General features: G+C 37.8%; 1 protein-coding gene and 1 pseudogene across 3 annotated transcripts; both read right to left on the bottom strand.

Annotated features, from left to right (window-relative positions):
- Nucleotides 1–52,653: 52,653 nt before the first annotated feature.
- On the bottom strand, nucleotides 52,654–126,779 carry PROS1 (protein S). 2 transcript variants are annotated; one of them, XM_084874309.1, is made up of 15 exons: nucleotides 126,540–126,779; nucleotides 104,835–104,992; nucleotides 101,954–101,978; nucleotides 96,863–96,949; nucleotides 95,156–95,278; nucleotides 94,925–95,056; nucleotides 91,197–91,322; nucleotides 88,746–88,867; nucleotides 86,740–86,855; nucleotides 77,650–77,839; nucleotides 72,623–72,790; nucleotides 70,575–70,743; nucleotides 59,717–59,865; nucleotides 56,973–57,198; nucleotides 52,654–53,882 (listed from the first exon to the last, which is right to left on the bottom strand). In XM_084874309.1, exons 1-15 carry the CDS (start codon nucleotides 126,604–126,606, stop codon nucleotides 53,722–53,724), a joined length of 2,019 nt encoding a protein of 672 aa, XP_084730435.1. In that variant the 5' UTR covers nucleotides 126,607–126,779; the 3' UTR covers nucleotides 52,654–53,721. The 2 variants fall into 2 exon arrangements, with proteins under 2 accessions (XP_084730435.1, XP_084730434.1); XM_084874308.1 differs by having other exon boundaries at nucleotides 52,654–53,885; nucleotides 126,540–126,727.
- On the bottom strand, nucleotides 100,620–101,901 carry LOC311617393 (phosphoglycerate mutase 1-like; annotated as a pseudogene). Its single transcript has 2 exons — nucleotides 101,894–101,901; nucleotides 100,620–101,419 (listed from the first exon to the last, which is right to left on the bottom strand). The product of its transcript is annotated as a phosphoglycerate mutase 1-like (transcript).
- Nucleotides 126,780–144,179: the final 17,400 nt, after the last annotated feature.

The following is a 144,179-nucleotide window of genomic DNA, read 5'->3' as shown; positions in this document are numbered from 1 at the left end:
ATTCCACGAGGAAGCTTCCCATTGCTCCCAGAACTATAATAAATAACATTTTCCAAGTCCCTGAAGGCACCTTAGTCCTTTAAATTAGTCAGCTTTGGGTCTCAATTCCAGATGGGCTTCTTACTACCTGTGGGGCCTTAAATAAATCAGTTAACCTCTCTGGGCTCATTTTCTCATCAATGTAAATTAGGATGACAATGCCCAAGACAAAAAGTGTTAATGATTGATTATAAGGGATATAGGAAAAGCATTTTCATGCAGTATGACTCATATAATAACCTGGCATAAATAATAGCTTCATTCCCACATCCTGTAAACAATGGGAGTGCATTTTTTTCTGCAGTCATCAAAATAATGCAACCTACTGTTTCTCTCAACCTTTGAACATGTGTGCAGATGGCCAGAGAGGGTCAATAATTAACCTCTTGTCACTACATAGTGTAGAGTTGCAAAGCTACCTCTCCCCAGGTCTCTGTTTTTAATTTGGGATGACTGGCTAAGTGGGAATGTTAAGCTCCACACTTTCTGTGCCTTGTGTGTCAAAACCTTCTTTTAAACCCACCAGAAACTTCCTCCCAGAGCACAGGGGCTCTTTCAGGATGTGACAGCTGAACCTGACAACTCCTTGTGGAACTCGGTTTTATGAGGCTGCTGAATTACCTCGGGAGCTTCTCCCCTGCCACTGCTCTTTTACTGGCCCCCTCACCCAAATGCAGTGTGTCAGCTGTTTCCGGCTAACTGCCTCATAAGCCAGCCCATTACAAAAGCAAAAACTAGTGGAAGAAAGTCAGTAGTTTTTATTTGTTCTGTTCTTTGTGAATGTCTTGTTTTAGAGAAAGAAGAGACACTGTGTTTTGTATGTAGTACAGCTAAACTCTACATTTAGGGAAGGTCTCTCTAGACTCACGTCCCAATGAGCTATCACTGGAAATTCACAAGTCTGATAAATTCTGTTTCCTTTCACCATGCATTTCACAGCTAAGCCTATAAATCACAGGTATAATAAGCCTTGAAATGTTAACTTTATGAAACAATACCTACCAACTCCTTCATAAATGCAATACACTCATATTTAATGTGTTTTATTTCAAGGAACAAAATTACAAAATTGAAAGCTAATCTCTTGATAAGAAAATATTTACATTGTAGTACTTTAACATAGAACAATTTTTCCTGAATCCTTTTATTCCCACCACATTTTCTAACTAATTTAAAGAAGAAAATAACTAATCTAATTCCATTGACTAATTTAAAGAAGAAAGATGATCCTAATGGCATTTTTACTGGACATGGTGGAGAAAGAGAGCCCGGTAACCTCAGATGACTTCCAAGCCCACAGAATCCTCCTGAGGAAAGTAACCAGACTGTATACGATGCTTTCCAATGTATATTGAGTAAAACCAAGCTCAGTTTTGGCCACTACCGATTGTAGCAATAAGCAGTGTGCTAGTGAAAACACACACACACACACACACACACACACACACACACACATTGAAAGTGAGGCCAGCCAGGTCAGAAGGGCTTCGCTCTGAAAATTTACCTCATACAGTTGTCCCATATTGAAAGACAATAAATCAAATCAATCAAATACTTTTGTTTTTATAAATATAAGAGTTAAGTGAGAAGATGTCTCATATTCCTCTTAGATCCCAGATAATACTGAGTTACGTTTTCAGTTCTCCTAAAGGGGCAGTACATGCCAATCTTAGAAGAACTTTCAACCCAATATTTCCATGTAAACTTAATAAGCTTTCCTTGCCAAGGTAATTCCTATGTGCCTCTTTTCTGCAGTATTAAAGAATCTTACTAATATAATAATACCCATGCTGGGAATAATGTATTTATTTTTATGTGTATAGCAGTGTAATAGAATAAAATAAACCATTGTCATTGACATCATAGATCACATTTCTTACTTGCAGCTTTCCTTACCACTGGGAACTTGTTTAAAAGAGCACAATTTGAAGGAAGGAAAGGAATTCATTTAGCAAAGCAGTTGACTGTGAGAATTGTATAATTGAGAGAATATTAATTACAAAGAAATAAATGGCCTAGTTCATTACACTAAACCTCCATTTTGCTCAGGTTGTGCCTAGATTAAAAGTAGAGCTTTCGTTTTAAAACAAAGGTTTGCAAATACCAAGTTTAAAATGAAAAATTTCTCCAAGTCAGACCACAGACCAATTCCAACAGTTACTGACTTAGGACTAACAAAAGCAGAAAACTAGAAATAAGGTAAACAAAAATTCTATCCAACCAAAAATAAACAAAAATACCAAATTATAGCCAAACTTTTAAAATAAACTCTTGGAAAGCAGTGTGGGCCATAGTGTGCATTATATCATATCTAAAGTGACAGCAATTAGACATGAAGGGTTTTTTTTTTTTCTATTAGCATGATCATTCATTATTTCTTCCAAAATTTTGCTTTCTCAATAACATAAGCCCTTATGCAATTTGCCCAAATGTTTTAACTTTTCCATAACATATGCTACCTTATTTATCATGCAAATCTAATTAGATTGAGTCATAAAAAGATTAACAATATTTAATTGGTTTTAGCAACAATAAGCCTTGTTATCAGTCAATTTCTGTTTATGGCTTGTGGCTTCATATGTTCCAGTTATCAGTGAAACAAAGTATTTTCAACGTTTTAGTCTTTTTATTTTAGTCTTCATTTTCTTGCAATAATTTGAAAACATGGTTGTGCTTCACTACTCCATCCATTATATTGCACCTTCTACATATGTGGCCTTGAAATGTTTTATGACAACTCTTCCTCCCCCCTTTTTTGCATAGTGACTTGAACCAGACTGTTTAGTTAACTCACCCTCCCCTCTTTTTTTGGCAAATTTCTTCCTATCTCTAATGTTGAGCCTTGTCCTCCTTTTTTTTTTAAATTTATTTATTAATTTATTTATTTTTACATATTTTATTGATTTTTTTTGCCCCCCTCCTTCCCTCACATCCCCTCCCTCCCCAGAGTTTTATGTCCATTGGTTGTACTTATATGCATGTATACAAGTCCTTCTGTTGATCTATTATCTCCCCCAGATCCTCCTCCACTCCCCGCTGTAATTTGACAAACTGCTTGTTGCTTTACTGTCTCTGTATCTATCTAGAGCCTTGTCCTCCTTTTTTATTTTATCTTATTCTATTCCTAAACCAGAAACATGTGTACATTTATTTTTATTAAGTTTTCAGTTGGAAGGGTTAAATTGGTTTTGTGGAGATGGTGTATTTAAATAGATAAGTGAACTAACTAGTTAGCAGGGTCAGAAAGAAGCCAAATTTAACTGAAGAGAGCTGGGTAGCAGAAGGCAAGGGTCAAAATCTTGGTTTCCAAAAGAACATTATATTTAAATGGCTATCAGTTTTACAAAAGTTTAACAACATGAATTAAACTAGTCAAGGCACCAACCCTGAATGAACCTGGCCTAGTATTAGATTGCAAATTCAAAGGCAAGTTTATAGAGGGGGAAAAAATGACCCATGTCTTCCCAAAATGACCAAAAAAGAAAAGAAATGTAGCTTAGCTGCTGAGCAAAATTATCCTTCATCTACCTATTTATTATCAGAGGACACTTTAATTCAGATTGATCAAACATTTGTTGGTGTTCTAACAGTGCTGGTCATCCATGCTAGGTATAGTGAAAAATAGAATAATTTCGGTATAAAGTGTTCCACCTTGCACAAATTGAGACAAAGGAAAGCCTGTAATGTGACTCTAGATACTAAGCATTCTAGTGACTTTGAAAATTAAATTAAGTTATCCTTTTGTGCAGAAGCAGACACAAGATTTTTTTTTTATCCAGGTAATAGAAGTTGCTCTTAATATGCATTGTGATAGCTCCTTATACTTCTTAGTGGTGAGAGATACAAATAGAAGTCTAACTTCAAAGTACGTAGAGCACAATGGAGGTACCTATTAGTCCTTGTCCTCCACACAAATCACCTAAGAGCCTATCATTTGAACCTCTAAGGCCATGAAACAAGATAAAGGTAAATTTAGAGATTTTGCTCCTGAAATTCAGAGTTCAAGATACATTGACATTATATGATTCAAATGCAACCTTTCAGTAACTTCACATGAGTTGTTTTGTTTTGTTTTGTTTTGTTTTGTTTTGTTTTGTTTTTGCTCAGGCTATGGTGATGGAAAATCTGGAGGATCATGCCTGGGTCTGATGTCTGTAATTGGATTAGTCGGTTTGTACTGATGACTTATGCAACACTTTATAAGTCAATATTTCAGAATTCATATATCTTGAGAGTGGAAAGGGATCACAGAAATCGCCATGATCAGGTAGGGGAGAGAGTACTAAAACCAGTTTTCTGCCTATTGGAGTCTTGTCCACACCCCACTAAAGCAAATGCAGAGAAAAAAGCTTCTAACCACCTGGTAGTTTCATTTTCCTTCCACTGTTCAGTTCCTAGACCCTGTTACACACTAACACTGCTTTCCATAAAACTCGATGTTCTGCTGAGGTAGGATTTTTCAACATCTTCAAGTGTAATTGCTATTTATCTAAGCAAGAGAATAATTTGAATTGATTCTTTTTTGGCCTACATCTCATCAAAAAATGTGAAATTTCAGCCCTAAGCTACTCTTTCATAAGTACTTTTTTATATGAGTCAAAATTATAATTCTTAAATATGTTCCAAATCATTGTTCCAAAACACTGAGAAACTCAAATGCTATGAGTAGCCAAAAGGAAATACTTTCTTTCTGTAAGAGCCCTTATCTAAAGAGCAAAGGATTTGATTAGTATCAATTCAATAGTTCACACAATCCTATTCTAAATGGTATGAAAATATGCTGTTATAATTTTAAGTGAAATGCATAACTCTTTTTAATATATTTATTATTTTATGAACTTGTGAGAAAGCAAAATATATGAACCAAGACAATATATTAGTTACCAAGAATAATTCATTGAAATAGAACTGAATGGGGGAAAAATTTGAGAACTTACACACACAAAAAACCACAAAGAGAACAATGTGAAGTCTAAGATTTGTATGAGAGTTTTATATCCCTATGGAAGAAAAAGAAAATGAATACAGATTTCAGAGGCCAAAAACCAGCAAAGTAAATTTGAATAAAGAATGAGGGATAAACTAGAAAGGAGGAGACCAGAAAACAAAAACAATTTTTCTAAGATTCTTATTTTCTCTTTGATACTAACCATGATTCTTCATTCTATGTCTGTTTAATTTTGTAATTTCTATGTAGGAGCAATAACTCAGTGGAGGAGGGGGGGATCTACTAAAAAAGAATAAAAAACAAAAGAGCTTTGGCAAATTGGAGGGAGGAAATTTACAGGATCTAGGAACTGAGGGAGGAATGCAGCATTGGTGTGGTAGCTGGATTAAAAGAGGCTCCATCAGCCTTTGTGATCATCTCCAGTAATGACCTATCTCAGTCATGGCTGGACCTGCAAAGCTTCCAGCCTTCTGGGTAACCATCTGAGTATTGAACTAAATGACCCTCCATGATTCTCAAGTGCTGTAGTAGATCAATTGCATTTTAACGTTTGCACAGCTGGTTATTTGGTTAAATGTGGGCAATTCCCCAAGCCCTCATTTGATTTTGGAATATATCTGTTCACTCAAAGTGCACCATAATGTGCTGCCTCTGATAGTATATCTGTACCTAGGGAATCAGTTCAACAAACCTGTGTTCCCACAAACCAAACCTCCCTCCTGGACACACAGTGGAAGGCATCTGCCTTCACTGGTCATAGCCCGAACTATCTGCTAATGGTTATTTTAAAACAGAAACTGTTGAAATTAGGGGGGGGAAATGTCAAAAACTAAAAATCAGACCAAGTGGCAAAGATAATCCCCAAATGATCCATTATGTGAGCTATCGATGTTGCCTGAATTTTAGTACAGTTAAAAGGTAACTTCTTCAAGGAACTGGGTCAGAAAATACCAGAAAAACTGCCCACCAGTTCTAAAATAACTTAGTAGGCCAGATTATGAGATTTGTTACTAATATGTATTAATCTTTGGCATTTTAATTTTACTAGAGAGTTTCTAAGTCTTTCCATTTTAAATACATATATCCTTTATTTTTATTATGGGGGGATTTCTTTCTACCATCCAGTGAGGAAAACAAAAGCAATATGACCCTCCTTCCTCAGAAAGAAAAAGAGCTTAGGTTATTGAATTAATTTAATCTAAATGATACCATTGTAATTAACTAGTTATTAATAACAGGAAATGAGCAAAGGGAAGGCCAGACATTATAGGAATGTTCCCTTCAAAATAGTGAGGGAGGGAACTACATAGGGAAGATAAATGCATGCCCAGTAAAGTTAGGGTGGCATAGGGAAGGTGCTTGCTGTCAGTCACACCTAGGAAGAGAGGTCAATTGGCCAGAATGGGTCATTGGCCACTGCCAGCGCCTGAAGATTTGGGATACTTAATCCACTGAACAAAGAAGTCTCTCTCTTGGTTCCTCTTGACAGGCTTGGCTCATGGCTCATGCTTGGCTTCCTGGCATTCTCCCATATGGCCCAGGGCCATGTGGACCCCCTCACACAATGAATGGACTGCAACTAGCCTGATGCTGTACTGGACCTGGCTCCAACATGGAAAGGAAATTCTGGACACTGGCTGTGATTTTAACTCTGCTCAAATCCCACTACACTTCTTCTATGACTGGACTACGGGTAATGAGACTTTGGAAACCCGGGGATATAACTCCACAGGAATAAAGCTTTCTATCATGTTTCATGCTCCTGTGGGGAACTCCTGGGTTCTTATTTCAGTGGTACCCCAAGAACCTCACTCCCACTAACAACCAGGAGAGACAAGACATGTTTTTCTCCGGTAATACTGGCAGGTCTTCTTACCTGCTCCCAGCTAGAAACTTCCAGGCTTTTCTACTGCTGCTACTTATCAGCTGGTCCCTGTCTCCAGTTCTCAGATTCTTTTCCCTAAAGCAGTGATTTTCTAATGGTGTGCTGCAAGAATTTTTAAAACATGCAATAGCTGACTATTTAGTCAGGAGAGCTGACCTCTTTTCCCTGAGGTTGTCAAATAAAAAATTACAACAGCCAACACAATAGTCACCCTGTGTGAATGAATCAAAATTATAACAATTTTTTGTCAAATCGGTAAAAAAAAAAAAAAATGTATTTTTGGTGTGCTGTAGAATTTTAGTAACCAGTTTATGTGTGCCATGAGATGAAAAAGTTGAAAGTCACTGCCCTAAAGTAATGGTTACAGATTCCTCCTCAGTCATTCTAGCTTCAGGGCTTTTGCTTGGACCCAAAACTTAGACATTGAATTTGTTCAATTACTGCTTAAGGATGCTGTTTTAGCCAATCTCTCTGCATCTCAATATCTCCTTCTGGGAGATGATTTAAAAATCTATCTCAAAAGGTTTTGTGATAAATAAAAGAGCAAATGTACATATATGGTACAATATGTGACAACTCAAACATGTTCTACGACTATTAGCTCTTATTATTAAGTGCCTACTAAAGGACACAGAGGCAAGCTAAAAATTCTTTTTTATATACATTTTTTTTCTTTATTGATGAAGGTATTGCATATGTGACTTTATCCCCCCATGGTCCCTCCACCCCGACCCCCACTCATGCCCTCATCCCCCTGGTGTCAGTGTCCATTGGTTAGGCTTATATGCATGCATACAAGTCCTTTGGTTGATCTCTCCCCCTTATCCCCACCCTCCCCTACCTTTCCAATGTGGTTTGATGGTTTGATTGATGCTTCTCTGTCTCTGGGTCTATTTTTGTCTATCAATGTATATTGTTCATTATATTCCACATATGAGTGAGTTCATGTGACTGGCTTATTTTGCTTAACATAATGCTCTCCAGTTCCATCCATACTGTTGCAAATGATAAGAATTCCTTTTTTTACCTCAGCATAGTATTTCATTGTGTAGATGTACCAGTTTTCTAATCCACTCAGTTGTTGTTAGGTACAAATCTTAGATATTGTAAATTCTGCTGCTATGATCATAGGGGTGCATATGATTGGTATTTCTAGTTTCTTGGGATATGTTCCTAGAAGTGGAATTACTGGATCAAATAGGAATTCCATTTTTAGTTTTTTGAGGGAACTCCATACTGTTCGCACAGTGGCTGCACCAGTCTGCATTCCCACCAGCAGTGCAAGAGGGTTTCTTTTTCTCCACATCCTCACCAGCACTTGTCAGTTTGTTGATTTGTTGATGATATCCGTTCTGACAGATGTGAGATGGTACCGCATTGTCGTTTTGATTTGCATCTCTCGGATGATTAATGACTTTGAGCATGTTTTCATATGTCTCTTGGCCTTCCTTCTGTCTTCTTTTAAAAACTATCTATTTAGGTCCATTGCCCATTTTTTTTTATTGGATTGTTTATCTTCATTTTGTTAAGTTGTATGAGTTCCCAGTAAATGTTGGAGATTAAACCCTTTTCAGTGATAACATTGGTAAATATGTTCTCTCATGCAGTGGGCTTTCTTGTTGTTTTGTTGATGGTTTCTTTTGCTGTGCAAAAGCTTTTTATTTTGATGTAGTCCCATTTGTTTATTTTCTCTTTAGTTTCCATTCTCTAGGAGCAGTATCGGTGAAGAAATTGCTTTGGCATACATCTGAGATTTTGCTGTCTGGGGATACCTCTAGTATTTTTATGGTTTCCCGTCTTATGTTTAAGTCCTTTACCATTTTGAGTTTATTTTTGTGAATGGTGTAAGTTGATGGTTTTTTGTTTTTTGGGGTTTTTTTTACATTTTGCATGTATCTGTCCAACTTTCCCAGCGCCATTTGTTGAAGAGACTGTCTTGACTCCATTGTATGCTCTTGCTTCCTTTGTCAAATGTTAATTGAGTGTAGTGGTTTGGGTTGATTTCTGGGTTCACTATTCTATTCCATTGATCTGTATGTCTGTTCTTGTGCCAGTACCAGGCAGTTTTGAGAACAGTGGCTTTGTAATACAGCTTGATATCTGGTATTATGATCCCTCCTACTTTTCTCTTTCTCAGGATTGCTGCAGCTATTTGGGGTCTTTTTTTCATTCCAGATAAATTTTTGGAGAGTTATTTCTAGTTCTATGAAATATGCCATTGGTATTTTAATGGGGAGTACATTTAATCTATAGATTGCTTTGGATAGTATGGACATTTTAATGTAGAAATTCTTAAAAGGAATCTGCAGCTTAATATTTAAGGCAGAAAGAGAGAAAATAACAGTGAAAGAGAAACTAGAAAAATAACAAAAGTATAAACACTTAACTTGACTTCACATCAGTTCATGGAGGATATTTGCTTTGTGCTTCACCTAGATGCTAAAAGGATAAAAGATGGGTTGAGTCTCCATTTCATTACTTTTTTTTTTCTTTATAGTACATTCTACTTCATATACAGGCTACAGAAATATTCCACTTCTGAGCATAATGGGAACTAGGCAACACTGATATTTTTTTAAATATATTTTATTGATTTTTTACAGAGAGGAAGGGAGAGAGATAGTTAGAAACATCGATGAGAAAGAATCATGGATCAGCTGCCTCTTGCACACCCCCTACTGGGGATATGCCCGCAACCAATGTACATGCCCTTGATCGGAATCGAACCTGGGACCTTTCAGTCCTCAGACTGACACTCTACCATTGAGCCAAACCGGTTTTGGCAACACTCATATTTTTATCTAAAATAAATAGCATGGACAAGGAAGAAGCAGGATGTGGCAGTCAAAAGTGGGCTTTGAGTAATGAGAAACGTTGCAGATTTGACAAAACTTTTCTAAAATACTTCTTTAAAAAAACATCTGAAATGTGTGTATATACATATATATATGTGTATGCATGAGTCTTTTGTGTTTTTAGATACTGCAGAATTTTTTATTTTTTTAAAAAGTGAATGAAAATAAGCATGTATGTGGTGCATGAGTACGAAGTTAAAAAAAAAAAATAGAAAGAATCATTTAGTTTTAGCATTGCCATTTCCCCCTTTATGGGCAGAATTGGTTACTTTTGTTTTCCAGGTTCCTAAAAAGTTTTGAAATTAAAGTTTTATTTTTTGCAAAGAAGTGAAGAAGAATGAGACAGCAAAGAAACAGGAACCAACCCCAAGGTGTTAATGAGGGTGGAAGAGACAGAAGGGAGACAGAGCTAGGGATCTGGTACAGCTGGGGATCATTAATAGCAATCAAGGGCCACTATAAACAAATCAGTAGGAAATAGAGAGGCTCTACATTTTCCTGGCTTGGTGGAAGGAGCCATCTGGACAGAGGGAATTTGGCTTAAAACTCTCATAAGGGAACTTGGCTTTTTTTTAAACCCTCCAGCATAGTCAGTCACTGAAGTAAACAAATGAACCTGCTTATGCTGTAACAGATTAAATTACTATCACAAAACATAAAATCCACCATGGATTATGACTAATTTAACACAACAATACAGGAAGAATTTTACAGCTAGGGAAAAGTGTGTATAGTTTTAAGAATAGCCATGGAAACTGAAACAAAGAGAAAAAAGGAGAAGAAATAGTTATTGCTTTATAATACATATATTATATTCTCCAGAGTTTGAAAAAGAAGTCATGCGTTGCTTATAGCATTCGAGTCAGCAGGACTAGTGACCGTGATCAAATCTGTTTGAAAACATCTCATAGGCAGTGCTTAGTCAGGAAGCTGCTAAGAAGGATGGAAGAACAATATGGAAAAAAAAAAAAAAAAAAAAAAAAAAAAACATGCCTGAAAGCCTTTCCTTCCAACAAAAGGAATGGCCAGAATAATAGAAAGAACAGCAAACAATTAAAAGGTGGCTTTTTCTAAGACCTTTCCTTCTAGTCTATATATTTACAAATCTCAATCATCTCTGCCTTACTTCCAACTGTTTACTGCCTTCAAACTAGACTACATACGTGTATATAAAGCTTGGCATTTTCTTTACTGCTTTATTGACCCCTTTGTTTCCCTCTAAGGATGCAACATCTCACTGTCAAGGGGATAGAGATGCTAATCTCCAGGGAGCAAGGGGATTATCCATCTTTGAATCATGGGGCTTAATTAGCTCTCCTGACTACCTTTATCTTTTTTCTTTGTCAACTCTGTAAGGCTGACTCTTTCAGATATTGAATCTGGTCAAAACTTTGACTTCCGAACTCAGATACATCAGTTAAAGAATTGATGTAAGCCTAGAACCCTAGATTTCCCATGAATTATTTTCTGCTTTTGGTGACTATGAAAAGCTGGATGTAAAGGAGTTGCTATAAAATACATTCATTATTCCTATTCAGTTGGGTAATTTAATCCTAAGGGATGCCCTAAAGATGTCTGGCTGCATAGAGTTGAGCTTAAACAGCCAAAGTGGCTGTTAGGTTTGCATCTGAGTTATGGGCTCAATGCACAGCAATATATTGTGTAGTTAAGGGGCCACTCAGGAAAGAACCTCTGTTCTATCGTTTAACAGCTGTGTAGTAACTAGGCAAGGTGCACAACCTCTCTGTGATTCAATTTTCTCATCTGCAAAATGGAGAGGATAGTAATCATTGCACGGTGTTGTTGGAGGATTTAATGGTTAATGTGAACAAAGTCTCTAACACAGTATAAGAGCTGACTTATTTTTTAAAAGCCTGTTCTTTGTGCCTGGAATGTGCTGGAGACTCACCATCACTAATCATAATGTAAATTAAAACCACAGTGAGATATCACCTCATACAGAATGGCTATCATTGATAAATCAACAAATAACAAATGTTGGCAAGGATGTGAAGAAAGGGAAACCTTCTTGCACTGTTGATAGGATTGCAAATGGGTGCAGTCAGCATGAAAAACAGTATGGAGGTTCCTCAAAAAATTAATAGGACTACCTTATGACCCAGCAATTTCACTTCTAAGTATTTACCTGAATAAATCGAAAACACTAATTAGAAAAGATATATGTATCTGTATGTTCGTTGCAGCCTTATTTACAATAGCCAACATCTGGAAGCAGCTCAAGTGTCCATCAAGTAGTTGACTGAGTAAAGAAGATGTGGCAACTATAATCAATGGAATACTATTCAGACATAAAAAAAGAATGAAATCTTGCCATTTGTGACAACATGGATGAACCCAGAGGGTATTATGCTAAGTGAAATTAGTAAGACAGAGAAAGACAAATACCATATGATTTCACTTATCACATGGAATCTAAAATAATAATAATAATAATAATAATAATAATAAATGAACAAACAAAATAGAAACAGACTTATAGATACAGAGAACAAACTGATGGTTACCAGATGGAAGAGGGTTTGAGGGGCTGGGTAAAAAGGTGAAGGATAAAAAAGTACAAATTGACAGTTACAAAATAGTCGTGGGAATGTAAAGCACAACATAGGGAATATAGCCTATAATGCTGTAATAACTATGTGTGATGCCAGGTGGGTACTAGACTTATTGGGGGATTACTTCATAAATTATATAAATGTCTAACCACTATGCTGTACACCTGAAACTAATATAATATAGAATGTCAACTATACTGAAAAAAAATAAAATGTATCAGCTCTTATTATCTTTTCTAGAAATGCTTTTGAAAACTTTTATGAATTCCCTCCATTTTGGGCAGATTCATTTGATATGTATCCAATTATGAAATTAAAAATATTTGGCTGTAGATAGTTCTACATCTTCTTTGTCATTAGTTTTTGTCAAGTACCTTATGTGCACACAACTCTCACCAAATAAAGACAGAAACAATTCTTGGTTTTTGCTTTTCTCTCCTGGGCAGCAATTATAATTTTTTGGAACATAAGTTATTGAAAGTCATCAAATACTGTTCCCTATGGTGTCATTGCATACCACCTATCTAAATATTTTTCTGCTGATTTATTTATTCTTTAGAATAAAAATAAAGCAATGTGACACAAATATAATGTACTTATCCAAGGGTTTTACAAAAGGCATGTACAACTTTAATACTTTGACCCTTATTTGCAATAACAAATCAGATACCATAGAGGTTTTAAACTAATTCTATGCCTTCCAAAAATTCTTAGTTTGGACTTACACACAGAAGAAGAGATTTACATTAAGCATAGACTACACTTGAAGAAGAAAAACCTTAGTTATTTTCCCAGACATCATGAAATCATCCTATTTTCAATAATTAAATTAACAAACGTTTATAGAATACTTAGATGTGCCAACATTCTACTAAGCAATGAGGATATGACAGTAAAAAAAAAGTCATGCTTTCATGGTATATAAATTATTACGTGGAAGGTAAAAAATAAATAATCTATATCATATCTTAGACTGTAATCAATGTTAAGGAGAAAAAGGTCAAATAGGGATGGATGATATGTAGTGTGGATACAGAAGGTTGCAATTTTGAATATTGACTCCAGTGGCCCACTGTGAAGGTGAATTTTGATGAAAAATCTGAAAGCACACAGGAACTAATTCTACAAATATTTAAATGAATTGTATTTCAGGGAGAAGTCGAAGCAAGGACCAAGTCCCTGAGTCAGGAGTCAGCTTGGCTATTTGAGGAACAGCAAGGAAGAGCATGGCTGACATGGAGAGAATGAAAGGAGGAGAAATAGAAAAAAATGTCAGAGAAATAATGGGAACATGAGTATGTAAGGATTTACCTTTGTATATTCTTTGAATCAGTAATAAATATTATCTAGAAAATAATTAGAAATTTTAACACCCTATAAAATATGCCTCCAGATTAAGGCAATCTAAATAGAATATTTTAAAGAAGGAAATGATCTTGCTCTGGCCAGTTTTTCTCAGTGGGTAGAGTGTTGACCTGCAGAATGACCAGGTTCAATTCTGGCTGGGGCACATGCCCATGTTGCAGGCTTGATCCCCAGTAGGGGTCATATGCAAAAGTCAGCCTATCAATGATTCTCTCATTATTGATATTTCTATCTCTCTCTCCCTTTCCCTTCCTTTCTGAAATCAATAAAAAAATATTTTTTAAATAAGGAAATAATCTTTTGACTAATTATACCAAAACTGTGCATGTATATTATCTATGGTGTGATTATATATATATATATATATATATATATTGCTTAGTTTAATCCTAAGAGTAAAGGAATATAGAAATATATTGGAGAAAATAGCATTGAATTTTTTTTATTACCTTCTAAGATAAATAACACAGCTTATCATTTGATAATTTGCCTTTAGTAAACATGGTAGAGGTCAAGATAATCTATAAAAAAAAAAAAAAATACTGGGTAAGAAGCTCTACCCAGTAAAAAGAACAGTTTATTCCTCAGGGTTAAGGAGTCTGAATGCATTATATTTAGGAAGAGAATTTCTTTAAAACTTCTTGAACTCACTGTAGGTGAAAATCATTAACAGCCGAGCACTGACCAGTCTACAAAATGATCTAATTCATTTACAACTTTTGAGCATTTTGGGGAAAAAAAATGCTCAAACTGAGGCATGAGAGTTTTTAATGAAGGAAAGATTTAAGTACTTGACCTCTATTAAAAAGTGGACACTGAGAAGGATCAAATTTAGCTGACACCAATTAGGCAAAGTGAAGAGACCTATGCTAGACACAGTTATATGACCTTGCCATGCTTAACATCGACTAGCACTTGACACAAAATAAATTATGATTCAGTTAGTACATTGCTCCAGTAAAATGAGAAACTTTTTAAATTTATCAAATTATACCATGCATATTAGGCATTACAAGTTATTACACCACCAGAACTGGAAATATGGAAAGAGGCCCATCTGTTCCATGGAGTATGAGTGTCCCTATAGTCACTTCATGCCTAAACTTAATCCATTTTGGTTTTTTCTCCTCTGAAGTCTATGAAATAAAAGTTCTCAAAAACTAACTGCAAAGTAAATCAACCTTAAAATCTGTTGTTCTTATCTATCCATGTCTGTGTGTATATGTATATAAATTCTATTATTTCCATTATTCTACATAAGATCCTAATATATAAAGAGCCAGGTGCCTTAATGACCAAACGGATGACTGTTCATCATGAAGTGCATGATGAACAGTTCCCTTCCTCCCTCTGGTCCCCAGGCTGCTCGCCAAGGGGGGGGGGGGGGTGAGCGGGGGGGCGCGGGTGGCAGCAGGTGGGACTGGGGACTGTTGAGCTGCGAGGGCAGCAGGCTGCTTCGCAGGGCTGCAGTGAGCTTAGCAGAGCAGTGGTGGGGCAGGGGAGAGTTTCCTGGAGCAGTGGCTGGGTGGGGGGAATTTCACAGAGCATGGTGGTGCAGGAGGAGCCTCGTGCAGGGAGCAGTGGCAGGGTGGGGGGAGCCTTGCAGAGCAGTTGAGGGGCCGCAAGCATCACGGAGTGTCCTGGAACGGGGAGCTTCACATAGTGTCGCAGGGTGGCAGAGGCCAGTGAAGGAGGCCAGGCTAGGCCTGGGGACCCTAACCATGAATGATTTTATGTATGCTGGGACTCTAGTTATAATATAATCTCTCTCTCTCTTTCTTTTTAATCCTCACCTGAGGATATTTTTCCATTGATTTTTAGAGAGAGTGGAAGGGAAGGGAAGAGACACACAGATAGAAGCGTAGATGTGAGATGGACACATCGATTGGTTGCCTTTCTCGGGTGCCCTGACAAGGGCCAGTGATCGAGCCTGCAATCCAGGTATGTGCCCTTGACCTGCAATTGAGCCTGGGATCCTTCAGTCTGCAAGCCAATGCTCTGTCCACTAAGCCAAACCAGCTAGAACCATAATATAGTATCATATATATATGGGCTATTATTTCTACATATGCACTCTACCTCAGTAACCTATATACAAACTTCCTCTCACTACCAAACCTACAGTTAATCCTCTCTCTTTTTTGAAGTACAACTTATTTCACACTCTTAACATGGTTTTTTATAACGTCTGATTAAAAGTAAAACCATTTTCTTTTGGCTCATTTGAATTCAAACTGCTATCTTTCTAGCTTTTTCCACTATATATAAACCTTCCTAGTTCTCAGCAATCTATACATAAACCTTCCTAGTCTTTCAGCTTCTTCCTCAAAGCTTTCCATGGTTAATAGAAGGAAGTTGACATATTCCTCTTCCCCCAAACTGCAACATAAAATCTCCAGGATTTCTCTTCTACTTTCAAAGCAAACCAATCAATTTCCCCAGATTAATAGCCTTTTACACATTTCACCAATTTCAAGTGCTTCTCTAATTTATGTTTGTAATAGAGCTAAGGTTTGCACATTTTATATGTCAGTTTATTTAATCTTCACAACCATTATGTAAGGTAAGTACATTATTAATCCCATTACACAGGACAATAAACTGAGGCACATAGAGGCATTATGGCTCCTGAGTTCATGCTCTTACCCACTATCTGAATCTGCTCCTTTGTGCTCACTATCTATCCTTTTATTTATATCGTTAAAGTTTATACACCCGTGTCATCTGTAGTAATATACTAAAAACTCTATTATTACAAGAACAAAGCAATTTAATTCAAACTATATTTGAATTTTGAATTTTTATTAATTAGGAGCTGATATATTTAGGAAATTAACTTAGCCAGTGCCATACAAGAAGCTAATATAAGGAAAAACGACAAGAAAGAGATGAGAGAAATATGATGAAACTGTATAAATTATATATTTGATGTGATATAGTTAGGCAATTCATCATCTCCTTTCAAAGTTGTCTACTTCCTAAAATCATTATATTAATATTCTAGTCCCTTAAAATGGATTACTTTCTTTGTCAATGGTATCTGTGGGCTTTTTTTAAAGAAGGGAAACTAAAATACCCCTCAAATTAATACCTGTAGACTATTTACAGTGCAATTTACAAACATTATTTTATTTACTGTATCAGCAATGACCTTTTCCTTTTTCCTGACATGGGGTAACTAAAAGTGGCATAAATATGATAATGAATTTCTTAGAAAAAAAAACTTTCTTGTTAGTACATGAAAACAGTTCCTCTTGATGTACATATATCATTCCTTTCCTAAGAACTAAAAATCTGTCTTAAGTCTTAAGTGATAAAACGGTTAAGATATTGTACTGCCATTGCAGGAGCATCATTTGTCAAGTTTCTGCTTAACAGTTCTATCTTAGCCATGCTCTAACTTCTTATGGAAATATATGCATGGCTAAATTTCTACACATTAAAAATTAAAACTCTCACTCTGGTCAGATGCTCAGTGATTAGGGCTTTGGCCTGTACACGGAAGGTTCAGTGGCACATATCTGGATTGCAGGTTCCATTCCCCCCTCGGTGGGAATGCTAGCAGGAAGCAACCAACCAGTTGTCTCTCCTACATCAGTATTTCTCTCTCTCTCTCTCTCTCTCTCTCTCTCTCTCTCTCTCTCTCTCTCTCTCTATCTCTCTCTCTGCGAGTGTGTGTCAAACACAGACACACACACATAAATATAAAAGAAGTATCATTCTATTATTAATGTTATAATGTATAAAGTTCTTTTCTGATTTTTTTGTTTTATTTTTACAAAATAACAGCTAATAGAAAATTAGTATATGGTCTCTTATCTGGTTTAATTTACTTATGTTTCAGAGAAAATGTGTTAGGTTTAACAAATGATTTCAGCCAAACTAATTATGAGACTGAATTTACTTTGTATACACTTTACCCCCATGAATTCCCATTATTTGGGGGGAGGGAGGATTTTAAGCTTTTGTATTGTTTTTATATTTCATATGTCTAAATGTGCTGTTCCTCTGAATGTACAACAAGGACAATGAAAAAAAGATTTTTACTGGCCAACAAATAACAGTTGATGAAGAGTTTCCTTAGGGAAAAGATAGCCAGTGCCTCTCTATTCTGCGGTCCAATACTTTTACAATTAGCAGGAAACAGGCCAGTTGTTTCTCCAGTATAGACTTTTTCGTAGGAATTTGTCTGATGTGATTGCCAAGAATAGATTTCTACATCTGTTTAGTGATCATTGAAAAAAATTATACATTCTCAAAGTAAACCAATCAATTTCCTCAGAAGTTCTTACTTTAATAAAAGCAAAATAAAGCATATAACCAAAAGTTCTAAAGTGCTTAAAGAACATTTGAAAGTGTAAGTTTTACACCCGTAACATAAATAAGCACCGGGTGCATCTCTAAACTGAGTAAAGGGTTGTTCCTCTCCCTGAGCCTGAGACGAAGTCACTAGACAGGATATGTATGTACCAAACCTCATGTCTGTGAGTTTTCCTTTCACAGGAAGGGAATTACTCTGCACATTCTTACCACCCAGCAACACAGATAGCCTGCCATTATGTTTAAGACAGATCCATATTGTGAATTCAAACAGTCGCCACTGTATTACAATCTAAGTAACACAAAGATCGTGTTAACTCCCGAAATCAATCAGATTGATGTTTGATGTCCACAAAGAAGTCACTGTCGCTGTTCTTCAGCTATGCCTTTGATATATTTTTTTTGCTTCCTTCCCAAAATTAGTCCCTGATACTGGCAAGTTGAATTAAAATCCTGTCAAAGGGAATTTGTAAATGGTATGTAACCCCAAATTTAATTATGTGTAGATAATAAAACAGAAAAGGTTTCAGCTTAATTAATATAGTGAGCATTAAATAGATCCAATGAATATTATATTTAGAAAGTCCCAACCTTTAACAAGCATATAATGCAAACACAGTATTTTTCTTTGCATCACACACAACACTTCATGAGTGAGAGCATGCAAGGATTGATTAAAAACCTTCTTGAGTGAGGTCCCTGTCTCAAATACCAATGTGGCAACCAGATTAAAAGATTCAGCAGCAACAAAACAAAACAAAACAAAACAAAAATCCTTACTGAAACAGTGGTGTGTTTTCTCCACACAAATAGATCCCTGACGAAACCATATGACTTCATTAATGACAACACTAGGCCAGTGGTTGGCAAATCGCAACTCGCAAGCCACATGCGGCTCTTTGGCCCCTTCCACAAAATACCACGGCCTGGGCGAGTCTATTTTGAAGAAGTAGCATTAGAAGAAGTTTAAGTTTAAAAAAATTGGCTCTCTCTCAAAAGAAATTTCAATCGTTGTACTGTTGATATTTGGCTCTGTTGACTAATGAGTTTGCCGACCACTGCCCTAGGCCAATGCTAGGCTGATGACATGAATAGAGAGGACAATTCCTTGTCACCAACCAGAACCTGCTCATTTGTTGTTATTGTTGTTCCTCTAGGCTTAACACAAAAAGCTTTTTCATATATTTTAGATTTTTTTTTTCTATTTTCCAGGAGTCTAATTTTTGATGTGATATAGTTAGGCAATTAATATTTGATGTGATATAGTTAGGCAATTCATCAATTGCTTAATGAGTGGTGATTTATGTTCTGGCCGTTGGTTAACTATGCCTTCTAATGCTTGTGGAGATCACTAAGAGCCAATTAGCAAGAATGGCAAATGCCAGCATTCCTCAAGTGATGAGGCAGCTGCATCAAAAGCCTGTTCAGTGACATGAACTACCATGTGCAAGGGAATGGTGGGTAATAACAGGGCTAGAGCTCTGGAGCCAAAGGGCTTCCATCAAGTTCCTGTTCTGACACTTTCTATATCTTTTACCAAGTGACTTCACTTTCTTCACTTCAACTGCAAAAGGAAGATAATTACAAGGTTGTTATGAGTTCATATGTATTTGTAAAACAAACAAAAAATGTCTGTTAGTTGTGTGGCTATGTTTGCTACTTCACAGTTACTCAGAGGACATTTTCGCTGTAGGACACTGTAACGATTTTCCCTATTCCCAGCAGGACGTGAAGCTTCTTTGGCTATGATGCCACCGCTTCTCAAACTGCTGCACACTGGCATCACCAGGGCAGTTGTTAGAAATACTTGCAATTAGTGTAGGCTACGGCGGGGGCATTAGAAGGTTTAAAGGCTTCCCAGGTTAGTCCCATGTGCAGCCAAGCCTAAGAACTACCAATGGGCGCTCCTTCTCACCGAGGTGGGCCACCTCTAGAAAATATAGTCACAATGAGGTTGGAAATAAACAAGCGATGCTAATTTTCAAAATTCCTATGGCTTATGTCAGTTGTTCTTAATCTTTAGTGTGCATTAGAATTACTGAGAGGACTTGTTAAAATAAAGATTGCTGGCTACACCACAGAGTTTCTGAATGAGTAGATCTGGGATAAAGCTCAAGGGTTTGTGTTTATAACAAGGCTCAAGGGTTTGTGTTTACAACAGGTTCCCATGAATGCTCATATTGCTGGTCCAGTGATCAGAATTTGGGGCATGTGAGTCCATAGTAACTATCATATTGTCCACATCTTAAGTATGGCCTGTGTTAGTTGGGGTTCTCCAGAAAAACAGAACTATCAGGAAGTATAGATATAAATATAGATAGATATTTTGTTTGCTTTCTCTCTTCTTTTCTTTGTCTCTTTCTTTTTTTAAGAAATTGGCTGACATGATGATTGAGGCTTGATAAGTCCAAAATCTGAAGGGTAGGCTAGCAGATTTGAGGCCCAGGGTCTTGCAATTTCTGTTGGCAGAGCTCCTTCTTGCTTGGAGGAGGTCAGTCTTTGTTCTATGAAAGCCTTCAGTTCATGAGACCCACCCATATTATCATGTGCTTTACTCAATGCCCACCAATTTAATTGTTAATATTAAAAAATACACCTTCACAGAAACATCCAGAATAATGTTTGACCAAATATCTGGGCACCATGGCCCAGTCAAACTGACACACAAAATTAACCACACATGTTCTCATCTATGCACAAGTGCTGAACCCAATATGAAAAATAACCTTTTTTCTCAGAATCTCTTTATTATTGCAAATTACTATTGAAAAAATTCAGATTAATCATATATTGGTAGAAACAATAAGAAAATTTAAAATGTCCAAAGTGATTGGTTTAGCCACAATCAGTGACAAAGTTCTCAATGTACTTATTCACTCAACAGGAACAGCTTTCTAAATAAAAATTTGGGGTACTGGTGAAAAAATAGACACCAGATTCACTCTTGTACAATTATGAAGCAGACTCTTCTTCTCCTCCCCAGCATCTTCTCTACATTGGTGACAGGGCTCCAGCACTGTTTCCACCCCTGTAGGCTGTCCACAACAACAAATCAAACTAGAGTGTCAATATGCCAGGGAGTACAGAGATGGTTTGCTGACACTGACTAATTTTTACATGGCTGAATAAACCAAACTCCCGCCAACGTGCTTTTTCCAAAGATCTGCAGTGGACAGCAGAACAAAGCACATGGAAGAGCTTGGATTACACACCGGGGTCTACTTCATGATTAGAATTGGTGGGGGAGCTTTTCTAAAACATATGCTATGTAACTATCCACACAGGATATATGAATATGCCCAGTGATGGGATTGTTCCAAATAATTCAAATAAATCACTCTCTGGGCTTTTATGATATACAGATGCCAGAACTCTTCCCTAGTCCAATTAAAAAAGAACATCTATGATGTCTGGGGAATCACTGTATTTTAAAAGTTCCCCAGGTGATTGTAACATGCAGTCAAGTTTGAGCACCCATTGCCTTATATACAAAAAAACTATAAAAATTAGGTCACTGAGTTAGTTAAAAAAAAAAACAGACAATACTGTTTATCATAATATCACTTTTACATTTATAGTTACAAACTTTACACTTGTAGCCAAGAGAAGTTAGAAACAGCCTAATGCTGGATCAAGCTTTGGGGAAAAGTAAATACAGATCTTAAGCACCTTTCTCTCAACTTTATAATTTTTATTCACTGAAAATTTCAATTATGAATTAGGCATAACAATATGTTTTTAAAATAAAATAATGAATAATAATAGAGTTCCTTTCTTCCTTAATTGGGCTTTTTGTTTGCTAGTCTGATGAGCTTGAAAAGCAAATACACTGCAAGCATCCTAAAGTGGTCTTGTGACATTTGATCAAGTAAAGCTGAGGCCCTGTTTTAAATCAACTGAGGAATCTCAACAGTACAAGCCCAGACAGGACTTCAATAAGTATTAGTGATTAGCTGATGGAGGATGAATTGTTTTAAATTATTTATTTCAATTCCTAAGGCATTTTAAATACATAACTTTTAATATATACATATCTAAATAAATATATAAATATATACATACTTTGATTTTAGGAAAACAAACTAAATCTTCAGAAAATGTTTATACTGCAAGATATTTTGTCAGTCTCAAAAAGGTAACTTGTAACTTTTATCTCAAAGAACTAATGTATAAAAAGAATAAGAAACATTGGGGAACTGTTATTACTAAAATACTTCAGATTTTAGATTTAAGAATATCTTAGTACCTGGGGAAAAATTCTAGCTACCACAAATTCTTATTCAAAGGAGGTAATTTATAAATAAACAAAATAATGCACATGAAATTGTAAATGGAGTAGATAATTCTCTCCATAGTTGAATTATAAAAGTAACTGCCTTGATGCCATACTTCCTCCTCCTCACCCCCACCCAAATCTCATCATTATGACCATTTTGACTGAAATGTTACCAGTGTGGTTAAATATAGCCTAAAGCATTGATCAAGTGCAGCAAATATTTCTGAGAAAATGCATAGTCCCAGTGAATTAAAGTAACTTTAACAGGCTATGTTCTAAAAGCACTTGGTGTAAAAAGCAGAATTGGGGTTCTGCAGACAGCATCAAGTCTGGCCTTGTCTACTTTTCTGAAATTAAAATTATGAGACTTACTTATACCTTCTCAGAATCAGCCGCCCCACCCGAAAATATGCAAATAACAACTATAGAGCTCTGGAGAATTGGAACTAATTAGTTTAGATATTTTTAACTTAATTTTTATAGCCAAAAAAATTGAAAGTCTAATAAATATTCCACAAATCTTTAAATGTATAAGTAGGAGGGAAATGCTTGACAGAAACAGTGTACTGAGCAGAATTTAAGGGAAGACATCAGTGTAATTAACTTGTTAGCAGCAAAAAGAAAGTTTTCAGACTACCAGCATGTCAGAGAATAAGCTACAATAAATATGAGTATCATATTTACATAATTACATTACATTTTAAGAAAATACAGGTCATTAATATGCTATTCTTAAGTGGGTTATGCTGGTTATATTTTTAATGTTGCATTTTGTTGTGTTCATTTTAATATATTTAATATTTTAATAATATTTTATTTTATTTGCAATTGTGTCATAACCAAAATAATTGCAAACCATATTTACAAATAGAAAAAGAATTGATGAGATTAGAAACATAATATTGATAATTATCTTTATAATTAATTTTGCACATTATATTTACTTAATTTTATTACTTTAATTATTTATGTTAATGTTATGCATAATTAAAATGCAAATGTGTAACGTTTTATGCATACAATTAAATCATTTGACCATATATATGTATCATTTGTACAAATCAGTTTTGATATTAATATTCTAATACTACTCCTAACCTCATACAAGTTTTCATGTTTTTTTAATGATTGAGAAACATTGCATTCAAACATTAAGTTATATAGGTCTCTTTAGAAGTAAAACTAATCTCTTATAGAACACTTTTTGAAATTAAATCTTATATTTTAGAGATATATACTAAAATTGCAATTAAATAAACATGAATTATTATGAGCCAAACAAAAGTTTCCAATTTTAAATCTGTTACTATATTTACAATATCATTAAGTGAAAATATATACAAATTTACTTAAGTGAGAATTCCCCACTGTTGTTTTATAGTTATTAATATATCATTCATTTTCTGCATGCTGCTGGTCTCATTATCAGCAAATTTCTAAAATCTCAAACTAAGTTTTCTTCCAAAGGATGAGAAATAACATTAATCAAACAAATTTTCCTAAACCATCGATTTCATAGCAAGATTTGGAAGACAGAATCAGAAAAGAAATTGTTAAACTAGTATATATAATTTAAAACATTGTTTTTATATTAAAACAAATACTGAAAACATAGAGATGAGAACAATCCCCCCAAATGTCGAGGATTAAACCAGAGACAGCAAGCATACATGACACAGCTGCTTCAGCCTCCACCTCAGCCACCTGGACACTCTCCTCTGCTTCAGGGGGACCTCTGAGGAAAAGTTTGAGTAAGACTGTATTGTTTCCCCCTTGTCCAGGGAACTGTCAATTGCACCTCTTATCCTGAATTACCCAAGCAAAACTTTGTTTCTCTAAGAAAATTCAACAGGTAATGAGAATTATTACACACCCAGCACTTTATATGTATTCAAAGGGATACTCGAGGATCACGCAGTAATTAAGGAAATAAAGCAAGCAGAGTAATTTTTATAGCTTACAGACTCAATAAGCATATAGGACAGATACACTGAAATAATGCATTTTAAAGCACCCCACAATCGTTCCCACAGTAATAAAGTAATCACTAAGCACATATGGAGAAGGGGAGGACCTGAGCATTAGCGGGAGGAGCAGACACTGCTGTCAGGCAGGAGACTCACTTTTGTTCTTAAAAGGATGGGATAGGGAAAAACAACTTGAGTAAAATATTATCATTGGCAACAATCAGGGTCTGAAAAACATTAAAAAGGAAAGAACTATCTGTTATGAAAGATTGGACAAGAGCAAAGATGAAATTAAAAGATTATTTCTAAGTTCCAAACCGGGGGAACAATGCCAAGGTAAGTCCGGGGGGAATCTCATGAGAGAAAAGCTTGCATTTGGCTTTGAATATGTTGAATTCTCAGTCATTTTGGGGACAACCAGAAGAAAATGAAGGTGGTATGAAGGCCTAAACAGCATGAGAAGTGACGACAGGACAAGATTGCTGCTACCATTTCTGCTACTGGGAAAAGCACAATCACTAACGTTTTTAATTATTTTGACGACATGCTCTCCTCTTTCAACACAGACACTCGGAGCAATGGCTATTCTGGGTGAAGTTTTCAGTAGCATCCCGAGGACTCTAATTTTCAGCTTCTCTGAGGGATAAAGTGCAAGTCAGGGACACTGAGCCAAGCCTCCTTCCACAGCATTTCTTATAGGCTCACGTTCCCACATGCACCAAACGCTTTCCTAAATCCACCCAGAGTCTTGTAATTCATTAACTCCAACTTACTCCCAGGATGCTGAAAACCACAAGTCTGGTGAAGGGGCCTAGAATATCAAGGTGAAGAGTACGTATCATCCATCCTTGCACTCCCAGTAAGATGCAAGCTCCCATAAGAGAATAACCAAAATGAGCACTGGATTTTCCTACAGTTGGCTACCTGATGTCTTCTGGAAATAAAGAGTAACCCCAACAACAGCCAGGCCCATGGAGTCCAGGCTCAACTCAGACGCATTGTTAAAGAAACGCAATAGAGAAACCAGAAGGGATTAAAGGACATTCAAATTATTTAAAGATGTCCTTTTTAAAAAAATGGCAACAGTATGAAAATATATTTTTAAAACCACAAATCTTCTTAAATAGCCATTCTGCTCATCTGTCTAACTCTTCACATTCCACACATGGATAGCAGCAGCAAGTCCCAAAAATGTTTCCCTCGGATACTCTCAACTTCCAACCAACCACTCTACTCAGCCCACTATCCCATGAGGGTTGTTGTTTTTCCTTCCTCTCTCTCTCCTTCTATCACTATTCTTTTATCTCTTCCCAAAGTAAACATCCCATCCTCCCTTTTTTCCCCCGTTGACTCAAAGCAGCAGCATCTAAGAAATACAGGAACTGAGAGAATTCTCCTTAAAGGACAGGGACAAGGAGAAAAGAAGGGCCAAATGTGAAGATGGGAAAGCTTGCACACATTAAGGTTTTTTTTGTTGTTGTTGTTCTCATCACATGTAAACACTTCATTTCAAAACAATTGACTATTATTATGCTATATTTTGTTCTCAAACTCCAGGCTCTTCAGAAAACAATTAGAATTCTCCTCCGGGAGTTTTCTCTTTCAGTTTGGGGCTTTTGAAATCAGTGGGAAACTGCATAGAAATCTCCATGTCAAACCACAGAGACCTGAGGCTTCTCTATCCTAGGAGATGCCAAGTGCTTTCCTGGCACCTGAGGTGAAGTGTGGAGACACGGTGCTCATAGAGCTGTGGCTTTCTGCATTGCCACTCACCGGAAAACAGGCTGGAATTTATGGCTGCTCCAGGAACTAGTGAGCTGGCATTTCCACCTTGCCTCTTTTATCCCCACAGACTTCGATTTTTGTCCTGTTTTGCTTTTAATGAGTAAGAAAAAGTTCAATTTCATAATTAATCAAATTTTACTTAATTTTTTAAATGTTAGAGTACTACCAAGAAAGAAAAACCCTATAAAAATAAGGAATACATTCCTTTTTGTCTAAAATAGTCAAAGAATTTTATGTTATTGGTAGTGAACATGTAGCTAACTAGAGATATTCATATAAGTCACTAGTTTCAATTGCATAAAATGTGATGATACAAAAATAACAATGTGTTAAACACACTTTAAAGTACTCTTTGGCACATAGTAAGATCTTGACAAATATTCAGAAATGAATCAACCTCCTTCAAAAGACTAAATTATTGAATGTGATTGCATATGACAATCTCTTTACTAGAAAACTAAAACATTACTTTTTTTTCTGAAAAACAAAACAAAAATTCTTTAAGAAAATTTGCCTTAGGGAGTCCAATTTCAGGTAGTTTATTTGAATCATGTTCTCTATGATAATATTGCACATATTTTAATAACTCTAAATGTATCAGGGACTGCTATATACTTAATCTCATTTACATAACAAGAAACTACAATATAGAGAGTTCAGAGGAGTAGGGATTAGAATTATACTAGAAAATGTTAGAATATTCCAACATACCTCCTATTCAGCCCTCGCTCTGTCTAGTACTACTATAATTATGTGATGCACCAAGGAGCACTAAGGAACACCAAGTTTCAGATTTTACCCAAGTGCTAGATTGCTTAAAAGACATTATCTATAATAATAAAAGTATAATACACAAATCGACCAAACGCCAAACAGTGGAACGACCATCTGGACGGCCACGCTATGACACCCACTAGCATCAGACCAGCCAAGGAGCATGTGATGTGACTGGTCAGGGGCCTGGCCATGGTCCCATGATTGCCCTGAAGAGGGGGCCCAGCAGGGCAATCGATCAATCGGATGCAGGGGGAGCGACACTCCATGATCACTCCAAAGAGGGAGGCCCAGGCCACCTACCGGAGAGCTAGGATCTTCCAGGGATGATCCATCATGGAGCCCCAGCCAGGTGGGGAGGGCCTACCTCTTTGGAGTGATCCATCTTGAAGCCCTGGCTAAGTGTACGGGACCTACCTCTTTGGGACGATCCATTGTGGGGCTCCTGGACTGTGAGAGGGCACAGGCCAGGCTGAAGAACAACTTCAATGCACAGATTTCATGCACCAGGCCTCTAGTCCTGTATAATAAAGAGGTAATATGCAAATTACCTTCATGCCCTCACAATATGGCTGCCTATGACTAGGCCTTCAGGGGGTTAGAGAGGGATGATCAAACAACTGAACAAGCAGGCTGCATGGGACCACCAGGCCAGCAGGGTGGTTACTGAGGGACGACCAAACGTCTGCACAAGCAGGCTGCGTGGGGTGACCAGACTGGCAGGGCGGGTATGGGGGGGGGGGGGTTGTGAGGGGCAACCAGGCCAGCAGAGGGGGTAAGTTGGGGGTGACCAGGCCAACAGGGGAAGGCAGTGGGTGTGATTAGGCTGGCAGGGGGACAGTTGGGTGTCACCAGGCTGGGGGGCAGTTATGGGCAAACAGGCCAGCAGAGGGGGGCAATTGGGAGCAACTAGGCTTTTAGGGGGTAGGCAGTAATGGATGACCAGGCCAGTTGGGGGGGGCAGTTAGGAGCAACCAAGCTAGCAGGGACAGGGCAGTTGGGGACGACCTGGCCACAGCAGGCAGCAGTTAGGGGTGACCAGGCAAGCAGGTAGGTGAGTGATTAGGAGCCAGTGGTCTAGGATTGTGAGAGGGATCCCAGACTGGAGAGGGTGTAGGCTGGGCTGAGGGGACACCCCTGTGCACAAATTTTGTTCACCAGGCCTCTAGTCTATAATAATAAAAGGGTAATATGCTAATTAGACTGCACATCTTCCAAGTGTCATTCCAGAATCCTTCCTGATGAAGCCGGTGCCAAAAGGAAGCCAACCCAGGTCCCAGGTGCCTGTGGATAGTAGGAGGAGGGAAGCAGCGCAGGTCCTGGGTGCCTGCCAACAGACAGGGGAAGGAAGGCCTACTCTTGCACTAATTTTCTGTATCGGGCCTGTAGTTGAATTATAATTGAGTAGTAGAAAACAATGACACTAAATAAATGAAAACCATACATAGTGAATAAATTATTATTTAAAGTATATTGTATATCACTTGCCTCTTAAAAGAAATGCTAAGTACTTTAACTGTGATTTAAAAAAAAAATGAAATAGAGTTCCTTAATTTTAAATAGCTGAAAAGTGTTTTAAACATATTTGCTTATTCTGTGAATGCCTGTGTTTAATAGCATTACAGAGTATCACATCTAAGACACCATTATATTTGTAGACAGCATATTCGTAGGTCACAAAGTTATGATTCATATATATCAAGTCACTTAGCATTGCTGGCAAGAGTTGCCAGCCTGAAATATAACACAGAGAGGATAATAAAACTTTAACAAGCAGCAATAAAACTAATGAAATATAATCTCGAATATACTGCTCTAATTCATCCAGAGAGGAAACACAATCACCCAATCGTGAGGAAGAGGAAATGAAGCCCACTCCATAAAAACACATATTCATCATAGAAACATGGATCACTTTAGAATTAGAGCTAAAGGAGAATTCAGGCTGGTTACAGTAGTATAATTATCATGGCTGAATAGATGAGGATGACAGGATGAAGCAACAGTTCACAAATGCTTATTTTGGCTCTGTCTTTAAAGCTATAGAAATAAAAATATTGATGTTATTTTTAATAGGGATAATCTTTCATGCTGAGGACAGAGAAATGTCATGATAGATTGACCAGTGTTAAAAAAGTTAGTTATAACTTCCAAGATCAATAAGTGGGTCATAAGTTTATTTGGTTTGCATGTACTTATATAAACTATGCAATCTAGTCCAAAATAACTTCAGGTTGATGTTTATTACTGTGTCTCTTGAGGTTGTAATTTGACAGTTGTGTTCCCCCAACCCCACAGCTCTGATTCCATCTTGCTCTTGTCTGGTTATGATAACCTAGAATTCCAAATTTAAGAATAAGGGAAGAGAGAGAAGAAGAGAAATAGAGAAAAGGGAGAATGAGGAAGGAAAGAGAAGGATAAAAGAGGTGAGAGAAAAAAAGGTGCAATTTGTTATATGAGTCATTTCTCTATAGCTTTGATGATCTGCACTCAAAGTGATATAAGTCAGAAAGCCTAACACCAAAGAATGGATTTAATCCAAAGGATGAAATCAGAATAGATAAGATTTTCTTTTAATAGATAACTTCTGTGATTGTGTATGTACTAGAGTTTACACACTCAAATAAATTAATAAAGGGAAACAAGTCAATAGTTGTCTATTCTCGGAAGCATCCACAAGACAACCAGAAGTTCTGTGCTTAATGGGAAGACTGAGGGGAAAAATTAGAGCAATTCCAATCAGTGATTGACTTCTATCATCCAAGAAGGCTGAGGAATGGAGACAACCTACTAGATGCAGAGTTCAAAACACTGCTTATGAAGATGCTCAATGAAATTGGTGAGAACTTCAACAGCATAAAAAGAACTAGTCAGAAATGAAAGATATACTAACTGAAATGAAGAATAATTTAGAGGAAATCAGTAGTAGAATAGATAAAGCCAAGAATTAAATCAGCAATTTAAAATATAAGAAAGTTGCCCTGACCGGTATGGCTCGGTGAATAGAGTGTTGGCCTGTGGACTGAAGAGTCCCGGGTTCAATTCTGGTCAGGTGCATGTACCTTGGTTAAGGACACATCCCCAGCGGAGGGTGTGCAGGAGGCAGTTGATTGATGTTTCTCTCTCATTGATATTTCTAACTGTCTATCTCTCTCTCTCTCTGTAAAAAAATCAATAAAATATATTTAAATATATATATGGAAGCAAAAAAACACCTAATCAGAACAGTAAAAAGAAAAATGAATTTTAAAAATGAGGGTAATGAAAGAAACCTCTGGGACAACTTTAGCATACCAATATCTGCATCATGGGTGTACAGGAAAGAGAAGAGAGAGAGCAGAATATTAAAAACCTATTTGAAGAAATAATGACAAAAATGTCCATAACTTAGTGAAGGAAATAAACATACAAGCTCAAGAAGCACAAAAAAATACCAAACAAGATGAATCCAAGAGGCCCCCACCAAGATACATCATAATTAAAATGCAAATTGTTAAATACCCAGAGAAAATCTTAAAAGTAGCAAGAGAAAAGCAGTTACCCATAAAGGAGTTCCCGTAATACTGTCAGCTGATTTCTCAACAGAAGCTTTGCAAGCCAGAAGGGATTGGCAAGAAATATTCAAAGTGATAAAAAGCAAAAATCTGCTATCAAGATTACTCTAACCAGAAAAGCTATCATTTTAAATAGGACAGATAAAGAGTTTCCCAGACAAGAAAAAGCTGAAGTTCATTGCCACTAAACCAATATCATATGAAATGTTAAAAGGTCTTTTTTAAGAAAAAGAAGGAAAAAATAAGATAAAAAATAAACAATGAATACATTTATATCAACAATTGAATCTAAAAACAAAATAAATGAACAAGCAGAATAGAAACAGGCTTTTAGATACAGAGAACATTTTGACAGTTGTCAGATGGGATGGATCTGGAGGGATTGGTGAAAAAGATGAAGGGACTAAAAAGCATAAATTCGTTGTTACAGAATAGTCATAGGGATGTAAAATACGCATAGGGAATTCTATAGAATAAAAGAGTAATATGCAAATTGAATGGCAGAATGACAGGTCGATATGACACACACTGACCACCAGGAGGCAGATGCTCAACGCAGGGGCTGGTGATCAGTGTGCTTCCACAGGGAGAGTGCTGCTGAGCCAGAAGCCGGGCTGATGGCTAGCAAGTGCAGAGGCAATGGTAGGTGCCTCTCCCGCCACCGAGGCAGCACTAAAATATCCACTTACGCCTAAACCATCAGTCAGAGACATCCCCCGAGGGTTCCCAGACTGTGAAAGGGTGCAGGCCGGGCTGAGGGCCTCCTCCACCCGCCCGCCCCCCCCCCCCCCCCCAGTGCAGAAATGTCATGCACTGGGCCTCTAGTGCATAACATCTAGATAATAATATTTTAATAACTATGTATAGTGTCAGATTGAGTACAAGATTTATTGGGATGATCACTTAATAAGTTACTTAATGTCTAATCACTGGGGTGTATACCTGAAACTAATATAATAATATATGTCAACTATAATTGAAAATTTTAAATGATAAATAAAAAATAAAAAATAAAAAATAATAAATAAATAAATAAATAAATAAATAAATAAATAAAATATGTATACTCCTAACCATGGTTCTATTTCAGTTTGGTGGATAAAGGTACTAACATTGGTCTCAAAATTGTCCCCTTCTAAATGGTAACTTTTATTATTTATCACCTATCTTTAAAATTTAATATCTAGATAACTGTTCATTTTGAAAATAATAACTACTTAGTTTGTTACTTAACTCTAGTGAATCTCCTGATAATTAATAACACAAGAGAAAAAAATACTTCATAATAATGAAATAATGAAGTTTGCAAGAGTTATAGGTTGGTAAAGAGTTAATGCTAATGTTTTCCTACCCAATATTAATACCTCTGATCATCCTACTTACTAAAAATAAAACCGAAACAACAATGTCTTTAACATCTCTACCTGCTATCACTGACTACTAATAATTATAGGTATATGGTGGGGAGCAGGGAACCTCAATATAAACATCATAAATTGACAATATTTTAAATATGAACATGTTCTGTGGAATAAGAGAACTGGTCACATTCACGTTTTAAGTGGATAATTTGGGTTGTTACTTTATACAGTCTGACAAGCTTTCTTGCTTGCTTTTATTGTAAGGCTTACATGTAGCGCCATCGTGTGGTCAGCCAAACACATACCCATTGATTTGATATAGTATGAAGTCTCAAAAGAGAGAGAATGTGCTATTTGGTGGATTTAATTCAATCTGAGAACCTTCATCTTTTCAAAAAGCGCCTAGAAAGAGTTCGCTGTGGTCACCTCATTGCACAGACCTAAGCCCAGTCACTGATTTGCCAGCAAGCTCAGATGGTGCTTGTTTGAAGTCAGAACCAAGTCATCATAGCTGAGAAGACCTGAGACAGCAAATAACTCCTCCCACTTCAAAACTGTTTAATATCTGGGTATCTTATATAAAAGGCCTATCAACGGTTCAAAGTTGTATTATTTCTATAATTATTTCCAAAATCGCAAGTTACAGTAAAAATGATATAACCATAGTGACCTTTTATTCTAAGTAAAAAAATCTGGGTACATGGATAGATACGTTTAAGTGCACATATGGGGCAAATCAGAGCAATTTATATATTAAACACATAACATGACATTGTTCTTTTCTCATTTAAATCATGTACATCTATTTTCAAAAGTACAAAACAAAACCTTTGTTCCAACTCTATTCTACTTAATTTTCAATATCATCTCTAATACTGAGGGATGGGTATAATCATTCAAATCATGACAATGAGGTTATTTTAACAGATTGTGTGTGTCGTGTGCATATGTGTGTGTGCGGGGGGAGTGGTGTTTTTGGAGCCATTTTATTTTTTTAATTTATCTTTATTGTTGAAAGTAAACAGATGTACCCTTTTTTTCCCCATTGTCCCCTTCTAGCCTGTTCCCTCCCAACCTCAGGCCTTCACCACACTATTGTCTATGTCCATGGGTTATGAATATATACACATAAGTTCTTTGGTTTATCTCTTCCCACGCACCCTCACCCCACCTTCCCTCTGATATTTCACAGTCTGTTCCATCCTTCTATGTCTCTGATTCTTTTTTATTCATCAGTTTATTTTGTTCTTTAGATTCCACATATGAGTGAGATCATGTAATTCTTGTATTTCTCTGGCTGGCTTATTTCTGACCTGGAGAGTATTATGCAGATTTATATTTTAAAATTAATTTTTTTCTCTCTCAAGGTCTAAACACAGAAATCAAAAACACATTGGTAAAGGAGTGATTTAGGATTTAAGTACAAAAGTTCTTTTTATAAATCCTTAACTTTTTTTCAGATATAAAACATTTCTAAAATTTAAACATATTTAAGTCTATGAAGAAGTGCAATTTTGTTAATGATTTCCTCTTGCTTTTAAAGCATTAAAATAGCTGATGAAACTGATCCCTTTGATTGAGAATAAAAAGAGAGAGAACTTTGGTCATTTAAACTATACTGTTTTATTTTATTTTTTTAATCCCAAGTGCTTTCAAATCTATAAAATTTAATTTTTTAGAGAGAGAAAAACATTAATTTGTTGTTCCACTTATTTATACATTCATTGGTTGATTCTTGTATGTACCCTGACCAGGGATCGAACCAACAACATTGATGTATCAGGACAAAGCTCTAACAAACTGAACTACCCAGCCAGAACCCACTCAACTTTGTGGAACAAATTTCTAATTCACTTTTCTGTACTCTATTGAACACCAATTGCAAATTGCTTATTAGATTTAAAAGATATAAAATCATCAACAGCTATAAAACAAGACAGAACATAACTATAAATCTAAATTTGGGGTTTCAAATTATTACTACTTCTATAACTTCTATTTAATATAGTGACTTTCTATAATATGTTCATGAGTTTATGATAGTTTTATGTAAAATAAGTTTGTTCTGATCACTTTTAGTAGAAAAGAAGTATATCTGTATATGAAAGAAAAAGAAAAAATGACCTAGTAAGTACATATCTTAATGAAGAAAGAAAACATGTATTGAGTAGACATAGAGCTTATTTAACCCAAAGATTAGATAAACACAATTATTTTGGTTATGAGTGCCTATTATGGAAAATAAAACAAACCCAGTAACTAGACATAATAAGACAAGTAGAAAGCCTAATGGAATCTTGACTCAGTTAAAGGAATAGTTAAGGGGAATGGAGCCACTAGTTAAGACCAGTTAACAAGTAATTTAACTATCTGACAATCTCAGAAACTGGTTCAACAGGAGTGTCAGGGGCAGCTACTGATGGAATGGCTACAAACCAAAAGTCTCATGAATCTTCAATCCCCATAAAGGAGATGAAGGGTGTCCAGAAGCTCTGGCCATGGGTAACATCAAAGAAGGGGTATTGGTCAGATTCACAGGTACATATCTGTTCTATTCGGAAGAAAGAAGACTGAAGGCAATCTTAGTCAACTTTTCTTTGGGCTGCAAATAACAGAAACTCATTTTAGATTACGCAAATAAGTGGCATTCATTGTTGGGATATAAGTATACTAGCAGCCCAGTGCACAAAATTTGTGCACTGCGGGAGGGGAGGGTGAAGATAGGGTGGTGTCCCTCAGCCTAGCCTTCACCCTCTCCAATCTTGGACCCCTTGGGGAATGTACAACTGCCTGTTTAGGCCCAATCCTTGTGGTTCAGAAGTCAGACATCTCCCTCATAATCTGATACTGCTGGCTTATAACCACTCACCTGCCTGCCTGCCTGATTGCCCCTAACCACTTCTTCGTACCAGCCTGATCACTCCCTAACTGCTCCCCTGACTGCCTGATCGATGCCAAACTGCTCCCCTGCTGGCCCGATTGCCCACAACCGCCCTCCTCTGCTAGCCCAGGGAGGGTCTAGGGTGCAGGTATATGGGATTCCTGGCTGGCATGACACTGACAGCAAGCTGACCAATGGCCAATTCTGTGAGGAATGGGCTTTCCTCCTTCCTCCTGTCAGGGTCCAATTTGAAGGATGGCCAATTCCCCAATCACATGAGACCCGGAGTTCCCTCATGCCCTGGCCAGCCAGGGCCACAGCTCCCTCCCACTGTGGTGCCCCAGCCAGCCAGGGCCCACAGCTCCCATTCCCTCAGCTTCTGAACCTGCTGTTCAGTCATCCATCTGGTCGTTTAGGTCATGATGGCCCCTGGCTTTTTATATGTTAGGATAGTGTTCCCTGGTCTGGGCTGAGTGCTAAGGAAAACACCAAAATATCAGACATTTCCCCTTTGTTTGTGCAGACCAGTGTTTAGCAACAAAATCAGATCAAAGAATTTTTAAAAGGGGGGAGATGGCTGGCAAGTGTAGCTCAGTGGTTGATCATCAACCCATAAACCAGGAGGTCATGGTTCAATTCCAGTGGGGGCACATGCCCAGGTTGTGGGCTCGATTCTCAGTGGGGGGCATGTAGGAGGCAGTCAATAGATGATTCTCTCTCATCATTGATGTTTTTGTCTCTCTCCCTCCCCCTCCCTTCCTTCCTGAAATGTGTATGTGTGTGTGTGTGTGTGTGTGTGTGTGTGTGTGTGTGTGTGTATGTGTGGTGTGTGTAATGCTACTCAAAGGGCAACCCAATACAAACACCATGATAGGATTAGTTATAGAAATTGAAATTAAGCATTTAGAAAATTGTGTAACAGTTGATAAAGTACTTTTGTTTGATTTTTTTTAATTTTAAGAAAAATAAGTATAGGTTCTGTATTACTTTCTTATGGCCATTGTAACAATTTACCAAAAACTTTGTGGCTAACAATAACATACATTTATTCTCTCATAGTCCTGGAGGCCACTCCTGCCATGATTTTAAAAGGGGTCTTTGAGCTAGTGAAGCATCTTTGCCAGTGTAAGCAGAGATCAGGAAGTGCTTAAGAATTTATAAACACCTCTGTGGCCACAAGCCCATGACTGGTTGGTGAGGTAGTGTGAAAGCCCAGCAACTTTGCCTTGAGTCAGGACAGAGAGTGCATTGTTACTTGGCTATCACTACCCTTGCTTTAAACAGTACCCTTGATTCTAATATTCCCTCTTTTGAATCCCTCCCTTCTCCCTAATTTACCTGGGAGCATTTATTTAATAAATTATTTGCATATGAATTTCTAGTCTAAGGTCCCTTTTTTGGAAGAAATTGACCTAACACAAATAGATAACTTGCTTAATGTCCCCTTAGTCCTGAGACAATAGCTATTTCATACAAACAAAATATGAGCATCCAAACCTCATTGAGGAACTAGATCAGATTATCCAGCTCCAGCTCTCTCTGGACCTTCAGAGTATCATGAACTATCTATTTCTCTCTACATGATTATTTTATTTTTTTCTTTGCACACATCTGACTTTGCTTTACCATACATAAATTAATAATTCAACATAATTTTTGGAGTCTCAACTTATAGTTTCTTTTCATTTAACGTAGTAACTTTCCAGTTTATAACTTTTAGAGTAGTTTTACATAAAAGAAGTTTATTCTATGAGCTTTAATAGAAAAGGATGACTTCACAGCTTTAAAGCAATTACAAGGAGAGAACAAAGATGGTGGCATTAGGTAAATACTCCTAAATGGCTGCCAGGCACAACAAGTCCAAAAAAAACCTATAAAACAAACATCTATCTCCAAAAAAACAAACCAAAGCTGGCTGAGAGGAAGCCCTACATCTAGACTGAAAGAGAAAGAGTTGAATCCAGGACACAAGCACTGAAAAACGGAGGTAGGGGGGTGAGGACGCGATTAGGGTTGGCGGTAGATCCAGGCTGGCAAAGGGAGGTGCTTTCTTCAACCCGAAGAGAGACAAGCACCCAATCTCTCTGAAATCCAGTTTCTGGGGAGAGGCTACACTGTTTGCCATCTGGTCAAAAAGTGAGGCTGGCTTGCTTGCAGAGCTGAGATTGTTTACTGTGCTGTGGTGCGAGACAGGGGGAGACAAGGGGACTCCATCAGAGAGGCGGCAGACATGGCTGTTGGCCACGCCCCAGCCTAGTGATGCCCTGAGACTCTGCCCTGAGACTCCGCCCCTCACAACACATCCAAGCTACAAGCATCGGACTTTGCATATGAATGGCCCTCTCTGGTGCAGTTTAGCAAAATTGCAACCTGGGGCAAACAGATCCAAGGAGGACAGGACTGTAGTTCATGCTGTAGCTTCTGTGACTGTACTGGCCTCAGACAGTAGCTGAACTGTACCTCATTGAGACCCAGAAACCAGTTCTAGTGCTCAATTTCAATCCCTCACACCCATAAGTGATACATTCTGGAGACGGTCTCAGTGAGCACAAAAGCCCCACTGAAACAAGGCTTGTCTCCAGCGCAGCAGTTCTTCCTTTATAGACACAGTAGATCCTCACAGACAATTTGCCTGGAGGTCAATTCCTCCCAGTGTACCAATAGCAATCAAGGCTTAATTACATCAAGACTTTGCACTAAGCCCACAAAGGGATATAGCAAAAGCAACCACCTCAGGTGATTGGGGAAGCTGAGCTACTGACCCCTATAGGTCACCGACCACAGAAAGCCACTCCATCAACACAGGGAGACAGCCAAAAATGAGGAAACACAGAAGCATAACACGAATGGAAGAGATGGAGAAAAGTAAACTATTGGATGACGCACAGTTCAGAATCACATTTATAAGATTACTCAAGAATCTTCTAAAAACCTTTGAGAAACTTGATGAGACCTCCAAGAAGCTTGGTGAGACCTTCAAGGACCTTAATGAGAATACCAACAAAATGGAAAAGGACCAGCCAGAAATTAAGCATACAAAGTCTAAAATAAAGAATATACTGAAACTCAACTATAGATCAACATGCCCCAAGAATGAAACTAAAGAACTGGAATATAAGAAAGCAAAAATCACCCAACCAGAGAGGTAAAAAGAAAGAAGAATCCAAAAATGTGAGGATAGTGTAAGGAGCCTCCGGGACGGCTTAAAACGTACCACCATCCAGATTTTTGGGGTGCCAGAAGAAGAGAGCGAGCAGAATATTGAAGGCTTAATGGAAGAAATAATGACAGAAAACTTTCCCTACCTGGTGAAAGAAATAGACCTACAAGTTCAGGAAGCACACAGGACCCCAAACAGGAGGAATCCAAAGAGGAACACTCCAAGACACATCACAATTAAGATGCCAAGAGCAAAAGACAAAGAGAAAATCTTACAAGCAGCAAGAGAAAAACAACTAGTTACCTACAAGGGAGTACCCATATGACTGTCAGCTGATTTCTCAACAGAAACTATGCAGGCCAGAAGGGAGTGGCAAGAAATATTCAAAATGATGAACAACAAGAACCTACAACCAAGATTACTCTACCCAGTAAAGCTATCATTCAGAATTGAAGGTCAGATAAAGAGCTTCATAGACAAGAAAAAGTTAAAGGAGTTCATCAACACCAAATCAGGATTACATGAAGTGTTGAAAGGTATTCTTTAAGAAGAGGAAGAAGAAAAAAAAGGTAAAGTTAAAAAATTATGAACAACAAAAAGGCATCAAATACATACCTACCAAAAAGCGAATCTAAAAATCAAGAGAATAAAAAAAAAAATCTGAAGAACAAAATGGATTGGTGAATATAATAGAATCAGGGACATGGAAAGGGATTGAACTAACAATTCACAGGGGGGAAAGGGGTATGAGGGGTGCGGAAAGAGAGTGGACAAAAATCTTACATCTATGGATGAAGACAGTGGTGGGGGTAAGGGCATGGGGTGGGTTTGGGAATCAGGGGGAGGGGAGTTAAGAGGGGGAGGGGGAGAGGAATACCTGTAATAATCTGACCAATAAAGATTTATTTAAAAATAAATAAATAAATAAATAAATACAATTACAAAACTCTTTATAATGATAAACCAGATTACTCATCTCTCAGTACCATTCAACTATTGAATAGATGTGAATCTAATTGGCCCAGATTATATTGGGAGAAAAATGGTAATGATATTGGATAGGATCAGTAGAATTATAAAATATACAAATGACTGCCAGGTCCCACACTTTTAAGATTGTTCTCCTCTTTTAAGAGAACAGGTGCATAGTGTGGGCAGATACCACATAAATTCAAGCTACAGGAAATATCTGGAGGAAGAATTGAGGAGCCTTATTCTTGGAGTCTCATTCTAGAGAAGCAAACTGGGGAAACCTTGATTAACAGAAAGGCATAGACCCATAATGTATTTGTCATTGAGTACAGAAAAAGCTTAGTATGAACAAAACATAAAGAAAATATTTAATAAGAAAGACATTTTCAGAAGACTAAAATGGGAGTTTTATTGGTTAGACTAATTTACCATAACTTTTCCACTAACAGTGGTTCAATACAATGTTATCATCAATATTTAAAAGCTAGATAATCCTATATAATAAAGAGGTATTATGCAAATTAACCCTCATGCCATCACAAAATGGCTGCGCCCACAGCGGAGGTGGGGTTTCCATAACACAAGATGGCTGTGCCCACAGTGGAGGCAGGGGTTCCCATAATGAGCACTAAACATAGAGTATCTGCCACTGACTACACATTCACTATTGTGTTGAATAATTAAAACCCAACTCAGCACAGTATGCCTGAACTAAATGTTTTATTATGATCGGGCACTGTATTTGATTCTGAGGTTACCACTATGAGGAATCCGTGAGTCTTGCTCCTGAGGAGGGAACTTGCAATCTCGTTGTAACATAACTTAGTCCTTATTGATTCTATACCTATGCACGGCCATACAAGTGGAGGCTTCCACTGAGGCTGCTTGAGAGCGGAAGCTCACACGGTGCTTTCATTGTCCTGTCTTCAGCACTTATCACAAAGACCGTCGTTCGGTAGCTGTGGGTGAAATGAATGTGTTCAGGAATAAGTGCACGCACAGTGGATGCACTGTGGAGTGCGTAGAAGAAACAGCAATGGAAACCCAGGCAAATAGAAAATGAGTTTGAACTTCCTCCTTTCACAGCGGACAGCCAAAGACCACTTTGAGGTACAAAAATCACTTGATAGATCTTTATTTTCAAAATATAAATAATAACAAAAAAAAGAGAGGATGAATATAAGAAAATGGGAAAGTTTGAGGCAGAAAGACATTTGAAAGGCAAATGCAATGAGTCTGGTGAGAGAGAATGTGAGCCTAGGACAGCAGCGCCGCAGTAGTAATTGAGAAAAGTAAACAAATCCCCAAAATATCTGGTGGCAGAGGGCACCAAGAAGCTGGTGAAATAGGACAAAGAGAAACCTGGTCAGGGGAACCGCTGCAGCTTCCCCTCTGTGGGGGAAGAAGGGGTGAGGAGGGACCGGAAGCTGGGTAAACTTTAAAATGGCAAATTACACATTATGTGAATTTTACTTCAATTTAAGAAAAAAGTGGTGAGCAGAGTGAGAGCCTGGAAAGCTGCAAGCAGTCAGTAGGAGACAATAGGAAGGAAGAGAGCAGGATTCCCAAACACTGTAACATGTTCTGCCAAATGTGTTACAGTTCTGTTTTAACTTTACTGACATAAAGCAAATTACAACTGAAATGTGGGTTTATCTTCAAAGGCAGAGAGAAAGGCAGGATTGAGGAAAAAAAATAAAATGTACCTCCAAAAATGTAGTTGGATATTGGGTTTTCATGTCAAAGGGGGGAAAATAGGTCTGTTAAATGTAAATAATTGGAGGTGATTTTTTTCTTTGCGACTGAGTAGAATTCATTTGAGTTATTCCTAAGGATGTCAAAGTAATGATGAAACACTCCTTTGTAAGAGTATTTGGGGAAAAAAATATATGACATGTCCAGGTTGATATAAAAGTTGAGGATTTCCTGTGAGACAGTCCTGCCAAGATTTGTAGATGTGGGCTGCTCTTCAGTAATAAGAGTCATCTGTTCCTGGGACATGAAATTCCAAGAATGAAGAGAAAAGCAGGATGAGTCTTTGCATGTCTGTATCTTCCTTCCATTGCAGTGTCTCTTTATAGTGGAAAGCCTTTTACCCCAAGCCATCCTGCTGTGGACTTGAGTAGGGACCTCTCATTCTTGGACCCCTGTCTTCTTTCCAGACAGAACACAGACACCTTCAGAGTTTCCTTTTATCGGCTGCAAATGTTCTGCTCTTCACCATCGAATTGCTCTCTTCTGGACCAGAGGAAGGTGAAGCATAATACAGCTCATCTCAGCATGCTGGAACAATGCTTACTAAAATGTACATGCCTCATTCCTGTGTACCATACTCCTCATGCTCTTTCATTTTCACTAGTGCCTCAGGATTTTAATGAGCCTAGATTTTTCAAGTATCCATGAAGTCAATGGTATTGTAGGAGGCAATGAGGTTGTCCGGAAGCGGCTCTGGGTAAAAAGAATAACAGGTATTTTCCATGTACATAAATGTTTGCAACCTAGTTGGAGAGGAAGAAAAGCAAGTGCATGTAAACAATAAAATTTATTTATTTATTTATTTATTTATTTATTTATTTATTTAACAAATATATATAGCTTATTAAATGGCAGCAACTGGGGTATAGATAATGCCCCTTCTTTCATGAAAATTACAGCCTATGGAAAGACACAGTGTAAACAATATACATGAAAATATCTACAAATGGTACAAGGTTAATAAAGGTGGGGAGGCCTCCATTAGTCAAATGAAAAACATAGGGCAAAGCAGAATGAAGACAAGTGGATTAAGTGGTAACCCATGAAGGGCCATGAGTAAATAATTGGTCTAATGAGGTAAGATTATGTCTGGGAGCAGGAGGAAGGAAAAGATTACGAAGGGCCTTGGAAACCCTGTAGAGAACTTGAGATTAAGACAAAGCAATTAATAGCCAAGGAAGTAGTGTGTGTTTAAAATGAGTTTAACCACAGAATTCACCTCTTTTGTCTATCGTGAGGATTTATTCACTCTCCTATGACTGAAGAATTTTGCAGGTGAGGAAAAAGGCAGGGAAAAGAACTGAGGGCTTATAACAATTTGCCACTTGTGTCCTTAGTTCCCGTGGGTTTTACTTATGTAGTAAACTGAAAGCATAAGTGGAAAGAAAATGATCCAAAGTGATACTTTTAAATCTAAGTTAAGGATAAAAATGAAAAGCATCTAATCATATTATTGAATTTGGAACAGCTCATAATGAATATTTTCAGCTTGTTTTCTCAGCTCTAAGTGTACTTGAGAATGCTATACTTTATTCAATGAGTAGAGCTAAATATGTCTTATGATTGAAGCATTACAGAGTGGTCTCATGAATGCAAAGTACTAGAGAATCCCTAGGAAAATTTTGAAATATACAGTATGTTCTTTTCTTGACTTTACCTCAGCATGGTCATCAGACCACTTTTCTAGATCTCATAGCCTGACATTTTCCAGTTTCTACTCAGGCAAACTAAAGAAATAGGCAGAAACTACTTTCAGAAACAGCTTTATTAGTTAAAACTGATTTTTTTCTCATTTAATATTTGAGTTATTTAGTATCTCCCATCCTGTCTACCCAATGAGGTCTTATATTTGTATATAATAACAGGGATTTTTTTAAAATTTTAAAATATTTGTATATAATAACAGGGATTTTTTTTAAAATCACAGAGCAAAGCATTCAATAATAACTGCATATATAATGACTAGATCATGGAAAATAATTTTTATTTGAATAAATTTATGATTTACAAATGGGGGCAAAGTTGAATATAAAATTCTAGAGTTGGTTTTTGTTTTTTCACTTTCTAAACCACACTATCTAAATATTCTGTAGACAAACCATAATATATCAATGCCCTAAAGTCATTTCTGCAGGAAGCAGCAAAGATATTTTATTGCTTTCAGAGGAAATGCATCTACATTACTTATGTTAGATAATTATTTTTCTAGGTTCTTTACCTTCCCCCTCACACAATTTATGAGTCAAAATCTATGTCTTTTGTTAAATGAACATTAACATGAGTGCTTAACTGAACAGCACTTCTGATCTTGCATCGTACTAAATCTGAAATGTATGTTCTAGTGATGTTGGTGAAAATCAGAATGGTGAAAACAGATAGCACCAATACATATTTCAAGGTTACAAAACTTGACCCTTTTCCTGAAACAGATCCTCCCCTCACAGCCTTTATAATAAACTAAACCCCTGACACGTAAATTTTGAACTCTCAGATCCTACAGGGACTTCCCCGATGACTGACTGCACTCTCAGCAGCTACTTGGCCAAAGGCGCCACCTCAGGGCATGGAACATCATCTTATTATGTCCTTAAGGTTGCCATCTTCACCTTGGATAAACTAGCTGAGCAACCTCTTCTTCCTGCCTCTCTCTGTATAGAGTGGGGCAAAAATGGGTTTATAGTTGTTCGTATGGAAAATAATATAAAAATTAAGTAATAACATGAGAATCAACTCTGCATTTATAATATTCACCACTGTAAAACTACCTTGCCCCACTCTATACCTCTCTCCTTTTCTTTCTTTTTCTCAGTCTCTTTGTCTAATTCTCTATCCTTTTTTTACATTTTAATTTTTATTATTTTATTGTTGTTCCCACTTTCCTTTTCCAGACATATTCCCCTTTTTATTTAATTCTATGTCTGCCTCTCTTTGCTGTTTTCCTCCTGGAGCTCTCCTTTCTTTTCATGTGTATTTGTTGTTTCTTTCCATCTCACTCTTCCCTTCTCTATACTTGGCTCATCCTCCTTTCCTCTACCTAATACTTTTCTCTATTTCCATGCTCATTTGGTCTTTTTTTCTTCTGTTTCTCTTCCTTTCTCCCCCCCCCCCTTTTTTTTTTCCCTTTCCTTTTTTTTTTTTTTTTTTTTTTTTCTTTTTCATTCTTGGGTTTGTCTTTTAAATATCTGTACCTATTTCATCTCTGTCTCTTTTTAATGTCTCTTTTTCTGTGGGTATCTCAATTTGTTTCTACCTACTCTTATTTAAGTGACTACAAGAAAGTAGATATTTCATTTCCTTTTGTATTTTTCTCTTTCTATCTTATCCTATTCATCCAGTATCTTTTATAGTATTTGCTTTTTCTCTTTCTTCCACTTCTTTATTTATTTTATATCTTACCAAATGTCTCAGTGAATCTTTATTTTCATATCCTTTTTTTTCATTGTCTTTTTCTCTCCTTGTTTTGTACACATGTTGCAGAAGACATAGAAGACCAAGGACACTTCTGGGGAAGTAGGAGGGACCTGTTTAATAACACCAGTGGGCTCAGGGAACAGACTTCCAAATCTGAGAGAAGGAACATGCATGGGGCCCTCCCTTAGATCTCCCTCCCCGTGATCTTCGGCCCACAAGCATGGGTTATGCTTCCGGTCCTTTTCGCGGGCCTTGCAAGAGGGCACCCACGTGTTGGGGGTCTCCGTGCCATATCTGATGGTCTGGCCTGGAGTCGGAGTTAATAGCCCTTCCTATGGGCAGTGCACTGTCCACAGTCCAATGGCCTCTGGTTCTGCAAGACCAGTATCTGGGAAAGAGATAGCGAATTATAGGTTATCAGGAATGTACACTGAGTTTACTGACTTGGATTCAGATCCCTAGCCTCCAAATATGAGAGTTACATTGGAATTACCCCGTTTAGCCTCTACACACACACACACACACACACACACACACACCTGTTCCTCTGTATCATTTCCTTTATTTCTATTTTCACTCAATTTTATGCTTTGTCTGCCCTTCTGGTGTGTGTGTGTGTGTGTGTGTGTGTGTGTGTGTGTGGAGACAAAACGAATGGGGAAGGGAATGCATAAGGTTAGAGCAGCGATTTTCAACCTTTTTTCTCCTGTCACACATATGCAGCATACCAAAAGAATAAATTGTACTTTTTGCCAATATGACAAAAAAAATGGTATAATTTTGATCTACAAATAATAACAGTAGTTACCTATCCTTTTTACTCCAAAGTGATTTTTTTTAAAAAATCAGGTGCCTAGACATATTTATAAGGATTTTGGTACCAAGTATGAACCAGTCAGACACAGCTTTATTATATGACATGACCAATAAGATGCAACTCTATTATATGACCTATATATTTATGATTCAAGACAGGGCATTTACATTGGATGGCCATTGTTGTGTTGACTGTTGTCATTTTTTTACTTGACAAACTAAGGGAAAAGAGCTCAGTGCCCCTGACTAAATAGTCAGGCATTGCATGTTTTAAAAATTCTTGCTGTGACACACTGGTTGAAAGTTGCTGGGCTAGAGAATACTACGTTGCTATAAAAAAAAAAAAAGAAAGAAAGAAAGAAAGAATAGAAAAGAAAGAAAGAACTCTTACCATCCTCCATAACAGCATGATGGACCTGGAGAGCATTATGCTAAGCGAAATAAGCCAATTGGAGAAAGATAAATATCACACGATCTCACTCATTTGTGGAATAAAATGAACAACATAAACTGATGAACAAAAACAGATCCAGAGATAAAGAAGTATTGATCAGATCATCAAATCTCAGAGGGAAGACAGGGGACGGTAGGGGGAAGGGAGAGATCAACCAAAAGACTTGTATGCATGCATATAAGCATACCCAATGAACACAGACACTAGGGGGTGAGGGCATGTGCCGGTGGCTAATTCTACCAGGTCATAAATGCAAGAAATTCATCAAAAGGTTGGTGGACCTTGAGCCTTCAGCAAGGGCTGAAATAATTCATATTATTGCCTACTGGAATGGCCAGAAAGCACTTTCCCAAACCTGAATTTACATAAATGATTGCTTGCTGCCAGACAGCTGAAGGCATTTTAATCTACACGTTATTGCCTCCTGCTGGCCAAACACCTGAACAGTGGAAGGCAGTTCCCCCAAAACTAACAATGCCTCTGTATACTAAACCTTACCTTTTTGATATGTATATTTACTTTGCTTTAGGGCAATTTGTGTTAATAAAGAGCAAGGGGCCCAGAGATTCAGAGAACTTGCTTCCTACATCTAAGCTCCCTCTGACTCCCCCATGGGTTACAAATTTATATTATATTTCTAGTCTCTATAATAATTTACATCACAGTGCCTTCTCCAGATTCCTGAACCCTTCTAGATGCTGGATATCACCACGGCATTAGGCATGTGCTGGGGTTGGAGATGGGCGAGAAGAGGTCAATGGGGGTAAAAGAGGACATGTGTAACACTAGGTAATACTTTAAACAATAAATAATTTTTTAAAAATTGCTGGGCTAGAGAGTAACCCAGAGGCTGGATCTGTGGCTTGTTACTTTGGTTGCCCATGGGAATCTTCTGATTTTGTTGTCTGGGATGGGGCCAGTGAATCTGGTAAGCATCTTGGTAAGCATCCACTAGTTTAATAATGACAGTCCTTGAAAGCCCAATTAATCATATGTACTTCAGGCAATAATCAATAGATAAACAAAGGATGTTATGAGGATTATAGTGAAATACGATCTTTGTGTGAGAGATCATCTGGAAACATTGTGGGCAACAGGACTTGGAAGCAGAGAAACTAATGGAAATTCCTATCTATCTTATTGGGCCTAATTCAAAAAGTACTTCACTAAGCTTCCATTTGAAATCCATTTATTCCTCCACATAACTTCCTGAAATGTTTATTTCTTTGCTGCAGCACTTATCAAACTCAAGCTCATGTTTTAATTACTTGTCCATTTGTCTGTTAACTCCTAGACCAGTGGTCAGCAAACTCATTAGTCAACAGAGCCAAATATCAACAGTACAACGATTGAAATTTCTTTTGACAGCTGAAAGCCGACTTCTGCACATGGAACACAAAGTTTCAATCACACTCTACGTGGACGTCCACATGTGGTATTTTGTGGAAAAGCCACACTCAAAAGGCCAAAGAGCCGCAGTTTGCAGACCACTACCCTAGACTATAAAAATGTTGGTGTCTGGGACTGGGACACTTTTTCCTAGGAGAGTATCTAGCCCAGAGTTCCAATTATATGTTTATACAAGTTTTCAGAGTCATCATCAGGATTTGCTTTATTGAATTAAATATCACATTTGTCTTCAGAACTATTAAATTGATAATATTATTGGCTGTGACTCAGTGATACAGTAGGCTGTAAGTAGAGTTGGAGATGGAATTTGTTCACTCCAAAAATATAACATTTACTAAGTGATGGGATAACTCATAAGAATAAAGTTACATATAGTTTCAAATTTGAGCACAATTGGGATACAATTGACTGACATCTCGCTAGTTGCATGTACAAAGACTAAGACAGTGCCTATTTTTCAGAGGAGCAAGCTACTGTCCTCTGTGGCTACCTTGTACATGCCAAATTGACTCAGGAAGACTCCAGCCTCAGTCCCAAGGTTCAATAAAGCTTCAACTACACTTTAATATGTACTATATTTATTACTTACATGTATATAATTTATTATTTTGTTTGCTTATTACTAGGGAACTACAGATAATAATGTTAGATTCTCCCTATGTCAGTTAAATATTAGCCTAATCTCCCTTCTGTTCAAATCAACTTGAAAAAGGATAAAATGTACCAAGCTGTTTTTCCATCTGGAGACCAATCCTATATAATAAAGCCCTAACATGCAGGTTGACCAAACAGCAGAAGGACTAGCGGAATAACTGGTCACTATGATACGCACTGACCTCCACACGGGGCTCCCGGCAGGCTCACAGCTGGGGAGCGCAGCAGTGGGAGTGCTGCTCAGCAGAAGCCAGACTCACGGCTGGCTAGTGCAGGGCTGTGGCGGGAACCTCTCATGCCTCTGCTGCAGGCAGGCAGTAAGGAGCAAGGGGTCCTGGACTAAGAGAGCCCTGGACTGCGAGAGGGATGTCTGACTGCCAGCTTAGGCCTGATCCCCAGGCAGACATCACCTAAGGGTCCCAGACTGAGAGAAGACACAGGCCTCATTGAATGATTTTGTGTACTGGCCTCTAGTTACAGAATAAGATTTCAGATTCCACCATTTGAAACTTTAGCAGGAAATATTTCTCACCAGTAAACTACAAATTTTACTATACAATTTCTCATATAGAACTAGTGTTATCTTTGGAGTGGGCTTGCAGTGGAAGTAGTTGAAAGACACAGAAGTGAGTCTGTATATAGCATAAGTTCACTGGATGCTACTCTTATCCACAAGGTAATTGCTATACTTTGGCAGGTCTGCAGCATTGCAGAAGTAGTTGCTGTGGCTCAGGATATGCCTCACAACCTCAGGGTACTACTTGTTCCAAACCACTTCATACTCAGTTTATTCCACTTCTGAGTTTCTGAGCTTCACATTACCTTCAGTCTTTTCATGGTATCAACCTGATTTGGTAATCAGACCTTGCAGTGTTTATATTATTGTGAACCAGAAAACCACATAGGATGCTGATCCATGAAGCTGCCCTTCACTGTCATACTCTACAAACATGAACACAAGATAGCCAAGAGCTAGGAGTGGACCCAAGTACATCACTGGATGAACCTTTGTCCAATGTCTCTCCCATTGGAGAAAGCCCAATTTTCAAATATAAATTCTCTGTGAAAACTTGAAACATGATAATAGCTAGTAACCCACATGTAAGATCACTGTCAAATCAATCTTGTTTGTAAGGAATAAACTACTCTAATGCAGAGGCAATGATGGCAAGTTGCATTGCCTCCATTTCTTAGCACAACCTGAAAGAATCTGCTTTGTAATGTCAAGGAATAGGAATATGAGGCTGACTTTAGTCTTGTCATTTCCTATTCTGTTGGGTTTAGCTCTTCAGACATTCTACTTTACGCAGAGTAATTACTCAATAATATTTGTTGCTAAGTGAATGAAATAGATGTTTTTCACACTTGCCTCTAGCGGTTTCAGTGACCCTGTCTTTTCCCAAATCCATATGATCAATAGCAACATCAAGAAATTTCAGGAGTCCACTGTGTGGGAGAACATATTTGGCAATAATACATCTGATAAATGTTTAATATCCAAAATATATAAGGAACTCATACAACTTTACAAAAGGAAGATAAACAATCCAATTTTTAAAATGGGCAAAGAACCTAAATAGACACTTCTCCAAAAGGGACATACAGATGGCCAAGAGACATATGAAGAAATGCTCAAAGTCGCTGATCATCAGAGAGCTGCAAATTAAAATAGCAATGAAGTATCACCTCACACTTGTCAGAATGGCTAGCATCAACAAATCAACAAACGACAAGTGAAGAAAAGGGAATTCTATACTCTGGTGGTGGGAATGCAGACTGGTGCAACCATTATGGAAAATAGTACAGAGTTTCCTCAGAAAACTAAATATGGAACTGCCATTTGACCCAGTAATCTCACTTCTAGGAATATATCCTAAGATACCAGAAACACTAATTAGAAAGAATGTATGCACCCCTATGTTCATAACAGCACAATTTACAATAACTAAGATCTGGAAACAGCCCAAGTGTCTATCAATAGGTAAGTGGATAAAATAAAGCTGTGGTACATTTACACCATGGAATACTATGCGGCAGTAAAAAAGAAGGATCTCTTATCCTTTGATATAGCATGGAGGGACCTGGAGAATATTACACTAAAGTAAATAAGCCAATCAGAGAAAGACAAGTATAACATGATGTCACTCTTATGTGGAATCTAATGAATAGAATAAACCAAATAGATCCAGAGACACAGAAACATGGAAAAGACTGATGAATCTCAGAGGGAAGGCAGGGGTAGGTGGATGGGAAGAGATGAGCCAAAGAACTTGTATGCCTATATGCACAGCCCATGGACACAGACAATAAGGTGGTAAAGGCCTGGGGTGGGGGCAAGGGGTGGGCTATAAGGAGTCAATGAGGAAAAAAGGGAGACAAATGTAATACTTTCAACAATAAAGATTTAAAATAATAACTAGCTAATCCTATATAATAAAAGCCTAATATGCTAAGTGTCCAGTAGTCCAAAGTATAATATATTAATGTTATGATAAGGCTGCTCAACTGTTCACTATGATGTGCTCTGACCATCAGGTGGCAGATGCTCAGACCAGTAGGTTAGCTTTCTGCTGGGGTCCAGCCAATCGGGACTGAGCGAGATGGGTCAAACACACTCTGGAGCCTTCCCGCAGTCTTTCCTTGGCTGGCCAACCTCCCATGTCCCTCCCTGGCCCCGATCATGCACCAATGGGGACCCTCAGCCTGGCCTGTACACTCTCTCAATTTGGGACCCCTCAGGGGATGGAGAACTGGTTTCGGCCCAATGGTGGAATGACCGGTCGCTATGATGCACACTGACCACCAGGGGGCAGACACTCAATGCAGGGCTGCCCCCTTGTGGCCAGTGTGCTCCCATAGGGGGAACACCACTCAGCCAGAAGCCAGGATCATGGCTGGCAAGTATAGCAGCAGTTGCGGGAGCTTCTCCTGCCTCTGCAGCAGTGCTAAGGATGTCTGACTGACAGCTTTGGCCCATTCCCCAAGGGGACCTAAGCTGTCAGTAGGATATCTCCTGAGGGCTCCTGGACTGCAATAGGGCTCAGGCCAGGCTGAGGGACCACCCCCCCACCCCGAGTGCATGAATTTTGTACACCAGGCCTCTAGTTACAAAACTAAAAATCAATGAAAAAAATATCCTCCAGTGAGGGTTAAATAATAAAATTACCTCCAATACCCCAGTCTTTTGTACTGACTGTAGAGATTAAAGGCTTAAGGAGTTTCTTAAAGAAATCCATTAACAAACATACCCTCCAAAAATTTTTTTCCACCAATAATACATTTCAATTATACATTCCAAAATATAATTGGAAATACTGTATAAGACTCACAGAGATTGATAGAGGAATTATAACTTCAGACAGGAAAACCAAGATTAATAATTCTGTTCTCACAAATTAACCACTCTTATTACTGATCCATAACCTGTCTGAAAATAGTAAGTTCTAGGGGACACTGTAATGACTCGGTCACTTGGATTATTTCATGACACACAGCTCAAATATAAACCACTGTTCTCTTTATTTTTTTCAAAAAAGGCTAGATTTATTATTTCAGACAACTGCACAGTAACTTTTAGTTTGTTCATGTTCCTGGCATCACAAATCTGAAATACAATTTTGTTTCTCAATTAAGAACATATACTCTGAAAAGTGATTAGGTTTGTTATTTTTTTAATCAATCATCCTACATAAAGAATATTTTTTAAATCTTTGCTAGGCAACATACTAGCTTTATATTTTATAACCTCTGCATAAAAATGAAAAAAAAAATTAAAGCATACAAATTTCACATTTTCCTATATTTAAAATATCTTTTGTTTCCTTTAACGGATTTCTATATCCATTACAAAATATTTTTAAGCTCGCCGAAACCGGTTTGGCTCAATGGATAGAGCATTGGCTTGGGAACTGAAAGGTCCTGGGTTCGATTCCGGTCAGGGCATGTACCTTGGTTGTGGGCATATCCCCAGTAGGGGGTGTGCAAGAGGCAGCTGATCCATGACTCTCTCTCATCGATGTTTCTAACTATCTCTCTCCCTTCCTCTCTGTACAAAATCAATAAAATATATGAAAAAAGAAAAAAAAGAAATCCTTATTTTAAAAAAAATACATATATATATATATATATATATATATATATATATATATATATATCAACTGCCCATTTAAGACAGAATAAAGGAATTTGAGAGTATCTGAACTAAGCACCATCTTCACTGAAATGAACCAAGAATTCTATCAGGATCCTCCTGGGCTTCCCGGCCATGCCTTCCTGCAGATATGAAATCTTATCGTTGTTAGTCACCATACCCGCTGTGTCTAAATGTCCCCCTTAGGATGAGTCACAAATGCTTTCAGGAACGTTGCGCCTGGGCATGCTGAGGCAGATCTATACTTTCCAATGTTATTAAATCAGCAAGCTGGCAATCTACAACCTGTCTTGCATAGTGTTCAGTACCACAGTTCTCTTTAAAATTAGGAAGCTGTGTCTCTTGGCAAACATCAAGATCAAAGGTTAAATGAAGGATTCTTAGCCTGAGGTCTAGACACCTTCTCTCTCTAAGTTCATCTCAAAGATAGATGAAATTTATAAATAAGTATCTGGAGCCTCTAAGATTACTGCATGTTGGAAGGTTCTATTTCTAATGACAAATGGTTAATTGATCTGTATAGTTCAGGGTATTGGGGCATAGTTAAATGAGAATCAAAGAGCTCCCCTCCCCCCAAAAATTAATTTTTCCCTTTCTTCCATTCTTTTTTTTTTTTTCCTCTTCATATACTTTCAGTTTTTCTACTTCCTTATTTTTTAAAAATCCTCATCCAAGGATATGTTTTACTAACTTTGGAGAAAAGGACAGGGAGAGAGAGAAATATCCACCAGTTGCCTCCAGTGTACACCCCTCAGACACTCCAACTGAGCTACACAAACCACCACTCCACTTCCTTAGTCTTTTTACACCAAAGCAATTATCAGTAGTTGCTTGAAATTTATTACCCACAATAATTGGGAGAAAAATTACAACCATTAAGTTGGTCTAGCACAATTTCTGGCAAACACTTAATACATGCGACTTTTGCTTTTCTTCCTTTCTCAGCTCTAGTGTACAATGCAGCCATAACTATTCATCAGATATTTGAGCTTTATCTATCTTTGAACTAAAGAACTACTGTGCTGTATGAAGAGTTGCATGCATACTATGTAATTTTATATTGATGCTTAAGCAATTTTAAAAATGTATTGATTGTTGAGAGAGAGAGAGATTTGTTGTTTCACATGTTTATGCATTCATTGGTTGATGGGTGTATTGTGCCCTTACCAGGGGTCAATCCCACAACCTTAGAGTATCAGGACAATATTCTTATCAACTGAGCTATCTGGCCAGGTCTAAAATTTTATGTTTTGTTCAAAGAGTTGATAGAATATAGACATCATTCATATAAATTTTAAAAATATACAGCAATTTATTATGTTTTACATGATACAAAATACCTACAGTGGGGAAAAAATAGTTTATTCTCTAAAACTGTCAATGAAACATAAGATACATTCTTAATGTGAATCAGAGGTTTAGGAATGATAAAACTACTTTCTCCAAAGACACAATATTAACTATGTCCCTCTGTTGATAATTTTCATTAAAATCTATTTTAGTTTTCATAGTTCCCTTTGTCCTTCAATAAACAGTAACATTCTGGCAACTTATTCAGGTAATTAAAGTTGGAATCATTCATTCTTTCCATCATTAAGTTCTACTTTTTCTAACCTGGAGCTTGTGTGACCAGCACAGTAAAATTTAAGGAATGTACCCCTGGTTTCCACACCCACCCCAACACAATCTGGTAGCTCATCCTCATGGAATCCAATTAGTAACTGGTAAGATTCTGGTGACGCTGTCTGAAAATGTGTCCACTTGTTCTCTAATTCAGTAAAACCACTGGCTCACATGTGAAGCCGGTGAAAGGAAGGTGAAGCCGAAGCTGGTGCCCCTGAGGAGTTGTTTTGGAATAAAGCTGTGAGGCCTCCCACTCAGTTCAAATTAACAGGTCACTGTCTCTTCTGCTTTCATTGGAAGAAACAAAAACAAGATAGTATCTGCTATGATCAATAGTACAGAGTCTCAGGAATATTTGTTTAGGTTTACTTCCTTGCCTTCCAAGAAAACTAGATATTTAGGCACTAGTTCATAATGACACAATTAAAATTTACCTTTACAAATATAAAAATGAAGATATGTCATTTGTAGCGAAAATTCAAATTAATTTTCTTATGTTTTTCATTATTTAATTTCTAAATAGCAACAGAGGTAAGAACTTTTTAGTGTGATTTAATATCACAAGAGAATCTTGTTTTCTCAAAAAAGGACTGCTTTAAAATTCCAAGAAGGTCAAACTAAGTACCATAAAATAATTAAGGTCTGCCCATCATAAGTAAAACCCTTCAACTATTATTGAAATGTAAGTTAATTACTCCCAGGAAAAAGATGGTATCAGCAGAGAAAAGATGACTTAAGGGGTCTTTTTGTTTTCCAAAACGGATGGACATGTGTGAGCTCTAATATCATTGTGTTTAGAAACGGCTTCATCCAGATCCAGCTGCACATCATTCACATTCACTTCCATGCAGCCATTAAAAAAGGCAGTCACTGGTGCTGCGTTGAATGGAACACCTGCTAAAAGAGAATATTAAAAAATTAGTCCAAGACTTTTACCATCTTATTTACTTACACTTAGAGGAATTACTCAAACTTCCCATTCCCGACCAAATTCTACCCCTAAAGGAAAAGTTAATTATGTAATTCTATTTAATGAATTTATATAAGAGAGTCCTATGTGTATAAGGCACTGTGCATAGCATTGAACTCAGCATACATGAGTTCCTTTCATTTCATAAACACAATCAGTTCCACCCAAACCTAAGATAAACACACTTGAGAGAAATGAGCACATTCTTACTTATAATGTTGAACTTCATTATTGTCTCTTTCAGTCTGAGCAACAGTTTAAGTATTGTTAAATCACTTTTTCAACTCTAAATTATAGTGACTTAGAAATCTTTTTTAAATGCCATGATAAATATGTTTCTTTTATTATTACTGGGATTAAAGCAAATTTCTTTATTTTCCAAAGAAATAGTTTCTTGCTGAGCACACATTGGCAGATCATGATAGGGAATTCACTTTTATGTAATGTTTGGTTCTAAAAAATAACCATTTTAATGATACTTCAGTGAACAGTTTATGGCCTTTGGGGCTTTCTACACTTTCATTCTCTTTATCAAATTTAATATGTAGTAACATCCTTGGATTCCTAAGAACTATGGTTCATTGTAAAAATATCTATCTCTCTATTGCTTTTTTTTTTTTTTTTTGCATCTCCGCTCCATGAATCTTAATTCCCAATAGATATTCTCAGTCCTTACTCTTTTTCCTCAATACCTTAAGCAAATATATATATATATACTTTAAATTTTCTACCTCTAACTTGACAATATACTTTTCTGTGGGCTTATATTTATTAAGAAATCCTTTTAACTGTGGTTGAGCACTATAGATTATGACACTATTATAAAAAAAAATCTCAGGATGATCAATTTTCCCTAATTTTTAATTCATAACATGCAATTTAATATGCCAATTTTGCACAACAATTATAATTTACCCATCTCATAGGTGACATACACTATTAATATCTCAATGTTCTGTTCCCCTTAATTTTTCCTCACTTTTTTCTAAACCCATCTTGCCTGAAGTCAGTCTTCAGTGCAGCTTTGCCAAAGCCCTGGAACTACTGGAGTTTTCATAATTTTACTTATTTTGAAAACTGCATTCAAATAACTTGTGAATGAAGTAGTAGTGGGTTTCGATGTAGAATTTATTCATTTGAACTCTAATTATAATTTCTAATAATTAACCATACTAACTTAAGTAACTTCCTATTAATCAGCCAAAATACTTAGCTATCTTTATCTATTTACCTATAACTGTTAGAGCCTATTTATTTCTATTCCTCCAAAAGCCAGATAAAAATTCCATATACGGGAAATGAAGATCCTGATCTGTTAAAGTAATGGAATGAAGGTTACTAAAGTCCAGACATCGAACTCAGAATTCTCCCCATAAGAGTAACCTGCAAAAGTATTTGAAAATTCTTTTAAAGAACTTTCTGCTCCAAATTTTTTTTGGCCTTTTAAATTAAAATATTTATGCCAATTTCATATTTCCTAATATAAAATTAAAGAGGAACCTGCTTTTTCTCCATTATGGTGTGAATTCCCCACCCATGCTACTGCTCGTACCAGATACCTAGGAGATCTTATAATTATTAAATCCTATTAATTTAATTTATCTTATACATCTCCAGTCTAATAACTGTATACCATCTCCATTGCCATCAGCATAGTTCAACAGCCTCCTCATCTGTAAAATGGGGTAATAATAGTACCTACCTCATAAAACTATTTCAAAAATTCAATGAGTGGATACATTTGAAGTACTATGAACAGGTAGTACAGTTATTGCTGCTGTTATTAATACTGCACCTTCATCTGGACTACTTCAGGTAGTCCAACTCATCTTGTTCATTTTTGCCTCTCATGTGTCCATCCCCATCCATTATACAGGGTGCTATATTGATAATATACAACTTGTTTGTCTAAAACTTTGTAATGACTTTCATAGCTCCTAAAATTAGATTCCAGACCCTGTCCTAGGACTACAAACCTCCTAATTCACCCCTACCCCCACCCAGTGCAGAGCCTCATCCTGCACTGCCATCCCCTGCTCAGTATGCTTTCTCCATACTGATCTCTACATTCCTCAAGCACGTCAACCCCTTTTCCAGCACACAGATCATTTTATTTGCATATTAATGCTAATCCCCACCTCCACCACCTAAGTAAAGTCTTTTAATCCTTCAAATATCAGATTTATATATTGGGTGGGGAGAAGTAGAAGAAGGTAAAGGGGAAATAAATGGTAATGGAAGGAGACTAAATTAGGACAATTTTATTTTTTTAAATTTTTCTAATTACTTGTTTAATGTCTGCTTCTGTCACTAGATTGTAAAACCCTTAATATTACTGTATTCCTAGTGGCTAGGATGTAGGTTCTTAAGAAATACTGAGTGAAGAATGGATGAGTTAAGAATAAATATTAAATTCACAAGACTATTATGAGGATGAAATGAAATAATAAATTCTAGCTAGGATAGCCAAATGAGGCAAAATGTGGTTAGTTTCAGTTCACATTTTAAAAAATAAACAAAAATGTACAATAAAATGTCCATTCAAGCCATGAAGAAAAGAATAATGGATACAAGGATTCTGTTTTCCTTTCTGATGTCCTTTTACTAAAATTATTTATTTAAAATACTATTGTTAGGTTTGATCAAATAATCGCTACCCCTCCCCTGGGAACTGACCTTTAGGCCACTTCAAAAGGCACATTCCCTTCCCCTTAGACCACATTCCACTTGCTAAGACCATTATCTCTCCCTTCTGGTCTTTCCCAGGATCCAGACCTGCACAGAGAATTCTCTGCCCAGAAAAACACCACCTAGAGTCCTTTAAAAATCTCTGACTCCCTGTCCCTGGGTGCTGGCATCATTTGGGGGCTAAGCACATCTGGTATTCAGATGACCTAATAAATTCATAATCCCTCACCACTTTGGCCTCGTGCGTTCTTCCTTCGATGACCCTAACAACTACCACTGTGATTAAAAATACACTTTTTAAAACTGAAGAAAAAGTAAGCAGATACCTGGAAGGCCACCCAGGTAAGTGGCAACTGTTCCTTTCATTGCTTTGTCCAAGATGCCAAATTCTCTTTGAAGATCTTCAGAGTAGATGATGTCATTTTTAACTGGAGTCAACAGCACCAGATGTGTTCTGTTGAGTCTGAATTCCAGATGAGATTGCTGACTGGAACACAGACTTAAGGACTCTATCCGGGATATTACTGTATTTTCAACAGATACCAGGATATCCTAAAGAACAGGCAGACTCAGTATAAGCAAGTACTGATGGGAATACTACTTAAGAATGATTTAGAGTTTTTGGAACTGAATTCCAATGAGAAAAAATGTATGATAGAGCCTCCAAATTTAAATGAAAAAAAAAATACTACAATACTTATTATCTATATATATAAAAGGCTAAGATACAAAGTGTCCCCTTGGGAGTTCGACCTGAAGACTGGGAGTTCAATCGCTTGCTATGATATGCATTGACCACCAGAGGGTGGCTCGGAATGAAGGAAGGCCCCTGCTGACAGCCAGAGAAGGAAGGCCCTAGCCGGCAGCAGGAAGGCTCCGATTGGCCCTGATCGCCGGCCAGGCCTAGGGACCCTACCCATACAAGAATTTTGTGCACTGGGCCTCTAGTAATAATCATAATTTTAGAATATACATTAGTTTTATAAACTTCAGGTTTAGCTAAGATGTAAATGTATGGTGACTTCTGAAAATTCAATAAACCATCAGAGTTGTGATACTAACAACTGGAACCTAAAGTAGTGTCTTAAGCAACATTTTTCTATCAATGAACCTTCTTTACTTCAAGACTTGCATATAAAAAATAAAGACCCTGAATCACTATTAGTTAGGAAAAAAGACTTGGAAAACGTCAAGTGCTTTAGTAAGACTAGATATTTTTGTGTCACCCAAGCAATCTAATAGACTTGGGGAAAAGTAAATGAGGAAACCTGGAGAGAGAAACAACAGGGATCACCAGCTGTAATTTACAGAGTATTTAACAGATGATTCTCAAAAGAGAACATATATTTATTTTGCTGAACTTTTCGAACTACTGATACACAAAAGTACTCAACTTGTTGAGTGTGATTTATGCATAATAGCTTATATACGTAGACAGGAAATGTTAATGCTAAGAGAGAAAATAAAATCAAAACTAGGGAGATGCAGTCCTATCATACTTCCCAGACATCAGAGAGTCGAAAGTGTCTACTCAGGAATCCAAGATGCCTGTGTTAAGTCTATACATCTCAAATACAGGTTATTCAAGAAGATCTGTTACTGTGATATACGTTTCAGATCCTTGAACTTGTTTAGACTTAAAGATGGTTAGCTGAAAGATGTTCCAGAATGATCAGTAACATGTGGAATAATATTATAAAACAAAGTACACAGATCCTGAGAAAGCAACCTGACATGCCAAAACAGGGAGCCATGGAGACCAATGGCAAGGGGATGACATAAATATCAAAGGCATGGCCAGCAGGATTTAATCTCTACCACATGGACTTAATGTTAAAGATAGGAATTCCATTTTGTTAAAATAAAAATAAATAAATAAAATAAAAACATACACACACACACAAAACACACATACACACACACACAAAACAAGCAAACAAAAAGCTGAAATCTCAGTATGGTAAGCTCTTGTGGTGATAGCTTAGAGATAAAAACTCAGCAGGATCTTTTTAGGTTGCTTACAGTTAACCATCAGAAACTCCTCCAAGTTATCTTTTAAGTTGCAAACAACACCTTTTTATTACTACAGACATTACTCAATTATATATCTCTTTCTAAAAGCCCCGGAGAGTATCCATGCCAATCTTGGCACAAATGTAAGCTTCTTGCTGTGACTCGTTGGAACCCACAGCAGACGATATGAGAACAGAGCTATTAGCCTCTAAGAGAAAGCTGAATAATACAGATCTTCTGATAAGTCTCATGTTTCCTTTGAAGTAAGAGTTTTTCCTGTTCTGCCTCCTAATTTTAAACCAGAATTGCCAGCAAGAAGCCACGTGAACTGCTTTTAGTTTTCTCTAGTCTTTCCTAATTTACTCGTGAGAGAAAAGATTAAGTGTGCCAGAAAGCACAAGCATTATAATTAGGCACTGAATAGCTGAGAGCAGATTGCAGTCAGACTCACTTCTATTATGCCAGTTCAGACTAATTCCCATGATTCCTCCAAAATTCTGAATAAGGGTGGATCCCTAAGTACTCTGAAAAGGCTCCGAGCAGCCTGTGTGTGAGTCTGCTTAATCTTAGCTACATGCAATAAAGCTTTTCAATTTCTCACCCTTATGTCTTGGTTCAGATCTCAGAAATAAGCCAACAAAAAAGTAACAATAATGGACATCTATTGAGTCCTGAATGATGTGCTAGAGATTGTATCAAATACTTTACATCAGCAATCTCATTTAATCATTAGAATAGCACTTTGATGTAAAGACTGCTAATATATCCATTTTACAGATTTAAATAAAAAGCAAGGATCATAGCCCGGCTAGCATGGCTCAGTGGCTGAGCGCTGACCTATGAACCAGGAAGCCATGGTTTGATTCCTGATCAGGGCACATGCACCGGTTGCAGGCTCATTCCCCAGGGTGGGACGTGCAGGAGGCAACAGATCAATGATTCTATTTATTGATGCTTCTATCTCTCTCTTCCTCTCCCCTCCTTTCTGAAATCAACACAAATATACTTAAAAAGAAAAACAAAAAATAAGAATAATAAAGGGTTAGAATCAAGTTACCTGAAGCTTCTCAGAGGAGGAGTCCACCAAGGACAAGGCAAAAGGCACGGTGTCACCTGAAACCAAGGCAAACATAACGCCAGTGCCCGTGGATGGACGAATATTCAAAAACACATCCACATGCCAAGCATCAGGGTTGGATATATTACCTGTTTAAACAAACAAACAAAAATTAGGGTCAAAGGACACCAGAAGGAATTATTAAATTCCTATTACTATTCAAAGCCGTTTTTGTGTGACACTAGAGATTGTAGTTCTCCCTGCTCAATAATCTATATAACCTAGGCAAAACAAAACACAGAGAAAAATTAATGCAGGAAAGAAACACATAAACGAAGCCTAAGCTTTCTGTACCTCCCAGAGTGGAATTCCGGACAGTGGCATTTAAGATTATGAATTTTTCCTGTTTGCTCTTTAACAGCTCTTCCTTCTGCTTTGTACGTTCACCAATGATCAAATCTTAGAGTGGTCATATTTTAAAGTACACATTTAGAAGGAAATTCAGCATCTTTATTGTAATATATCTGAGGGAAAATTTGGGTATAGCTACCATCACAAGATCACCACTTCCCATCCATAAAGAGGTGAGGTTAGAGCAATAGAAAGGTAAAATGTGATTTCTATGCATAGAGGAGTTGGGGAGTTTGATAATAGGGAAATACTCTTAAATCAACAGCTAACTTTAAGATTTGATAGAGACTCTTCTGTTATTCTCTTGCATAATACCTAATATTCTTTTTCTTAATTACTAGGTTAATTGCCTACCACACTACAATGCAAGCTCTCTACCATCAATGTGTTTTCCATAGAAGTCACTCAACACATATTTCTTGAATTAATGTTTCCAAAATTGTTTGATTCCTAAAAATATTAGTTCAGAATCTGAATGCAATTTTCCTCATTTAATAAAGTAAAATATAGCAATAACTCAAATACAACTTAAAGGTTTTGAAAGGATGAATGTGAATGGAGGAAATAATTTTCCTTTAACAATATGTTCTTCCATTTAGCCACATCTAATGCTATTATATTTTTTCATTATAATAGTTCAATTTCTATTTAAGAGAAAATATATATTATATATAATCATTTTGAATTAAGTAAATTTAAGGCAATAACAAAGTCAAACTAAAATGAACATGCAAATGCTCAGAAACTATAATGTAAAATTAAATATTAATTTAAAAGTAGATCTCTTTCAAATTACCCATAAAAAAACTAATTACTTATTAAGGTGTGGTGTTTTGCTTTTTGTTTTTGTTTTTGGGTTTTTTGTGGGTTTTTTTTTTTTTTTTTGATACAATATAATTCTTATTTTCTTCTTTTTCTGAATTTTTTTTTTCTTTAAAAAAATTGTTGTGGGCCAATTATTTTCCTGTATTCAGTCACCAAATGCACTTTAAACATTAAAAAAAAAAAAAAAAAATCCTTTAACTCTAGCCAGTTTGGCTCATTGGATATCATCAGCCCCTAGACTGAAAGGTCAGCAGTTCGATTCCAGTCAAGGACACATACCTTAGTTGCAGGCTCAATCGGTGGCCTGCTCCAGGTATGTGCAGGAGGCAACCAATCAATGTGTCTCTCTCCCATCAATGTTTCTTTCTCTCTGTATCTCCCTCTCCCTTCTAATCTCTCTAAAAATCTGTGCAAAAACATCCTTGGGTGAGAATTAACAAAAAAGAAAAAAAAAAAGCCTTTATTTACATAACAGAAATAAAAGTTTAAAGCATTGTATTAATTTATGTTTAAAAAAAAAAAGGAAGTATTGGTATAAGGCTCTTCTGTAAAACTGTAGTAAGTCTATTTCAGGTTGCACATAAACTCAGTTAAAATACAATGTTTTCTTAAAGCAGAGATATTAGGTTAACACTAACTTTATAATGTAAGTTCTTAGTAGCTTAAAGAATGAACTCATAAGACAGAAAAAGGCAAAGAACCCAATAAAATAATTAAGATATACCATATAGAGAGATACTCGACTTTAGTAAAAATTGGAATAATACTATTTAAAACTATGTATAAGATTTAACTTATGAATTATCCAATTGAAAAGAAATCTCAAGCATAAACCTGTTTTTTTCTGTTGGTAGAAGTAGAAATTGACAAAAATATTTGGAAGAAAATCTGATCAAACAGTAAGAAGTATACAATGGCATACCCTCTAAGAGAAATAATCTAAGAATGTCCTAAAGACTTAATTACATAAATGTACAAAGATGTATGTCCAAGGATACTCATGGAAGTGTTATTTGCAAAGGTAAAAGCTTGGGATCAGTCTGGCAAGTCTATTTAGACTGTGGAAAACTGGAAAGAGCACTGTCCCCACCCTTACAACATCAAGAGCCCAATTATCTGCATAATAACACTTTTCTTGGCAGAGCACCTAACTGAAACCTAAAGAAAGACAGGAGGGACAGGATGGGAGTACTCACTTACCAACGCAAACATTGAATACTATACAATTTGGTAAGAAGAATTTAGGTTAAAAATGTTATCTTTATTGTTGAGAGTATTACAGATGTTCCTCCTTTTCTCCCATTGCCCCCTATCCACTTGGTTCGCGCTGGGTTACTACCCTATTGTTTGTGTTCATAGGTACTGCATATATGCATATGTTGTTTTTGTTTTTTTGTTAATCTCTTCCTGCCGTCCAATCACCTTTCCCTCTGAGATTTGTCAGTTTATTCCATATTTCCATGCCTCTGGTTCTATTTTATTCATCAGTTTATTTTGTTCACTAGATTCCCATTTCATTTATTATTTTTAGATTCAATTGTTGATAGATATGTATTTATTGCCATCTTATTGTTCATTTTTTTTTTAATCTTTTTTACTCATTCTCCATCTTCTTCTTAAAGAATACCCTTCAACATTTCATGTAATAGTGGTTTGGTGGTGATGAACTCCATGAGCTTTATTTTTTTTTTTAATTAATTAATTAATTTATTTTTTGTCTGTGAAGCTCTTTATCTCACATTCAATTCTAAATGACAGCTTTGCTGGGTAGGGTGATTTTGGCTGTAGGTCCTTGCTATTCATCACTTTGAATACTTCTTACCAATCCTTTCCTGCCTGCATAGTTCCTATTGAGAAATCAGCTGATAGTAATATGGGTGCTCCCTTATAGGTAACTAACTGCTTTTCTCTTGCTGCTTTTAAGATTCTCTCCTTATCTTTATCCTTTGGCATTTTAAATATGATGTGTCTTGATGTGGGCCTCTTTGGGTTCCTCTTGTATGGGACTCTATTCTTCCTGGACTTGTAAGTCTATTTATTTCACCAGGTAGGGGAAATTTTCTGTCATTATTTCTTCAAATAGGTTTTCAACATTTTGCTCTCTCTCTTCTCCATCTGGTACCCCCATGATGTGAATAATAGTATGCTTGAAGTCCCAAGGCTCCTTACACTCTCTTCATATTTTTTTTTTTTTTCTCTTCTGACTGGGTAATTTTTATTTCCTTATATTCCAAATTGTTGATTTTATTATCGGCATCCTCTACTGTTGAATCCCTATCAATTATTATTTTTTCGTGTCTTTGATGTTCTAATTTCCTTGAAATTCTCACTAAGACTCTTAAAGATCTCACCAAGTCCCTTGAAGCTCTCATTAAGATCCTTGAGCATCCTTATAATCATTGTTTGGAACTCTGCATCTAGTAGTTTGCTTATTTCCATTTCATTTAGTTCTTTTTCTGGAGATGTCTTCTGTTATTTCATTTGTGACCTGTTTCTTTGTCTCTGCATTTTGGCTGCTTCCCTATGTTTGTTTCTATGTATTAGGTAGAGCTGCTATGTCTCCTGGAACTGGAAGAGTGGCCTTCTGAAGTAGGTGTCCTATAGGACCCAGTGGCTCATCCTCCCCAGTTACCTGAGATGGGCACTCTAGTGCACACCAGTGTCAACTTTGTGCAGTTTTATTGTAGTTAGCCTTGATTGTTGTTGATGGAATTGACTCCCAGGCCAATTGGAGGAATTGACCCCCAGACCAATTGTCTGTGAGGACTAGCTGCAACTACAGCAGAAGAGCTGCTATGCTGGAGACACCCCTATGGAACAGGACTTGCTTCAGTGGGGATTTGGTGCTCACTTAGTCTGACCCTTGAGTGTGTTGCTCATGGATGCATAAAGCTGTGATATATCATGATCTGAAGCTGTCCCCTGGATGCATTGGCTCTGGGGCCCTTTTGGAGGTGCAAAGTCTATGCCCTGTCAAGAACCACCTATCAGGAGCTACAGACTGATCTGCAGATGGCTGCTTCTTGTGTTGGCCTTAGAAGTGCCCAGGAGCGGCCAAGCTGTTAAGCAAGGCAGGCTGCTGCTAGTGTTGGGACTGGGGCTTCTTATTGAGAGGTATGCCAGCTGATGCCTGTTTGTGATATTTTAGGAAAATCTGAAGCCTGATACAGGACAGGCTATTCATATGGAATAGTTGCCGCAAACAGCTTGGGTGGGGCTGCAAATTTGGTGGGTGGTATCTCAGGAAGTCACCTTTGTGAAGCAAATAGTGTGAGACAGGTTGGAGATTTGGATATGGAGACCTCAGGGGGAGGTCTCAGCATAGGAACAATGACCCCTATAAGAACTCCTGTCTAGGAGAAAGCTGTCCCCAAATTCTTGATCTGATACCAGACAATCCAGTTCCTCCCATATGTCCCTGGATCCTCCCAAGCCACGGCCTCAAGCATTGGAGCTCAGAGGGAGTGAATCTGAATAAGTCCACGTGCTTCTCTTTAAGAGAAATCACCTGGGACTCCAGCAGCCTCCCTGTCACTCAGCCATAATCCCTGCTGGTTTTTATAGCTAAAGTTTTTGGGGAAGGGGGGTTGTCTTCCCAGCACTGGAACCCTGGGCTGAGGAGTCTGGTGTGGGGCTGGGAGTCCTTGCTGACCACTGAAGGCCTCTGAAGCCTAGATATCCCTCCTGATTAAAGACATGGTGCACATTAGGTGTCGAACAAGCCGGTCCACGCCATTGCCCTTCCTACCAGTCTCAATGTGGTTTCTTCTTTACTTCTCTAGCTGTAGGACTTCCATTCAGTCAGATTTCAGGCAGTTCTGAATGATGGTTGTTCTATATTTTAGTTGTAATTTTGATGTGGTTGCGGCAGGCAGTGAGTACTGGTATTCACCAATGCCATCATCTTGGTTCTAGAACTAGGTAAAATTTTAAAAACTTGCTAAAGTTTTAGTGGGAGCTGGTGTGATAAATAAGCTCTGGGAATTGCAGAAACATGATAAAGTCATACCGATTCACAGGCTTTCTACACATACCTTACTGGGTGCTCAAGAGAAAAACTGGGGGCAGAGAAAGAGATTAAAAAGTGCCATTTTCCTAATGCAGGCCTGGGAAAGAGAAGCAGCAACCAGCAGGATAGGCACAAAGTCCCACCCAGATGGTTCTTTGTCCCTTCTACACAACTAAAGCATTAAAGCATGGGGGAAAGGTTGAAAACCTGTCACCATTAGGACACATGTGAAGACGCATGTACTTACAGATTATAGAATGGAAATAAGAAAACAAAAACCATCTATCTACCATGAAAAAGAAACAGAAAAATTACCTGAATCCTAGAAATCTCCCCACTGCTGTGATAGAGAGAGACAATGAAAAGTCCAATCCTGAGCCCCAGGAATACAACACTCACCTAATGTATTGTACATAGGCAGTTAGACAGACACGAGAAGAGCAAGGGCAATGGGGCAGGTACAGGCACTCATGAGAGCAGAAAGCCCTAGATGCCTAACAAGGAGCAAAACTGGAAAAAAAATAACCTCATCCCCAGTGTAACCTTTCCTCCCCTAGTAAAGTGATGGTCATGCAATTTTAAAACCTCGCCCTCCCCCCACCTTTTTCTTCCTAAAGATAACATCTAGGCCTCAGTTGTATTTTAACTCCAGGCCCCAAAAAGCAGCTAAACCAGACAAGTGATGCCATGGCTGACTCAGGACCTGCTACATTGACCCCCTGCCCTGGCACCAACCAATCAGTGAATACCACAACCCTGAAAGGGCACACCTGGAAAGTTGATGAATGTTCTATTGAAAACTTCCCCTGAGACTTCCCCTAAGATTTTCAACTGCAATAGAGAGATAAATACAGCTCAGGATGAAGGACCCAGTGCACACCCTGCCCCCTAGGGAATACACATGCACCATTCCCTTTGCCTTTCTTCCCTCTAAGGGACCCCACAAGACTTGGAACCACAGGAGCAATAGGCAGCAGCAGTTGGTCCAGGGCTAACCTCCATGCCCTGTCTCCAAGACCCCTTTTCTCTGACTTCTCGGTGAGTCAAAGCATCCCAGGGCAGGCTTTCCTATTCCTTATTCTATGCCCTTCTTTGTTTCACTGTCCTAGGTATATCTTTGCTACAGCCAATAAATCCTTACTTACTTTGCTACACTTTGTCTTTCGAATAAAATATTTCCTTCAACAAGACAAAAACCGAGGTTTCATCATCTCCCTGGTAACAATAAGACTGAATCTGTTCCCAGAACAATAGAGAATAGTCCCCCCGCCCCCCAAACCCCCACCACCACCACCACTACCACCAACCTCTCTAAGAGGCTAGCAAATGTCAAGGAATGAGTAAAAACACTCTACTGGGTGAAGTTAGACCATGTACAGACACTTTCCTGATGATGATCATAAAGAGAATACCTAACCCAGCCCAAAATGGCTTAGTGGTCGAGCATCAACCTATGACCCAGGACATCATGGTTCAATTCTCCGTCAGGGCACATGCCCAGGTTGCAGGCTCGATTCCCAGTAGGAGGCATACAGGAGGCAGCTGATCAATGATTCTCACTCATCATTGATGTTTCTCTCTCTCTCTCTCTCTCTCTCTCTCTCTCTCTCTCTCTCTCTCTCTCTCTCTCTCTCTCTCTCTCTCTCTTTCTCCCTCTCTCCCTGTCTCCCTCCTACTCTCTTAATCTCTGAAATCAATAAAAATATTGGGTCGGCAACTAAGTAATTGCGGGTTTCACACATATATGGCTTCAGTTGAATTTTTAGGTTTGCAGACGTAGTACAAATGTAAAACACATTTTGTTATTTGATAGTTGGCTATTCAGCTGTTAATCAGTAAAAAAAGTTTTTTGATCTGTTTTGTAGTTTTTGTTTGGCGTTCGTTAAAAAATGGAAAATCAAAAGGAACATTTTCCTCATATTTTGTTTTTTTATTTCCTCAAAGGGAAAAACGCATCGCAAGCTCATAAAAAGTTATGTGCTGTTTATGGTGACGAAGCCTTAAAAGAACGGCAGTGTCAAAATTGGCTTGCCAAATTTCGTTCTGGTGATTTTTCACTCAAAGATAAAAAACGCTCTGGTCGTCCAGTTGAAGTTGATGACGCCCTAATCAAAGCAATAATCAATTCGGACTGTCACAGTACAACACGTGAGATTGCAGAGAAGCTTCATGTATCACATACATGCATTGAAAATCACTTAAAACAACTTGGCTATGTTTAAAAACTCGATACATGGGTTCCTCACGAACTGAAAGAATCACAGTTAACGCAACGCATTAGCAGCTGCGATTTGCTAAAGAAACGTAATGAAAATGATCCATTTTTAAAACGACTGATAACTGTCGATGAAAAATGGGTTGTTTACAACAATATCAAGCGGAAAAGATCGTGGAGCAGGCCAGGTGAACCAACTCAAACAACATCAAAAGCTGATATTCATCAAAAGAAGGTTTTGTTATCAGTTTGGTGGGATTACAAAGGAATTGTCTACTTTGAACTCTTACCACCCAACCGAACGATCAATTCTGATGTCTACATTGAACAACTAACGAAATTAAACAATGCAGTTGAAGAAAAGCGGCCCGAATTGACAAATCGAAAAGGTGTTGTATTCCATCATGACAATGCAAGGCCACACACAACTTTGGTCACTCGGCAAAAATTAATGGAGCTTGGTTGGGATGTTTTGCCACATCCACCATATAGTCCTGACCTTGCACCATCTGATTACTTTTTGTTTCGATCTTTACAAAACTCCTTGAATGGTAAAAATTTCAATAATGATGATGATGTCAAATCGTACCTGATTCAGTTTTTTGCTAATAAAAACCAGAAGTTTTTTGAACGTGGGATTATGATGCTGCCTGAAAGATGGCAAAAGGTCATTGATCAAAATGGGCAATACATTACAGAATAAAGTTATTTAGTTCCATGAAAAAATTGTCTTTGATTTTCTTTAAAAAATCCGCAATTACTTAGCTGCCGACCCAATATATGTTAAAATGAAAGAGAAAGAGAGAGAATACCTAAACCTTAGGACAGGTAAGCTATTAAGAAAACCCCTCTAGAGCAACATAGCAGGATACAAAATTAACACCCAGAAATCTATGGCATTTTTATATACCAATAATTATCTCACAGAAAGAGAAACTAAAAAAACCATTGCAACAAAAAAATTAAGATACCTAGGAATAAACTTAATTAAGGAGGCAAAAGACTGGGAAAACTACAGAATGTTGAAAAAGAGATAGAGGAAGATATAAACAATTGGAAGAATATACTATGTTCATGGATTGGTAAAATCAACATCATTAAAATGTCCATACTACCCAAAGCAATCTATAGATTCAATGCAATCCCCATTAAAATACCAAAGGTATATCTCACAGACTTAGAACAAATTCTCCAAAACTTTATATGGAATAAAAAAAGATCCCAAATAGCCACAGCAATCCTGAGAAACAAGAACAAAGTAGGAGAGATCACAATACCAGATATCAAACTATATTACACAGCCTCTGTTCTCAAAACTGCCTGGTACTTGCATAAGAACAGACATATAGGTCAATGAAAATAACAGAGAACCCAGAAATCAACCCAAGCCAGTATGTTCAATTAATATTTGACAAAGAAGGCAAGAAAATACAATGGAGTCAAGACAGTCTCTTTAATAAATGGTGTTGGGAAAATTGGACAGATACATGTAAAAAAATAAAAATAGACCACCAACTTACACCATTCACAAAAATAACTCAAAATGGATATAAATTTTAAACATAAGACAAGAAACCATAAAAATCTTAGAAAAAGCCATAGGCAGCAAAATATCACACATATCTCGTAGCAATATGTTCACAGATACAGTTCTTAGGACAATGGAAACTAAGGAGAAAATAAATAAATGGGACTACATCAAAATAAAACGTTTTTGCACAGCAAAGGAAACCATCAACAAAACAACAAGAGAGCCCATTGAATGAGAGAACATATTTGCCAATGTTACATCCGATAAAGGTTTAATCTCCAAAATTTATAGGGAACTCATACAATTTAACAAAAGGAAGATAAAAATTCAATCAAAAATGGATAAAGAACCTAAATAGACATTTTTTTTAAAGTGGACAGAAGGCCAAGATGCATATGAAAACATGCTCAAAGTCACTAATCATCTAAGACACATGTGTCAAACACACGGCCCACGGGCCAAATCCAGCCCGCCAGGCCTTGCAATGTGGCCCGCACCGCGCTGTCATCACTGCACTCCGCTGTCAGTTTATAACATTGTCAGTTTATGACTGTTCAGTAAACCATTCGGCCCGCGATTTAGGCTGGATTTTAGATTTTGGCCCCTTCTCTGATTGAGTTCGACACCCCTAATCTAAGAGATGCAAATCAAAATGACAATAGGTACCATCTCATACCTATCAGAATGGCTATAATCAACAAAAACTAGTGCTGGTGAGGATATGGAGAAAAAGAAACCCTTATGCACTGCAGGTAGGAATGCAGACTGGTGCAGCTATTGTGGAAAACAGTATGGAATTTCCTCAAAAAATTAAAAATGGTACTCCCATTTGACCCAGCAATCCCACTTCTAGCACTATATCCAAGAAATCAGAAACATCAATCAAAAAGGATATATGCACTCCTATGTACATTGCAGCACAATTTATAATAGCTAATATTTGGAAACAGCCTACGTGCCCATCAGTAGTTGAGTGGATTAAAAAACAGTGGTACATCTACACAATGGAATACTACACTGCTGTAAAAAAAAGAAAGAATGCTTGCCATGTGCAACAGTATGGATGGATCTGGATAGCATTATGCTAAGCAAAATAAGCCAGTCGGAGAAAGATAATTATCACATGATCTTACTCGTTTGTGGAATAAAATGAACAACATAAACCGATGAACAAAAATAGACACATAGAAGCATCGAACAGACCATCATACTTCAGAGGGAAAGCATGGGAAGGTGGAAGGGGGTCAAAAGAAGAGATCAACCAAAAGACTTGTATGGATGCATATAAGCGTAACTAATGGACACAGACAATAGGGGGGTGAGGGCCTGTGCTGGGCAGTGGGAGGGGGCTAGCAGAGGGCACTAGGGGGGAAAAGAGACATATGTAATACTTTCAACAATAAACAATTTAAAAAAATACCTCTGTCTAACCAGCTGCTACCCTAAGCACAAGATAATATTAAAGGAATTTGAAAAGTAGTCACAGAAACAACAAAACCTATGCCGCTCAACACTTGAGTAAATTTTTAGAAAGAAGCAAATGAAAATACTAGAAATGAAGATGCATCCTTTTAATTATATTAATTAGTAGACTCAATACAACTGAGAAATGATTAAACTTTCAATTGAATTTACCCAAAATTAATCAGGCTATGTGCCAATAATCTTTAGGCATATTCAACTACATTTTTCCCTCAATATACTGGGGAAATTTTTATAAAAAGTATATAATAATATGAATAAGCTTAATACTATGCTTGGAAAAAAGTAGGCACTCATAAAGTTTACTGAAGGAATTACTGCTATTTGTCAATGAATAAATTTAGTCATTAATGAGAAAAGAGAGATAAAACGGGAAATCACTTACTATAATCTATGCTAAATTGAGCAACTCCAGAACCAGGATAATAGGAACCTTTCTCCACAGTGATAAAACAATGCTTATTTTGTCTTTCTTGAACGATTTCATCTACTTTTGCAGTTCCTTGATTCATCAAATTCCAGCCTCTCATACATCCATCTAGACGAGGGTTAATCTAACAAAATAGAATATACGTCAAGGAGTGCATTTTTAACTTGTAAGTCAGACTGATAGTGGCTTAACTGATTATAGAAATAGATTTTCAGTTAGACGGAAAACCTTTTCTTCGATGTCATTTAAAAAATATTTTAATATTCTGAATTTATCTAAAATTTTATTTTCAAAGTGTCCTTCAGAAGGATAGTCTTTTCCAGGTAAAGTGAGTTAAGCCATCACAGACCTCCATTAAAATCCTAATAATTTTTAAGACTTCAAGCCCTACATGCCTCTTCTGTCATTCAGGGGTAACTTTCCTGCTCTCAAGTTCCATATATGTTTCTAGCTGTGGCCCTGGGCTCTATGCTGCTTTCTATTTTTCTCTAATTGTATTTACCACACAGACTTGTCTTGCTATCAGACTCAAGCATTGGCAAGACACACCTGTGTGGTAAATACAATTAGAGGACCTCAAGTGTTTCCATTCTTTAGCCTCATCATGGCACCCAGTCAGACTGAAGATATGTGGTGGCTATGTCATAAATAGTTGATTCTTTTTAAATAATTTACTTTATTGTTAAAGTGTCTGGATTTATCAGTTTCAAAGAACAGGTATATTCACTCTGACATGGGTTAACTAATTCAGGTTTTATATCATATTACAGAAATATTTTAAGTTAGGGTAACTGTGAATTGCCATGAGTGAAAGATACCAGTAGATATAAAATAGTAAATATTTAAGTTAGGTCCAATTGGCAGATCCATGAATACAGGTGAAATATTTAAAACTCTCCAAGAAAAATGACTAGTCTCCTTCATGAAACCTATTCCACAGTTACCAGAAAAACATCATGTTCAGAAAATCATCTGCTGTATGTAACTTCAAGCTGCAGTCATACTCCCAGTAAAGATTTCTTAAATAAAAAAAGTTCCACCTTATATGCCCATCTTATCTCCCAAATTTAAGGCCTAAGAAAGCTCTTTAACTGACTATAAAATAATGTATTTTGGGATTCAAATATATGAATAGCTATTATGTTTAATGGCTAAATATGTACAATTATGATGTTAGCCATGAATTGAAGCTTAAGAATTTAAAATTTTCTATTTCACTGCAAGCAAGTATAGGAAAAGGTGGTTCTCCTTCCCTAAGTGGAAGACAAGCTTATCAATTATGTGAAGCATTGCTTCCAGTGACTGACCAGGAGGCCTTTCCAGATCTCTGATAGTAGAGGAAGTATCTTTTAGGAAATATTTCAGCCCTAACCGGTTTGGCTCGGTGGATAGAGCATCAGCCTGTGGACCAAAGGGTCCCAGATTCAGTCCTGGTCAAGAGCATGTACCTTGGTTGCAGGCTTCTCCCTGGCTGGGGCCCTAGTCAGGCCTCAAGCAGGAGAGGCAACCAATTGATGTGTTTCTCTCATATCGACATTTCTCTCTGTCTTCCACTCTCTCTAAAACTTCAATGGAAGAATATCCTCAGATGAAGATTTAAAAAAAAGAAAAAAGAAAAAAGAAAAAAGAAAATAGTTCAGTTTGTTTATAATGTTCACCTTATTTCATTTTTATAGCAGTTGATATATGGCTATCCTTTTTATAATGCATAGTGAGAACTTTCCCTACTATTTGTAACAAATGTTTTCCAAGTTCTGGTGCAGAAATAAAAATAAAAAATAATAAAAATTGCTTGAGGTTAAATGGGCTCAAAAACACTACACTCATTTTTCTGTTTCCTTAATGTAACTTCAAGGGCCACTAATATTATTTTTCCATGTTCAAGTTGTTAGTTGGTATGTTCAATAAAATAACTTCATTTGACTTTTGTAATATCTTCAAATATATTACAGACAAAAGGAACTTATCCATGATGAATGAATTAAAAAAGCTTGGATCATTACCGGCTTAATGAGTGTATTCTTCAGTGTCCGAGGTAAGCCTGCAAAGTATACTTTTGTTTCTACAAATCCAACTGTAGACTTAAAAAGTCTCTCCGGCTTATTTATATTTATGATGGCTTCTCTAGCTATTTTTACACTAATACTCTGTTCCAATTCTTCCACGGAGACCTACAATTCAAAAGACAGAGATTATCAAACAACCAAATATCCTTGCATGTCATAGTAAATACGAATTTTGAATAATCCTGTTAATATTCCAGTAAACAATTTTCCAAAGACATCATTTTAATGTAATTATTAATTTTTCCCAATATATTTGAAATGCCAACTGATTATAAAGGTGATAAAAATGTGTTTTAAAGGAATAGTACTTGATTGAAAATTAAATGACTGTATTTTAAAGTTCAAAAAAATCAATATTATTCTGTTAAATTTAAACATCCAATTAAAATATGTGTCCTTCAAGCCAATATGCCATAAAATGCATAGTTTTTAAAAAGTGAGTTACTCTAGAAAATCTTAGAATATGTTTAAGTGTTCTTAAATATATGTGTATTTTATTGTATAATAATATATCTACATAGAATAAATAATATAAATAAATTCTTCATATAAATTAAGAGAAATCAGTACATCCAGCATTCTGGTTATTACACACAAATATTTTATTTCAAAATTCCAAAGTAATTGAGGTCGTTAGGAAGCACAATACATAAAATTTTACCTATTTTCCAATTTTGAAAATAGTGTGGGTTCTAAAATAAAGGTTAGTAGTGATGGTAAACAACAATTAAGAAATCCTATAAAGGCAAACTAAAGAAACATGTTGCAATCTCATGTAAAACTGTATCACTCAACATGCAAATTTTTCATTTACTAATTATTAATGGAGGCCAAATAATAGGCATATTAAAACACCACTATAGGAAGAGAAAAACCATTCCCTAAAGTAAAATAAATTTGCAACATGTACAGATTTAGGCAGTGTATACTCTCTCCTTAATATAGCTAATCATGTCACTTTGCCCTAATGACTATTCCCTCTTTGAAAGACATTCCTTAAAAAAAAGAAAAGAAGATGTTCCTAATAGCCTTCAGAACAGTAGTCTGGCTTGGTTCTCCTACCTTCTTATGATTCTTTCTCAGTCTCCTTGCTAGATTCTCCTCTTCTTCTCAATCTCTATAAGCCCCAGACCTTTTTCCTTTAGCCGTGCAAGTATTTCTAAATGGGAACTCTATGCTCCACTCTAGGGCATTTGGAAAATGTAGGGTGGGGGAAACTTTTAGTTGTCACAATGAGTACAAAGTATGCTGACATTGTAATATGCAGGATAGTTGTGCAAAATAAATAATTAAAAAATCCAATATCCTGCAAACCATGAGAATCCATACTGGATACTTATGTAGCATATTCATGCTTATAACTATTTGAGTTTGTGTATATATCAACACAAAATATGCATTGTACTATTTTAGCATTTACTGAATTTTTCAAGAACGTAAGTCTTGCCAACCAAAGATAGGTTGTTTGTTTTGTCTGGCTCTTTGCCAAGAGTTTTAAACATTTTAGAAAATTACTATTACTGATGGCAATGCCATTTATTCAGTTATGGTATTTGAGTTGTCAATACAATACCCAGCATAAGTCTTCATTTGTAGATTCCACATTATTCTATGTTTAAGAGCAAGATTTAACAAGAATTATACTTGTACTTGAACATTTACATATTGAAATACATATTCCTTCATGTATATAATAATTGAAGCATTCTATTGGTTTCTATTAGGGATATTGATGCATTTCATTATAGGACAGTAAAAGAACATTATAATATTTGGGCAATGCATGAGAGAGTTTAGAACCGCAGGTTGATATACTAAATTTCATGGCCTTTAAACCTCTCATTATGTTAAATATTTGAAAGTTTATATGTACCTTGAAGGTTTGACCTTTAATATATATCCAGAACCAAATTACTTTTCACCACTCACACCAACAATCCAGCCAAAATTGCTATCTTCTCTATTGCAGGTTATTGCAATGGTCTCCTGGCCCCGTGTCCTATTCTACCATTATTCTCTACTATCTAGTTTCTACAAAGCCATGAGGTCCTAATCAAGATTATCTTTAAAAATGCAAATTAGATTATGTCAGGTCTCAAAATCATCCAATATCTTTCTACTTAGCTAAAGTCCAAGTCCTCAGTATATTCTCCAACCATAAATGATGTTATTCCAGATCATATTTCTAACCTCATTTTCTACATTCTGTCTTTCTGTCTCACTCCACTGCATCTACACTGACCTTTGTGTTATTCCTCAAACACATTCTCTTGCCTAAGACTCTGCAGTTGTGGTTCAGATGGCACAGGATAATCTTTCCCCATATATTTCTCATGACTTATTCCTCAAATATTTGGTCAGATGTAATCTCATCGGAGGTAGCCTTCCTGATTCCTGATTTTCACATTCACCCTCATCATTCTGTATTGCCTGGCCTTCTCTTTTTCCTATAGCATTCATTATATCTGACATATCTATTTATTTGTGTATTTGTGGTTTTCATCTCACCACTACTAGAATGAAAGCTCCATAAGAGCAGTGACTTTATTTTATTCACTGTTGTATCCTCACCACCTAGAAGGAATAGCACATAAAGTGCAAAAAATATTTTGCTGAATGAATAAAATTATTATATAAATTCTAGATTTCCAACCAATATTAGGATTAAACCCAAATATGATAATCATTCTAAACAATCAATATTTATTTATTTGGGTTTTAGTCATTCTAAGTACTTAATAATTACATATTCTATTCAATTTAGCTAAATTATAAACAATTGTCATGCATTTTAATTTTGATTTTTTATTTTTAAAATATCTTATTTAATTTTTTTAAATATTTTAAAATTAGTGAAACTGTTGTTATATAGTAAATGCTATACTATTCTAAAATATTTATTTCAAGTAATTTCTGTGCTGAATAAATTTGTTCAGCAAAATAATTTATTAATAAACCATCAAAATATAAGCTGGTAAAAACTCATGGTAATTTTTTTTAGAACAAAAGATATAGAGTGAGAAAACAATCCTACTTATATGGCAGGGAGGAATTCATAAATTGTTAAAATATTAAATTAAGAATTTAAGAAAAACTACCATCACTAAATTTATTGCCAGATTGAAGTTTTTCTCTGACTTGTTTATAGTACTTACATTTTATTTTTATATAAAATTGCATTACATTTATAAAGAAAGAATTTAATTAAAATGTTTTAATTGAAACATGGATATATATTAAATACTTTCTTTTAAAGAAGGATCATAAACATAGGAGACAAAATGAATTAAACCAAATTGCTGCCTTCCATCCAACCCTTAATCTTGCCTTCAACAGTATGATCCATTGACAATTTTTTGTTTGTTTTTAAATATTTCCCTTCTGATCTCTTGATTCTTTTATTAAATTTATGGGTTGACATTTTTAATAGGATCATGTAGGTTTCGGGTGTAGATTTCTATGAATAAGATTTGACCAAAGTCAAATCTTCTGTCACCATATATTAGGTCCCCTTTTGAAATAAGATTTTAAAAAATAAATACAATCTACAACTCATGTTGTTAATCTCACTGGTAAATATTTACCTTCTTCCTTATTCATAATATATTCTACTTAGATATTTATCAAAATTCTCCTCCAAACAGTTATTTTCTATTTGTATAAACTCATTGGGGGGTAAAATGTTTTTCCTCTTGCTGAAAGTGATTTTAGTGATTTGAGATATGTGATTTTGGGACATTAGACAGTAAAATATATCCTTTAGCTATATTCATAAGCTGCTCTTGATACAGAGGTAATAGGAGAGACATAGTAGCAAAGCATCTTATGAGAACATACAAAGCCAGAAAATTTTAGTGATTTTTCTGACAGTTGCAGACAGTATTCTTTTAGAGATATGAGTCCAAAAATCGATGGCCGCCAAAGGACAGAAAGCCCTTTTTGGTGAACCACATCTGTGCTCAACTGACTTTATCACTCCTCCTACTATAACATATTTCACGTCACATTTCACTAGTCCATAAACTCACACAGATGTGGACAACTAATTCACAAGGCAACATCAGCTACTAAATTGTAAAGTGCTAAGCTCAAAGGTAATTAAGACCAGTTCTTAGGAACTTAGCACCTTGAAAGTGCTCACTATCAGTTTACTGAACATATGAGTGCATGGGTGGGTAAATAAAGGAATGAAATAATTTAGTGATGACTTCACATGGCATCACCACATAGACTTCTCATCAGCTCCCACAGGCATAGAAAGTTTTTCTTTGGGGTACCACATTCTAAGTGAAGCTGATCTTAGCTATCCTCTCGGGGAAGTAATGATCGATTTTATTGCAGAAAAGAATTCTCCCCAGTAGACTGGCAGTAATCCTTCTCAAAGAAAATCTCTATAATCCAGTTGATTAAAATGTTGTTATTATTAAAATGAAGGTTCATGATTAGGGATTATCTAAAAATGCTAGTTTCTAGGCACCTTGATTGCTACCAGCTAATGTAAACTGTACAAATTGATTATCCACATGCCAATATTTAAAATTGAAGTAACTTTGATTTTGTTCCTATGTGTAATACTTTACATTAAAAAAAAATTGTTGGTTATCCAGTATACCTGTCCTTGATTAATGATGTCTTTACATAAAATAGTTTGCCAGCTAATAACCTCTGACCTATTCACCCAGTGATAGATATTAAAAGGGGTTAGAAGCTAAAGACAGATGAGATTGGGTAAATAACTGGAAACAATTTCAGTTATGAGAAATCTTAAACATATTAAGTGAGGTTATCCTTCCTCGGACCCTTTCATGGATTTTTAGTACTTAGAATATACTTCATATAACATCAGATTAAAACCAAATCCACTTAGATTTGGTACCACTAAACCTAATAAAAATAAATTATTAATGAGTTTATACAAACTGTGTCAAAGTGGACAGATTTTTTATGAAATCTTCACAACATACCATATGCCATAGACCATTATTAATAACTTGGCCTCCAGTTGTGATTTGGGTTGTATGTTCATTCTTAAACTGAATTTCAAGCTTTCCACCACGAAGTGCAATCAGGAGCCAAGCTGAGTGGTCAAGAGCTTCTGTATACAGGATAACGCCTTCGGAATCATATGTCCGGAAATCGAATGTGGCTGAAAATCTAAACAATAAACAAAGAGAGAGCCTTAACAGTGAGAACATGGAAGGCTCTATGTATATTCTTTTTTTCTTGTACTGGCAAAAAGCAATATGTTGAGTCAACTATTTCCATGCCTGGAATTAATAAAAGAGAAGGGCAGAATTAGACTATTAGTGTATTATCTCTGGCTCCATGTGTGTTTAAAATCAAGTTATTAAATTTTCGTGCTTATTATTGGAGTCTTTTTTCCCAGAGAACAGATACTTTAGTAATTTTTAATCTTTTTTTGGCATTTGGTTTGGAGGCACTCTTTAAGATGTTGGAATTAAGGCACATGTACAAATATTAAACATATTGAATCTCTTCTGGAACCTTTCACACACTACATAATCTGATTAAGATTCTTTTATTGCTGTATCTGTCCATGGTTAGTAAAAGATATTACAATTTCATGACTGGATTAGCCATCAAAAAGCATATTCTCCCTATGATTTCATATATGTCAGGAAGGAATCACTCAGCATCTAGATAATTGCAAACGTAGTTAAGCTTTCATGTGTGGTAGAAAAGGTAAAGTCAAAAGCTTTAAAATGTATCTATTAGTGTGATTTCAAAACATCTCCCAAACTCTAATAGCATAAATCACTATACTAGATTACATAGAAAAAGAGTTTAAAAGATATAATCTAATATTAGCAAACTAAATACAACAATATATTGAAAGGATCATATAGCATGATCAAATATAATTTATTTCAGGGATGTAAGGATGATCCAACATCCACAAATCAATCAATGTGATATACCACATTAACAAAATGAAGAATAAAATCATATATCATCCCAATAGAAACAGAAAAAATATTTGATAAAATTCAATATCCATTTATGGTAAAAACTCAACAATTTGGATATAGAGAAAACATAGCTCAACATAATAAAAGCCATACCAACAGCTAATAACAATACTCAATGGGGAAAAGTGAAAACTTTCACTCTAAAGCAGAAACAAGACAAGGATTCTCACTCTTGCCACTTTTATTAGGCTAGAGAAAGAAATAAAAGGCATCCATGTCAAAAAGGAAGAATTAAAACTCACTATTTCACAAATGGCCTATGTATAGAAAACCCCAAAGATTCCACAAAAAACTGTTAGAACTAATAAATGTGCAACAAAGCTGCAGGACACAAAATTAATGTACAGAAATCTGTGGAGTTTCTGTATACTAATAACAGACTATCCAGACTATCAGTAAGAGAAATTTAGAAATAATCCCATTTACAATGTTATCAAAAAGAATAAAATACATGTACTCAGAATTAATTTACCAAGGAGGTAAAATACCTATACACTGGAAAGTATAAAACATTGATAAAAGAAACTGAAGACACAAATAAATAGAAAAACATTTTGTGCTGATTGTTTGGAAGAATTATTATTGTTAAAATATCCTTACTACCCAAAACAATCTACTGATTCAGTGAAATCCCTATTAAAATTCCAGTGGCTCTGCCCTCCAGCAATGGGGCCCTCTCTCCCCAGGCAGGAAAGTTTGGCTCTCCACAATCCTCCCTCTCAGCTTCCTTCCTCCTGACCACTCAACTGTTCTCATCTCTCACTGGGGCTGGTTTTGTTTTCTTTCCTCTTTTTCCATCCACCTCTGTCTCTCGGTGTCTCCCTGTGTATCTCTGTCTAAACCCCTGCCCAGTGTGTGCTGCATTTCTCTGTCTCTCAATCTCTGTTCTCTCTCTCTCTCTCTCAATCTATCTCTTTCTCAATCTCTGTTCTCTCTCTCTCTCTCTCTCTCTCTCTCTCTCTCTCTCTCTCTCTCTCTCTCTCTCTCTCTCTCTCTATCTCTCTTCCCTATTCTCCCTTCTCATCCCTTCTCAGTCTCTCTCTCCCTTCTCTTTTTTTTTGTCCTTGAGTCATTCTCCCTCTCTCCTGGCTCCCTCCGCTTTCTCCCACTGGAACTCTATCTCTCCCATCCTTCAGAACTTTCTCTTCTCCATTTCTATCTGTCCTCCTCCTCTCCCTCTCCACCTTCCTGGTCCACAGCCCACCCTCTCCCATTACACAGAGTCTCTCCTCTTTTACCCCCTTTTGAAGGGTCCTGTCCAGTTCTTAGGTCCCCCCATGGTCATCTGAGCAGGGAGAACCACCCATTCAATCCTGATGAGTTGTCTCCCCAAATCCCAGCCATATGTTAAAAAAAAAAAAAAAAAAAAAAAAATCCCAAAGGCATTTTTCACTGAAGTAGAATAATAATTTTAAAATTTGTATGGAACTACAGAACTTCCCCAATAGCTAAATCAAGCTTGAGAAAGAATTAAGTTGGAGGTATCACACTTCCTGATTTCAAACTATACTCCAAAGTTATAGTAATCAGAATGGTATGATACTGGCATAAATATCGACAGATCAATGGAACAGAATTGAGAGTCCAGAAGTAATCCCACACATTTATGAATAACTAATTCATGACAAAGAATCAAAAAACATACAATGGAGAAAGGACAGACTTCTATAAGTAGTGCTGGGAAAATGAGACAGCTCCCTGCAAAACATGAAACTAGACCACTATCTCACACCATACACAGAAATTAAATCAAAATGGATTAAAGACCTAAAACCATAAAATACACAGAAGAAATTAAGTAGGTAAGCTTCTTGACATGTGTCTTAGCAATGTTTTTGTGAATTGACTCCAAAGGAAGAGAAAACAAACAGAAGCTCAAATAAACAAATGGGACCAGATCAAACTAAAAAACTTATACAAAGCAAAGGAAACCATCATAAAAATGAAAATGCAACCTATTGAACTAGAAAAGATATTTGCAAACTATACATACAAGGAGGGAATAATATGTAAAATATGTAAAGAACTCACAAAACTCAACAACCACAAAAATCAACAGACTTTTACAAATGGGCAGAAAATCTGAATATGCATCTTCTAAAAACATACTGATAGCTAACAGGCATATAAAAAGATGTTCAGCTTCACTAATTATTAGAAAAATGCAAATTAAAACCACAATGAGATATCAACTCATACCTGTTAGAATGCCTATTATCAAAAAGATAAGAAACAACAAATGTTGAAGAAGATGTGGAGAAAGAGAACCCTCATACACTGTTGGTAGGAATGTAAATTAGCACACAATTATAGAAAACAGTATAAAGATTCCTGAAAAATTTAAGAATAGAGTCACCATATGATCCAGCAATTCCATTGCTGTGTATTTATTCAAAAAATACAAAACAATAATTTGAAAAGATAAATGCACCCCTATGTTCACAGAAGCATTGTTTACAGTAGCTAAGATATAAAAATAAAAATAAAAATAAAAAACCTAAGTGTGTGATGGATGAATAGATAAAGAAAATGTGGTACACACACACAATGGACTACTACCCAGTAGTAAAAAGAATTAAATCTTGCCATTTGAGACTAAATAAATGGAGTGAAGTAAATCAGATGGATAAAGACTAATACTGCATAATTTCACTCATATGTGGAATCTAAGGCAAACAAACAACAACAAAAACAAGCCAAAATGAAAACAAACTCAAACATATAAATAAGGACAGATTTGTGGTACCAGAAGGGAATGGGGTGATGAGTGAGTAAGAAGTCTGCAGGGGTCAATTTTATGGTGAAAGACAATAACTGGATTTTTTGTGGTGATCACTTTGTAATATATACAAATATCAAATTATAATGTTGTATGCCTGAGATATATAATGTCATATATCAATATTATCTTCAAAGAAACAGATAAAATGTAGCCATGTGTTCTGGGGTATCGACACTTAGACAATGCCTATTAAGACTCTGTACATATATGTAGCTACTATGAAGGAGGAAAAATATTAAGTATACCATATTTTAAAATAACACATATTGATTCAGTACCCATAGGACACTTTCTTTTTTTTTTTTTCTTTTTTTTAAATGTATATTTTATTGATTTTGTACAGAGAGGGAGAGAGATAGAGAGTTAGAAACATCGATGAGAGAGAATCATTGATCAGCTGCCTCTTGCACACCCCGTACTGGGGATATGCCCACAACCAAGGTACATGCCCTTGACCGGAATCGAACCCGGGTACCTTCAGTCCCCAAGCCGACGAATAATATGTAAAGAGTGCTATCCATTGAGCCAAAGCGGTCCCAGCCCTATAGGACACTTTCTAATGAGAATCAGCAATAAAATTTCCAAAGGCCACGCAATCAAAATGACTGAAAAAAGACAAAAGGGAATAGAAAAATACTTGTATAATAATTAGTTAAAGATAATTTAACTTAAAATGTTAGGATTTCAAAAAGCTGCTAAATAAAGCAAGGAATACACAACTTATCCCCACATATAGCAGTAATAACAACACAGGCACCATTTGCAATAGGGCACAGATCTACCTCAAATGGAACAAAGAAAAGGGATTAGGAAATATTCTAAAGAAGTAAATGTGAAGTAAAGTGTGTTGAATGGAAAGCAATGTAATAGAAATTCACTGAACCCAAATTATTTTATAAGAAAAAAAAATTTGCTTAGAATAAGTGTTTCCATTCTTTTTCACACTCATCACATCTTGCTGATGCAAAGCATGTGTTATCTTGCCAAAACCTTAATCTGTGTATGCTCAGAATTTTACATTACTTGATCCTATTATGGAGATCATTTCTGTATCTTTGTAAAATCATGCTAAACCAGTAATTTTGAGTCCTGTTTTGTTTTGTTTTGTTTTTGTTCTGTATGTTTTCTTTCTGAAATACATCAGCATGCTGGTTCATATTGGGGAACAATTCATTCTTTATCAGAAGTATGGTAGAGTAAAAAAATAGTGAAACTGTACTTTTGGATAGAGTATCTGATTACAGAAAACAATGGAGGGGATTTGCAAAAAAAAAATAAAGTAATAAAATGCTAGCTTATTCTTCATGTTGGTTACACAGGTGAGGTTCATAAAATTCATCAAGCTGTACATTTAGACATGTACATTTCTGTATATATTATATCTCAATAAAAAGCCAAACTAAGTAACTAATTAAAAAATAATACCAGTAAAATAATTATTTGGCCAGTTTGATCCACTGTTAGAGCCCAAGTTATTATGAATTGTCTCTGAGAAAAGAATACCCCTGAATATGCCTGAAAATATGCAAACATTATTTTTTCTCTGTCATTCTCATTATTTGCATAACAAGGAATACTGTATTATCTGCTCTGCGATATTAAAGGGGGAAACCAGGTCATAGTGGAAAATGAGTGTTGACGGAGCACAATTACATCAGGGAATCTTAGAATAAATTTCAATGATTCTTAACACAAAGATTTCTATGAATTTATATTTAAGGAATAATCACTCATATATAGTGAATTAAATTCCAGGTCACCAAGCTTATTTAATAAAAATATTTTAAAATTTGGACTCCACAACCAGTCTCAAACATGTTTTCTTTACATTATTCCAACAAAACTCCAATTTCTTTTTTTCAAAGAGTGTATGACTCTAGGACACAGCACCAGCACCAGCCTGCCTTGCTTCACAGCTGGGCCTCACCTGGGCACTTCCAAACCTGATACAAATAGGAGGAATTTGCAGATCTCTCTTTAGCTCCTTTTGGGTGGCCCCAGGCAGTGGCTGTCTTTGCACCTCCCTGCAGACCCAAGACACAATGCACCCAGTGGACAGTTTCAGACCACACCAGATTACAACTCTACACATCCACAAGTGACACACTCAAGGGACAGATTCAATGAGCTCCAAAGCCCCACAGAAGCAAGTCCTGCTCCAAAGGGGTGTTTCCTATAGCAGCTCTTCTACTGTAGCTGTGGCTAGTTCTCATAGCCAATTGGCCTGCAGGTCAATTTCTCCCAGTGAAGCTAAAAGCAATCAAGTCTCAACTACAACAAGACTGTGCACACAGTACACAAGGGGTACAACTAGAGGGCTCACTTCAGGTGACTGGGAAGGCTGAGCCACTGAGATTTATATGACACCTACTACACAAAGCCACTCTACCAACTCCAGGAGAAATAGCAGTTCTACCCAATACATAGAAACAAACACAGGAAACAGCCAAAATGCGGAGACAAAGAAACATGTCACAAATGGAAGAAAGCAAACTACTAAATACAGAGTTCAAAACCATGGTAATAAGGTTACTCAAGGATTTTCATGAGACCTTCAAGGGAATTAGTGAGACTTTCATGATCTTAATGAGAAGCCAAAACATGAAAAGGGACCATTCAAAAATTAAGCATACACTAACTAAAATAGAGAATAATTAACAGGGATTCAATAGTAGAGTAGAGGATTCCGAGAATCAAATCAATGATTTGAAATTTTATAAAAGGGGGAAAACACCCAACCAGAAGAGCAAAAAAAAAAAAAGAATCCAAAAGTATGAAGAGACTATAAGGGGCCTCTGAGACAACTTCAAGTGTACCAACATTAAAATTATGAGGGTGTCAGAACAAGGAGGGAGAGAGCAATATATTAAAAACCTATTTGAAAAAAAATAGTGACAAAACTTCCCCTACCTGGTGAAAAAACAGACTTACAAGTCCAGGAAGCACAGAAAGTACAAAACAAGAGGAATTCAAAGAGGCCCACATTAAGACACATCATAATTAAAATGTCAAAGACTAAAGACAAATCGAGAGTCTTAAAAGTAGGAAGGAAAAAAGCAGTTAGTTACCTACAAGAAAGTGCTGATAGAAGTGTCAGCTGATTTCTCATCAGAAACTTTGCAGGCCAGAAGGGAGTGGCAAGAAATATTCAAAGTGATGAATAGCAGGGACCAATAAGCAAGATCATTCTACCCAGCAAAGCTGTCATTTAGAATTGAAGGTGAGATAAAGAGTTTCACAGACAAGAAAAAGCTACAGGAGTTCATCACCACCAAGTCAGTACTACATGAAATGTTGAAGGGTATTCTTTGAGAAGAGGAAGAAGAAGAAAAAGATTTTTAAAAAATTTAAAAAAAAATCCACACAGACACCAGGGGGGGTGAAGGCATGAGTGCGGGGGTGGGGAGCCAATAGGAGGATAAGGACACATATGTAATACCTTAATCAATAAAGAAAAGAAATCCTATATAATAAAAGCAAAATATGCTAATTAAACTGGACATCCTTCCAGACGACCTTCTGGATGAAGTGGGGGCTGCGAGGGAAGCCTGGGTCCCGGGTGCCTGCTGCTGACCAGAGGGAAGCCCTGGTCCTGGGGGTCTGCCAACGGCCAGAGGGAAGCCCAGATTCCAGGTTCCTGCTGGTGGTTGGAGGGAAGCCCAGGTCCTGGGTGCCAGAGGGAAGTTAGTGCTGGCAGCTGGGGGAAGGAAGGCCTGCTCTTGCATGAATTTCATGCATTGTGCCCCTACTATGAACAATAAAATGACAATAAATAAATATATATATATATATATATATATATATATATATATATATATCACCAATTTAATCTAAATATCCAAATAAATGAACAAGGACTCTAATGAACAAAATAAACTCCTGGATAAAATAGAATCCAAGGCATGGGAATGGTACAGACTGAAGATGCTCAAAGGGAAAGGGTAGGGGATTTGGAAGATATTAAGCAAAGATCTTATATGCATACTAGAGGAAATGCATGCATTGGGGAGGGGGGAAGGGTGGTCCCCCTCAGCCCAGAGTGCACCCTCACCAATCCGGGATCCCTCTCATATTCTGGGACCACTGGCTCCTAACTGCTCACCTGCCTGATGGCCTGATCACCCCTCACTGCCTTCCCCTGGTGTCCTGGTTGCCCCCAACTGCTACCTCTGCCAGCCTGCTCACCCCCAACTGCCTCCCTGCTGGCCTGGTAGCCCCCAACTTCCCCCCTGCTGGCCTGCTCACCCCTCATGGCCCCCCTGCCGGTCTGCTCACTCTTCACAGCCCCCCTGACAGCCTGGTTGCCCTCAAATGCTCCCCCCCCCCCCGCCAATTTGCTCACCCCTCACAGCTCCCTTCTGCCAGCCCGCTCGCCCCTCACTGCACCAACTGCCAGCCTGGTAGCCCCATGCAGCCTGCTGTTCAATGGTTTGGTCACCCTTCACTAACCCCCCTGATGGCCTGGTCGCCCCACACAGCCTGCTGTTCAGTCATTTGGTCGCCCCTCACTAACCCCCCTGCCAGCCTTGTCACCCCATGCAGCCTGCTGTTCAGTCGTTACTGTGAGGGCATCCTGACCAATTTGCATATAAACCTTTTGTTAGTATAGATATGCATTCCCATGGTCACTCACAATAGAGTGGCAAAGGCCTGGGTGAGGCAGGAACTAGGGAGAATGGGACAATGGGGGGGAAAGAGGGACATCTGTAATACTCTCAACAATAAAAAAAATTTTAAATTATTCTAGAAATATTATATTGGGAAGAATGCTTATAGTGAACTGGTATTTGGGGAAAAGTAGATTACATAACCACATGTACAGAAGGACTTCAATGTTTGTCAAAAAATAAATACATATAGGTAAAAATAAATAAATAAATAAGAAAGAAGGATTACTAGGAAGGCCAGCCTAGAATGACCCAAATTGGTTCTAGCATGAAAAATACATGTGTGAAGGAGCAAATTAACTTTACAGTTCCCCAAGTCATCTGAATGATAATATACTTAAACTAGAGGCCCAATGCATAAAATTCATGCAAGGGGCTTGGCCCTCGCAGCCCCAGCTGTCTCAGCCTTCACAGCTCCGGCCACCCAGCCCTCACAGCTCTGGCTTGGTCTGGAAGGTCATCTAGACAGATGTTCTACTGTTCAGTCTAATTAGCATACTAGCTCTTGATAATCTGATTTATAATGCAATTTCACACATTTCAAACTTTTTCAGTCCCTTCCTTCTTCTGTTCCAACCCACCTACCACTAGGAAGTATCCACAGTGTTACCTCACCTGATGGAATCCGGTAAGCGAAATTTTAGATATAAAACAACCCCTACAAACTGCTCTGCCAAGTAAAGGAGTTCATAATTTTTCTCAAGGTTCAAGGGAAGGCACATTGGAACAGCCTGGAGAAAAGAAAAGAAAACAAAACCCACAGTTAACTGGTTGATGTTTTTGTCAGATTATGCATCCTTTCTCTGATTCTTAGTGTTCTTGTCAAATGTATGCTCGGTGATATACTAAAATGAAATAAAGACACCTTGGTAATAATAAAGCAATAACCTTTACTTCCTTGTCTAGTCTATCAGTGGAACCTCCAAAAATTTTCAATTTTTAAAATTTTGTTCAATGTGCATGGCTTTGTATTTTTGTCTTTAATATTTCCTTTGTAAATCGCAATCCAAAATACTACAAACTTTTTCCTCTAGTAACAACAAAGTGACCCCTTATTTAACTGATACAGGTATCAGACCTTCCATGATTTATGTCTGAAAATAATTTTTATTTGAAGTCAGAAATAGGTAGGAAAGTTAACATACCAGTAAATAGGACCTCATTTAATCACTCATTCATTATTAAGCAAAAATTTTCTGTGCAAAAACTGCTATCTAGGTAACAAAGGGAATACTGAAAAACCTGGATGGAATAAATAGAAATGAGATTTAATTATAGTCTCCAAGGAAGCTACAAAACAGTGATTTAGAATCATTAAATCTGAAATCAAATACTTCTTTTCCCTAAAAATAAAAATAAATATTAAAATGGAAAGTCTTATAAATGGCTATTTTGGAAGGAATTATGTACACAGCACTATATTAAATCTAGGTCCAGAAATAACATTTAATTTCCTCTTAGAACTTTAATAAATCTATTCTGAGGTGGATGGTGATGTTTAACTACAATATTTAAATCATAAGAGACTAAGTTATAAAATAGACATTCACACAACATGGCATTTCAATTAAGTACTGTACTATCAAAGTTAGTACATAGGTCAACTATCTTACCTTATCTTCCTTTATCAAGTAGGTAGTATAACATTGAGTGTTACATTTTTGGGGTACTTAAGCTTTGTCTTGATGATAAAGAGGTACATATGATTAAACAGTTATTAAGGATTTTTGTCTCTTTACTATTTACCTCATAATCATATAAATTTCACTTTCACATGAAAAAAGTAAAGGAGATACAATAATTGGACTAAGGATCATTAATACATGATCCTTATTTAAAAATATATAGCTCCAGAGGTTGTGCTATTCATTTCAATAAAGGAAAAACTAGAATCTACCCATAGATTCAATAACATTCAATTTCTTGGTCAATTTCTTGGTTAAATCTGAATAACTAAAAGCAAATTTAAGAGCTACAGAGCAACAAAATTAAACTCTCTGAATTTTTATATACATAAGTCCCACTAAATCTTCTAGTCTGACATTTCCACCTAGATTTTTTTTATTTATTAAATTATTATCTGTGTACATATTTTAACATTGCCCTCCCTCCCATATATACCCTCCCTCCCCAGAGTTTTGTGTCCATTGGTTGTACTTGTACGATGTATACAAGTCCTTCGGATAACTCTTGAAAGTACTAACATGGCTAAGGCCTGATCAAAGTTGTCAGAATGGTGAATAAAGAAAAGTGGACACTGAGAAATGTTTTCACTAAAGTTTCTATGGGAGATTCTTTTTCTCACAAGGACCAGTATAAACCTCAGCTTTCCTTAACTTTCTTAAATAAGCATATATTCTGTAAATGTACATGCTGCACTCTCTGAACTGTGACCCTGCAGCTTTTATTTTTACCCAGCCACTAATTATTCCCAATTGTTTACAACTTTACATATCCATAATCAGTAAATATTATAGATTGTGACGCATAGGCTAGATGGAACTACAGAAATTATGGTAGAACATCTGTATTTTCCTGACTTATCTCAGCTCTGTGGAGATAAGCACCTGGAACTCTTCTTTTAGAAAAGAGATGGTAAGGTTAGCATTGCAAAACGTTACCTCACAACTCTTCTGATCTTGGGCAAGTTTGAATCCTTTCTTCCCATCACAGTAACAAGAATAACCTCCAGGGTAATTGACACAAAGTTGAGCACACATGTTCTCAGAGCATTCATCCACATCTAGAGCGAAAGAGAACATAAATCTTCACATCTCCTAAATGCTCAACCCAACAGAAGGAGAAGTATTCTGATTTTAGTTTGTGATATCAATGACAATAATAAATTTCTGACATCAAATTACATTTAAATACATGAAAATTTAAATGAGTCACAAGTTTAATTTCTTCTTATTTGCACACTGGAAACAATGAATTTAATATTTAAATTTTATTAATTAATACTTAACAAAAATACAACAAGTATACTAACGTTCTGATTTTGAATTTGAAGGCAAAAAGACCGAGAGTCTCAAGTTAGTTGACATTTCTGATTATATAATTCCATTGATACTATCTCCCTATTCTTTGCTTTGAAGAAAAAGTGGGGAATGTAGAGGAGAGAGGAGGATGGGAAGATAGAGATGAAAAGATCCCTTTTAATTGAAGGTCAATGTAATTGAAAAATAAATGATAATATCAAAAACATTTGACTTTTCATAATGCAATGATTGATAGTGGCAATAAATTTAAGGACATCTCTTTATTTCTTAACTTATTTTTATTAAAAGCTCACTGTGCTATATTACCTCCCATATTATGAAATCTTGTATACTGATCCCTGTCCCTACTCCATATTTTGAGAAAGTCATTCTTGAAAAGTTGTAACAATATGCTTCAGCTAAAACCCACACTAAGATCCAGCACTAGCCAAAACCGGTTTGGCTCAGTGGATAGAGCGTCGGCCTGCGGACTGAAGGGTCCCAGGTTCGATTCCAGTCAAGAGCATGTACTTTGGTTGCGGGCACATCCCCAGTAGGGGGTGTGCAAGAGGCAGCTGATCAATGTTTCTCTCTCATCAATGTTTCTAGCTTCCTATCCCTCTCTCTTCCTCTCTGTAAAAACTCAATAATATATATATATATATATATATATATATATATATATATATATATATATATATATATATTTAAAAAAAAAAAAAGATCCAGCACTAATAAGATCCTGACCTTTTCATAAATGCTATTATAGCATAAATGGTTTAAAACAAAACCCCAATATTACTGATCCCTCAATACCATTAAAATGTCATATGATTAAAGTAATACAATATTATGTCATATAAATCTGTTATTTTGTTTTCAATTGTCATTCACATAATAAAACTACAATATAGATTATGAAGTTAGCTAATTACCATCTACAAATGGCTATGGTTCACTGCAGTAATTTCTATCTGGAGTGGTGAGAAAGTAGAAACAATATATGTGTGTTGGAATGGGTGGGTATCTAAAGAAGTAAGGCCTCAAAATCTCAAGAGGAGTATATGTAGCTGAAAAAACTATTCTAAAATTATTATTGATTAGGGATATTTGTAGAGAGAGGAAGTAGATTGGCGGTTCAGGGATTGGGAGAGGGTTATAGAGTTCTCGTTGGGATTCAAACATATCTATTTTAGCACAGATAATGGCAATGGCTGCGTATCCATGTAAAATGTAATTAATGCCACTGAATTGTACACTTAAAACCATTAAATGACCACATTGTATCTCAAATGTAGTTTGTAAAAAATTGCTATTCATTTAATTATTGATAGTTTCGTTCATGGTATTAAATTCATTTTGAAACTTCAAAAAATGTAAAGGAGGATGTGAGATAATTTGTATGTATCCATAATTTTAAAAAAGCAATCCACTAAGACGTCCAAGCTACCTGAGGCACACAGGGCAGCACTGCTGTGGCCAGACAAGTAGCAGCAAGTCCACGGGCTCTTCCACGGCACTGACCCTGCTAATCAGTCCTCTCTCAGAACTCAGCTATCATTTGGTTATGATTAAGCTTTTTTCTCTCATATGCATTTAATTATAACAGAACTTTGTCATTTATTTTACAATAAATAAAACTTACACGCAGAAAATCATTGATAAGTTGGTATAGAATAGAAGGTTTCTAACCACCCTTGTTGTAAGAAAATCCCACATGATTTTTAAACTTGTCTCTTTTTTTGTATGTGCGTATTATTCCTTCCAGCTTGGAACTCTTTTTATCTTTGAATGTTATTTAAATGATGTGAGAATGTGTTTATTTTGCTTTTATCATTCATGGGAGGTCTCTAATCCATATTTAGCTCAGAGGGCCCAGTGGAGTACTAACACTAAGCCTAAAGACATGTGTCTTGCATATTTTGGCTTTGGAAGGAAGCCAGTGGTTATTCAATGGAACAAACTGAGATGTATCTGACCATCTTAGAAAATCTGATTGTTGATGTCAAACAGAACCAATGCTTCTAAATACCCAATGGGGGTTCAAACCCACCCTCTCCACCATCAACAATGACATGACCACAACTCTACCTTCACAGGACTTTGATGTGGGACTGTATCTGTAACCTTCAGCACATACACATTCGAAGTCCCCTGGGGTGTTCTTGCACACAGCTGTGCCACAAATGCTTGGCTTCACAGAGCATTCATCCACATCTATAAATGAAACCAATATATTAAAAGGCATTTTTCCCATACCAAGCTAGCAAAGAACCCTTGATCTGTGTTTCCTGGATCTGGTTTAATATATGAAATAAGATAACAGAGTGGCCTGACAGTAACAAAATATTAAATCTGTCATCATATTTTACTTCACTAAATATTATATCTTTATGCAAGCGCAGAGAATTTGATTGATGTTTGCAATGTGTAGTTATGTAAATGAAAGACAGGGCTTTAGTTATTGTCTTATCTACCAGGCTACACTATGAAAATAAATGGGATAAAGGATTTACCTTAATCATTTAAAAAAAAAAAAAAAGCATATTTTAGGTTGATTTTTAGAGAGAGAGGGAGAAGAAGATAGAGAAACATCAATGTGAGAGCAAAACATCGGCTGTTTCCTGCATGCCCCCTACTGGGGATTGAGCCTGCAACCCAGGCATGTGCCCTGACCAGGAATCAAACAAGCAACCTTTAATTGAATGGGATGGAACCCAACCAACTGAGCCACACCAGCAGGGCCACCATATTATTCATATGTATTTCTAAATACATGTTTCTGAAGTATGGTCTTAAAAGTATATACACTGTGTAGGATCTCAAATATAAAAAACAAATGTGAGATGGCTCATCAGTCTTATGTTTTTCCCTTGGAAAAATAATAAACTACATACCATTATTGTTTCCTAAAATATTCAAGAGTGACTCAAATTTAAAGTGAGATTGAGTAAGGTCTCAAAGTATTTATAAAGCTGCAGTTAATCCAGTACAAATTTTAATGCTACATTAATATTCCTGAAATTTCAGATGTGTTGATTACATTACATAGTAAAGTAGGAGACAAAGTATTGATTGCAATTAGTTATTAGAAAAGAACCTGTAAAAACAAATAAAAAATATAAATAATTCAATGGACATCTAATTATAAGTGAACTTTTCTCATTTGTTCTTTCTGAAGGCAAGTTTAGAATGAAAAATATACTTTCTACTCTAAAAGTTTGGAGTTGCCCTAGCTGGTTTGGCTCAGGGTCCCAGGTTCAATTCCAATTAAGGGCACATGCCCGGATTAGGGGCTTGATCCCTGGCGGGGGGGCATGCAGAAGGCAGATGATCAATGGTTCTTTCTCATCATTGATGTTTCTCTCTCTCTCCCTCTCCCTTTATCTCTGAAATAGATAAAACTATTAAAAAAAAAAAAAAAGAAAGAAAGAAAGAAAGCAAGCAAGCAAGCAAGCTGGGGGAGGGTGGGCGTAAGGGGAAGAAATCAACCAAAGGACTTGTGTGAATATGGGCCTAGCCAATGGCCATGGACAACAGGGGGGTGGGGGCATATGTAGGGAGGGGTTTGGGATGGGAATGGGGGGATAAGGACCACAATCAATAAAATAAATTTAAAAAAATAAAAAAATAAAAAATCTAGGGGTTTAACTTTTCCACAAACTAGATAATAACCAACATTTCAGACATTATTCTATTTTAAAAGACATGTATACTGGTCAGCATTGCTCAATGGTTAGAGCATTGGCCTGTGGACCAGAGGGTCACAGGTAGATTTCTGGCCAAGAGCATGTACCTGGGTTGCAGGTCTGGTCCCTAACCCCCTACTCTCCCACCCCCATTAAGGCACATATGGGAGTTAAGCAATGTTTCTCTCTCCTCTCTTACTCTTCCACTCTCTCTAACAATCAGGAAAAAAAATATCTTCACTTCTAAGGTGAGGATAGAAAAAATAATAATAATAAAATGACATGCACAAAAATAATAATCAATCCCTGTGGTAAGGGAATTTCCCTGTATCTTGACTCTGTAAGTGTCAGTATCCTGGATGTGATAAGTACTATATTTTTGTAAAATGTTACAATTAGGGAAAACTGGGCAAAGGGTTCATGGGATCTCTTTTTATTGTTTCTTATAACAGCATGTGAATCTATATTACTTCAAAATAAAATATTTAATATTTTTAAAAGAAAGTAAAAACACATGCCTAAATTATTTGGTCTGAGAAATATTGCAAGGAATTATTTAAATCATATGAGTTCAGGTTATAGCTCATTGATTTTATGACTCTACACTGACATCTAATGACTGATGAAAAGTTTTATTCTTGAATTTTTTAAGACATTTCCTGGAAACTTGATCCAGGCATATCCACATGTTGACAAAGGCCTTATTGTAATAGTTGTATACACATTCTTCTCAGAGTTCTGTACTCTTTTAATTAGATATCATGGATAAAAAGCTATGCAAATAAAGTACACAAGACCATATGTTCTGGTCTTTTTTATGAGTACTTTTTGTAGTATATAATTTACATGCACATGAGTACTTTTTGTGGTAATTTACATGCACATGTATAACTTCAGTATATAAGGATTAAATACCTTTTAATTAAAAATGTCACAAATTCTTTAGAAGAACAGACTAAGTTTTTTAATGTAGTAGTATGAATGGGTACTATTTGTTTTTGGCATGCATATGGTATCTTGCATTATGATGGTTTTCTATAACATGTTCTAATGATATTAGTATTCTAAATGTTTAACCTCAAATAGACTTTCATATAGGCAAACAAGAAGATATATGATTAAAAACTAGACATATGTTTAGAAGAAATTGTTAGTTCATACACTTTACTTAGTCATCAAACTGCACTTTAAATAATATTATAGTAAACTATAATCCACCGAACACTACAGTGCTTTGAGGGGCAGACCTTTCCTTGACTATGAATTCAATTTGGTATATTCATCAAAGCAGATATGAAGGGAGAAAACTTATGTGCTCTTAGATGTAGAATAAAGAAAGTCAGTTCTTCACTTTCCCCAAATTTCCAACAGGAAATGAGGTGCAAGATGAAGGGTTTATACTAGAAATTAGAGATATTTTGACAAGGAAACATAAAATACAACAAAAAAGTTACTAAAGATTGCATTAGATTTTTTCCTATAGTTGTTTATCTCATTGGAATAAAGGAAGTAATATAGTGTCTGAAAGATATAGCATAAACAATTTTGCAACCACTGTAGTGTACAAGGAATTGCATGAAATTTCACTTTATCACCATATAATAAAATTGTTTTTATTTTTTTAATCCTCATTTGAAGATATGTTTTATTTGAGAAGGAGAAAGAGAGAGAAAGAAAGAGAGAGAGAGAGTGAGAGAGAGAGAGAGAGAGAGAGAGAGAGAGAGAGAGAGCGTGCACACGAGAGCGAGCGAGCGCAACAAGGATCAATTGTTTCTCATACATGCCCTGATAGGGAGATCGAACCTGAAATCGTTTGATGTACAGGACAATGCTCCAACCAACTGAACCACCTTACCAGGGTATAATAAATTATTTTTAAAATGTGATCCCGTGTGTGCACACATACATATGCAATAATAAAATATTCTATAAATATAAAATACAATAAATGTCCTATAAAAATTAAAAGGCAGTCCCATAATATCAGAAGGCTTCAAAGTACATAGTAATGTATATTTACTATAACAGCTTATAACCAGAGAGTTTTCCAAGAATTTCCTGGGGAAATTTCTCTAATTGAATTTTGCTCTCACATGGTAAATATCTTCTATTCTACCTTCTTGTTCTTACCTTTGCAGTTCTTTTTATTTGAAAGTAGAACAAAACCACTTTTACAAGAACATTGGTAACTTCCAGGTGTGTTATCACAAATCTGACTGCAACCTCCATTTATGTTTGAGGGATTTTTGCATTCATTTATATCTAAAAACCAGAAAATAAATTATTTTTAAAGTGATAAATCTTTCAGAAAATTTCTCAGGGGGTTGATCCAGATAAGGCAAATGGGTACTTTACACATACCGTATTGACACTTATCTCCTTGCCAACCCGGTTTACACGTGCAAGTGAATGAAGCCAGGCCATCTTTGCAGCTCAGATATCCATCTTCATTGCATGGCAGAGGGTTGCACTGGTCTGGAATGGCTAAAGGAAGTAGACATCTAGTTAATGTTTACCACATGTAATAGTTAATAAAATGATATAATTTTGATAGAAATCTGGGCACGAAGCCTATAATAAACAAACAAAACATTATAAATCCTTCTTTCAAATAATACTTTTTCATAAAATAGTGAGTCCATAAGAAAAACTTTTTATTTTGCAAAAGGAAACTACTATTTACAAATATATACAGTATTTTATTACTGTAATTTAGATATTTTTTCATATATATTACCATACTTGACCATTAAAACAGTTCCATGAGATATACAGAACACATAAAACTATTCTCAATATTTTTTTTAATTAAAATACAACATCTTTATAAAATCTCAATATTAATAGAAAATAAAATTGGGGACTTCCAAATTGGACTAAAATGGAGTAACAGAGACCAGATTTATCCTCCTGCCTTAAATAAATAGAACTGTGGTCCAAATACATGAAATAATGGTTTTCAGGCATTTAAAAAAAGGTAGCAGAGTACTGTGATCCTTAGGGGAAAGAATTTTCTTCATAAAATGTCTTTATCACCATCTTAAATGGCATTACCATTTGTTTCTTTAGTCATTTGTGTTTTCTCTCTCCTCAAGGGACATTGCAGGGTCCCTAGGTTCCTACACATTTCTACGCCTGCTTATCCAACCTTCCTAGTCAACTCTGTGAGTTCCCTCCGTACTTCCCAAACAGTCCCCTCTGCTTAGGTTAGCTAGAGGAAATTTCTGTTTCTTGCAAAGAAAAACATTTTAAACCTAGCTGAAACTTAATTACCACATTTTGTAAATGTCCTCATAATTTCATCAAGTAGTTTTTTTAAATAGTAATAAATTAGGAATTAAAATAGAAAGACCAATCAGAAATTGTTATCAAATTACTTTCCTGTCCATTAATAAATTAAAAAAGAGATAAAGTGGGAATTAAATATATGTGTTCAAATAGTTTTATAATTATGTAATTATAACTAACTTTATATTAGAGAAAATGCAAGTAAATATCTAGATATTGCCAATGCTGAATATAAAATATTCACTGGACAATATTCCAATCTTGCATTTTCAACTTCTTGCAATTTCACCTTTTTCTCTCTGACTCTCAGGAAACTGGTAAATCAGAGACAGATAATGTACCAGAATTATCACTAGACTCTATGTGAACATCAGAGGGAGAGGGCTAATTTGAGACCATAACATTTTCAACATTTATGTTATTGATGCCAATAGTTAGAAGAATAACTTGGCTCAATTTTTATCTATTAATCATCTGTCACATAAGGTCATACTACATCATTATGCAATGACAGTCAAAATAAAGCTGTTGGGAATAAAATTCTGAAATCTATGACCTCAAGCTTAGTAAACAAGGCAGACAGTTCAAAAATTCATTTTTAATAAAGCAGTAGCATTTACATATGACAAGAATAACTTCAAATGCATTTTGAGCAAACTTCCTTGCTGGGCATAACCTTCAAGGGTTCATTTGTTGATTTTTAAACATATTTACATGGGTGTACTTTTTGAGGGTTTTTGTTTGTTTTTTTTCTTTTAATTGATTGTAGAGGTAATTTACCAGTGACACAGCTCCTTAAATCAGGGTAAGCATTAGTTGACTGACGGCCAGCAGTGAATAATCCAGCTCGGAAGGAGCCAAGACAACCTAAAAATACAAACAAATTTAATCTTTTTAGAGTGGGCATATTCACATAATCTGAAATTATGTAGAGGCACAATATTTATATTCCTGTGGACTTACAGATTCAGCATTCAAAGCAAGATTGCAAAAATACAGATTCGTGAAAAGTATATACACATAAAAACCTAAGTGACCATTCTACTGTTTGACCAGTAGCTATGATGTGCTATGACCACCAGGCATGGAAACATGGAACAGACTGATGAATCTCAGAAAAAAGGTTAGAAGCAGGGAGAGTGGGAAGAGATTAACCAGAGATCTTATATGCATACTAGAGGCCTGGTACATGGATTTGTGCATTGGTGGGGTCCCTTGGCCTGGCCTGCAGGGATCGGGCTGAAACCAGTAGTCTAATCTCCAGAGGGGTCCCAGATTGTGAGAAGGCACAGGCCAGCCCGAGGGACCCCACCAGTGCACAAATCCATGCACCGAGCCTCTAGTAGGTTTAAGAAAGCTTCTCTTTGGAAAAGAACCTTATCACCAAAAGTGAAAACGTTCTTGGATTTGCAAAGAGATTTATTGTCACACAAAAAAAATCTATAACTCTATAGCAAAGACCTATACAGTTACCCTCAAATCTGTAGATCACAGCCTGATTTAAAAAGTGTCTGTAATTAAGTCAATAGAATTAGTTGGTGTTTCTGGTTACTGTAAACAACTTCCAATTCTTCCCATGTTGCATAGAGACTATCAAAATAATATCTGCAAAATGCCTCAGTAGTACAAAGCAAAGCATGTTTACTGCATTAATTTTGTTCCTCACTACAACTCTGTGAAATTACATATGGCAATCTGGCAGAAATAACAGCTGAAAAAATAGAGATAAAATACAGTCTTTAAAGTAACTAGGGGTCACTTAGTGCCAACAACATGTTTTTTAATAGCAGTATATCACTTCATTGTGCGGATAGTCATCAACTTACTAAAAAAGGTGGATTTGATTATCTTTTGCTGAGAAACAAACCCAAAAATTGGTAGCTCAAAATAATTATTTTACCTTAGTCATGAATTTGTGGGTCAAATATTTAGAAAGTGTTGGGTTGGGTGGTTTGTCTGTGCTGCATATACTGGAGGATCCACCTCCAAGATAGCTTTTCATTCACACGTCTCACAGCTCAGGCTCCTTGGCATCGCTCTCTCCATATGACTTATCATGCTGCAGGGCTGCTCCAGGTGGCGGAGTTTCTCTTAGCCGGCTGGTTCTAACATGGCACTTCTTTCCGGGTAGCTAGCTTCCAAGAGGAAAAGGTGGAAGTTGCCAGGCCAACTAGGAGGCATGTTGTCACCTCCACCATTCTACTGATCGAGGCAGCCTCAGGTTCCACACAGATTCAAGGGGGAGAGGTGGCAAGCATGGACTCCATGTAGTGAATGGGAAGTGGCAAGAGTGTATTGCAGAAGAGTATGTGTGATGGGAGATATTTCTGCAGCCATTTATGGAAAGTACAATGTATATCAGATTGATTTAAAGGCTCCATTTGAAGTCAATGTGTACATTAGTATCTCACTGCAGCTGTGACAAATTACCATAATCTTAGTGCTCAAATCAACGTAAGTTTATTCTCTTACAGCTATAGGAACCAGAAGTCTAAAATTACAGTCTCCACAGGGCTGTATCCCTTCTGGAGACTTCAAGGGAAAATCGATTCCCTTGCCTTTTTCAGATCCTAGAAGCCACCTGCATTCTTTGGCTTGTAGGCCTATCCTCACATCACTATAAACTTTTGCTTCATTGTTATATAACCTACTCCCTACTCAGATATCCTGCCTCCCTTGTATAGGGACGCTAACAATTACACTGGGCCCATGCAGGTAAGCCAGAATAATGTCACTATCTCAGGATCCTCAATTTAATTTTCAAAGTCCACTTTGCCATTATAAGGTAACATTTACAGGTTCTAAGGATTAGGACGTGAACCATTTGGAGAACATCATTATTCAGCCTACAGCAATAGGCTGGAATATTTCCCCACATAAATAACACCTTACAACATAATGGTCTTTCTGCAGGCCAAATGAGACCTAAGCAGTTTTAGGACTTTATTCTTTCTCCAGATTCATTTGTCCCTCCTTCTCAATCACCCAGTCCCAGAATTAACTACTTAGATATTGCCTTAGGATTCCTCCTTTGTGAGAGAGCCACTTTTTGCATCACTGAGCAGTAAATAACAGCCAAAATTTGAGAGACCTTAGGTTAGAGGTCCATGTGAAATGTTTCATATGGTGAGGACTCTAGGCTTGATGACAAAGTAGACTTAACCCATAATGCACTTTATATACAAGTCTATATTCATATGTGTGATGTTGTTTTTATGGAAATCTGCAATGGAAATTACAGTATTGAGAGCCAGCTGCGTGACTACTCTAAAGCAGTACAATATAGAGCTCTCACTTTCCACTTCTCATTCTCATTGCACACCAGGAATAGGGGAACTCAGAGAGAATGAGTAGAAAGTTGAGAGTTAGAGAAAGACTATCCCAGTTTTTGTAACTTAAAGCATAAGTTCTTGTAAGAAATGGGATTAGAAACAGAAATTTGTTCCCTGACTTGTTTGACTCAGTGGATAGAGCATCGGCCTGGGGACTGAAGGGTCCCAGGTTCGATCCCCTTCAAGGGCATGTACCTTGGTTGCGGGCACATCCCCAGTGGGAGGTGTGCAGGAGGCAGCTAATCAATGTATCTCTCTCATCGATGTTTCTAACTCTCTATCCCTCTCCCTTCTTCTCTGTAAAAAATCAATAAAAAATACATTTTAAAAAATACATATATATGATTTATATTTTTTTATTTTTTTTAACATCATTCCTTTATTATACTGATCTGAAAAAGATGTAGTAGTTATGCTCAAAATGCTTACTGGGCCCATGTGGCAGGGCCAAGCAACTGAAACGTGATTCAGCACTCACGCACAGTGAGACACACCAGGACATGATCAAGAGACATTTCACTGCCATGAGACAAGGCCGGGAGGGGTTCTAAGACAGCAGGATGGCTCCTACAGGTCAAGGAGCTCATCCCACCGTGGTGTGAGAAATGGCTCATCTGGTGAGGACCACATGTGGGAATAGTTCAGCCACCACTAAAAACCCCAGAAGGGTTTTTGTTTTGTATTATTTTATAGATATATACTTTTCTTTTGTAAAAGTAAATGCAACAGGTAAACATTCAGGATTGATCCCAGTTTTCTGGAGCCAGCTTTTCTGGGGTCAAGGAGGGAATGTTTGACTCACAGGCGTTCATCTTCTACTGGAATGACTAGAGCCCCCAGTCAGTTCACCTGACTAAAGAATAGCACAGGACGGCTCTCAGGAACACAAATAGGCTCTCTTGCCTCTCATTGGTCATGCCTTAACATGGCTCCTCCTTATCCCCCTACTTTTAAGCAGGTCCTTAGTAATAAACAAAACACTAGCAAAAAAACAAGTTATTATCTCTGGACTCTTAGATAAGAGTCTCCCTCGGCTTAGACTGGGGACCTATTCCCTACAGATGTCATTCTGACTAGGTTGTATGGAGGGAGTGGGTGCGGGAGACAAAATGGCTAACACAAAATTGGGTGCCACCAGTCCCCATCTGCAGCTACAGCCTAAGATGCCTGCAGGTGTGGTCAGTGTGACATGTGCAGAGGAGAGATGCAGAGGGGTGGGGTGGGAGGGAGGGTGTCCTGGGGAAAGGCCTCTGCCTGCTCGCCTTCACTTCTTGGCCTTGCCCTGGGCAGCCACAGCCTCCATGGCTTTGTGCACGGTCTCTTCATCCCCCAGGAACTGCATGGGCTTGAAGGGCTTCAAGTTCTTGTCCAGTTCATAGACAGTGGGAATACCAGTGGGCAGGTTCAGCTCCATGATCGCCTCTTCAGAAAGACCTTCCAGATGTTTGACAACGCCCCGAAGGCTGTTGCCATGGGCTGCAATCAGTACCCGTTTCCCCTCCTTAATCTGGGGCACGATTTCTTCATTCCAAAAGGGCAGAGCTCTGGCAATAGTGTCCTACAGACTCTCACAGGAGGGTAGCTGGTCTTCAGTGAGGTCTGCATACCTTCGACCCTTACTGACGTTGCTGTAGAAGGGGTGGTTAGGCTCCATCAGTGGGGGTGGGATGTCATAAGAGAGCCTCCAGATCTTTACCTGGGCCTCGCCATGCTTAGCAGCAGTTTCTGCTTTGTTAAGCTCAGTCAGACTCCCATGTGCCGCTCATTGAGACACCAAGTCCTCACTACAGGCAGCCACATTTGGTCAATGGCATCCAGTACCTTCCAGAGGGTCCGAATTGCTCTCTTCTGCACCGAGGTGAAGCAGATGTCAAACTCATAGCCGGCATCCGTGTGGCCAAGAACCGTGGCTCTGGCGTGGGAATGGAGGAGATTCCTTAGCAACACAACTTCGTCCTGAGCGACACATCTCCGAGCCCCTCCAGTGAATCCTGAGTCCGGAGGACTGATTTATATTTTTCTAGGAATGTATCCATTTTATCCAGTTTCTAAATATATTTTGGGTTAGCAATTTGTAATATTTTATTTTATGATGATTTTTATTTTCTGATTATAAATCTCATCTATATTAGGAGTTTTCATTATTTCCCACTTTTATCCTCCACTTTGTTTTGGTATTCCCTCTTTCTTTTCCCTTGATTAGTCTTACAAGAGGTCAGTCTAACTTATACTTTTCAAAGAAGATATATTGTTTTTGTTAATCTCTTTTATTTTCCATTTAACTTATTTCTATCAATATTTTTATTATTTCCTTATTTCTTGTTACTCAGGGTTTACTTTCACATGGTAATTAAAGAACAATTCTAAATTTTTCTACATAACTTGAATAAAAGAACAGCAATGTTGCATATAGGATATAATCTTCCTCCCAAGGCAAATGAAATTGTATTAGATGAAATATACAAGTAAAGGACTAGACTTTATCATATCTAATCCCATTCATTTCTAGAATTATGTGAATAAAATCCTTTGAACTTACCTAAATATTTTGGATAAAAATATTCCTAGAAAGAAAGAAAAATAAATAAATTATCTTAGAAAGTTAAATTTCATTATAGAGTTAAAACAATTTTAAAATGTGTTTTTACTTTAATGACGCAAATATGTGGGGGAAGGAGGGACAGGGCGGATAAATCGTGAAGGGAAATTTTTAAAATACATATCTTTTTAAATATGCAAATAAGTTACATACAATTGTCATTTTCACATTATAAGATTTTTTTCTATAGCAAAATATACTAGGAGTAGAAAACTAATAATGTTAAGCTAATAAGATGCTTAGTCTTAAGGCAATATTGATCTATTAAGTTATGCTTCAAAAATTTCTAATCTGAAAACAGGTTCTATTAAAGCTTTCAAATGTAATCATACATGTCCCCTTTTTGTAAATTCTTTGTTTTTCCCATAGAGATTAGATAACCATTTGACATATTTCATGCCATGCTGATTGCACAAACCAGATCCAATGATGAATAACACTGAACTGAAGTGGACATTTATCTTTCAGCATCAGGGGTACATAATACCTTACTTATTGATGGGGAATGTCTGTAAATCAGTAATTTGGACTATATTTCTTAGTCCAAATGTTAAAAATGATTTCTAATGGTAAGGTTCTCTGGCTGGTTCACAAAAGACTTCTTAAGCCATAATATATCTAATGTTATTAGAAGTATAAGAACGCCCCATGAGAAACCAGCATTTCTACACAAAAACGTAATGAAGTGCAAAATATAACTTCATCTAGCACAGAATCAAAAGTCTTCAACTGTTTATTTCTCTCACATATAAACCTACACAACACACTACTAGTTTATAAGGATAGGACCTCCCATCAAGTATTTCAGACGGCTGTGTCTTCTACAGAACAGAAGCCAGGAGGATAAGCAACAATGAATGGGTTCAAAAGGAGATTATGTGATGACTGAAAAGAATATATTAGGGTAATAGGGAAGTAAACAGTGGGGTAGAGATTGGGAATGTGAATTAGGGTATTAGGGACATGGACAGCGAGTGGATGGGGCAGAATGGAAGTGAGAAGCAGTAACAAATGTTTTTCTTCCCCTTTATTTCTCCCATTTCTTCTTTTGTCTGTCATATCTTTCTCTTTTGCCAATGAGAAAAATGAGTGGAGGAGAGAAAAAGCATTCATGAGTTCCCTTCCCCACTATCTTCCCTTCACTCCATTATGGTCTTTGGCCTCACTCCCCATTTGTTACTCAAATACTAACATAATCAAGTATTTATGTATGAGTGTACAATATGATATCTCAGCTATGCACAATTGCTTTAAAATGCTCCAGTAAACAAAACAAAATTAGAGTGGGCATAATAGAAAACAGGCAAAACAAGTATGGTGGATTACTGATCAATGTTGAAATGGAGGGAGGATATATTGAGGTATATTATATTTTTCTCTGTACTTCGGTATATATTTTAAATTTCTATAAAATTAAATGTGTGTGTGTATCTATTTCCTAAAAAGTAAGAATACTCTATATATTGTGTGGAATAAAATATTTTCCTCCTGCCAAATGCTTATCCATAAAAGCAACAGAATTGAGAGAAACATTTTGCTTCAATCCCAGAAAGTATTAAAAATGAATCTTTAGGTACCTTGGAAAAAATTCCTTTTGAACCTATAAAGGTAGGCGGAGGTAAAAGAATTAAAGAGAACACAAATTATTACTGTCTTGGACAAGTTCTCCAACTGTAGAGATGATTCTTCCTCATTATCTCATGGTCCTCAGAGCCATGGGAGAGGTAAAAGAGGGTCTTTGTATATATGTTCTTCCTCATTTCCTTTTGGTTATGTAGTTCATCTCAGAAAAGAAAATATCTGAGGTAACCGTGAAGGTTATCAAACTTGAATTCTTAGAGACACTATTTATACTGCTACCTGCAAGATATTTTGGAGAATATCCTCGCCTGGAAAATAAGAGGACTAAAAATAAGGTCATATTCCTGCATATTTAGGGATGTTTATGATTAGATTTTTGTAAACTAACTTGGAAAAATTAATACACTAAGATGTAAATTCTAACCCTAGGCATGACTGATGATATAAAATGGCTTAGGAACGTTCTCAAGGATTTATGGAATAAATTAAAATATTCTCAGGAAACACAGTGCTGAGTGAATTTTTCAGTGAGGATTCACTGACTACCTATTGTATACCAAGCTCTAGATTAAAGGCTGGTTAAAAATGCCTTTAATCTCAGTGGAGAGATTTAATTAAGTATAGTAATAACAATGCAATCACATCTTGTACCCATAATGTCTGTACATGTGCGCATATACACATGCACAGACATTATATTTAAGATGTCTTCCCTCCCTACCCCATATTACCAAGTTATGGTTGGAAGAAAGTATTTACAAAGCATGAGGTTGATACTATTTGCTGGTAGTATTTAAACCATCAATAATTAAATTATATATTGGTTACAGCACATTGCTTTTGGCAATAGTTTCTTCCTGACTAGTCAACCTTCTTTTAAGGTATCTCCTTCTGAAATACTTCAGTAGTTACAAGTGAAATGTGATCTATACACAATCGTTTAGCAGGAGTCCTCAAACTTTTTAAAGTGTGGGCCAGATCACGGTCCCTCAGAGAGCTGGAGGGCCGGACTATATGAACTACTAATTCCTACTGTAACACCTCGGCTGCGCTCACTGCCCAAAAAACCTGGCAGGCCAGATCAGACTCCTCTTTGGGCCGCATGTGGCCCGCGGGCCGTAGTTTGAAGACCCCTGGTTTAATGTTACAAAGGAGCACAGAGGAACAGACTCAAGCTGGAACTGTTCTGTCTATAATTGTATGACCAATTATGCTAACATTAATTTTCATGAGCTCTTACCGTTTCAGGGTAATTTTCAAAGATCTCCCTGGCTTCTTCTTTATTGCACAGTTCTTCGATGCACTCTCTTTCAAGATTACCCGGTTTGACTTCTTCAAAATGAGAATTTGCTCTGCGTTTTCTAACCAGAACTTGTGAAGCATGTTGCTTTGACAAAACTGAAGAAGAAAAAAAAAAAAAAAAAAAAAGTTTATATAAAGAAATATTTCATTTCTCCACCTAAATGAATTATTTTTTAAATAATCCTATCTAATAAAAGAATATGCAAATTAACCATCACTCTGCTACAACCAACAGTCAATCAAGAGCAACTATGCAAATTAACCCCAACCAAGATGGCTATGGCCACAGGGAGCAGGAGGGAGTTTTGGGTTTCCCTGGCAATGGAGGAAACCAAATTTTCCGCACACCCTGACAGGCCCAGGCCTCCACTCAAGGCTACAAAGTTTCAATTATAGAAGGTAAATAAATTCCAATAGAAATGGCGGCAGTCTGCAGTCAGGGAGCAAGCAGGAGGCTTGGATCCGCTCCAGGCTACAAAGTTTCAATTGTAGAAGATAAATAAATCCCAGATACCAGGGCCTCCTGCTTGGATTGCCAGGGGGTGTAGCCAGCCTGCAAACCACCAGAGGCCCCTCGCCCAGGATGCCCACTTCCCCAAGGGAACCCCCACCCTGATCTGGGACACCCTTCAGGGCAAACCAGCTGGCCCCCACACATGCACCAGGTATCTATCCTATCTTATAAAAGAGTGCTATGCAGATTGACCATCACTCCAACACACAAGATGGCTGCCCCCATGTGGTCAAAGATCCTGCCCCCATGTGGACACAAGATGGCCACCACAAGATGGCCAGCAGGGGAGGGCAGTTGGGAGGGACCAGGCCTGCAAGGGAGGGCAGTTGGGGGCAATCAGGCTTGCAGGGGAGGGCAGTTAGGTGTGACTAGGCTGGTAGAGGAAGGCAGTTAGGGGTAACCAGGTCTGCAGGGGAGGGCAGTTATGGGCAAACAGGCTGACAAAGGAGCAGTTAGGCATCCATCAGGCTGGCAGGGGAGTGGTTAGGGGGTGATCAGGCTAGCAGGCAGAAGTGGTTAGGGACAATCAGGAAGGCAGGCAGGTGAGCAGTTGGAATCCAGCCATCCTGGATTGTGAGAGAGATGTCCGACTGCTCGTTTAGGGCAGACAATATCCCTTGAGGGGTCCCATATTGAAGAGGGTGCAGGCTGGGATGAGGAACACCCTCCACCCCCGTTCGCAAATTTTGTGCACCGGGCCTCTAGTTTTAAGTAAGAACCAACATGGTGGATGCTGTAACTCACTACCCAAACTCTTTACTCAACCCTGGTGATCCCCTGAGATCCTGCCCCATCCAATTTGAAGCCCACCCAATCTGTTTGCAAAGGCTTTTCCATATGAGTGGCCTGTCCCAGTTCAGCCTTCAGTCTCTTTAAAAATCTCCCAATTGATGGGGCTTCAGCATGCCCCAAACCTATCAATAAGAAACCCAAGACCCAGCACCAGCACCAGCCTGCCTTGCCTCACACCTGGGCCTCACCTGGGCACTTCCAAACCTGCAGATCTCTCTGTGGCTCATGTTGGGTGCCCCAGGCAGTGGCTGACTTTGCACCTCCCTGGAGACCCAAGAGACAACACATCCAGTGGACAGTTTCAGACCACACCAGATTACAACTCTACACATACACAAGTGACACACTCAAGGGGCAAACTCAATGAACACCAAAGCCCCACAGAAGCAAGTCCTGCTCCATAGGGGTGTATCTTGCACAGCAGCTCTTCTCCTGTAGTTGCAACTGAGGTGAGAATTTCAAAGGCATAACAAAGAACCATTCAAAAATCAAGCATACACTAACAGAAATAAAGAATAATTTACAGGGAGCACAGAGTCCCAAACAAGAGGAACCCAAAGAGACCTACAGAAAGACACATCATATTTAAAAGGCTAAAGGTTAAAGATAAAGAGAGAACCTTAAATGGAGCAAGAGAAGCCCTAGCTGGTTTTGCTCAGTGGATAGAGCATCAGCCTGATGACTGAAGGGTCCAGAGTTCAATTCTGATCAAGGGCACATACCCAGATGCTGGCTCAATGCCCAGTAGGGGGCATGCAAAAGGCAGCTAATCAATGATTTGCTCTCATCATTGATGCTTCTCTCTCTCTTCCTTTCTTTCTCTCTCTCTCCCTTCTTCTCTGAAATCAATAAAAACACACACACACACACACACACACACACACACACACACATATATATATATATATATATATATATATATATATATATATATTTTTTTTTTTTTTTTTAAATAGCAAGAGAAAAGCAGTTAGTTACCTATAAGGAAGCACCCATATGACTATCAGCTGACTTCTCAAAAGAAACTTTGCAGGCCAGAAGAAATTGGCAAGAAGTATTCAAATTGATGAATAGCAAGAACCTTCAACCAAGATTACTCTACCCAGCAAAGCTGTCATTTAGAATTGAAGGTCAAATTAAACTTTTGTTTGACCCAGCGATCCCACTTCTGGGAATACATTCTAAAAACCCCAAAACACCAGTCGAAAAGAATTAGATTATCTACAATAGCTAAGATTTGGAAACAGCACAAGTGCCCATCAGTAGATGAGTGGATAAAAAAGCTTATGGAACATTTACACTATGGAATACTATGCAGCTGTTAAAAAGAGGAATCTCTTACCTTTGGGACAGCATGGATGGACCTGGAAAATATTATGCTCAGTGAAATAAGCCAAACTGAGAAAGACAAATATCACATGATCTCACTTATTTGTGGAATCTAATGAACAAAAGGAATTATCTACAAAATAAGAACCAAAACAGGGAGGCATGGAGCAGACTTTAAAAATCCTACCTAATAAAAGAGTAATATGCAAATTAACCATCACTCTAATACACCCACAAGTCATGCCCACCAGTCACGCCTACCAGCCAATCAGAGAGAGTATGCAAATTAACCCCAACCAAGGTTGCTGCGGCTACAGAGAGCAGGGGAGAGGCTTGGGTTTCTCTGGCAATAGAGGAAGCCAAGCTTCTGCAGCCCTGGCCAGTCTAGGCCTCCACTCCAGGCTACAAAGTTTTAATTATAGAAAGTAAAAAATCCAAACATAAATGGTGGCAGCCATGGAGAGAGCAGGGGGCTTGGCTCCACTCCAGGCTACAAAGTTTCAATTGTAGAAGATAAATAAATTCCAGATACCAGGGCCTCTGCTTGGGTTGCTTGGGGGCATGGCAAGCCTGTAAACCACCACAGGCCCCTTGCCCAGGATGCCCTATGCCCCTGATCTGGGACACCCTTCAGGACAAACCAGCTGGCCCCCACCCATGCACCAGGCCTCTATCCTAAATAATGAAAGAGTAGTATGCAGATTGATCATCACTCCAACACACAAGATGTCTGCCCCCATGTGGTTAAAGATCCTGTCCCCATGTAGACACAAGATGACCTGCAGGGGAGGGCAGTTGGGAGCCACCAGGGCTACAAGGGAGGGCAGTTGGAGGCGATCAACCCTTGCAGGGGAGGGCAGTTAGGGGTTACCAAGCCGGTAGAGGAGAGAAGTTGGGGGCAAACAAGCTGGCAGGGGAGCAGTCAGACATTAATCAGGCTGTCAGGGGAGTGGTTAGGGGGTAATCAGGCGGGCAGGCAGGCGAGCACTTGGGAGCACGAGGGATGTCCGACTGCCCTTTTAGACCCAACCCCACCAGGCAGTTGAACATCCCTCGAGGGGTCCCAGATTGGAGAGGGTACATGCTGGGCTGAGGAACAGTCTCCCCCCACCCCACCCAGTGCACGAATTTCGTGCACCAGGCCTCTAGTGAATACATAAACAAACAAACAAACAAACAAATAAATAAATAAATAAAAGAAGTTATCCCCATCCTCCTAGTTCAGTGCTCTTTCTTCTATGCATACTGTCACTCCAATACCCACAATTTACTTAATTAAAAAAAGAAAAAGAAATTATATGGTTGTGGAATAGACAAATTTGATAGCTTATAAAATAAGCCCCTCCAACAGAGTGTATTTGTAAAGGAATCTACAATTCCTTGTCAAAAGGTATAAATATGATATCACAGATCCAAACTAAAAACTACAGAACTGTAGGATGAGAACAATATGTGGTCAGACATGCTTTTAACAGCTGGCTCAGTGTATAAGCCCCAAAACATCCAACCTACTGGCCTGAAGTAATGTCCAAAAAGTTCCATTAAATATCATAATAACAGCCATGACATATAAGCAGAGAAAAGCTGTTTTGTTTAATCTCCTTTAATCCTAATCACAACTGCTCTAAATATAATTTTCCCATATTACACAGGAACTAAAAATCAACTGAAGTTGAGTTTAATTTTATCAAGTTCACAGAGCTGAGGACAGAGCCACACCTGCCTCCAAAACCTCTTCTCTTTTTGCATTACCACACAGTCTTGAATCATTTGCTTCACTTCTTTAGATGGAGAAGTTTTTCAAGAAAGTCCTTATTAAAACCCAATTATGTTGCCTGAAAAGTGTTACATTCGGACTCACACTTTTAGGTTGTAATGTTTAATTATGAGTCTTTCAAGATTAGAAGCATAATTGAATCAGTTTCTTTTTTTAACTTCTCTGAGTCGTCCCTTCTCTAAAAAAGTGACCACAGCCAGTTGAACAACTATGTCAATAACATAATCATTGTTCAAACACTAACTGGAATTCTCTTTTGAAATGGTCTTCATGGCCTTCACAGGCTCCCTTCAATATTTTCTGTGGGAACAAATCTTTGTGTGTTTTTTCCAGCGTAAATGTGTTTTATCTCCAAAAAAGTAATTTATCATTACGCATATTACAGATGCGTCAGTTAAGCATCCGTAATAAGCATAGTGGAGTTAGTAATGCTTTTACTCACAGAAAAGTTCCTCCCCTGTTCAATTCAGTTGAACCTCGGTCAAAGGGAGCTCTTATCTTCAGGCCCCTTTCCCATTTGGTTGTTGAAGCTTGCTACTCTCTGTTCAGGTGGGTCAGGACCATAGGTCTGCAGATTGCCCATACTGATCAGTCAGAAGAAGAGGAGGTAGCAGATGAAGGAGGTCTAAATCTTTAGGATAGCTCATCCTCTGAATCACTTCCATTCTGCTCTCTTGTCCTTGAAAAGACCATTTGTACATTCCTCCCTCCAAAAGGTCATCTCTTTTTTAGTTTTGCTTTCTGTCATTCCTTTACCCAGGCCCTTAGTATCTGGCATCCCAAAAATAAAAAAACTGCCCCTAAAATAATGTGTCTGAGAAGAGAATCATTTGTTTGTTTTTTGTTGTTGTTTTTCTGTTTGTTTTGAGAAGAGAATCTTTGCCTAGCACTTGGGTTGTCAGAATCTTTGAATCTTTGTTTCTGCTTCAGTGTGGGATGAGTTCAAGAAAAATGGCTTTCAAAGTACAAACAGAACAACTAGATAATAATTTGAGATATAACTGTACCTCTAATGTCTCAACTGTTAAAATGGCATGTTTTTCTTAGTCAAAGCCTGAAAAAAATATAATTGCATTTTAATATATAAAAACCTTTAGTTAATAGTGATAGGAAAACATGTGATCACATATTACAAATTTTAAGTGAGCACATATTAATTAACTATAAAAATTTAATTTTTAAGTAAATAATTCTACTACAGAAGATTTTCAATTGAGGGGGGATATTTATAAAAGTGCAAGTTGCAAATATTAAAAAAAATCCAAAGACATACTTTTACTTGGGCATTCATCAGTCTGTATAATTATTATGAACTTTCATAAAGCTTTTATTAGCCTTCAAAAGGAAATGATATGTCTGTAAGTACAATATACATCAATTAAAAAAAATTTTAAAGGAAGGTATTACCTTGACTTTTCTCTAAATTTCACTTTTTTCTCATAATGAGCACTATGTTGCTGAACACTGATTCTCTAAATGTTATTATGCTAATGGTAAGAAAAATGTAAGAAAAGGTGAACTATGCCTGCCCTTCAAAAGGAGTGAGCAATAAATAGGCTAGCTTTAAGGTAGTAAAAGATCATAAAAGATAAGGATAAAAATCTGGGAAAGAATATGAAAAAATCTATGAATTATATGCTGTACTCAAAAAAGTGAGTTCTTTTGAATCCAAATTCAAACATTTGGATTGGAAGGAGTAAGGCCTGTCATTAATTTAGAAATAGGAAAGCCATTGGTGACATTGAAATACAAACATACAATCAAACCTGTGGCCACTGACCTCCATTCTGGGTCAGATCAATGAATGAATAGGGAAACTGTGCCTAAACTGTTCAGTCACAACAGAAGTGCAATGGACCTCTCTTTTCTCCAAGATTTAATTATGTGTTTAATTTACTGCCTCAGTCTAAGGGGAAAAAATAGAATAAATCAAACATTCTGCCATTGTTTCCTCAAGATTATCACCTTTCATTTAGCCACAAAGAAAGAAAGCAGTACATTTTACTCAAAAGACAGAACAGGTCGCTTGTTTATTACTCAGGAAATAATTTTATTGACCATCTTTTTTATTTGATTTGTTTGCTCTCAGGCAATGGTAAATTACTGTATTTCATGAGAGTTCAGGTTTTGGCAAAGTATGAAGAGGAATTTTCTATAGCCTTATCTTTTCTTCTCTCAACTATTACATTGCTAACTGGCCATTCTTTCTGAGGCTACAGTGGGAGGTCTCTTTTGTGACGTGCAGTAAGGTATTCCTGCAGTCAGTCCTCATGTCTTTTCTATTTACTACACTGTGGGAGACCAAACTATCATGTGATTTTGATGTCATGTACCAAGAGTTTACAGCACAGGAAGTGTTTTGTTTTTTGTTCTATTTGACCTATTTTTTTTTTTTTTTAGGATGCCATCAATTATATTATTAGCTCACTGGCCTGTGTGTGTATTTATGAAGCAACAGGCAACTTGTTTTTGGACATTTTTTTAAGGCAACAATGAAACTGTTGGCCTAATGCTACAATATTCCACTTCCTGCAATACCTCACAGATCTCCACAATAAGCAAATCTGAAGTATACTTACAGGCTTAGAAAGATTTTAGATCTCAATGGCTTCCCTTTTGACTCTTAGGATATATATATAGTGCAGATGTGAATGTGAGATTACTTGGCATATTGGTATATCATTAAGTAGGTATTTATAATTCAATACAATTTCTGTCAGCCTCTCAGAATTCCCTGTTGACATTCCAAAAGGCTAAGTAACAATAGAATATGAGAGTCTAAATAACAATGGAATAAAATGATAACTTATTAAGAAAAAAGAGAAAATGACTGGTATAAGGAGTCAAGGAAAATAAAACAAGTTATAAGGGAAGGTGCATGTAACATATAGAAACTCATGGCCACTTTTTTAAAAAGCCACTCAGACAAAATATAAAGTGTACTTGTTTTCTTCCATAGTAAGGAAATAATAAAATAAGCATTTGTGTTCTACTTGATGGTCATTACGAACTGAACGTTTGCTTCTTCCAGAAATTCATATGTGGAAGTTATAATCCCCAGTGTGGCTGTGTTTGGAGATGGGATTCTAAAGAAGTAATTAAGTTAAATGAGATCATAAAGGTGGGGCCCAAATCCTAATGAAGTAGTGTCCTTATAAGAAGATGCATTAGAGAGTTTCCAAGTAAGATTATATGAAGCAAGGATTACTGGAATGAAAAATTAAAATAAAGCCAACAGTCTTGCAGAATTTAAAAATAAATTACCCTAACAAATAAATAAATAAATAATAAAAATGTTAGGAATCAGTAGACTATAGTAGTTTAAGCTACTGATCAATGAGAACAGAATCTCAATATAGAACCTCAGGAAACTGACATAAACTAACATTTAAGGAAAAGCAGAGATCATCAAAACAACAGAAGCAGATTTAGTAACCCACATGTAGAGAAAGAAAATTTGAAAAGTATCCTGTTTATAAATATAAAAGGAGGTTAATTTCAAAGAGATAAATTTCAACAATGTCAAACGTTGCAAAGCACTTATTAATAACTAGAGGTGCAGTGCATGGAACTTAGCACTGGTAGGGTCCCTCGTGGCTAGCAGCATCTGGCCAAGTACTCCCTCCCTTCCCCCGGCTGCCTGCCAGGCCCTCCCTCCCTTCCCCCTGACCAGCCCTGTCCCCTGGCCAAACTCTCAGAAGAATTCATGGTTGAGTGGACACTTTGCATACTATGCTTTTATTATATAGGATAATTATTAGTAATTACTATTACTTAGGATGAAATTAAAATGTATAGTTTGTTTTACATTAGGATCACCATTGCCAAGCTGGTTTGGCTCAGTTGATAGAAAGCAAGCCTATGGACTGAGGGGTCCCAGGTTCAATTCCGGTCAAGGGCACATGCCCAAGTTGTAGGCTCAATCCCCTTAGGGGGCATGCAGGAGGCAGCTGACCAGCGATTCTCTTTCATCATTGATGTTTCTATCGAACTCTCCCCTCCCTTGCTCTCTGAAACCATTACAAATATATATATTTAAAACACACACTAATACCAGTCACTAATACCAGTGAGAGGGTAGGAGGAGAGGAAATAGAGACCTCCAGGATTATTTCTTCAAGAAGCTTAAATGAAAGTAGGAATAGAAAAAGGAGGTACTAACTTAGAGATGGAGTTATAGTAACATTTTCCTAAAGTGGTGAAAGTAAATCTCGTAATAGCTATGAAACTCAATGAGAAAATGCCAAATGTAGCATTTTAAAAGATGGAAAATATCATATAAATGCAAGAAGTTATAATTTTACCATTTTAATAAAGATCTAAAAGCCGTTGCTCTTGAATGTGTCTTTTTAAATCCATTTATAAAAAGAACAAGAGGACTAAGAAGACTTATACTGATTGCCTAGAACCAGTGAGATGCAGTTCCAATTATTTGATTCACAGAAATACTCAGAATCTATTTAGATAAACTGTACACATTTCATTTCCCCATAAACCTGAAGGATTAAATTTCTATATTTAGAACAACAATAATATGAATAAACCTCTTAAATAAAGGGCTTGTCCCCATACTAGAGTTAATAACAATTTATTATGTTTTTGTTTTGTTTTTTTAAGTAAACAAGGAATAGCCGTGCCCAGTGTGGCTCAGTTGCTTAGGAGTTATCCCATGCACAGAAAGGTTGCTGGTTCAATTCCTAATCAGGGCACATGCCCAAGGGGTGGGTTGATATGAGATTGAGGGGTGGGGTTGTGCACTCACATCAGTGTTTTACTCTCTCCCTCTCCTTTCTTCTCTCTCTAAAAAAAAAAGTTAAAAAATCTCTTTAAAAAAGAAAGCAAGTAATAAAGAAAGCAATATAACTCTACTTTCTATTACCCTGTTTCCCCAAAAATAAGACAGTGTCTTATATTAAATTTTTCTCCCAAAGTTGCACTAGGTCTTATTTTCAGGGGATGTCTTATATTTCCATGCGCTAGGTCTTATTTTGGGAGGATGTCTTATTTTCGGGGAAACACAGTATTAAAATATTATCCCATTTCCTTGGAATCTTTTTATGTTATGCTGAGATTATTCCTTTTTCTGAGATATAATTGACATATAACATTATACTAATTTCAGATGTACAACATGACTTGATATATATGTATATTTTAAATGATCACCACAATAAATCTAGTTAACATCCGTCACTGAAATAGTTAAATTTTTTGCGTATGTTGAGAACTTTCCAAATTCTACTCTCTTAACTTTTAAATATACAACACATTATTATTAACTATTGTCACCATGTTATACATTGTATCCCCAAGGACTAACTTATTTTATAACTGGAAGTTCATAATAGAGTATATATTCTTGTTTAAAATTATTGAATTCTTAATGGCAACATATTACAATACATAAATGTAGCAAATTAACATATTGCTTCAACAATAAAGATTTAAATTTTTAAAATTAACATGTTGTACAGCTTAGATTTTCAGTTATATGACCAATATATTTCAATTTAAAGTATTTGATAAAAAATTAAATTCTTGCCCATCTCCCCAAATAATTATATGTATTTCCCAAATAACTATAAATAAAACAGGAATATTTAGATTAAAAGGATCTGCTTCACCCAAAAGAACAGGAGGCAGAACATACTATTTTTTTTGCTGCACCAAGGTGGTTCTTTTCCATTTTGTTTTGGTTTTGGGGATTCTTTTCTTTTAGCATAACAAAACAGAACATGGCAAACTTAAAGATAATTTAGTTTTGCTGCCCGGCCAGCATCGCTCAGTAGTTGAGCATCAGACTATGAACCAGCAGGTCACATTTGGATTCCTGGTCAGGGCACATTCCCTGGTTGCAGGCTCAAATTTCCAGTGGGGAGCATGCATGAAACAGCTGATCAATGATTCTCTCTCATCATTGATGTTTCTATCTTTCTCTCTTTCGCTCTTCCTCTCTGAAATAAAAAAATATATTTTTTTTTTAAAAAAAGATAATTTTGCGAGAAATCAAGATGATGGCAAAGGTAAACAACTAAACTCCAGCCTCACACAACAATTTCAAAACTACAACTAAAAGACAAAACGTCTATCACCCAGAACTATGGGATAGCTGGCTGAGTGGAAGGTTTACAACTAGAAGGAAAGAGAAAGGAGCACAAACACTGAAAAGCTGAGACACAGCAGGTCCTCAGAGCCAAATGACCTGGAGGACAATTCCTAACAGTGACACCAACAAGAATCAAGACTTAACTACAACAAGGCTGTACACACAGTCCACAAAGGGGTGCACCAAGAGTATCCACCTCAGGTAACTGGGAGACTGACCCATTGAACCATATAGGACACCTTAGCACTCAAAGCTACCCTACCAACTCAGGGAAGCAGTGAAAATGAGGAGACAAGAAAACAGATTACAAATGAAAGAAATGGAGGAGAACAAATGACTGGACATAGAGTTCAAAACCATGGTTATAAGAGTTTTCAAGAATTTCCTAGAAAAGACCAATAAATTTAACAAGACCCTCGAGGATATGAAAAAGGACCAATATGAAAATTAAACAGATACTGACTGAAATAAAAAATATTACACAGTGAACCAACAGCAGACTAGAGGAACACAAGAATCAAGTCAAAGAATTGGAATACAAAGAGGCAAAGGACACTCCTCCAGAGAAGCAAGAAGAGAAGAGAATCCAGAAAATTGAAGATAGTGTAAGAAGCCTCTGGGACAACTTCAAGCGTACCAATATCAGAATTATGGGAGTCTCAGAGAAGAGAGAGAGAACAATACTGAAAACCTATTTGAAGAAATTATGACCAAAAACTTCCCCCACCTGGTGAAAGGAATAGACTTAAAGTCGAGGAAGCGCACAGAACTCCAAATAAAAAGAATCCAAAGAGGACCACACCAAGACACATCATAATTAAAATGCCAAGGGCAAAAGACAAAGAGAGAATCTTACAAGCAGCAAGAAAAAAAGTTACCTATAAGGGAGCACCCATATGATTATCAGCTGATTTCTCAACATTAACTATGCAGGCCAGATGGGAGTGGCAAGAAATATTCAAAGTGATGAATAGCAAGAACCTACAACCAAGATTACTCTATCCAGCAAAGTTATCATTCAGAATTAAAGGTCAGATAAAGAGTTTCACAGATAAGAAAAAGCTAAAGGAGTTCATCACCACCAAACCAATATTATATGAAATGCTGAAAGGTATTCTTTAAATAGATGAAAAAGAAGAAAAAAGTAAAGATAAAAATTATTGCCGAAACCGGTTTGGCTCAGTGGATAGAGCATCAGTCTGCGGACTGAAAGGTCCCAGGTTCAATTCCGGTGAAGGCCATGTACCTTGGCAGCTGATCAATGTTACTCTCTCATCGATGTTTCTAGCTCTCTATCCCTCTCTCTTCCTCTCTGTAAAAATTCAATAAAATATATTTTTGAAAAACTATGAACAACAAATACATATCTATCAACAAGTGAATCTAAAAGTCAAGTGAATTAAAAATCTGAGGAACAGAATAAATTGGTGAATATAATAGAATCAGGGTCATAGAATGGGAGAGGATTGATAATTCTCAAGGGGAAAAGAGTGTCTGTGTGGGGGGTACGGGGAAGAGACTGGACAAAAATCATACACCTATGGATGAGGACAGGGCGGGGGGGGGGGGTGGGGGGGGGAAGGTAAGGGCAGAGGGTGGGGTAGGAACTGGGTGGAGGAGAGCTATGGGGGGAAAAAGGAGAAACAACTGTAATAATCTGAAAAATAAAGATTTATTAAATTTTTTAAATAAATAAATAAATAAATAAATAAATAAATAAATAAATAAACAAGATAATTTAGCCCTAACTGGTTTGGCTCAGTGGATAGAGCCTCAGCCTGTGGACTGAAGGGTCCCAGGTTTGATTCTGGTTAAGGGCATATACCTTGGTTGCAGGCACATCCCCAATAGGGGGTGTGCAGGAGGCAGCTGATAGATGTTTCTCTCTCATCAATGTTTCTAACTCTCTATCCCTCTCCTTTTCTCTCTGTGAAAAAAAAAAAAATCAATATATTTTAAAAAAAGATAATTTAGTTTTACTAATGTCAGATATCATCCTGTCAGTTTTAATTCACTAAATGATGACATAAAACAGGAACCCCCTAGTTGATACAATTTCTCTCAAGACATCTGCATCTGCAATCTTTTGGAGCTGTGGGGTTTTTTTTTATGGTCACTGTGGCTTTGTATGCTAGCTTTCCCTAAGCCCTTCATCTCACTCATTCTTAATCAACCTAGATGTGGAAATCAATCTCTCTCTTTTTTTTTTTAATCCTCACCCAAGGATATTTTTCCATTGATTTTTAGAGTCGAAGAATGAAAAACAGAGAGAAATATTGATGTGAGAGAAACACATCGATTGGTTGTCACCTATATGCACCCTGACCAGGGCCCAGGTTGGGGAGGAGCCTACAACCAAGGTATGTGTCCTTGACCAGAATCAAACCTGGGATCCCTCAGTCCGCAGGCCAACACTCTATCCACTGAGTCAAACCGGCTAGGGCAAAATCAACCTCTTCTGAAGAAACCCTAGGGGCAGGCAGCAGGTGGGAAGGGCTGCAGTTTACATTTAAAGCAACTTCTGCAACTTAAAGTTGAGACCTAGATATGCCAGTTCCTAAAATCCTGTGTCCACCTGGCATCTAACAATCTGTGACGGGAGACTTTCCACAGCAGTTGCATTCTCTGTGGCTCAGCTTCTTTTCTCTCTTCTCTGACATCTTTTCCCCTTTTCTCTCCCTGGTTGCCCCCTACTGCCATCCATGCAATCTGTTCACTTCTCATGCAGAACCATTGGTCTATCTTCCCTGCTATCCCCTTATGGACCACGTGATTCAAACTTTAAGTGCAGAGGAGTTACCTGGGGGTCTTGTTAAAATGCATATTCCGAACCAGCAGGTCTGGAATGGGGCCAGAGATACTTCATTTCCAATGAGCTCCTAGGAAATGCTGCAGCTGCTGCTGCTGCTGGTCCATGGGCCCAGCTTGAGTAGCAAAGTTATAGACCGTATTTACAGAACTTCACTTTCTAAATGTAAACTCATTGTTGAAGGTAATTTCTAAAATAATAGCAGTTTCACCAAAGGAGTAATTTCAGTGTCAGCTATTACCATATTATTTTTCATCCTGCGACATTAACAACCAACTCAATGTCATTATACTAAGCCCCCAGGTGTTACGTCATAATAGGCATAGTTAATGGTGCCCTCTGTCTATCACACATTTTTTTTCACATAGTTGCAACAACCTCACACTTTGGAACATATATATGACCAAAGTTTAAATAGGCAATAAATATTTGCACCACTCTTAGAGAAAGGAACCGTAATCTTAGCATCTTAATCTTTGAAGAAAAATATCTGTAACAGAAACAATGCTGACCAAATACTCCAAGTATTTGGTCAGCTGCCTTGGGATGTGGCTATCTGAACTCTAACAAGAGTGAGTCTGGTCACTTCCGTGCTAAGACCATAAAGGACACATAAATCTCCTCTATCGCTCTCTTTTCTTGCAGGGACATTCGAGGCCATGTGTTCCAGACAGTATAACTAAAGATGGAAGAGATTTACAAAAACCAAATCGGACTTTATAAAATTAAGAAATAAACTCTTGCCCACTTTGGGTCAGTGGATAGAACATCAGTCCGTGGACTGAAGGATCCCAGGTTCAATTCCATTCAAAGGCTCTTGCCCTGGTTGCAGGGGCATTCAGGTCAAGGGCTTATGCTTGAGTTTCTGTTTCAATTTCCAGTAGGGGGCATGCAGGAAGTAGCCAAGCAATGATCATCTCTCATCATGATGTTTCTCTCTCCCTCTCCCTTCCTCTCTGAAATCAATAAAAATGTATTATTTAAAAAAAAAAAAAAAAAGAAAAGAAATCAACTCTTATTTTGCTAAACTACTAGGATTTGTTAATTTGGAGATTAAAGTGTTATTAAAGATATTATAGCATATCTTATCCAAAGTAGTAAAGATTATGAGAATTTTAAAATAGTTTAATGCTTGCAACAGAAGTTATTTACTAAGTGCTTATTTGCTCCTTTGTTAATTCTAAGAATCAGAGGACTCTAAAGAAAGCAAAAATGTATAAATAGATAGATGGATGATAGATAGGTGGACAGAAGATAGAGACAGAATACTTCTGTTTATTCCTTAATAAAATTACCAGTAAAGCAAAAGAGTGAAATAAATAAATAGCCCCAAATATATTTGAAATACAGTATTCAAAAATAGCAATCAAGAAAAAGGACAGCCCTAACCAGTTTGGCTCACCAGTTGGGGGTCACCACAACATGAGGAACTGTATTAAAGGGTCTCGGCATTAGGAAGGTTGAGAACCACTGCTTTAGACAGAACACCTGGGATGCTTGTAGGAGGACTATAAAAGGGACATCCTCCAAACAGGAGGACTTGCATGGGAAAAGACCACAGGGAAGAGAGGATGGAGAATGACCCTCTCTGAGAAGAGAGCCAGGGAAAGGTCAGTTGGAGGAAATAATCTGGAAGCCTCCAGATTATGAGCCTCATTTGCCATATCAGAAATAGAAGGGAGAGTCAAGGGTCTGAGGGCCTCTGTCCTGCAGCTGCCAGAAACTGAGTTCTGCCACCAGTCAGTGAGCTTAGAAGAGCTTCAGGTGAGACTCAGCCCTGGATGTATTGCAAAATCCAACCAGGGCCTTGACAGGTTTGGCTCAGTGGATAGAGCATCGGCCTGCAGACTCAAGGGTCCCAGGTTCGATTCCAGTCAAGGGCATGTATCTTGGTTGTGGACACATCCCCAATAGGGGGTGTGCAGGAGGCAGCTGATTGATGTTTCTCTCTCATCGATGTTTCTAAATCTCCTATCCCTCTCCCTTCCTCTCTGTAAAAAAAAAAAATCAATAAAAAAAAATATATATATATATATATTGTATATTAATCCAACCAGGTACCTAGTAGGTGGTTGATTAGTTAGGGCTTTTCTATCAGGAAGGAACAGAATTTGTGCTCAGAGATAGAGGCATTTTTCTGTATTTAGGTTAAATTTTTCTGTCAGTACCACTATTGGTAGACTAATTCCAGGCTTTATGCTAAGCCACACAAAATTACCTTTAAGTAAGGAATTAACTAATTAAGGAAATAAGTGAATGGGATGAGTATTATGGTTTTCATTGTCCTTATTATATACTCTAATGCCTTAAAGGAGGTAGCCTCAGGGAATGATAGACTAACCAATTACTGAGGATTCAGTCACTGCCTTTTGTGATACAACACCATCTTCCACAGTAGTTAAAAAAAAAAAAAAAAAGTAATAACTTCTCAATACTAGCAATCATTCATATATGGTACTCTTTGCCCTGAAGCAAAATATATGTCAGAAATGCAGGTAGGAAGACGTAAGTACCACATTTTTCCATGTATAAGATGCCACCCTTATACATGTGTCTTATATTAATTTTTTCTCCCAAAGTTGCGCTAGGTCTTATTTTCAGGGGATGTCTTATTTTCGGGGAAACACGGTATTTTTTCCTAAAATAGTTAAACTGAAAATCAAGTGGCATCTTATACACGGAAGTCAGCCGAGGAGGGAGCCGCACAGGTGCTTAGCTGCCCACACCTGGTCAAACAGGCTTCCTCCAATCATGAGCCGATTGTTACTGATGTCAGCTGATGCCATAATTGGAGGTGGAGGTGGAGAGTGTGCAGATGCATCAGAGACCTGAGCGTTCTGAGCCCATAAAGATGTCAAAAAATAAAAACATAAATGAATAAAAATGTGTTCTGTTTTATGTTTAAAATATTGATTTCTTAATTTTGGGTTGGAAAAGTGGAGGAGGGCATCTTATACAAGGAAAATATGGTACTTGTCATGATTAGTGACTGTTATGGTTTCAACTGTGTCCCCTATAAAGGTAGTGAACACCTAATTCCCCAGTACTTGTGAACATGACCAAATCTGGAAATAGGAACTATGCAGATGACAAGGAAAGACAAGGTCATAAGGGCAGTAGCTAATCAACTATAACTGTGTTCTTATCAAGAGAGGAAATATGGAACAGACAGATGTGTACAGAACAAAGATGATGTGAAGATAGAGAGAATGTCTTTTGAAACCAGAATCTAGAAGAGAAGCATGGAACAGATTCTCCCTCCTCTTCCTCAGCTCATTCCAGGCTAACCCCCTGAACCTGTCCCCACGATCCCCTTTTCTCTGACTTCTTAGTGAGCCAAAGAAGCCCAGCCTGGGCTCATTTCCTGGCCTAGTCTCTCTCCTGTTGTTTCTTCTATCGTGGGCTCTTCTTTCACTGTCCCCAGCTTTAATAAATGTCCTCTAAAATGTCCTCTAAAAATCACCTGGAGCCTGCTGACACTTTTGAGACAGGCTTGAAAGCCAGGTCAAGCTGAATAGGGAGACAGACAGATCATTAAAAGCCAAGCAGTTTATAATCATCTAGTAAATTGCAAAATCCTATCTTCTGTAACCAAAGACACTTAAGAGTAAACAGTTTTCACTTCTCTTCAACCAGAGGGTAAACAGCCTAAATCAACCTACTCAGGCAGATAGATAGCAGGAATCCAATTAGTACCATTTGTGCCAACCATACCCAAGCACAGATGAAGTTAAGAGAATGAATCTTATTTTGGCACATCAGCATGAAACTGATGAATATTCTATTGAGAAATTCCCCTAAATTCTCAGCTTTTATTTTTATTTATTTTTATTATTGATTTCAGAGAAGGGAGAGGGAGAGATAAAAACATAAACGAAGAGAGAGAACCATCGATCATCTGCCTCCTGCATGCCCCCTACTGTGGATGGAGCCCGCAACCTGGGCATGTGCCCTTGACCAGAATCGACCTCAGGACCCTCAGTCTGCAGGCTGATGCTCTATCCTCTATCCTCTGAGCCAAACCGGCCAGGGCTAAACTCTCAGCTTTTAAACACCCTCAAAACAAAGGTCTCCGCAGCCCTCTCCCTACCAGGAGCATGCCAAGCCTTTCCTTCCCCATAGGCATGCATCTCCTACACTAAGGGGTCCCATGAGGCCTGCAACCAGTGAGCAATGGGGAGAGATAGCTCATTCCAGGCTAACCCCGAACCTGTCCCCACCATCCCCTTTCCTCTGACTCTCTCCTGTTGTTTCTTCTACTCTAGGCTCTTACTTGTTTCATTGTCCCCAGCTTTAATAAATGTCCTCTAAAAATCACCTGGACCCATATTGTGAAATTTTTCCTGCATGAAATCACCCTACCAGCTGGCCCTACGCAGACAGGCTCAGGGCCAAGTCCCCTTTACAATAAAATCTTGATGTTAGATTTCTAGCCTCCAAAACTGTGAGATAATAAATTCTATTGTTTAAGCCACTGAGGTTGGGGTACTTTTATTATTATTATTATTATTATTATTATTATTGATTTCAGAGAGAGGAAAAAAAAAGGGATAGATAAAAACATCAATGATGAGAGAGAATCATTGATTGGCTGCCTCCTTCATGCCCCCTACTGGGGATCATGCCCCCATACTGGGGATGAAGCCAGCAACCCAGGCACGTGCCCTTGACTGGAATTGAAACTGGGACCCTTCAGTCCGCAGGCCGATGCTCTACCCATTGAGCCACTAGCTAGGGTGGGGGTTGTGGAACTTTGTTCCAACAGACCTAAGAAACTAATTCAAAGATGTATTCTGGAATTTTTCACTTTCCTCCATCATAACTGGGTTCTGCTCACCTAGAAGTTGGGGAACTAAGAAGGAATACATTCATGAGGGGACTTAATATATTTCCTACTGAATTAGAAGCTGAGCCTGGTTTATAGCCAGTTAAAGTTCCTTACTCTCATTGAAAAAAAGAAAAAAAGAAAAAGAAAAGAGGATTGTTCTGGAGTGACAATTGCCACATATAAATCAGGGTTAGGTGTGTTACTGCTGTTGCCACATATAAATCAGGGTTAGGTGTGTTACTGCTCCAGGATAACTATGGTAAACAGTAGAAATTCTAAAAGAAGCAATGGATATAGCAATCCACGGGTAGGAACAACAGGGCTCAGATTCTTTCTGAAGGGTGTGGTTCATTCAGCTCATGGAGCAGACAAAAACCCAAGCATGACAAAGTCCCTGAGAGGGAGAGAGAGATGAATTGAGTAGTGAAGGATGAAGTCCCTCCTAAGTACCAATTCAAGCTTAAAACCAAGAGAGACAGGCAAGCCCTAAAGCGAGTACCTGTATTCCCCGCTTTGTTATTATTACATTTTGGCATATAATATGTGTTGGTACACTACAATGTATCATTTTGCCCATAAGGCATACCACATTGACAGGGGATCGTGACAGAATTAGAGGAGGCACAGACATCAAACAAAGATACTTTAGTAGGAAATGGTAGCGTGAGCCTTCCCCTCTGGTTATGATGACCAAAACCTAGTAAAGAGGAGGTACTTTCTGTTATACATTACTTATGTGCACAATATGATAAATATGTGCAAATATCTGAAATACTTTCAGGTGGTGTTAGTAGAAAGGAGGTCGTGTGTGTGTGTTGTACAGGGTGCCATTAAAATGTGTAGACTTCTCCGTCCCAGCATGGTGGGAGCTGTCCGGGCACTCTACCTGATTCTAGAGAGCTGTCAATCACAGGATTAAAGAAATGAGCTAAGCCAAAATGATGAGACTCTCTTGTCTAGGAATTTCAATCATCAGTAGAGACACACAAGTCTAGAAGGCAGTCAGAAGTGAGTTATATGGTGGCAGATCCTAACACAGTGAGTGTGGGAGTTCCCACTAAATGCCCCAGTCCTTGGCTTCCCTAAAACTGTTTACTCAGCGTGCAATCAGTAACCTTCAGTATTTTTTTTTTTACATAGAATTAGTAGTAAGAGGATATGGCATAGGGTGCTATTTCATACCAGAAATCGCTTCTAAGTTTTCTAGCACCAACCCCAACCATAACCTAACCTTGATAAAATCTCTCCATCAGTGCAACATTTTGGACTCTGAAATAAAGGGGCTTTAAGTAAAGACAAAGATGGATAAACAATGAAAGTAATAGTTGGTAAAGAGTAAAAAAGAGAAGAAAAATATGGGTCCGTAATGTCTAGGGTAGCCTGCATCCACCCAGAAGTGGAAGTCTCCACAGGGACAAATTAGCACTGCCAAAATGGGACAACCGCTTTCTGCTACTTCTCTTCACCACAGCCCTTAAGCAGAAATGACAACATATGTAGACAGTATATTTTTTTAAATCTCTCTCTCTGCCTATGGTCTAGAAATGTCTGGAAAGTCAGTTAACATGTCTGAACAATTTATTGTTAAGACAAAGAGGTTGAACCGGATGATTTCTTGCTCTCTCAAAACTAAACCTGTGATTTGATTATCTTTAAATATCAACTATATTTCTATGGACTAAACATGAATTATAAATAAAATCTTTAGAGTTCTAATTCTATCTCAAATTTAACATCTTAAAGAGTAAAACAATTCCATCTGCATCACAGTTTTCTCATCAGTAAACCAAGATAATTTTTAATCCAATTAAACTTTCAAAACAATTTTTTATGGATTGATTTTTACAGAGAGAGGAAATGAGGGAGGGGGAAAGAGAGAAACATTGATTATTCCACTTATTTATGCATTAGTTGATTGATTCATGTATGTTCCCCGATCAGGATTGAACACACAACCCTGATGTATCTGGATGATGCTCTAACCAACGCAGCTACTTGGCCAGGGCAAACTATCACATTTTTTTAAATTAAGAGATTATATGGTCTTTATATGTATCCTGTTAGAATTAATTTATCTATTCTAACAGTATCTATAGATAACACTTGTATTTCTCCATACATATGGTTTGAATGCCTGCATACAATGTACACACACACACACACACACACACACACTCTTTTACTCTGCCTAGATTCAGTGAAAATATAACAATCTCTATAGAAAGAAAGGGCCAGCAAATTCCTGTGATGACAAGCAGGAAGTGTGGCAAGTCCTTTTGCCGCTTTCTCTTCTCCAAAGCACTAATTAACAGGCGAATATCTGATTGTCCTAATGACCTACATAGGTTTAAGGAAGTGCCTATGGTCCCCAAGCAGGCTTAATGATGATAGGGGTCTGAGTGCTGAAGTTTGCTATTACAGCTCTTTAACACAAAATCAACAAATAAGGTTTTAGCCTCTAAATTAGAAAGTTAAAGCATCCCATTCATCACTAGCAGTAATAAAAACTAGTGGAATGTTAGTAAATTCCTATTTAATTCTCCTGAAATTACTTCTTTGAAGTTTTTATATTAGAGCTTTACGCAACCTAAAGGTTATTTTTAATTCTTAGTTTATCTGTCCCGTGTCATTTCCTGAGAATAAAACAGTACAAGTAAGCATTTTTAATCAATGAAGATGCTTAAAACTTTAGAAAGCAAACGAGTTAACTGACAACTGAAATGTCCTAAATGCCTTAATACACCTCATTTATTTTTCAGAGAAAACTCAATGCTGTGCCTTGAGGCCAAGCACGGGAACCTAGAGAACTAGAAATACAAAGATAAAGACAAAAAACTCATGCCATGACTTCAGATCAGTGGCACTCTGCGTCCAATATCCTCAGTACAAAGTGATCAAAGAAACACGATATTCAACAGTCCCTTTGATTTCAAGGTCGGACACTGTGTGGCAACTGCCATGCAAAATTTAACTCAACCTAAAACAATTCGTTTGTCAATGTTGACATAAGCTAAACCAAGCTCAAAGTCCAGAAACTGCAAAAGGGGGGTAGGCTGCAGCAGGGGGTGCTGGTGGGGGCGAGGCGCGGGTACAAAGGGAAGACGGTGGGATGCCTTTTCCCCTACTTTCCTGCTGGCATGTGCTCATCCCCGTCCTCTGACTGCGAACTTCAGCTCTTAGGGGCCAATGGGCAGGCGTCCTAACTCCTAGTTTAACTCCGTTACTCGGGTCCTTCCCTGGGTCTTTGGGGCAGCCGCACGGGGTTCCCAGAGCAGGGCACACCCCGACCCTGCGCCCCCGGCTCCCCGCCCCCCAACCCCTTTCACACTGCCCGTCGGGTGCACGGCCGCTCCCACCCCCATATAACAGCCGGGGTGTCTGCACTGGGAAGTTCCTAGGAGGCGGCAGCCCTTGGAAGCAAACTCCTGCCAGCCAGGCTGGAGCGCGGGCAGCGCGGGGCAGGGAAGCCCGGGCGCGGGGTTACTCACAGCTCGCCTCGGCGGCGGGCAGCACGAGGGCCAGGCCCGCCAGCAGCGCGGCTCCGAGGACTCTCATGGCCGGGCCGGGCGCGGACTGGGGCCGAGCGGAGCGGAGCCGGGGGCGGAGAGCCGCCCGCCCCGGCCCCCCGCGGGGAGCGATAAGGCGGACATTTCCAGGAAGCGGGGAGCGGGGGCAGGGCCGGGCGGGCTGAGGCTGGTAAACACCGAACACCGGAGGGAGGCCGTCCTGGCTCCCGGCCCCGCGAGTGTGCCCGGGCTCCCGAGGGGCCGCCGCCGGGCAGGGGAGGCGGGCGGAGTGCGGAGCTCCAGCGGCGAGGGGGCGGCGGCGGGGCCGGCGGACGGGGAGGACGGGGAGGACTGGGAGGAAGACTCAGGGGAAGGGGGATCCCTGCTTGGAAGAGAAACAGAGAGAGAGGGGCAACGGGGGTGAGGACATGAACTGAAACCAAGCAGTGAGTGAAGCAACTCTTGAGACTGGAGACAACAGAGACAAGGGAAGCAAAGGGAATAGTTTTGATCATCCACATTTTCATTTTGTGGATGGTATAAAACGCATGGATGGTATAAAACAACTATGGAGGGATAATGTTTTGATGGGAAAAGAGCATGTGTCAAATGCCATCACCTTAGCTCATTTTGTGTGTGTGTATATATATATATATAGAGAGAGAGAGAGAGAGAGAGAGAGAGAGAGAGGGAGAGATTATATATATATATATATATATATATATATATATCCTCTGCTTTGTGTGCTTTAGACTTACAACTTTGAAATGTGTGTTATTTAATGTTTGAGGCTTCCTGTGGAGCTAAACTGCCTGGATTTAAATCGAAATTCTCTGCCACTTATTAGTTATGTCACTTTAAGCAAATGGATTAACATCTCCAAGCCTCAGTTGTATCAGCTGTAAAATGGACATAATAGTGTTAATGTAAGTGTTCATGTCAGGATTTTTTTTTTAACATTGATAACACCCTCACATTACACACAGAGAAAATGCAGAAGGTCTTACAAGTCGAAAATTATACAGATTTCCCAAAATAGATATAATTCCTCACTGCTGAGTATGGCATCAATAAAATATGTAAGGTCTTCTAGTGAATGTTGCCCCCACTCTTGTGCAATTCAGTCCTCCCTAGAAATTTGTTCTTTGGGAAATTCAGAGTCAGCAAGAGAAGAACAACAAAAGTTGAGATAGCCACATAACATATAATTTCTTTCATCCTAATAACTGCCTTGAGGTTAAACAGCCAAGAGTGTTTTAAATTTATTCAGGATCTACTTAAGGTTCATTCATTGCATTCAGTTGTTACATATCACCAGCTTAAGTATTTCAACAATGTAGTTACATCCCTTGTAAAGTGGTCATTATTCAAATGAAAGTTTTAAATTACTTGCAAACTATTTAATTTTCTGAGTCTTAGTATCAGCTACATACTATATTAGTTTAGATTTTATTACATAGCACAACAAATCAAAATAGAGTAACTGAGATTCTCTTGTAAATGATTCATGGATCTGTACATTGCTGTAAGAGACATGGAAGGAAACTCTCTTTAAATATTGGGAGAACAAGCCAAAACCGGTTTGGCTCAGTGGTAGAGCGTCGGTCTGCGGACTAAAAGGTCCCAGGTTCTATTCAGGTCAAGGGCATGTACATTGGTTGCGGGCACATCCCCAGTAGGGGGTGTGCAAGAGGCAGCTGGTCGATGTTTCTCTCTCATCTACGTTTCTAGCTCTCTATCTCCCTTCCTCTCTGTAAAAAAATCAATAAAATATATTTAAAAATATATACATATATTGGGAGTACAGGTGTAAATTGGCTACTTCCTACCAATGCTGATAAGTAAGTATGAATGAGCATATCACCTAAGTGGGTTAATTGTTAAGTCTACCTTAATAATTTTTATTTTTAAAGATAAAACAAAATATTCAGTAAAGACAGAAATATTAAAAATCAAACAGGGATGGTCACTTTTACAAAGCAAAGCTAATCTCAAAGTAATGATAATGAAAAATGCCATTTAAGGTTATAGCAAATTAATAGTTTATGTACTCAAGGGATTATACACATCTATAGATGAAAATATAGGTACAAAATTTTGTGTAATTTAAATATGTTTTTTCCAAAAATGTCACATGATCCCCATTCAATTATATATTTCTGTACAATCACACAAACACAAATTAGTGGCAGGGCAGTCACTCTCTTTTTTTCAGTTTTTTTTATTTTAAGAAAAACAATTTTAAATATAATAATGCTATATGCAATAAACATTAATATAGCAAGAAAAATGAATTTAAATACAATAATGTTACATGCAATAAACACCAATTATTCAAGAACAATGATTTTACATATAATAATATTACATGCAATATACATTAATATTTCAAGAATAAAAGGATTTTAAGTATAATAATATTACCAAAACTGTACTAACATAGTATGATACCAAAAAAGTTATAGAAAATATTAAAAATCTGCAAATAATAGGATTACTTCTATTACTAGTTCTATTCTAGAACTAGAGGCCTGGTGCATGAAATTGGTGCACTGGGGCAAAGGGGTGTCCCTCAGCCCAGCCCACACCCTCTCCAATCTGGGACCCCTCGGGGAATGTCTGACTAACCTGGCAGTCGAACATCCCTCTCACAGTCCAGGACTGCTGGCTCCCAACCACTCCCCTGCTGGCCTGGTCACCCCCAACTGCCCTTCCCTGCTGGCCTGCTCACCCCTAACTGCCCTTTCCTGCTGGCCTGATCACCCATAACTGCCATTCCCTGCCAACCATCTTGTGGTGGCCATCTTTTGACCACATGGGGGAGGCCATCTGGGCATGATGGTCAATTTGCATATTACCTCTTTATTACATAGAATATTTCCCTCCCTCTGGCTCTAGTTTTGTTCATCAGATTATGTTGTTCACTAGAGGCCTGATGCACAAAATTCATGCAAGGGTCTTGGCCCTCACAGCCCCAGCTTCATCCAAAAGATCATCCGGAAGGTCGTTCAGCTGTCTGGTTTAATTAGTATATTACACTTTTATTATTATAGACTAGAGGCCTGGTGCATGAATTCGTACACTGGTGGGGTCCCTCTGAGTGGCCTGCAAGGATCGGGCTGAAACCTGCAGTCCAATGCCTCCTGCAGCTCTTACCTGCCGCTCCTGCTCATCCCGGCCCCACTGTGCCTGCCGAAGGCTTGCACCCAATTAGTCCCAATTAGGAGAGGCTCACACTACCACAGCAGTGCTCACCAGCCATGAGCCCTGCTTCTGGAGCCCTCCCAAGGGGAGTGAGCTGCATGATCAGGCCAAAACCACCTCTCTGACATCCCCCGAAGGGTACCGGATTGTGAGAGGGCACAGGCCAGGCTGAGGGGCCCCACCAGTGTACGATCAGGCCAAGGAGGGACCACAGGAGGGCTCCAGGGCATGTCCAGCCCATCTCACTTAGTCCTGATCTGCCAGACCCCAGAAGCAAGCTAACCTACCAGTCGGAGCATCTGCCCCCTGGTGGTCTATGCACATCATAGCAGCTGGTTGACCTCTCTGGCCCCTGGTGGTCAGTGTACATCATAGCGAGCAATTGAGCAGTCATAGCATATCATTCACATATTATGCTTTGATTAGTTTTTCAGTTGTCCTGCAGTTCAGTTTATTTGCATATTACCCTTTTATTATATAGGATTATATGCCACAAATGAGTGAGATCATATGATATTTTATCTTTCTCCGACTGACTTGTTTCCCTTAGCATGCTGCTTTTAAAGTCCATTTTGTTAGATATGAGTATTGCTACCCTAGCTTTTTTTTTTCCATTTGCATCGAAAATTTTTTCCCATCCCTTAACTTTCATCCTGTGTGTGTCTTTTGTTTTGAGGTGGTGGATCTCCTGTAGACAGCAAATGGATGGGTCATGTTTTTGTGTCCATTCAGCTACCCTACCCTTTTAATTGGAGCTTTTAATTCATTTACATTTAGGGTTATTATTGAGAGACTAGAGGCCCAGTGCATGAAATTTTATGCACTGGAGTGGGGGGTCCCTCAGCCCGGCCAGCCCCTTCTCACAGTCTGGTAGCCTTCGGGGGCGGGAGACAGTCTGGTGATCAGGGGAAGACAATGCCCCCATCACATCTCTGCTGCTGCCACTGCCAGCAGCACAAGCCTTGGCTTGTTACCTGAGCCTCGGGCAGCCCTGAGCAGTTGGGAAGCTGCCATCTGAGGCTTACCTGTGCCTCAGGCCAGCTGTAGGGCTGAGGGAGGGTCCAGCCACACCATGCAGCTGCCACACACACACACACACACACACACACACACACCCTCCCCTCCCCCAGCAGGACTGGAAGGTCTGGGACACTCTGGCTGGGGCTGAGGGAAAACTGGGTGCCGCCATCTTGTGGCTATGAGAACTGCCATCTTTGTGACAGCATGATGGTCAATTTGCATATCCCCTCTTTATTAGATAGGATACGTGTTTATAGCCATTTTAATTCTATATGGCTAGATTTCTCTCTCTGTTTCTTCTTCTCAGCAATCCCTGGCTTACAGCAATCCCTTTAGCATTTCTTGTAATGCTGGCTTGATGGTGATGAACCCCTTTAGCCTTTTTCTTTGTCTGGGAAGCTCTTTATTTGACTGTCTACTTTGAATGCTAGCCTTGCTGGATATAGTAATCTTGGTCTCAGATGCTTCATCTCATTACCTTGAGTACTTCATGCCATTCCCTCTTGCCCATAGAGTTTCTGATGAGAAATCAGATGACAGTCTTATGGGCACTCCTTTGTAGGTAACAGTTTTCTTTTCTCTTGCTGCCTTTAAGATTCTCTCTTTGTCTTTAATTTTTGGCACTTTAATTATGATGTGTCTGCGTGTGGGTCTGTTTGGGTTATTCTTGTTTGGGGTTCTCAGTGCCTCCTAAACTTGTGTGACTTTTTCCTTTACTAGGTTAGGGAAGTTTTCTACCATTATTTCTTCAAACACCTTCTCTATTCCTTTCTCCCTTTCCGCTGCTTCTGGAACACCTACTATTCTAATATTGTTATATTTCACATTGTTCCACAGCTCCCTTAAGCTATCCTCCTGTTTTTTAATTGTTTTTTTTTTCTTTTTGGTTCTCTAATTGAGTGATATTTCCAACTCTATCTTCTAATTAACTAATTTGATCCTCAGTTTTCCCTAATCTGCAGTGTATTCCTTCCAATGTGTTCTTTATTTGTGTTATGTCATTCTTATCTCAGTCTGTTCTTTTTTTATAGTTACTACCGTATTTTCCGGCATATAAGACGACTGGGCGTATAAGACGACCCCCTAATTTTACAGTTAAAACATAGGTTTAGGCCTATATTCGCTGTATAAGACTACCCCCCCCACTTCCGAGGCAACACCAGTTCTTTTTTTAATAGACCACCTCTCTGACTCTGGCCAATCTGAGCAGGCTTTTTTTCGTTTCAAAAGTTGTCTTATATGCCGGAAAATACGGTATATCTTTTTTCATACTGTTGAGCATTTTTAACATTATTATTCTGAACTCTGTTTCTGATAAATTTCTTATCTCTGTTTCATTTGTCTTTTCTTCTGGAGAATTCTCTAGTTCTTTAATTTGGTGGTTGTTTCTTTGCTTCCTCATTTTGGTTGTCTGTTTGGGTCAGTGACTATGTATTAGATAGATCCTCTATCTAATGTAAAAATTTAAATAGATAACAAATATAAACCAATTAATGTGTGTTAAATAATATTACTTAAGGCATATTTTCTATTACCACTCCTAGTATTTCTGACCAAATGAACATATCAATTGATTTCCTATGTGTGTGAGCTAAATTTGATAGGCTGATCATATTTCCAAGAGTCTCTTCCCATCTAGCTTTCTATGTTCTGTGGTAGGCAGTTAGACAGACATGAGCTGAGCAAGAAAGCTGGGCCAGGCACAGAAGGTCACCATGGTAGAAAGCCTGGGTGCCTGGCAAAGCCAGTTATAGAGTGGGACCTCCTCCCTGGGGTGATATTTCCTGCCCTAGCACATTACTGGTCATATGGTCTAGACTCCCTGACCTGTTCTCCCTCTAAATAACATCTAGGCCTCAGTTGTATTTCAGCTCCAGGCTCAGAAATGCAGCAACACCAAACAAGTAACCCACAACAGACCTCAGGACCAGCAGCACTGGGCAAAGACCGCCTGCCCTGGTTCTGACCCATCAATCAGTGGAGACCTATACCCTAAAAGGACACATCGAGAAAACAATTAAATATTTTATTGAAATGTTCCCCTGGGACCTCCCCTAAAATCTCCACCCTTAAAACCTTTAGGACAGAGGACTCAGATTCTGAGAACATAGAGGTGACTTTACCTTCCCCCTACCCCTACCTTTAGGCAGTCACCCTTACCTTCCTCACTTCTAAGCTCCAAGGGACTTTCCTTTACCTCTATAACTTGTTTCCTAAGCTTATTTCTTCTATAAGTTACTTCTTCTGCCTCTGTGATTTTCCAAATACATGTTCTCTTATAGTTTGAGTCTTGGTTCTGAATTATTTCCTAGCCAGGACCCACGTATCAAGATTGCTGAATCCAGGTTCAGTCTAACTCCTGGTGCCCTTCCTCCCTCCCACAGCATTAAGGTTCCTGGACTCTAAGGAAATGTGCCAAGATTTGGGAGAACCCATCCAGGACCACCTTGCGGATCCTGACCACTGCTCGGTACCAGCGGGGGCCCATTGTGCCCACTGGCTCCTTGCTTTGCATCAGGTGGACTTGGGTGAGTTTTTTCTTGGAATTCCCAACCTCCTTGTTTTAAGGTAAAAGGCTGACTTTCTTTAAACTGTTTATAAAATCCTAAAAGTAAAGCTAAAGGTGAAGGGTTGAGAGACAACAAAGGCTAAAGATAAGATCAGATAACTAAGGACAGGGAGGGGAAAAAAGAATGGTTGATTTTTAACTTTGCCTTTTCAGTTACAGTTGCTTTCTGAGTGTGTGAACAAAACCTTTTGCTGGATAAATGAGAACCTAAATTCATTTAGCTTCCCAGGTAAGGGACACCTGGCAGTTACTAATCTTATAGAGAGCAACAGGATTTGCCCTCAGGGCCTGAGGTGCCAGCTCTGGCTGGCCCACCTGACCAGTGATGTGTTAGGGGAGGAAATGTCACCCTGGGGACAAGGTCCCACCCTACAATTGTGCTTTGTTAGGTTCCTAGGGCTTTCTGTCCTGCTCTGCTTACATTTGTTTAACTGCCTATCACAGTTCTATGATCCAACTGAATGAAGTTGATGCTAGTCAGTTTTTTTGTTTGTTTTTAATCCTCACCCAAGGATATCAAAGATATTTTTCCATTGCTTTTTTTTTAAAGTGGAAGGGAGGTGGGGGGTGCAGAGAAAAAGAAACACATTCATTGAGAGAGAGAGAGAGAGAGAGAGATCAATTGGTTGCTTCCTGCACAAGGCCTGGTGGACTGGGAAGCTTGCAATTGAGGTATGTGGCCTTGACTAGGAATCAAACTGGTGACCCTTTGGTAGAACCTGGGGGGGGGGGGGGGAGTGTTACGACATTATAACCACTAAGCAAACACAGCCAAATAACTGTTTTTTATAAGAGCAAAAGAATTATTGATTTTTTTAAACTTTTCCCTCCTTTAAGTTCTCTTCTTTTTTTGTGTCTGATTCAACCATGTCTGTCTATTCACCACTTTATCCTTAACCCAATATTATTAAATTATAAATATACTAGAGGCCTGGTGCACGAAATTCCTGTGGAGTGGTGTCCCTCAGCCCAGCCTGCACCCTCTCCAATCTTGGACCCCTCGAGGGATGTTGAACTGACCATTTAGACCGATCGGGTCTAAACGGGCAGTCAGACAACCCTCTCACAATCTAGGACTGCTCCCAACTGCTTACCTGCCTGCCTTCCTGATTGCCCGTAACCACTTCTGCCTGCCAGCCTGATCACCCCTAACTACTCCCGTGCCAGCCTAATTGATGTCTAACTGCTCCCCTGCCAGCCTGTTTGTCCCCAAATTCCCTCCTCTGCTGGCCTGGTCACCTCTAACTGCCCTCCCCTGCAGGATTGATTGCTTCCAACTGCCCTTTCTTGCAGGCCTGGTCCCTCTCAACTGCCCTCCCTTGTAGGCCTGGTCCTTCCGAACTGCCCTGCCCTGCTGGCCATCTTGTGGTGGCCATCTGTTCACATGAGGGCAGGATCTTTGACCAAATGGGGGCAGCCATATTGTGTGTTGGAATGACGGTCAATCTGCATATTACTCTTTTATTATTTAGGATAGAAGCCTGGTGCATGGGTGGGGCCAGCTGGATTGCCCTGAAGGGTGTCCTGGATCAGGGTGGGGGTTCCCTTCGGGGGTGGGGCTGCTGGAAAACAAGTCAGTTTCAATAAAAAAGAGATGTTGACAGGAAGCCAGGAAGGCTGGTCAGCAACCTTAATTGCTCTAACCTTTAGTTGAGATATTGTTAGCTGAAGCAGAATCTACCTTGTTTGTCCTGTGAAAGTTTCTGTTATTTCCTGCCTAAGGGCTACATGTAAATTTCTGTTTATGTTGCCTAAGATGTTTTCCCCAAAGCCTCAATAAAAGGGGATGGCAGGGCCAGAGCAGTAGTAGTTCTCCCACTAGAGTTGGACTATTGGCTGGCCCCCCATATCACCAAATTGAATTTCTTCAAGTCTCTTTTCATTTGTGTGCGGCCCTTCTCCAGAACCTGAACCGTGAATTGGAACTCTTTCTATGCTGGCCGTGAAAGAGAGTCCTATAGGGGCGGCCTGGGCAAGGGGCCTGTGGTGATTTTCAGGCCGGTTGTGCCCCCCAGCAACCCAAGCAGAGGCGCTGGTATCTGGAATTTATTTATCTTTTTACAACTGAAACTTTGTAGCCTGGAGCAGAGCCAAGCTTCCTGCTTGCTCAGTGGCGGCAGCCATTTCTGTTTGGATTTGTTTACCTTCTATAATTGAAAATGTGAGGCCTTGAGTGGAGGCTTAGGCCAGCAAGGGTAGGCAAAAAGCTTGGCTTCCTCTGTTGTCGGGGAAACGCCTTCCTCCTGCTCTCTGTGGCTGTAGCCATCTTGTTGGATTTATTTGCATACTCGCTCTAATTGGCTAGTGGGCGTGGCTTGTGGGGGTGGATTGTGGAGCAGAGTGATGGTTAATTTGCATATTACTCTTTTATTAGATAGGATATTTATAGTAACATAAAATACTATATAAGTACTAAAATATAACTATATAAACAGAACTACTATATGTAGAGTTCATATAGAAGTACTATATAATCTAATAATCCCACTTGTAGGTATAGAACAAAAGGAAATAAAATCATTATGGCAAAGAGATATCTGTGCTTCCATGTTCATCATATTTACAATAGCCAAGATATGAAAACCACCTAGGTGTCCATCTATGGATGAATGGATAAGCCAGTGTTATATACAAATATACTATTATGAATTATATATGTACCATATACTGTATATGTATATTAAATATATATAATAGAATATTATTAATCCTTACCCCCCCTCCAAAAAAAGAAGAAAGAAAGAAAGAAAGAAAAAAAAAGAAAGAAAGAAAGAAGGAAAGAAAGAAAGAAAGAAAGAAAGACTGCTACTTGTGTCAATATGGATGAAACTGGAGTGTAATATGCTAGTGAAATAAGCCCAACAGAGAAAGATGAATACTACATGGTATCATTTATGTGGAATTAAAAAAAAATTAAACCAGAAACAGTAGAATGATGGTTGCCAGAGGCTGAGGGATATGGGAAAAGAGGAGGGATTGGTAAGGTGAATAAGTTTTCTTCCCATAAGCGGCATGAGGTGACTTCTGAAAATGATTTGCTATTTATTTAATCCAGGAAACCACACAAAATCATGCAAAACAAGAGGTTCAAATTTTTTGTGTTCTCTTAAAGAACACTCATGAAACTGCCCAGAACTTCAAGGGTATGCATATATGTAAAGCTACCAAGTATCTAGGATGTCACTTCACAGAACCAATGTGTGCCATTCTGTCATTGCAATGGTGGAGTGTGTAGGTGTGTTCAAGCCAAACAGTAGGTTGGACACGGGGTCGGTGGCCCCAAAAGAGTGCTTAATTATTGCTGGACATGCTTAAAATTGCAGAGATAAATGCTGAACTTAAAGGTTTAGATGGAGATTCTCTGGTCATTCAGCATATCCAGGTGAACAAAGCTCCTAAGACAAGGCACAGAGTCCATGCGGGAGCTCTCCCTTCCACATTGAGATGACCCTTACTGAGAAAGGTCAGATGGTTCCTAAACCAGAAGAAAAGATTGCACAGAAGACAATGATATAACAGAAGAAACAACACCTATGGCCTGGGAGTAAGTTGAACATAAAATAAATGCTAATAAAAGTAAAAACAAAACAAAATGATCAAGTTCTAAGGATCTAAAGTACAGCATGATGAGTATACTTAATTTTACTGTATTGAAAAATGCTAAAAGAATAGATTTCTAATGTTCTCACTGAAAAAAAGTGTTAATTACTCAATTCTAAGAATCATTAAAAATAACAGAAACCAAGTAATATCTATTGTAGGATTCTATTTCAACAATCTCTGGGAGATGAAATGAGATTCTTGACTAGAATGATGGAAGTAAGACTGTTTACATCATTCAGAATGAAATAGATTATAATGTGATAAAACAGCCACAAAATTACAGAGGCTTAAGATAAGTGTTATTTTTTTTCCAAAAAAATATATTTCAGAGAAGAGAGAGGGAGAGAGAGAGAGAAATATTAATGATGAGAGAGAATCACCGATCAGCTGCCTCCTGTATCCCCCACTGGAGACCGAGCCTGCAAACTGTGCATGTGCCCTTGACAGGAATTGAAACCAAGACCCTTCAGTATCTAGGCTCAAGCTCTATCCACAAACCAAACCAGCTAGGGCAAAGTTATTTCTTGCTCAGTTATTTCTTTCTTGGCTATTGTAAGTCCACTGTAGGACTTTCCTCCATGTGTTGGCTCAGTATTCCATGCTATTTTGATTTGATATTACTTCAAAGTTAACACAGGCTTTCACAATTAACATTGCAAGGGGAGAGAAAACATAGTGAATTATACACAAGCTTTTAAATGTTTTCACCAAGAAGTGACAAAACTACTGCCACACATTTTACTGGAGGAAACAAATACATGAGAGGGTGGGGATAACTGTTTCATGTGCTTGTGAGGAGAAGAAAACTACCCTGTTTCCCCGAAAATAAGACAGTGTCTTATATTAATTTTTGCTCCCAAAGATGGGTTAGGTCTTATTTTCAGGGGATGTCTTATTTTTCCATGGAGAAGAAGACGGTACACATTTATTGTTACAAGAAAATAAAGGAAATTTATTACCTGTATACGGTTTCGGTAGTACAGTAGTTGTCAACACAAACCTGACAAACTGTGAATCCTACAGTATCTCATTTATTCAATGACAATCATGTCATCATCTTCTGGAACATCATCATAACAATCCAATTCCTGAATTTCCTGGTGAATTTCTTGTGACTCCATTTCTTTCAGAATCAGTGGACCAAATCTCTCATGTTTAGCAATAGCACTGTCTTTAAATGAGTACTTCTTGTCAAGGTACCCTGCTCACAGTGCATTTGCAATGCAACTGTCAGTGATTTTCTCCCATGAATTCTTCACCCAAGTCACAACTTCTTGCAGTTTAGGTTTCACAAAGTTTCCATGCTGATTTCTCTCCATTCTGTTTTCAATGTAGTCATTAATTTCCATGAGCAAATTGTCTTTGAATGGCTTGTTTATTGCAATATCAAGAGTCTGGAGATAGGCTGTCATTCCTGTGGGAATCATTATCTGATCTATTTTTCTTTCATGAAGAAATGTCTTCATGTCTTTAGCGCGGTGAGTGCTAGCTGCATCCCAGACTAGCAGACCTCTTTGGCTCCCTCACATAACAAGTGGCAGCATTAAATCAACCCACTTCCTTATAACTGCTTGTGTGGCCCAGGCTTTTTCAGTTTCAAAAATAAAAACTCCCAAAACACGTTCAATCTTTTCCTTCTTGCCCTTAGAAATGATTAAAGGTGGGATTTTAGTGCCATCCAGACGAATTGCCAAAATACAGGAAACATGTGTACTTTCGTACGCAGTGGAGGGAATGTACACTAAGGAGGCATCCCGCTGTTCAATTGTTGTTTGAGATGATTGGCCCATAAACACTGCAGTTTCATCCATAGCAATCATGTTGGAAAGATTGTATTAGAGAAGTCAGCATCATCAATAAAGGACTTGAATGCAAGTGCTCGCTTAATAACTTGAGTACATATCTTCCAACCTAAACAATGTTGTAGATCTTCTTAAAGACAATTCACTTCGCTGAAGGAAATTATCCAGCCAGTGTTCTGATGCTTTGAAGTCTTCGGGGGCTATGTCAAACTGTGGTGCCATTGCAAGGGCAAATTCTTGAATCTGAACCCTATTCACAACCAAAGCCTTTGCTCTCCTGTCAACAACCCATTCACAGATCAGGTCTTCCAGCTTGGAAAATAATGGTTGCCGACCTGATCCACACTTGTGCTTTTTAGCATTTCCCTTGTCCACTTGTTCAATGAGGTTACCATACTCTGCTCGCCATTTTCGGACCAATCGGATACTCAACATCTTCTCTTTGCAGAAAGCAGTAAGATTTTGGCCCCAAGAGTCTTCCACGATTCCTTTCTTGTACTCTCTCATTTCTAGGGGTAAAAAAAAGAATTGGGGTATCAAGGTGGGGGGAGGGGGATCACTTAAAATGACGCAGGAGGGGATCAGAGGGGGGAATCAAAATGGCACAGGAGAATCAGAGGGGGGATTACCATTTTAGTAACCCCTTTTGATCCTCCTGTTTCATTTTGATTGCCCCCTCAGGAGGATCAGAGGGGGCAATCAAATCCCCCTTCCCCCATCCCTGTGCCACTGAACACCTTAACCAGACATCTCCCTTACCCCTTTATCAGACATTTACCCCCTGGGTCCTGCCTGGGGAGTGTCACTGGATGTGGGCTGGAGCAGGGTCTGCCACTGACTGAGAAACTTCAGTCATCATGAGGGCGGCCGCGAGCATCAGTTAGTGTCACAGAGACAGACCAGCACTCACCACCTTTGCTGTGTCCTGTCCGCTCTAATCCTCCTGTTCTTCTGCATGCATCTGCAAAAAGTCTCCTCCTCTCTTCTGCCCTAAGCTCACAGCTCACTCGGACCTCAGCTCCGACTCCACACAGCAGTGATGTCAGGACTCCGCGTAACGTCACTGGTTGCTAGATGCCAGTCGGGGCGGCCCTAGCGACCAGTTTATGGTAAATTAATTTTCATTCTGAGACAGAGTCTAGGGGGGCCTTATTTTCGGGGGATGCTTTATATTTCACTCAGAAAGAAACCTGTAAGTAGGTCTTATTTTCGGAGAATGTTTTATTTTTGGGGAAACACGGAGGAAAGAGTGAGCACACTTATGCTTACCAAATCACTTACTATATGAAAGCTAATAGTCAACTTAATTAACTGGCTGACTGACTCACTGTATGTTGGCACCACAAATGTTTGTTACTGTATCACTATCAGGACTAGGAAAGCCATGAAGTAGAGCTGGGTTGAGAATATTTTTTGAAAACTGGTTGTTGAGTATGGTTCTAAATGCTCAAAAAACATCACATAATAAGGCTCTCAGGCACAAAAGCAATCATTGGGATCTCTAGGAGAAAATTTTATTAAAAAGGAAAGCAGAGAGTCTTAATCGGTGTGGCTTAGTGTGTTGGGCATTGTTCCATGCACTGAGAGGTCACTGGTTCTATTTCCAGTCAGGACCCATGTTTAGGTTGCCAGCTGGATCCTCAGTAGGCAGCTGATTGATAGTTCTCTCTTATTGATGCTTTTCTCTCTCTCTCAAAAAATCAATGAAAACATTTAAAAAAAAATAAAGAAAGCAGAGGGATATGGTAGAATCTTGAGAATACATTTAGGAAGCTGGAGAAAGAATGACCAATGAGATCGGAAGATAACCACAATAGTGCATAATTGTGAAAAGCCGAGAGAAGAAAGAGCTTTAGTAGAGTTAACTGTATTAAAAGTATTAACTCATGTGAAAGAAAATGAAAACTGATTTGGTAAGGAAGACATAAGTTATATAAAAATATGTTTTGAGTGGCTTTATGGGACAGAAACCTAATCATAGTAAATTGATTAAAACAATTGAACAGCAAAAAAAATAGTGCTTTAAAAATAGTGCTTTAGGGTTTGTGAACCATTAGTTTAAGAAGTTGGGTTGTGAAATTAAAGAGTTATCAGAACAGTAGTAACCTTTCTCATAGTTAGGGAGGAATTATAGCTTTATCTTGTTCTGCTTTCTTACCCCCATCCCACCCTGGCCATTGTAGCCTAACATCTAGTGGGGGAGGAAAAATTGAGGAGGGATATATTTAAGATGTTGGAGGAAGAAGAAACAATTGAAGGATCAGGATTTCAGAAAAGTGGAAAATTATATTTGTCAAAGTCCCAGGAAAGTGGTTAACCTTGGAAAAGAGGAACTATAGATATCTTGAGATATTAGAAATGAAGAAGAAACAGGAATAACAGAAAGGGAAGAAAATGTGTGGAAGGTGTCATTCAATTTTCTTCATTAATACTGTATTTTTTCATTTTTTTATTAAGGTATTATATGTGTACATATAATTGCCCCACCACCTCACTCCCATACATGTCCTCGCCTCTCCCCCAACATTTTGCATCAGTTGGTTATTCTTATATGCATGCATATAAGTCCTTCGGTTGATCCCTTATCTCCTCCATATCTCCCTAACCTTCCCGCTGTAATTTGACAGTTTGTTTGATGCTTTACTGCCTCTGTAGCTATTTTTTTTTAATATATTTTTTATTGATTTTTAACAGAGAGGAAGGGAGAGAGATAGAGAGCTAGAAACGTCGATGAGAGAGAAACATCGGCCAGCTGCCTCTTGCACACCCCCTACCGGGGATGTGCCAGCAACCAATGTACATGCCCCCGACCGGAATCAAACCTGGGACCCCTCAGTCCCCAGACCGATGCTCTACCAACTGAGCCAAACCGGCTTCAGCTGTAGCTATTGTTTTGTTCATCAGTTTATAATGTTTTTTATTATCCACAAATGAGTGAGATCATGTGGTATTTTTCTTTCATTGACTGGCTTATTTCACTTAGCATAATGTTCTCCAGTTCCATCCAGGTTGCTGCAAATGGTAAGAATTCCTTCTTTTTATGGCAGCATAGTATTCCATTGTGTAGATGTACCATAGTTTTCTGATTCAGTCATCTACTGATGGGTATCTAGGCTATTTCCAAATCTTAGCTATGGTGAATTGTGCTGCTATGAACACAGGGTGCACATACCCTTTCTGATTGGTGTTTCTAGTTTCTTAGGATATATTCCTAGGAGTGGAATTACTGGGTCAAATGGAAGTTCCATTTTTATTTTTTTGAGGAAACTCCATACTGTTTTCCACAGTGGCTGTACCAGTCTACATTCCTACAAGCAGTGCAGGAGGGTTCCTTTTTCTCCGCATCCTCGCCAACACTTGTGGTTTGTTGATTTGTTGACAATCGCCATTCTGACAGGTGTGGAGTATTATATTATAGAGACATTTTAGTATAGGGCCAGAACAGTCTGGGCAGAGGCAGCACCTCTTACTGATGAGGAAGGGCAGGTTAAACTAGGAAAATCAGTAGAGGTCATACATCCATGAGTAATCAAAAAGAAAGTTGATCTTATAAAGGCAGGAGAGTGAGAATCGATAGATATAGATAGATAGATATAGATATAGATATAGATATAGATATAGATATAGATATAGATATAGATATAGATATAGATATATTAAAGGTTAAGCGACCGTCCAACCATCCAGCTGGCTGGTAGGTATGACTTGCACTGATGACCAGAGGGCAGACACTCAACGCAGGAGCTACCAAGCTGCCATGACTTGGAACCAGAGAGGAGGGAGCTCTCACAGTCTGGGACGCCTTGTGGGGTGTTGGAGAGCCTGCTCTGGCCTGATCCCTGCAGGTCAGGTCGAGGGACCCCACCTGCTGAAGGGATCCTGCTCACTCCACAGATGCCCTTCAAGCCACAGTGCCACCCCAGGTGCGGTGGTGGGGAAGGGACCACAGGAGGTTAGCTCCAGGTGTGTCCGGCCCATCTGCCCCAGTCCTGCCCTGCTGGCCACTTTCTAATTAATTTCCTTTCAATCTGCAAGAATCCATGTACCGGTGAAGCATCCATCTTATATAAAAACTGCTGTTTGAAATTTTAACCCTGCTATTTTGGCTTCTGTAAATGCTTGCTTGCTCAAATAATAAGGAAAATAAGACTATTCCCATTCCAGAGAGGCAATAAAACTTCCCCAGATGAAGTTATCAGTGCTGGCACCAGGCCAGGCCTTTGGTTGAGGTCTCAAAGCCCCAGCACATAGGGCTCTTTAAGAACTTGCAAAGGGGACAGGAAACACCTTTATTTAGGAGACAAAGAGCTGGAAAAAGTATAAATAGGGAAGCTTCCTCCATGTTTGTTGGCCCAAAATTTGAAAGACATTTTTCTCTGGGTTAACACATAATAATAATAATAATAATAATAATAATAATAATAATAATGTGTGACTCCATTTCTCTAAGTGTTGCTTCGTTTTTCTCCTGTCTTCTGCAAAACTGAGTCACTAGTGGTGAATAAGATCCTTGCTGTTTAGAAAAAGGTACGAGGCTATGTGCCATTAATGTTTTATGAGACAGATAACACCAACTTCCAAATCTTCTCTCATTTGTTACAAATCACACTGGAGATTTAATTCTCTAATTTCATCACCCTAGCAACCTTGCAAAGGAGATATTATTATTCTCCTTTTATAGCTGGGGTACTTTGTTTCAGAGATAGTAAACTGTAAGCAATGTATATGAGTTTGAATTAGGATCATATAAATTAGTAAAGGACAGAGAATAATTTAAAAACTCTATCTTAGCTCCAAACCACTATTTCCCCCTGGATACACTAGGTTTCCCAGGGCCTTCTCTCCTTTTACCAGGATTTGAAAATATATTAGTAGGAGCTGAATGCATACACAGGCCCTTATATGATTTTTTTCCTATAGGAATTCACTTGTCATTCCTTTTTCCAATACTATTACAAAAAGATATTACAAGTCTCTTTAAATAATACAAAACAGGTTGCAAAAGAGCCAATAGTTCACCAGCTCAATCTTGCAGAAACCAAATAGCTAGCAATCTATGTATCTAAAATACCTGGAAAGAACATACATAAAAATGTTAACACTTGTTATCTTTGGGTAGTGAGTGTGACATCTTACTGTCTAAATCTTATTCCTTTTTTTAGTGTTTTTTTTTTTTTTTTTTTTTTTTTTTTTTACATTTTCTACAATAAACATATATTTCTTTAGTAATCCTACCACGCCACACAATAAATATACAATTCCATTTTCCACTTTATGTAACAAACAGCAATAACATTATACAAGTGAACATGTCACGCTCATCTGAACTATTGATATAACTAGGAAATGAGGTTTTCCCCTTGTCTTTGTAATAATTCCCCCAATGTATTGTTTCTATAGTTGTGCAGTTAGAGTCTGCAGTAA

Source organism: Pipistrellus hanaki, assembly GCF_964339955.1.
Source record: "Pipistrellus hanaki genome assembly, chromosome: 2".
NCBI lineage: Eukaryota > Metazoa > Chordata > Mammalia > Chiroptera > Vespertilionidae > Pipistrellus > Pipistrellus hanaki.
This window is presented reverse-complemented; position numbering and strand designations above follow the sequence as displayed.

Excerpts from the sequence above, each read along its gene's own strand:
- PROS1 (XM_084874308.1), bottom strand. The coding sequence starts at position 126,606 with ATGAGAGTCCTCGGAGCCGCGCTGCTGGCGGGCCTGGCCCTCGTGCTG. Across the intron at positions 86,856-88,745 it reads AAGATCAGAAGAGTTGTGAG|GCTGTTCCAATGTGCCTTCC; the intron begins GTAACGTTTTGC and ends TCTTTTCTCCAG. Across the intron at positions 57,199-59,716 it reads CCTCCTCTGAGAAGCTTCAG|GATATCCTGGTATCTGTTGA; the intron begins GTAACTTGATTC and ends CCTGTTCTTTAG.